This window comes from Oncorhynchus keta, chromosome 5, assembly GCF_023373465.1.
Source record: "Oncorhynchus keta strain PuntledgeMale-10-30-2019 chromosome 5, Oket_V2, whole genome shotgun sequence".
NCBI classification, from domain to species: domain Eukaryota; kingdom Metazoa; phylum Chordata; class Actinopteri; order Salmoniformes; family Salmonidae; genus Oncorhynchus; species Oncorhynchus keta.
The window spans coordinates 7,840,159-7,984,337 of record NC_068425.1 but is presented as its reverse complement, the minus strand read 5'-3'; the positions used below and the strand labels follow the sequence as shown (position 1 = coordinate 7,984,337).

Sequence of the window (144,179 nt, the reverse complement as noted above, 5' to 3'; positions counted from 1 at the left end):
ACACGTTTCTCTCCTCCCTTGTCCTCCTCCTGTTTACCTGCCACCCATGTACACGTTTCTCTCCTCCCTTGTCCTCCTCCTGTTTCCCTGTCACCCATGTACACGTTTCTCTCCTCCCTTGTCCTCCTCCTGTTTCCCTGTCACCCATGTACACGTTTCTCTCCTCCCTTGTCCTCCTCCTGTTTCCCTGTCACCCATGTACACGTTTCTCTCCTCCCTTGTCCTCCTCCTGTTTCCCTGTCACCCATGTACACGTTTCTCTCCTCCCTTGTCCTCCTTCTGTTTACCTGCCACCCATGTACCCGTTTCTCTCCTCCCTTGTCCTCCTCCTGTTTACCTGCCACCCATGTACCCGTTTCTCTCCTCCCTTGTCCTCCTCCTGTTTACCTGCCACCCATGTACACGTTTCTCTCCTCCCTTGTCCTCCTCCTGTTTCCCTGTCACCCATGTACCCGTTTCTCTCCTCCCTTGTCCTCCTCCTGTTTACCTGCCACCCATGTACACGTTTCTCTCCTCCCTTGTCCTCCTCCTGTTTCCCTGTCACCCATGTACACGTTTCTCTCCTCCCTTGTCCTCCTTCTGTTTACCTGCCACCCATGTACCCGTTTCTCTCCTCCCTTGTCCTCCTCCTGTTTACCTGCCACCCATGTACCCGTTTCTCTCCTCCCTTGTCCTCCTCCTGTTTCCCTGCCACCCATGTACCTGTTTCTCTCCTCCCTTGTCCTCCTCCTGTTTACCTGCCACCCATGTACCTGTTTCTCTCCTCCCTTGTCCTCCTCCTGTTTACCTGCCACCCATGTACCCGTTTCTCTCCTCCCTTGTCCTCCTCCTGTTTCCCTGCCACCCATGTACCCGTTTCTCTCCTCCCTTGTCCTCCTCCTGTTTACCTGCCACCCATGTACCCGTTTCTCTCCTCCCTTGTCCTCCTCCTGTTTACCTGCCACCCATGTACCCGTTTCTCTCCTCCCTTGTCCTCCTCCTGTTTACCTGCCACCCATGTACCCGTTTCTCTCCTCCCTTGTCCTCCTCCTGTTTACCTGCCACCCATGTACCCGTTTCTCTCCTCCCTTGTCCTCCTCCTGTTTCCCTGCCACCCATGTACCCGTTTCTCTCCTCCCTTGTCCTCCTCCTGTTTCCCTGCCACCCATGTACCCGTTTCTCTCCTCCCTTGTCCTCCTCCTGTTTACCTGCCACCCATGTACCCGTTTCTCTCCTCCCTTGTCCTCCTCCTGTTTCCCTGCCACCCATGTACCCGTTTCTCTCCTCCCTTGTCCTCCTCCTGTTTCCCTGCCACCCATGTACCCGTTTCTCTCCTCCCTTGTCCTCCTCCTGTTTACCTGCCACCCATGTACACGTTTCTCTCCTCCCTTGTCCTCCTCCTGTTTACCTGCCACCCATGTACCCGTTTCTCTCCTCCCTTGTCCTCCTCCTGTTTCCCTGCCACCCATGTACCCGTTTCTCTCCTCCCTTGTCCTCCTCCTGTTTCCCTGCCACCCATGTACCCGTTTCTCTCCTCCCTTGTCCTCCTCCTGTTTACCTGCCACCCATGTACACGTTTCTCTCCGCTTTTTGACCCCTTCTTTCCCCATTTCTGTCTCCATGTCTGTCTATATTTCTCTTTATATAATTTGATTCCTCAGCTAAGTGAAACAGAGAACTCATAGCCCGAGCACATTGGAAGCTGTAAGTGTAGTTTAGGTGTTTGAACTATATGTGTGTATCAGTGTATCAGGAAATATGGAGACAACTTCCCATGATTTCTCAACTAAATTGGACATGACCATGTCAAGAATGCTTCATGTTTTTTGTTTATAATCTAAAGATATGTTGCTGATAATATGCTAGTGGAAGACAACACCTTTGCTAGCAGCTAGGCGACACTAAGAACAGTTCCGCAGAAAACGTATTTAAAAAAAAGACAACGTTTTAAAGTGTTGTTTTATTCTCCTTCCACTATAGTTGCTTGAGGACGAAAGACAGACACTTCAAAGCAATACCACTGGCTCTAACCACCTTCCCGAGAGCGACAACGTCTAAGCTCCCAACCACAGCTCTCGACTTCTAGAAAGATCCTCATGAAAGATGCTACACATCAGGGGTTTTATTATTATATTATATTATTATTATTATAGGGGTTTCAACATGTTCCATGTTTACAGCTATTTCCTGTAATTCTACACTCTTTGTAATGGGGTGCAGAACAAATGTTGCAGTTTTAAAGCAGTTTTTAATGTCGAATGTGATATTTATGGTATATTTGAGTGACTCAAAGTTACAACAAAGGCCCAAAAAAAACCTAGCTAAAAAAAACATTAACTGACATGGGCTAGTTGATCTGGACATTTCTGACAAGCTATAAATAGCTTTCTAGGGTATGCAACGACTGACCTGACAAGAGGAACTGATGATGCACTACCCAATTGCACCTTGTGCATTCCATTATTACGATTTTCAAGAGTAAGTTGAAAGCCAGACTGAGGGTTCGTCCTCCCCGCCGAACCCTCAGTTTGGGAACCACTGCTATACTAGCGGCTAGAAGCACACTACTGTTGTTGTTAACGTGAGTCACACACTGCCGGGCACAGCTTTAATAGCTACATGGTGATAATCAATTACCCCAAATTAATTAACACCCCTGTCTCATTGCAACACTCCCAACCATCCATCCACACACACACACACACACACACACACACACACACACACACACACACACACACACACACACACACACACACACACACACACACACACACACACACACACACACACACACACACACACACACACACACACACACACACACACACACACTTCTCCCTCTCTGGGAGTTGGTCACACACTCATCCAGTGGAGACAGACTAAAGCAAAATAAAAATTCTCGAGCAAATGTTGAGTCGTGGCCTGGTAAAGGTGAAATTATACAATCGTGTTGCTACGATATGAAAGCTAACCATACTGTTACATGCACTCTTAGGAAAAGAGGGCTCCAAAAGAGATCTCCCCATAGAAGAACCCTTTTGGTTCCAGGGAGATCCTTTTTTGGTTTCAGGTAAAAACACTTTTGGGATCAATTTAGAACCCTATGTAGAAAGGGTTCTACATGGAACCCAAAAGGGTTCTACTTACAATCAAAAAGGGTTCTTCAGAGGGTTTTCCTATGGGGTCAAACGAAGAACCCTTAAAGTTTCTAGATAGCACCTTTTTTTCAAAGAGTGCACTGCCTGTTGTCTGTGACTGTGTCAAATCGATTCTCATAACTGTACTTAATATAATATTATATGCCATTTAGCAGACACCTTAATCCAAAAGAATGTAATCATACGTGCGCACATTTTTACATATAGGTGGCCCCAGCAGGAAACCAACCCACGACCCTTGGCATCACAAGTGCCATGTTCTACCAACTGAGCTACACAGGACTGCTCCTAACCTGTTACGTGATGATATCGGTGGTGCATAAGTGTTTGTGGGAAGGGTTTCCTAATGTCTGAAGTGACTTAGCTGCTCCGTTCACTCAGTTAGACATGTCTCTCCTCAGTCCTTGTCCATTTTTCTCTCCTTCTTTTCCTCAATGCATCTGCCTCTCTATCTTAAAATGCCTCTTTTTCTCCACCCTCTCCCTCTTTTGCTCTATGCATCACTCCACCTCTCTCTGTTTGATTGGTCTCCTCCCCTATTTGTGTGTGTGTGTGTGTGTGTGTGGCTGTGTGTGTGTGGAGAGGAGGATGGCTACAGGCCCAGAGGGGATTGTTGTGGGAGATGAGCAGGCAGCCAGCAAGGATTCTAACATCAGCCAAGCACAGGAGGAGACCAAACAGACAGAGAGAGAGGTGGAGTGATTTACGGAACACGCACGCACGCACGCACACACACACACACACACACACACACACACACACACACACACACACACACACACACACACACACACTAACAGAAGCTTGTAGTCCAGCCTCCAGGAGAGGGTTGGTGTGGCAGGACCACGGGGGAGTGGAGGGTGTTTTAGGGGGGTGACATCCCTCCCCAGCGGTACGCACAATAGGGGGGTTTCTTCTGCGCCCCTCAGTGGCAAGGGGCCCCCTCCCCTCACCCCTGGGGCCCGGGCCCCTCTGGTGTCGTTAAGTGAGCCCTGAGTGAGATTGATTGGGGTCAAGACCCCCCAACCCCCTATACCCCGGGGCAGTGCCCAGCCCTCATCCTCTCCTGTTCCACCCCCTTCTAAAATACGCTTGGATCAGTCCAGCTGCTCCCGTTCCTCTCACTCTCACTCCTCTCTCTACAGCCTACTCTCCCCTCTTCTCTCTCTTTTGTGACCCTTCCCTCCTTTTCTTTTCCCACTCTGTTCTCTGTCTGTAGATTCTCTCTGATTAGGTTTGTGTTAACTGCCTCTTTGCTGGAAGACCGTAAATTACACTGGTGGGAGGAAATGGGGTCCTCCGGAGTCCTCCTTTAACCCCTCTTTCTACAGAGACAGAATGAGTGAAGTCAATGAAAATGTGTAACACATTTCCCCCTCACAAGCCGTCTTTGTTGAGCTGAACTGATGATCAAATGAAAGCGGTGTTTGTTGAGGAAATATGGTTTTGAACCCAAAAACATACAGATACTCATCCCAAAAATCGGTGAATTTGTCTATTTTGAATATGAGCCACTGTGTTGTTGATGGAGTACACATGGGATTCCCAATACACCCACCTCTCTCTTTCTTTCTCTACACCAATATATCTCTCCTCCCTCTCACACACACACACACACACATACACACACACACATACACACACACAGAAGCCCCCTTTCTCTCTCGGCCCAGTGGTTGTTGTTTACCTTCAGCTGAGATGAAACCATCGGTCCGTTCCTCTCAGTGCAGGGAGGACATTTGTCTTGCCTGGCAGCCCTGCTCTCCCTGACCCCTCCGTTGGTCATCTCCAGTGACCAGCCATGGAGCATCCCCCCCCCATCCTCCCCTCTGCACCCCCATACCCACCCCATCCACGCACCCCATCCAGCAGAGGATACTACAGTAAACCATGGGTCCTCCAGGACCACAGGTAAACAACATGCTGGTCTGAGGAAGGCCTCAACTTTCTTCTATCCTGAAAGTTGTCTCAGCCTGCCTGTCATTCTAGTATGGTACCTTGCTTGCTGCATAGCCTCATGGGACATGTAGTAAGTGACCAACCTTATTCAGGTTTTCTGTGTGGGTCTCCTACGTTAAAAGAGGTGCACTTCTTACTGACATCGCACACATTAAGTGCTACCTATGAGCGAATGCATTTGTCATATGGTTATGAAAAGACTAAAGGCAATGCTAATGTGTTGCCAATAGCTTTAAAATATGCATTTGATTAAAATTACATGCAATCACAAGCACATCAATGCATTCTAAAATGTGTCAATAAAGCGGGCGTTAAGAATCAATAGCTCAAATCTCATGTCACAACATTAGTGCATTGAAGGTATTTTACACCAGGGGATGAGAACACCGTGCCACATGTTTCGGTTTGAATGAAAAGCCTAACACAAAGACACACAACATCAGCAACAGTTGAAGCCTCTGCGTGACATTACCATCAGGACAAAATTGTGTTTTTTAAATGGCCCTAATTTTCTCCTCTCTCACCTGCCTTCTATGGTTTCTTACTTTCATTCTTTCTCTCTCTCCCGCCTTTATTGTTGCCCCCTTTAATAGTCTCTATATCCACCTCTCTGTCTCTCATATTCCATCTCTGTCTCTCATATTCCATCTCTCTGTCTCTCATATTCCATCTCTCTGTCTCTCATATTCCACCTCTCTGTCTCTCATATTCCATCTCTCTGTCTCTCATATTCCATCTCTCTGTCTCTCATATTCCATCTCTCTGTCTCTCATATTCCATCTCTCTGTCTCTCATATTCCATCTCTCTGTCTCTCATATTCCATTTCTCTGTCTCTCATATTCCATCTCTCTGTCTCTCGTATTCCATTTCTCTGTCTCTCTGTCTCTCATATTCCATCTCTGTCTCTCATATTCCATCTCTCTGTCTCTCATATTCCATCTCTCTGTCTCTCATATTCCATCTCTGTCTCTCATATTCCATCTCTCTGTCTCTCATATTCCATCTCTCTGTCTCTCATATTCCATCTCTCTGTCTCTCATATTCCATCTCTGTCTCTCATATTCCATCTCTGTCTCTCATATTCCATCTCTCTGTCTCTCATATTCCATCTCTCTGTCTCTCATATTCCATCTCTGTCTCTCATATTCCATCTCTCTGTCTCTCATATTCCATCTCTCTGTCTCTCATATTCCATCTCTCTGTCTCTCATATTCCATCTCTCTGTCTCTCATATTCCATCTCTGTCTCTCATATATTCCATCTCTCTGTCTCTCATATTCCATCTCTGTCTCTCATATATTCCATCTCTCTGTCTCTCATATTCCATCTCTCTGTCTCTCATATTCCATCTCTCTGTCTCTCATATTCCATCTCTCTGTCTCTCATATTCCATCTCTCTGTCTCTCATATTCCATCTCTGTCTCTCATATATTCCATCTCTCTGTCTCTCATATTCCATCTCTCGGTCTCTCATATTCCATCTCTCAGTCTCTCATATTCCATTTCTCAGTCTCTCATATTCCATTTCTCAGTCTCTCATATTCCATCTCTCTGTCTCTCATATTCCATCTCTCTGTCTCTCATATATTCCATCTCTCTGTCTCTCATATTCCATCTCTGTCTCTCATATATTCCATCTCTCTGTCTCTCATATATTCCATCTCTCTGTCTCTCATATTCCATATTCCATCTCTGTCTCTCATATTCCATCTCTCTGTCTCTCATATTCCATCTCTCTGTCTCTCATATTCCACATCTCTGTCTCTCATATTCCATCTCCCTGTCTCTCATATTCCACCTCTCTGTCTCTCATACTCCATCTCTCTGTCTCTCATATTCCATCTCTGTCTCTCATATTCCATCTCTGTCTCTCATATATTCCATCTCTCTGTCTCTCATATTCCATCTCTCTGTCTCTCATATTCCATCTCTCTGTCTCTCATATTCCATTTCTCTGTCTCTCATATTCCATCTCTGTCTCTCATATATTCCATCTCTCTGTCTCTCATATTCCATCTCTCTGTCTCTCATATTCCATCTCTCTGTCTCTCATATTCCATCTCTCTGTCTCTCATATTCCATCTCTCTGTCTCTCATATTCCATGCCACTGTCGATCCTCAAAGATCATCTTCCTATCTCTGTATTACCCCTCTCTCTGCCTCCCCCCTCCTTCTCAACATTTTACCCCCCTCCCTCCGACAATCCCTCTCTCTCTCTCTCCCTCCCTAACTCCTTCTCTCTGCAGGAGCAGCGCTGTAGCAGAGAGATAATGGCCGCCGGCTCCTCAATCTTGGGAGTGTAATGTGTTTTTGACGTGGGATTGTGCCGCCCGCCCCGAGGGAAAGCATGGAGACGACACCATGATCGAGTGTCAGGTGCTGCTGGCAAATATCTCTGTGTGTGCAGTGTGTGTGTGTGTGTGTGTGTTGGCAAATAAATGTGTGTGTGTGTGTTTGTGTGTACAGTGTGTGTGTACATTGTATGTATGTGTGTGTGTGTGTGTGTGTGTGTGTGTGTGTAGTGTGTGTGTGTGTGCAGTGTGTGTGTGTACATTGTATGTATGTGTGTGCGTGTGCGTGTGCGTGTGCGTGCGTGTGTGTGTGTGTTTGTGGGTGTGTGTGTGTGCTTGTGTGTACAGTGTATGTGTGTGTGTGCCCATGCTGGAAGCCTGCTGTGAATCGCTCTGCATACTGTATCAAAAAGTTACATAATGATGTCCATTTTTTAGCTAGTATCCTTGAATGGTGGGATCATCAATATCATCTTCCCTCTTGTAAAAATAGCTTCTCTTCTAACCCAAGAATTTCTTCAGAAATGGGTTGGAGCAACTCTATTCAAACATAATAAAGTGATGGCCTCAAGCTCCTACTTTTATGACCAAGGAATCTCCATGCCATGCTGTGCTCTTCATTTACTGCAGTGTGACTTGTGGTTTGATTGTACTGTGTGAGTCTAATGGGCTGCGTGAGCTGCAGGAGAACACCCGCTGGCCCCTCAACCCAATGTGCCGAGGCCTTGATTTGTCCTGCCCTGCAAACTCCCTGTCTCAGGTATTTGATTTGAACTTTACAAAAGGATAATAGAGAATCTGCTACCATATCATTCAGCACTCTCACTCTTTGCCCAAGTAAATCAAATCAAAGTTTATTGGTCACATACACATGGTTAGCAGATGTTAATGCGAGTGTAGCGAAATGCTTGTGCTTCTAGATCCGACTATGCAGTAAAATTTAACAAGTAATCTAACAAATTCACAACAACTACCTTATACACACAAATGCAAAGGGATGAATAAGAATATGTACATATAAATTTATGGATGAGCAATGGCGTGTAGCATAGACAAGATGCAGTAGATGGTGTAGAATACAGTATATACATATGAGATGAGTAATGTAGGATACAGTGGGGCAAAAAGTATTTAGTCAGCCACCAATTGTGCAAGTTCTCCCACTTAAAAAGATGAGAGAGGCCTGTCATTTTCATCATAGGTACACTTCAACTATGACAGACAAAATTAGAAAATCACATTGTAGGATTTTTAATTAATTTATTTGCAACTTATGGTGGAAAATAAGTATTTGGTCAATAACAAAAGTGTATCTCAATACTTTGTTATATACCCTTTGTTGGCAATGACAGAGGTCAAATGTTTTCTGTAAGTCTTCACAAGGTTCACACACTGTTGCTGGTATTTTGGTATTTTCTCCTCTAGAGCAGTGATGTTTTGGGGCTGTTGCTGGGCAACACGGACTTTCAACTCCCTCCAAAAATTTTCTATGGTGTTGAGATCTGGCTAGGCCACTCCAGGACCTTGAAATGCTTCTTACGAAGCCACTCCTTCGTTGCCCGGGCGGTGTGTTTGGGATCATTGTCATGCTGAAAGAACCAGCCACGTTTCATCTTCAATGCCCTTGCTGATGGAAGGAGGTTTTCACTCAAAATCTGATACATGGCCCCATTCATTCTTTCCTTTACACAAATCAGTTGTCCTTGTCCCTTTGCAGAAAAACAGCCCTAAAGCATGATGTTTCCACCCCCATGCTTCACAGTAGGTATGGTGTCCTTTGGATGCAACTCAGCATTCTTTGTCCTCCAAACACGACGAGTTGAGTTTTTACCAAAAAGTTATATTTTGGTTTCATCTGACCATATGACATTCTCCCAATCTTCTACTGGATCATCCAAATGCTCTCTAGCAAACTTCAGACGGGCCTGGACATTGTACTGGCTTAAGCAGGGGGACACGTCTGGCGGCGTAGTGTGTTACTGATGGTAGGCTTTGTTACTTTGGTCCCAGCTCTCTGCAGGTCATTCACTAGGTCCCCCCGTGTGGTTCTGGGATTTTTGCTCACCGTTCTTGTGATCATTTTGACCCCACGGGATGAGATCTTGCTTGGAGCCCCAGATCGAGGGAGATTATCAGTGGTCTTGTATGTCTTCCATTTCCTAATAATTGCTCCCACAGTTGATTTCTTCAAACCAAGCTGCTTACCTATTGCAGATTCAGTCTTCCCAGCCTGGTGCAGGTCTACAATTTTGTTTCTGGTGTCCTTTGACAGCTCTTTGGTCTTGGCCATAGTGGAGTTTGGAGTGTGACTGTTTGAGGTTGTGGACAGGTGTCTTTTATATTGATAACAAGTTCAAACAGGTGTCATTAATACAGGTAACGAGTGGAGGAAAGAGGAGCCTCTTAAAGAAGAAGTTTCAGGTCAGAGCCAGAAATATTGCTTGTTTGTAGGTGACCAAATACTTATTTTCCACCATAATGAAATAAATTCATTAAAAAATCCTACAATGTGATTTTCTGGATTTTCTTTCTCATTTTGTCTGTCATAGTTGAAGTGTACATATGATGAAAATTACAGGCCTCTCTCACCTTTTTAAGTGGGAGAACTTGCACAATTGGTGGCCGACTAAATACTTTTTTGCCCCACTGTAAGTAAACATTATTAAAGTGGCGTTATTTAAAGTGACTAGTGATACCTTTTTTTAACTCTGTTTATTTAAGTGGCCAGAGATTTGAGTCAGTATGTTGGCAGCAGCCTCTCAATGTTAGTGGTGGCTGTTTAACAGTCAGATGATCTTGAGATAGAAGCTGTTTTTCAGTCTCTTGGTCCCTGCTTTGATGCACCTGTACTGACCTCGCCTTCTGGATGATAGTGGGGTGAACAGGCAGTGTCTCCAGTGGTTGTTGTCCTTGATGATATTTTTGGCCTTCCTGTGACATCGGGTGCTGTAGGTGTCCTGGAGGGCAGGTAGTTTGCCCCTGGTGATGCGTTGTGCAGACTGAACTACCTTCTGGTGAGCCTTGCGGTTGAGGGCGGTGCAATTGCCGTACCAGGCGGTGATACAGACTTTTGAGAGGTTATTTTCATGACACCACACTCCGAGGGTCTTCACCTCCTCCCTGTAGGCTGTCTCGTTGTTGTTGATAACCAGGCCTACCACTGTAGTGTTGTTTGCAAAGTTGATGATCGAGTTGGACACGTGCATGGCCACGCAGTCATGGGTGAACAGGGAGTACTGGAGAGGGCTGAGAATGCACCCTTGTGGGACCCCAGTGATGAGGATCAGCGGGGTGGAGAGGTTGTTTCCGACCTTCACCACCTGGGGGCGGCCCGTCAGAAAGTCCAGGACCCAGATGCACAGGATGAGGTCGAGACCCAGGTTCTCGAGCTTAGTGACCAGTTTGGAGGGTACTTCGGTGTTAAATGTTGAGCTGAAATGAACAGCATTCTTACATAGGTATTCCTCTTGTCCAGATGAGATAGGGCAGTGTGATGGCGATTGCATCGTCAGTGGACCTATTGGGGCGGTAAGCAAATTGGAGTGGGTCTAGGGTATCAGCTAGGGTGGAGGTGATATGGTCCTTGACTAGTCTCTCAAAGCATTTCATGATGACAGAAGTGAGTGCAATTGGGCGATAGTCATTTAGTTCAGTTAACTTAGCTTTCTTGGGAACAGGAACAATGGTGGCCATCTTGAAGCATGTGGGGACAACAGACTTGGATAAGGATTGGTTGAATATGTCCATAAACACACCAGCCAGCTGGTCTGTGCATGCTCTGAGGATGCGGATAGGGATGCCGTCTGGGCCAGCATCTCTGCGAGGAATAACACGTTTAAATGTTTTACTCACATTGGCCATGGAGAAGGAGACCCCACAGGCTTTTGTAGTGGGCAGTGTCAGTGGCATTGTATTGTCCTCAAAGAGAACAAAGAAGTTGTTTAATTTGTCTGAGAGCAAGACGTCGGTGTCTGCGACGGGGCTGGTTTTCTTTTTGTAATCCGCGATTGACTGTAGGCCGTGTTTGAGCCGTTGGATTGCAGCTCTACTTTGTCTCTATACTGCAGAGGGAATAGCTACACTGTTTGTATTCGGCCGTGTTTCCGGTCGCCTTTCCATGATTTTGCGCGAATGCTGCCATCAACCCACGGTTTCTGGTTAGGGAAGGTTTTAATTGTCACAAAGGGTACAACATCTCCAATGCACTTGCTAATAGACTCGCTCACCAAGTCAGCGTATACATCAATGGTATTGTCCGAGGCTATCTGGAAGATATCCCAGTCTACATGATTGAAGCAATCTTGAAGCGTGGATTCCAATTGGTCAGACCAGTGTTGTATTGACCTGAGCACGGGCATTTCCTGTTTTAGTTTCTGTCTATAGGCTGGGAGCAACAAAATGGAGCCATGGTGAAATTTGCTAAAGGCAGGGAGGGGAGGTCTTTGCATGCGTCGCGGAAGTTCAAGAAGCAATGATCCAGAAAGCTACCAGCTCTTGTCGTGGATTCGATATGCATAGAATTTAGGAAGTATGGTTCTTAGGTTAGCTTTGTTAAAATCCCCAGCTACAATACATGCAGCCTCGGGATGTATGGTTTCCAGTTTACATAGAGTCCAGTGAAGTTCTTTCAGGGCCGACGAGGGATCTGCTTGGGGGATATACACGTGACTATAATCAAAGATAATTTGGAAGATAATGCGGTCAGTAAGGAATTCTAGGTTGGGTGAACAAAAAGACTTGAATTCCTGTATGTTGTTGTGATTACACCAGTAAATCATAAGGCATACAAACCCCGCCCTTCTTCTTACCAGAGAGATGTTTCTTTCTGTCGGCACACTGTGTGAAGAAACCGGGTGGCTGTACCGACTCTGACAACATATCCCGAGCCATGTGAGCCATGTTTCCGTGAAACAGAGAATGTTACCATCTCTGATGTCTCTCTGGAAGGCAACTCCTGCCATAATTCCGTCGACCTTGTCATCTAGAGATTGGTCATTGGCGAGTAATATACTCGGAAGCGGTGGATGGTGTGCTCGCCTTCTGAGTCTGACCAGGAAAGACGTATTCGTGGTCGCAATGATGGTGAGTTGACATCGTTTTTGTATCCAATACTTCTTCCCGGCTGTATGTAATAACACTTGAGATTTTCTGGGTTAACAATGTAAGACGATAATACATAAAAAAGAAATAAAAATAACTGCATAGTTTATTAAGGACCTGAAGCGAGGCGACCATCTCTGTCGGCGCCATCTTGTCATCAACTCCAAGTAGCTATATATCTCCGCAGAGCAAAAAGAGGGAAGCATATCAGCCTATGCAACATGGCTGTCGTTATGTGCCATCTTGAAGTAGGCCTATATACCACTGTTCCTTCAATATCTAACCATCACACACACAGGTTCGACAGCCTAACCACGCAAACTTCCAAAACAGAGAAAGAATTCTGAACATGCGTCTGAACATTTCCCTCGGAAATGTCAGATTTGGAATGACATAGATCTGTGACGTGACAAAGGGCCTGGAGAACAGCGAGAGAAAAGTACGCTACCTGATACTGCACATCTCTGTAAGAGGGGCCTTCCTCTGAGAGAGCACCATGCTTTATGACTTCAGGGCCTGACCTCAGAGGCCTGAGCAGAGAAAGAGAGAGCCATTAAAAAACAGATATTTCTCTGTCCTGCTGACACGGGGGATCCCGTCATCAGAGGCCTGCGGCAACACAGAAGCTCTGTGTATAGATCATGTCCACGTTCTGATTTCAGACAGGTGTAGACGATTAAAAGATGCATTGTGAACTGACTGATCAGATCTTTAACTGATTTTGATCAGATCTTGTAAGTATAAACGGAAAAAAAAGGCAGCATGTTAGAACCATTTATAAACGGGTCTATTGAGGCCATACATTACCAGCCTGATTGACTCAAAGGAAGAAGAGGGTTTTTTCTGGCATGAAGAAGAAAGTTTGCTGGGAAAAGGGGGCAACTGATGACAGCTCCGAATTCAAAGATGTTGGGTACAAACCTATGCTGTAACTATCTACAGTAAGGGTTAATTTGGCTGGCAAACTAAATACCAGTTTCTTCATCCCATCCATGATTATTGTGTGTTTCTTGTATGTTTGATTTCTGTGTGTGTGTGTGTGTGTGTGTGTGTGTGTGTGTGTGTGTGTGTGTGTGTGTGTGTGTGTGTGTGTGTGTGTGTGTGTGTGTGTGTGTGTGTGTGTGTGTGTTTGTGTGTGAGTGTGCGGGTGTGTGTGCTGGGCTGAACCGAACAGCTGGCTCATTTCCACTCTCTGGGTTAGTGACGGCTCTCACTCACAGACACACCAGAGGATTTTGGGGCCTCACAGGGCCACCCTGCCATCTGATAGGGCCACTACAGGAGTGCTATTTATCTAAGGTTAGGTTACAGCAATTACAGCAGGGTCAGGCAGACTGATACAGACACACACACACGAATGCTAACACACACGCATGCACGCTCACACACTCACACGATGATACGCACACATGCACACACACACACACACACACACACACACACACAATTATAACAAAAGGAGTCAGACTCTCTCTCTTTCTCTCTCACACACTCTAAACACAGCGAAAGCACTACCACGTCTGTCACTGACAAGCTTCTAGCGAAATTACAAATCTGACATCGACCTCCGTCACGCTGCCCTCTCCTTTCGTCAAACTCTCTACCCCCTCTCCCCTGTCCCCCATCCACCTTCGCTAACCCCTTTCCTACCTGTCACCTCATCAATGACAATGCTTTTACAGCAAAGCCCTCCTCACCCCTTAACGTCCCCCCTCCTCACCCCCTAACTTCCACCTCCTCTCCCCTCCTCTCATGGCTGCCTGTTCATGAAACCAGATGCTGCTCGGTGAAACACTGGCCTACCGCCAACAACCTCACTACATTGTGCATATGGTGGATCACACAGTACTGGTTCACACATTACTGGTTCATACAGTACTGGTTCATACAATACTGGTTAACATAATACTGGTTCACACAGTACTGGTTCATATAGTACTGGTTCATATAGTACTGGTTCACACATTACTGGTTCATACAGTACTGGTCCATACAATACTGGTTAACATAGTACTGGTTTACATAGTACTGGTTCATATAGTACTGGTTCATATATTACTGGTTCACATTGTACTGGTTCACACAGTATTGGTTCACGTAGTACTGGTTCCTACAGTACTGGTTCACAAAGTACTCATTCATATAGTAATGGCTCATATAGTACTGGTTAATACAGTACTAGTTCCTACAGTACTGGTTCATACAATACTGGTTAACATAGTACTGGTTCATATAGTACTGGTTCTTATAGTTCTGGTTCACATAGTACTTGTTCATATAGTACTGGTTCTTACAGTTCTGGTTCACATAGTACTGGTTCATACAGTACTGGGTCCTACAGTATTGGTTCATATAGTACTCAGCTCAGAGAGAATGAGGTGGATATCTAGGTTCTAAACCATGTGTGGGAGTAAATCAGTAGAGGTTACCCTTGATTCAGAACAAGCGGGGTTAGTGTGTGTGTGTGTCTGTGTGCGCGTGCATGATTGACATGTTTCTTTGTTACTGAAGAGCAAATTCTATACGAGTCTGTTCCTAATAACACATTTTAGCCACTGAATTAAATTGTGCCCCTTGAATTAAAAAAAGTACAAGACATGAAACACATCATGTTATATGAAGAGAAACACTACCAAATATTGTTGCCACATTGGAATCCAGGTAAAGATGTTATTTGTTATAAATGGCATCCTATTAATTATTAAGTGATGCCCTACAATTACTACCAAATTCACACACATTGAGAAAATTGTAAAATGGTAATTGCATAGTAATGACCTAATAATTACTATTTTGCTTCTTTGGGATGAATTAAATGTAGCACCATGATATATCATTTAGCACTTGATTGTTATCACTTGTGTTGAATTAATGAATAACAGATTATTAATAACATGAATGAATAACATTTGGAAACCTCTGTTTATTCAGATCATTTTAAAACCGCGTGGACTAGCAACAGAAGTGTGCGGGTTTCTTCTTTTTCCCCTCATGTTATTCAATTGTTACCATGCACCTGCAACAGAGATGTGCGAGCGCCTTTTGAATTGTGAAAAACCACGTGAACTATTACACCTACAGATTGAATGTGAAGAAATGGAATGTTGACTGTATAGAGCAGCATCTTTTGTTTCTCTTTCTTTTCATCCAAAGAATCAGCTTGAGATACGATGATACTGAATGTTTTTGGGGCCTTTTTTGGGGTCTATATCTATGTTTTTGAGGTCTATATCTACATTTTTGGGGTCTATAACTATGTTTTTGGGGTCTATATCTATGTTTTTGAGGTCTATATCTACATTTTTGGGGTCTATAACTATGTTTTTGGGGTCTATATCTATGTTTTTGAGGTCTATATCTACATTTTTGGGGTCTATAACTATGTTTTTGGGGTCTATATCTATGTTTTTGAGGTCTATATCTACATTTTTGGGGTCTATAACTATGTTTTTGGGGTCTATATCTATGTTTTTGAGGTCTATATCTACATTTTTGGGGTCTATATCTATGTTTTTGGGGCCTATATCTATGCTTTTGGGCCTATATCTATGTTTTTGGGACCTACGTTTAGTAAAAATAGTAATAATTGGCCTATACCATTTAAAAACGTCTTGCTTAGTAGTTTTGATTGAATGGGGACCTCACACAGCAGTCCTATTACTTATGCTCTATTGGGTTTGAGTGACTCTGGAACTGTCCCTTAACCATTATGGATCATATTAGAGATAAAGCCGTGTTCTGTTCTAGCCTATGATAAACAAAAGCCAGACTTTATATGGTAAAAACAGGCCCACCCAGTCAGTCACTGCTCTGTGGTGCCACGGTCTCCCCCTCCCCCTCCCACGACCTCTGACCCCTAACTTAATGTCACCCCCGAGGCGCTGGTAAATTGACCCCCTCGGAGATGGACGCACAAGGACCCTCTGTTTGCGTTGTCGGAGGAGGGGGGTGGACAAGCGGTGGCTAGCCAGACGCCTTGGCTAGGTGGTGACAGGGAAGGACACTGGGGTGTCCAGATGCCTTGGCTAGGGGGTGACTGTGAGGGACACTGGGGTGTGTCATCTATTCTATCCTTCTATCCTTTCTTCTCCTCTTCCTTTCCTGTCCTGTCCTGTCCCTGGTGCTGTTGCCCCGGCGCCTGGCATATGTCACCAGGTGGTGGCACTCTGGTAGCCGGGTGACAGCCAGCCAGAGCCCATGGTTTATGTGTCTATCTCTTAGAGCTCTGCTACCCGACCCGAGTCTGATGGGCCCCGGCATTTGACAACAGTTTAGGGCTGGACAGGGCCTGTTTTTTTCATCAATAACGAGGGTACGGACAGGGCTCGGGTATCACTAGATTGATGAAGCTGAGCCCTCTGTGCGTGCTCTTCTACGTTGTGCAGTCATTTCCGACTAAGATCATAACATGGTGTCAGACGTGCTTCAACCTCGTCAAGTATAAAACAGGAGAGAATATATTTCACAGGAAAGAACAATGTTTCTTGAGTTTTGTTGGAGTTCAGAGTGACGAAAAGTAGCAAGCAGCTAACTGCTCTCTCATGTCTCTTCATTGAGCAGAGCAGCCCAAGCGACGCCGTTGCTATAGATACTCACAGACCCAGAGCCACCATGAGCAGAGTGACAGACAGAGAGAGCAGCTAATGGATTTACTAACGGAGGAAGTTATTTCTGATTTCGGGTTTTGGGCACGGCTGGGCCTTAAATTTGGCAGGAGCAATCGGGCCTGGGCAGGGCCTGAAGGGAAAATCCATGCCCGTGCAGGGCTCTAATGTCACTGTGTGTGTGTGTGTGTGTGTGTGTGTGTGTGTGTGTGTGTGTGTGTGTGTGTGTAGCTTATATTTCAAAGACACTATACTACGCTAATAAACTGTTCTGAGATCAGAGTTTGGTTCACAACTATCATTCAGATTCACATTGACAAAATACCCAAACACAGATTTGAGGGTTACGTCCAAAATGGCACCCTAATCCCTAAATAGTGCACTACTTTTGACCCGCAGTGCAAGAAGTAGTGCACTATTAAGAGAATAGGGTGCCATTTGGGATGTCACCAAGACGTGTCAGATGAGTGGCTTGAATCTGAGTGCGTCAGCCTTCTATAACTCCTCATATAAATACTCTTCTGTGCCGTCGAATCACTGATGTGTCCATGCAGGCAGAGCTATGGTCTTCATTACCACTAACGAGGATCATTTCTATTCATGTATTCCTCTCCTATCTTATATTCGGCATTTATGTGTTTCTATGTTTGAACCGTTAATCAGCTGGTCCGGTTAATTAGGTGTCACTTTTCCATTTACAGTAAATAACATAATGGCAAGACGTGTGATAGTTTAGGTACCAATGGTTTGAGTACAGAGTTCCGTATCTTTCCATGTAATGTCTCTGTGAATACCAGATAAACTCATCTGAAATAGGACTGTGAATAAATACCATCTGAAAAATACCAGTTACAAGGTACCTCTACATTTTAATTTGTTATTTTATCTAACTTGGCAAGTCAGTTAAGAACAAATTCATATTTACAATGACTAGGAACAGTGGGTTAACTGCCTTGTTCAGGGGCAGAACGACAGATTTTTTTACCTTGTCAGCTCGGAGATTCGATCTAGCAACCTTTCAGTTTCTGGCCCAACGCTCTAACCACTAGGCTACGTGCCGCCCCGTATACTACATACGGTAGTATAACATGCTGTGAGACCCACAGCTGTAAGGGGCCATATAAATGTGATCCATAACTGTCAAATCATTACTGTTACACACAGTTTCCCTTGTGTTAGAAATGATGTTCCTCTAAAATGGGCCTCGGGACATTGCGAAGAAACAGTTTGCCATGGTAATGTATCGGAGGAAGGGCAGAAGAGAGAGAGGAGAGGAGAGGGGAAGAGAGGGGAGCAGAGAGGGAATTCCAATTTGACTGCTTCGAGGCTGCCACCTCCTTCTCCAGATGCCATCGCCATGGCAACAACAGGCTGAGAACCTGACCTTTGACCCTGCCTGGGGTCTGTACTGAGGGTCGCCGGCTGACCCCTGCTGTTTGTACAGAAAGTCCCGCGGGCCACAAGAGAAAGAAGGGGGGCCGAGGTGGGAAGGGACATCTGCTTGTGTGTGTGTGTGTGCTTGCACATGTTACATTATATCTGTTATAGTGTATTTTTGTGTATGTACTGTGTAGTTTGTGTGTCATGAAGCACGTTGGCGCTGCATTACTCAACTTTACTCCTAACTGCAAACTTAATTGGACTTTTTTTTTTTTCATTCCCTTCATTCATGATCACACTAACTCCACACAGACATATTCTATATGTCTCTGTGTCCATAGCAAGGCTAGGTACCAAAAGCACTACTGCCACTTACTGAGTAATGTCTTTTTCCCACACCCTCAGCTATACTGATGACAAAGTTGTTCCTGTCAATCAAACTGGCACTCTCAATCCTGATTGGACAACAGCTCTCTCACGCTCTCTCATTAATGTGATTGGATAACTCTCTCTGTGTAATGAATGAGATTGGTTCTCTCTCTCTCTCTCTCTCTCTCTCTCTCTCTCTCTCTCTCTCTCTCTCTCTCTCTCTCTCTCTCTCTCTCTCTCTCTCTCTCTCTCTCTCTCTCTCTCTCTCTCTCTCTCTCTCTCTCTCTCTCTCTCTCTCTCTCTCTCTCTCTCTCTCTCTCTCTCTCTCTCTGTAAACATTCCCTGTTTTAGGTCAGTTAGGATCACTTTATTTTAAGAATGTGAAATGTCAGAATAATAGTAGAGGGAATTATTTATTTCAGCTTGTATTTCTTTCATCACATTCCCAGTGGGTTAGAAGTTTACATACATTCAATTACTATTTGGTAGCATTGCCTTGAAATTACCTCCCATAAGCTTCCCACAATAAGTTGGGTGAATTTTGGCCCATTCCTCCTGACAGAGCTGGTGTAACTGAGTCAGGTTTGTAGGCCTCCTTGCGACCCTTTTTCAGTTCTGCCCACACATTTTCTATAGGAATGAGGTCAGGGCTTTGTGATGGCCACTTCAATACCTTGGCTTTGTTGTCCTTAAGCCATTTTGCCACAACTTTCGAAGTATGCTTGGGGTCATTGTCCATTTGGAAGACCCATTTGCGACCAAGCTTTAACTTCCTGACTGATGTCTTGAGATGTTGCTTCAATATAACCACATCATTTTCCTTCCTCATGACGCCATCTATTTTGTGAAGTGCACCAGTCCCTCCTTCAGCAAAGCACCCTTACAACATGATGCTGCCACCCCCGTGCTTCAAGGTGGGGATGGTGTTCCTCGGCTTGCAAGCCTCCCCCTTTTTCCACCAAACATAACGATGGTCATTATGGCCAATCAGTTCTATTTCTGTTTCATCAGAACAGAGGACTGTGTATGATCTTTGACCCCATGTGCAGTTGCAAACCTTAGTCTGGCTTTTTTATGGCGGTTTTCGGAGCAGTGGCTTGTTCCTTGCTGAGCAGCCTTTCAGGTTATGTCTATATAGAATTCGTTTTACTGTGGATATAGATACTTTTGTACCCGTTTCCTCCAGCATCTTCACAAGGTCCTTTGCTGTTGTTCTCGGATTGATTTGCACTTTTCGCACCAAAGTATGTTCATCTCTAGGAGACAGAACGCGTCTCATTCCTGAGCGGTATGACGGCTGTGTGGTCCCAGGGTGTTAAATCTTGCATACTATTGTTTGTACAGATGAACGTGGTAACTTAAGGCATTTTGAAATGACTCGCAAGGATGAACCAGACTTGTGGAGGTATACAATATTTTTTCTGAGGTCTTGGCTGATTTCTTTTGATTTTCCCATGATGTCAAGCAAAGAGGCACTGAGTTTGAAGGTAGGCTTTGAAATCCATCCACAGGTACACCTCCAATTGACTCAAATTATGTCAATTAGCTTGTCAGAAGATTCTAAAGCCATGACATAATTTTCTGGATTTTTCCAAGCTGGTTAAAGGCACAGTCAATTTAGTGTATGTAAATTTCTGACCCACTGGAATTGTGATACAGTGATTTATAAGTGAAATAATCTGTCTGTAAACAATTGTTGGAAAAATGACTTGTGTCATGTATGAAGAAGATGTCCTAACTGACTTGCCAAACCTACAGTTTGTTAACAAGAAATTTGTGGAGTGATTGAAAAACGAGTTTTAAATGACTCCAACCTAAGTGTATGTAAACTTGCGACTTCAACTGTATATGCTGTGTATAATTACAGTATGTAACACATATCCCTACGTTCATACAGAATACAATCCCTCACCTTTGGCTATTTATAGTGTCTTCTCACTACATAAGAGGTATCTGTTTGACGGTTTTGCTATTTCTCAAAAGCTTCATTGGGCCATGTAGTTTACAGTGTCAGGGTGTGAAACACACACACATACACCAATCGCTCTGGCCTCCTATCCTTTATAGGTCTCTTTATAGAGCAGCAAGGCCCGTTGGGACCTCAGGGGACTAGGACCAATGAGGGAGGTGGGGAGTGGCCAGGGCCCACAGATACTTCCTGTCTGTAATCAATGTTCCAGGTGTAATGGATGCCATGTGACAGACACATTCACACACACACACACACACACACACACACACACACACACACACACACACACACACACACACACACACACACACACACACACACACACACACACACACACACACACACACACACACGTCGGCCCACTATAACGTCTTGTCCCGCCACAGTGTGTGATATTAAACATACGGCCCAGCCGCCTGGCAAGCCCATGTATTACCAGTGGGGTTAATGTCAACACAACTAGGAGTATAAAGACTTGGATGAATGAGGCAAAGCTTTGATATTACACAGAGCGTCTGTGTGAGCGTGCGTGTGTGTGAGTGTGTGTACTCTTGAAAAAAGCTGATTTCTCTCTCTTTCTCTCACCCATCTCTCTCTTTCATGCTGTAAAGACGTAGACTAACTTAGTGACAGCTTGATGGTAGTCAGACTGAAGTGCCTCTCCTGTAAGCCCACTGTCAGGGGGTGTTGTTTTGTAATTAGCTTCTAATTAATACAGCTGTTGTAGCCCGGGCCCAGTCACAAGTTGACACAATACAACTACTGGTAAGAACCAAAACCATCCAAGTGAAACACAAAGCCTGTCTTCCCCAGACTGGATCCATCTAGAAGAGGAGTCCTACTAGGATCTCTTCCATAGACTAGAATCTGTTTATTATAGCATGTAGTATATTTCTGGGTATTTTCAACATAAAAACAAACAAACTTGAGAACAGTCATTTCAATGCTACTGTACTACCAGCTCGATGTTGAGTTTTTGTTATTTTTAGTTATTCAAGTTCATCAAATGTCGCCCAATCCATACATTTAGATTTTTTTAAAATATTTTAAAATCGAATTCACAAATGTTTCATTTCGAAACCATTGACTCTGCGATTGTTTGTTATGAGGAGCTTTCATCTAATTATGTTTGAATCTATGTAAAAGATCAACACCGTAGCCAGGGTCGCCTATATACAGATGAATGGGAGGCATCCCATCTTAGAGATGAATAAAGAAAATAGCAAGCAGCCGCTGTAAAGGCTAAAAGGATACTTCTTTAGAGGGAAGCATGGCAACTCATTGAATCATGTCAGCAGATTGGGTATCGACATTATATTTTGATCTGCTTGGGACAGACCCTGTCCGTCTCTCAGCTATGGAAGGAGTATGATATTATTGTTTCTAAACAGCTTGTGACACAGGGTTTTAATAGAAATGACGGATGCCGTGTTTTCATAGCGCCGAAAGATCCTCGCCACTTTACCACTGATAACTCAGGTGGCGCGTCAACACTTTACCACTGATAACTCAGGTGGCGCGTCAACACTTTACCACTGATAACTCAGGTGGCGGGTCAACACTTTACCACTGATAACTCAGGTGGCGCGTCAACACTTTACCACTGATAACTCAGGTGGCGCGTCAACACTTTACCACTGATAACTCAGGTGGCGCGTCAACACTTTACCACTGATAACTCAGGTGGCGCGTCAACACTTTACCACTGATAACTCAGGTGGCGCGTCAACACTTTACCACTGATAACTCAGGTGGCGCGTCAACACTTTACCACTGATAACTCAGGTGGCGCGTCAACACTTTACCACTGATAACTCAGTGCAGGTGGCGCGTCAACACTTTACCACTGATAACTCAGGTGGCGCGTCAACACTTTACCACTGATAACTCAGGTGGCGCGTCAACACTTTACCACTGATAAATCAGGTGGCGCGTCAACACTTTACCACTGATAACTCAGGTGGCGCGTCAACACTTTACCACTGATAACTCAGGTGGCGCGTCAACACTTTACCACTGATAACTCAGGTGGCGCGTCAACACTTTACCACTGATAACTCAGGTGGTCAACACTTTACCAATGATAACTCGTCAACACTTTACCAATGATAACTCAGGTGGCGCGTCAACACTTTACCACTGATAACTCAGGTGGCGCGTCAACACTTTACCACTGATAACTCAGGTGGCGCGTCAACACTTTACTACTGATAACTCAGGTGGCGCGTCAACACTTTACCACTGATAACTCAGGTGGCGCGTCAACACTTTACCACTGATAACTCAGGTGGCGCGTCAACACTTTACCACTGATAACTCAGGTGGCGCGTCAACACTTTACCACTGATAACTCAGGTGGCGCGTCAACACTTTACCACTGATAACTCAGGTGGCGCGTCAACACTTTACCACTGATAACTCAGGTGGCGCGTCAACACTTTACCACTGATAACTCAGGTGGCGCGTCAACACTTTACCACTGATAACTCAGGTGGCGCGTCAACACTTTACCACTGATAACTCAGGTGGCGCGTCAACACTTTACCACTGATAACTCAGGTGGCGCGTCAACACTTTACCACTGATAACTCAGGTGGCGCGTCAACACTTTACCACTGATAACTCAGGTGGCGCGTCAACACTTTACCACTGATAACTCAGGTGGCGCGTCAACACTTTACCACTGATAACTCAGGTGGCGCGTCAACACTTTACCACTGATAACTCAGGTGGCGCGTCAACACTTTACCACTGATAACTCAGGTGGCGCGTCAACACTTTACCACTGATAACTCAGGTGGCGCGTCAACACTTTACCACTGATAACTCAGGTGGCGCGTCAACACTTTACCACTGATAACTCAGGTAACACTTTCAGGTGGCGCGTCAACACTTTACCACTGATAACTCAGGTGGCGCGTCAACACTTTACCACTGATAAATCAGGTGGCGCGTCAACACTTTACCACTGATAACTCAGGTGGCGCGTCAACACTTTACCACTGATAACTCAGGTGGCGCGTCAACACTTTACCACTGATAAATCAGGTGGCGCGTCAACACTTTACCACTGATAAATCAGGTGGCGCGTCAACACTTTACCACTGATAACTCAGGTGGCGCGTCAACACTTTACCACTGATAAATCAGGTGGCGCGTCAACACTTTACCACTGATAAATCAGGTGGCGCGTCAACACTTTACCACTGATAAATCAGGTGGCGCGTCAACACTTTACCACTGATAAATCAGGTGGCGCGTCAACACTTTACCACTGATAACTCAGGTGGCGCGTCAACACTTTACCACTGATAACTCAGGTGGCGCGTCAACACTTTACCACTGATAACTCAGGTGGCGCGTCAACACTTTACCACTGATAACTCAGGTGGCGCGTCAACACTTTACCACTGATAACTCAGGTGGCGCGTCAACACTTTACCACTGATAACTCAGGTGGCGCGTCAACACTTTACCACTGATAACTCAGGTGGCGCGTCAACACTTTACCACTGATAACTCAGGTGGCGCGTCAACACTTTACCACTGATAACTCAGGTGGCGCGTCAACACTTTACCACTGATAACTCAGGTGGCGCGTCAACACTTTACCACTGATAACTCAGGTGGCGCGTCAACACTTTACCACTGATAACTCAGGTGGCGCGTCAACACTTTACCACTGATAACTCAGGTGGCGCGCGTCAACACTTTACCACTGATAACTCAGGTGGCGCGTCAACACTTTACCACTGATAACTCAGGTGGCGCGTCAACACTTTACCACTGATAACTCAGGTGGCGCGTCAACACTTTACCACTGATAACTCAGGTGGCGCGTCAACACTTTACCACTGATAACTCAGGTGGCGCGTCAACACTTTACCACTGATAACTCAGGTGGCGCGTCAACACTTTACCACTGATAACTCAGGTGGCGCGTCAACACTTTACCACTGATAACTCAGGTGGCGCGTCAACACTTTACCACTGATAACTCAGGTGGCGCGTCAACACTTTACCACTGATAACTCAGGTGGCGCGTCAACACTTTACCACTGATAACTCAGGTGGCGCGTCAACACTTTACCACTGATAACTCAGGTGGCGCGTCAACACTTTACCACTGATAACTCAGGTGGCGCGTCAACACTTTACCACTGATAACTCAGGTGGCGCGTCAACACTTTACCACTGATAACTCAGGTGGCGCGTCAACACTTTACCACTGATAACTCAGGTGGCGCGTCAACACTTTACCACTGATAACTCAGGTGGCGCGTCAACACTTTACCACTGATAACTCAGGTGGCGCGTCAACACTTTACCACTGATAACTCAGGTGGCGCGTCAACACTTTACCACTGATAACTCAGGTGGCGCGTCAACACTTTACCACTGATAACTCAGGTGCGCGTCAACACTTTACCACTGATAACTCAGGTGGCGCGTCAACACTTTACCACTGATAACTCAGGTGGCGCGTCAACACTTTACCACTGATAACTCAGGTGGCGCGTCAACACTTTACCACTGATAACTCAGGTGGCGCGTCAACACTTTACCACTGATAACTCAGGTGGCGGGTCAACACTTTACCACAACACTTTACCACTGATAACTCAGGTGGCGCGTCAACACTTTACCACTGATAACTCAGGTGGCGCGTCAACACTTTACCACTGATAAATCAGGTGGCGCGTCAACACTTTACCACTGATAACTCAGGTGGCGCGTCAACACTTTACCACTGATAACTCAGGTGGCGCGTCAACACTTTACCACTGATAACTCAGGTGGCGCGTCAACACTTTACCACTGATAAATCAGGTGGCGCGTCAACACTTTACCACTGATAACTCAGGTGGCGCGTCAACACTTTACCACTGATAACTCAGGTGGCGCGTCAACACTTTACCACTGATAAATCAGGTGGCGCGTCAACACTTTACCACTGATAAATCAGGTGGCGCGTCAACACTTTACCACTGATAACTCAGGTGGCGCGTCAACACTTTACCACTGATAACTCAGGTGGCGCGTCAACACTTTACCACTGATAACTCAGGTGGCGCGTCAACACTTTACCACTGATAACTCAGGTGGCGCGTCAACACTTTACCACTGATAACTCAGGTGGCGCGTCAACACTTTACCACTGATAACTCAGGTGGCGCGTCAACACTTTACCACTGATAACTCAGGTGGCGCGTCAACACTTTACCACTGATAACTCAGGTGGCGCGTCAACACTTTACCACTGATAACTCAGGTGGCGCGTCAACACTTTACCACTGATAACTCAGGTGGCGCGTCAACACTTTACCACTGATAACTCAGGTGGCGCGTCAACACTTTACCACTGATAACTCAGGTGGCGCTTCAACACTTTACCACTGATAACTCAGGTGGCGCGTCAACACTTTACCACTGATAACTCAGGTGGCGCGTCAACACTTTACCACTGATAACTCAGGTGGCGCGTCAACACTTTACCACTGATAACTCAGGTGGCGCGTCAACACTTTACCACTGATAACTCAGGTGGCGCTTCAACACTTTACCACTGATAACTCAGGTGGTGCGTTATCCTGCCACTCGACAACCGTATTATTCAACGTTCCTGGCTGAAAGATGAAGTGGAGGAGAAATGGATGTGATTATCTCTCTCTCTAATGCTTCATATTTATCTCTGTGTGTACTAATCTGGTTATGGATGATTGTACAGTTTCATTTTCACGCACGCACGCACGCACGCACACACACAAACACACACACACACACACACACACACTAGTAGTATTGTCAATATAGCGTACTTGTGGCCATGTAAAGTAACACATAAAATAAACTGTTTTAAATCAACTAATGTAGGCTTTACAGACTCAATGAAAGCCTACAGCTCAGAAAATGCGGGCTTCGAGGCCCCCTCAAAATGTGTCCAGATCTGTCCAGAGTATTATCATGGAAATGGTGTCAGATACCATGCAGTGAATTCATTACCATGCCTTCATTAAGATCCAATTTACATAGAACTACAAAGACAAGCTGGCAAAGAATCCAGACATGATTTACATGTGTGTGCCTCTTATGCAGTGGGTTTGTTTGTGTGTGTGTGTGTGTGTGTGTATATTTGTGTGTATCTTCAGCTTGTACAGCATGTTATAAACCGGCATCATGTTTCTAGTCATTTATGGGGAAGTAAACATGCATGTAATGGGGCCTTTGTGTGTATGTACTGTACGTACGTGCGTGCGTGCGCGCGTGTTTGCCTCCGTCTTTAAGGTCAGTAAATCTGTCGTTTAGGTGATTGCATTTCTCTATGCGGATGAGAGTAAACGTTTATCTGTGCTCTGCAAGAGGAAGGGGTGTGAAAATGCTGATGCAATGTGTGTGTGTGTGTGTGTGTGTAAAAGTCCCATGAAACTGATTGCACGCTTACCAAAGCATTTGATACGGACAATACATAAACACAACCAATTTTGGCAAGCCTCTTGCAAACCACAGATCCCATAGTGGAGTTGTAGTAGTCGAGTGTAGCAGCATGTTAAAGCACCTTCATTCATTCTGAGTGTGTGTCGGATACATCACGATCCTTGCACTTGAGAGCCCGGGCCTCATCAGAAGAAATGTGTGTTAACAGTGCATTTATTCATTAATATACCTGAGATGGATAAAATGTTAGCCCTTAGCATCACTACAGTGTAGGAGACTACTAGATTGGCATGGTCCAAAACTGGGATGCTGACCAGTCCAGAGAAAATTAAAGGGACAGTTCACCCTAAAATAAACATTCCCCAGCTCAAATGTAGTTTAGGTATGGACCACAAGACTCCATATCTCACTCTATCTGTTCTTTAGGTCCCCGTATACAATACCATACAGCTACAGGATTGGGAATGAAGGGAAAGGCACCATCGGCACCATCTAATTACATTTTAAATGGTCATCAACCCAATCATCATTCGTGCTATAGGGCTACAAAAACATTGGTGCCGTTCCCTAAACCTACAGACCCAGGTCTTAGTCTAGTTACTCTTCGAACATACTACGACGCGGAAGGTAAAGTGTTAATGCCGATCGGCAGCCATCAGTTTAATCATAATCAGGAGGCTAAAGAGGAGTAATGGAACTCGGGCTCCGGGCCGCGCTTGTGTTCCGCCGTAGATTAGCCGCTGATTTGCATAGCGCCTTCCTTCATCCCGGTAGCGGCGGAGACAGGTTGTCCTCCTCGGACACAGTCAAGCGTAGCCCCCGGAGCCGCTTTGACAAATGGATCTGCGCAGCGCTTGTCTTTGGGCTGGAGGGACTAGGGGGGGGGGGGAGGGGTTAGTGGTGTGGACAGTGATTGATAGCCGACGTGGCAAATAGTGCAGAACTTTTTTAATAGGAGTACAAGAGGTGTTTAAAAATCGCAGTAATGGAGAAATATGGAGCCTTGGGAGGGAGGGAGGGATAGGAGGGAAGGACGAAAGGGAGGGGGATGGGCAGGATGAGGAGATTTGATTTAAAAAGATGGGTTTTTGACTGGTTTTCTCTGTTGACTTTTGATAGGTGTGTTTCTGTGAGTGTGTGTGTGTGTTTGTGTGTGCGCGCGTGCATGTTTTTGTGTGTGTGCATGTTTGTTTGTGTGTGTGTGTGTGTGTGTGTGTGTGTGTGTGTGTGTGTGTGTGTGTGTGTGTGTGTGTGTGTGTGTGTGTGTGTGTGTGTGTGTGTGTGTGTGTGTGTGCGCGCGTGCGTGCGTGCGTGAGTGAGTGCTACTGTGTTACTCTCTTGTTGTATCAATTGAACATATTTTGCTGAACCAAATGGAACTTTTCCATTCCATGTCAGTTGATCTTGGAAACAATCCCAGTTGTCAAGATGTGATGGGATGTTGACACTAGCTGAGAGTGGTGACAGTGCTTTGTATATTAAGCAGCAGCTCTAGCAGCCTCAGATTGATTCTGAAACCCGATGTTTGGCCTATCTGTCCATCAACGGAGAGGAAGTGCCGGTTAGCTTACCTATTACATGTAGAAAGGGTAAAAAATCACTCCTGGGACTCTATGTGGTTTGTACTTTTATGCTTTTCAACTAGTGTTATCCACTATCTTGCCAATACCAATGTCCTCACGCTTGCCATTACCGTCACTGTGACCATTACCGACATTCGCACAGTCGTTAGTGTTACCATCATCTTTCTACCATCACAGCTTTGACCATAAACTATGTTATTGTAGGAACATCATCGTCGTCATCATCATCATGAGTTATTGCGGCGCTGATACAGCTCGATTACCCACAATTTGAAATGGGAAGTGGCTATTTAGGTAAATGGAAAAGAAGGACCGTTCTACAGTATGACTGAATGGGTGACCCACTGGGCCTGGAGGTGTTGAAGGTAAACAGAATAGTAACATAAAACGGAAAATACGTCACTGCCAATCAATAAAGGAATTGGTTGTGTCAAACGTATTACAGACATGACCAGCGCTGCAAGAGGAGAATAGAAACCGGGGTGTAGTCTGATGCTTTATCCCCACCCCGGCACACTCTATCCCCCACTCCCATTGTAACCGGTAACACTGGTGCATATTGGACCGGACTGGAGAGGAAGTGGCCGTTAAAGCACGGCTTACACCTACTCCGTTACGCCCACGCATTTCGAAGAGATGGCTGGGGGTGAGGGAAGAAGGTGAGAGTGTCTGTGTGTTTGAGGTGGTTGTTGTGAGTGTGTGTATGCATACATTTGTGTTAGGGGGGTGGGTGCGTATTTGTGAGTCAGGTGTGTGTGTATGAGTGTGCGTAGGACAGAGGGTGGTGGTGGGGTTCTAATGGATGGCTCCCATCATTCACTGTGCCTCCTCCGCCGCCCTCGGTAACGAGCGACTGGAGTGATGGGGTGGGCATGAAGAGAGGGAAGGAGGGATAGAGGGATGGAGGGAAGCAGGAGGATGTAACAGTGCTTTGAGTGTCCTGCTTGACAGAGAGAGAGGGGGGGGGGGGTGGCACTGGGGTACCCACTGCCATGAATTAAGCCCTCTCTGCTGTGAAATTAAAATGGAGTCGCACGCGAGAGGAGAGGGGGTAAGGAAAGCGAGAGAGGAGAAGGAGAGCGAGAGAGGAGAGTGAAGGGGGCTACCTTGTGCTTAAGGGGACAGCCCTCCTTCAGAATCACATTTACAGAGCACCTCTCTCTCTCTCTCTCACTCTCACTCTCTCAATTCAAAGGGATTTACTGGAATGGGAAACATATGTTGACATTGCCAAAGCAAGTGAAATAGATTATTACCAAAACTGAAATAAATAATACAAATGAACAGTAAACATTACACTCACAAAAGTTCAAAAGGAATAGAAGCATTTCAAATGTCATATTGTGGCTATATACAGTGCTGTAACTATGTGCAAATAATTACAGTACAAAAGGGAAAATAAATAAACATCACTCTCCCTCTTCATTATTCTACCAATGATCCACCCAATGTTCTTCACTGCTGTTTCCTCTGATTGAGTTGAATACTGTATTTCTAAACTGTGTGTCTGAATCCTAAAACATACAGAACATTCTCAAATGTTATTATGAAATCACAAGGTTTTGAGTGTAAATATGCTCAACTGCCACCTGGTGTCCTATCACCATACTACCGCAAACAAAGACTACAAAAACCTTTCAAACCATTGTCCCCATCTGATCAGCTTCCTGCAACGATAGGGTAAGACCACAGGGTGGCAGTGTTACTTTAAGACTCCCTTTACAACTTCAACCAACTCGTTTGCGCAGACAGCAGCCACTGGTACGAGAGATGAAAAAAAACACCCCACATACTCAACCTGGTTCTTCTCCTGACATCAGTCATTTTGGTGGCGTCGTGGTACAACAAGCCCCACTAGCAACCAGTGGACTGTAGTCTCTGTAAGTCTGTAAGACGCTCCCCAGGACTTGGAGAAAGACCCAGAGTTCCTAGCTGTGCTAGACTGACCCGGTGGACCCACAGCCAACGTGCCACATGGGAGAGCAGCACGGCGGAGCCATGGAGGTTTCCTAGTGCCAGAGAGCAGCGCGGCCTAAACGCTTTAGAGGTCTGCCACCAGCAGGACAACACGAGTGAAGTTACTGCCATGGCAGAGTGCCAGCCCTGTGTGTGATGGCAGAGAGCCCAGCAGTGCCCAGCGATGTCATGTACAATGCTGGTTGGATGCTCTCTGCTGGGTAATGTGAGTACTACATCTGGTGACATGGTAGTCTCTATTGCTAGTGGGGCTTGTTGTACTAAGGAGATATTTGACCCAAATGCCTAGTCTGGCATCTGTGGTAGATTACAAAGAGAGACTTTTACAGTTTATTTTAGAGAGGTCACATTGCCTTTTTTTGGGGGGGGGGGGTTGCCAATGTGATAGAATCCTTGCAATGTCTCTTCTGCCATTGTGTGTATGTGCAGTTATAATCTCTGTCCACAAGGAGGTACTGTTGCAAAAACCACTTCAACTCAATAAACTATTTATACCCACTGGTTGATTATTGGCAGACAACGCCCTACAACACATGCCTAACCAACAACATATCGAAATCAAAACACTACAGACACTCGCACAGGCAAAATGACAAGAATAACATACATCTAGTGTAAAACACAGTGCATATTGTATTGACTTGCCTTTACAGTGCGATGTGATAGTGCCAGTTTCTCTAGTAGATTGACAGGTAGATTATACTGCACGTAGAATCAGTTTGACAGGAAAGAATCTTCTATTTGGCTCGTGTGCACGGCTTTTCTTTATCTGCGAGACAGTTGTGATTGATGCCGGGACGTATTTGCTTATCTACGTCGCTACAGTTCTGTACGGGGTGCCTGCTTTGAATGAACATTTCATTGCGTGGGCACTTGACTATATTTTCACATAGAGTTGATAATCCAGTCTCAGCAAACAGTCATGTCAAATTGGCATCAACGAACGGTAACGTTACTGTTGATTACGAGGGATATTTAATTTAATCAGATCTTCTCTCACAAGTGAATGAATGAACGTCTCTACGGTTTATTTTGTCACCCAGCTCTCTTGTTATCCACCAGGTAAACCAAACCAGTATCATCAACTAGGACCCAGTCGTAGAGGTAAAGTTCACTCCCATTTTCCCCACCCAGGTACAGACCAGAGCAGAATTGTTCTGTGCTTTCTGTGATCAACCGTCAGAAACAAGGATCTGTTTGTAGGGCCACGTGCTGCTGTCTGTCTAAGGCCCCTGTCACCTTGAAGTTCAAATCAAATCCAATTGTATTTGTCACATGCGCCGAATACAACAGGTGTGAAACAACCGTGAAATACCCTTAACCAACAATGCAGTTCAAGAAAGAGATTTCAGAAAATATTTACTAAATAAACTAAAGTCAAAAATAAAATAAAGTAAACATGTATATGAAACAACAAACACGTTCACCCAAAAGACACGCCTCGATTGTGTTCTTTGTCCACATCGCCCTTCTAGAGACACGTAATCCCACGATCACAGGTTTATGGGCCTCAGCAAACAGATGGTTGACTACTTGGAGCTGGACACAAGGAGCCATGCTCTCTAGGCTTGCCGGGAGAGACGAGCTGGCTTATATAGATAGGCCTCTTTGGTTTTAATGGCAGCCATTTTGGGTCATAAGGATGTTTTCAACTGACATGTGATCTGCCAGTTTCAAGCCTTCTCACAAGCTCTCTTGGAGATGGTTTTATTGTGTAGCTGACGTTTGTGTTTGCGTAGGTTTCACTTTTTGGGGATATTGGAGAGGGTTGTACGAGACTTCTGCTGTCTTACCCTTCGAATAAAAATACGAAGTATATATTTTTTTGCCCCGTCATTGTATGTGTCTGAACGTGTGCGTTGTATATTCAGGTGAGCGATATTGACACACAACACGTTGACATCCAACAATGATGCCAATACAAATTGAAGCCATGAAGATCCACTTCCATAAAGCATCCGAGCCTTTTGGTTACATTTTGGTCCTACTTCTGAGGGAGTATTGAAAACTATAACGCCAGGCATGATGAAAATCGACATGGACACAACATGATATCTAATGGCGTGCAGATCTCCGGTATAACCATAAACAACGGTCGTCCTCTCTAACCTCTCAAGGCTTTGCATGGTTGGTATTACCAAGCCTTCTGTCTGACTGGGCCAGCAGACACGGTGAACGTGTTGGCAGAGTGATTTGGCAGAACATGTGACAGGTCGAGCGGATCTACTGAGCGTCTATCTACGCTCTTCTCGTCTCACTGTCACCCTGGTTGTGTTTGCCCAAGTCCCAGTGGGCGGAGTCTATAATGTTCAACTCAGCTGAGTGTGTATTTGTGTGACAGGAGGAGGGACAAAGGTTGTACCTGTAGCTCCACACCTGACTATCAGAGAGAGAGAGAGAGAGAGAATAGACTGAACAGGGGAGGACGAAGAAGACGAAGGGAAGGACAGCAGTAAAAGGATAAGAGTGGAAGAGGATTCTGGAGTGGATATTGGAGTGGGAATGATCTGATATTTGAATCAATGAATTTGGCTTTGCTAGCAGGGTTTCTCCCATAAGGTCACCTCCAGATCTCTACATATACACAGGTGAGGTTATTGCAGACACACACACACACACACACACACACACACACACACACACACACACACACACACACACACACACACACACACACACACACACACACACACACACACACACACACACACACACACACACACACAGTATTGTACAATCACCTTGTGGGGACACACAATTCAGTCCCATTCAAAATCTTATTTTCCCTAGCCCCTAACCCTAAACCTAACGCTAACCTTAACCCTAAACTTGGCCCTAGCTCCTAAAGCTAAAACTAACCCAGGCTCCTAACCCTAACCCTAACCCAGGCTCCTAACCCTAACCCTAACCCTAAAACTAACCCAGGCTCCTAACCCTAACCCTAACCCTAAAACTAACCCAGGCTCCTAACCCTAACCCTAAAACTAACCCAGGCTCCTAACCCTAAAACTAACCCAGGCTCCTAACCCTAACACTAATTCTAACTTTAACCCTAAACCCCCAACCAATAGCATTTAAGTTTGTGGGGACCAACAACAACTTTTGTTTGTTTACTATTCTTGTGAACACACACACACACACACACACACACACACACACACACACACACACACACACACACACACACACACACACACACACACACACACACACACACACACACACACACACACCCTAAGCTGTACCTTGACAGTACACAATTAACAACATTTTGCCAGATGTACAGCAAGATTGCAATAACAAAATATGGATGATCAAATTTGAAGAGCTTGTTGTATCTTTCTCCACAACGTCAAATGTCGTGCTTGCTGCACACAACATACCTAATTCAGACGGACACCTCTTAAACTGACTGAAAGTGGACTTCAGACACAATAGGCTTCCTTGGGGCCCCTCCAGTTAGCAATGAGGACCTTTGAACGCTGAGCCTGTTGACCATACACACACTGAGTAAACACTAAGCTGTTAGCACACACTGCACCTAACTGATTGCACTGTGCCTCGGTGACCGTATACCAATGTGTCTACATCTGTATGGATTCAATACAAACGCTCCCCGCAAACTACGTCAACTGTAAAATACCAACATGACACCGTCGTTTGCGTAACTCGCCTTGACATCTTACTCTTCGCTAATGAGTAATAAGTATAATCTTAGTCACGGCATCAATTTAACATACACCAAAACACGTATAGTATATCCTTAGAGGGCTTGACCACTGCCCTAATGGCCAGCATATTGGCCACTGTTGTGTCAAAGCCTGCTTAATGCAATAGTTTGACAGATGCACGAGAAGTGAGGTTGTAATTTTAAGCGACTTTCCCCTCATGCTTGACCATGCTCCACATTTCGTAAATATTTGAATTCCCAGATAAGAGTCTAATGTTTGCATGGGAATGAAGCTATAGGCTTTATTGCAGACAGAGTTATCACCAAAGGTGACTTTCCTATCAGTGGCGTTAACCCCAGTCTGCACACACAGGTGGATGTTTACCATAGCGTAGACTTTCCACATGACTGGAAGGATTGCTACAGAGTGTACGGTGATACGGTCTCAGTAGAAATCTGGGCTCTAAGTGCAGGTTTACTACCTGTAATGGAGTGAAATTGTGATTATGATTGTTTGATCGATTTTCTGGATAAGGAATATGGACATGATCATTGTTACCTTGAAGGGATTGCCTCTGGCCTTGCCTTTGGCCAGTCCAAATAGTCACGCAACACAGCCACAGCCATGAAATGAATGAATCTCTGTGACGCACTTAGGGTAGTGGGTGCGGAGTCAGGCGCAGGAGGCAGAAGGTACAGAACAATGCTTTCATTTCCGGCACAGAGAAAATAGCACACGGCCAATACAGGGCGCACATAAACGATTGGCACAAAACCAGCACCTAACCAGTCCGGAGAAAAACCAAAACTGAAACTCACTACCACACACATTTACATTTACATTTAAGTCATTTAGCAGACGCTCTTATCCAGAGCGACTTACAAATTGGTGCATTCACCTTATGACATCCAGTGGAACAGCCACTTTACAATAGTGCATCTAAATCTTTTAAGGGGGTGAGAAGGATTACTTTATCCTATCCTAGGTATTCCTTAAAGAGGTGGGGTTTCAGGTGTCTCCGGAAGGTGGTGATTGACTCCGCTGTCCTGGCGTCGTGAGGGAGTGTGTTCCACCATTGGGGAGCCAGAGCAGCGAACAGTTTTGACTGGGCTGAGCGGGAACTGTACTTCCTCAGTGGTAGGGAGGCGAGCAGGCCAGAGGTGGATGAACGCAGTGCCCTTGTTTGGGTGTAGGGCCTGATCAGAGCCTGGAGGTACTGAGGTGCCGTTCCCTCACAGCTCCGTAGGCAAGCACCATGGTCTTGTAGCGGATGCGAGCTTCAACTGGAAGCCAGTGGAGAGAGCGGAGGAGCGGGGTGACGTGACACACAAACACATAAACCTACACAAACACATAAGCCCGCACAAACAAGCCCGCACAAAGAGCAGGCGGGCCTTACCGGCCTAAATAGCCCAACTAAAAACCTAAACAAGAAACAGGTGTAACCAATAAGACAAAACCAATAGAAAAGGGAAAAGGGATCGGTGGCGGCTAGTAGACCGGTGACGACGACCGCCGAGGGCCGCCCAAACAGGAAGAGGAGCCACCTCAGTCGTGACATTCTCTAAAATAGAGATTTCGTGTTTCCTTATGGAATTCCTCATGACATCATTTAATCCAACTCAGTACTTGGAGCTTTACTGGAAGGAACCTTGTCTGCTGAGCTGGACTGGCTGTACCAACGACTAGTCCAGGACATGGTCCCGCTACCCGACGGAGGTTCTGCTCTGAGGAGGGGGTGATGTGGGAAATCTAGGTTACTGATGGCTAAAGGACAAGAGGTGGATGGAATGACGGAAAGACAGACAGGGTGGATGACCTGAGAATGAGCTATGTTGAATGTCGCTGACTGACTGGCATTCCAATGGGCAATATAATGGGCAATATAATGGGCAATATAATGGGCAATATAATGGGCAATAGAACTAATAAGGAAAAGCGCTTGAGAAGGGTCATAAAAGGGGTTGCACTTTGACTGTAAGATAACCACCCACACATAGGGCAGTACTACGAAGTCCGGTGACTGACATATGTGTTAGTAAACCCAGATAAGCAATTTATCCTTACAAATATGTCAGCTTGAATAACAATTGACCAGTAAACTATCAACTGTAAACAAGAAATGATCTCACCGAAAGCCAGATATTTAAGACGAGACATATCTTAGACGGACTATTATGCTGAGGCAGATAAAAAGACGCCCAGACTAGCTTTGTCTCTGAACCCTGGCAGGAAACCAGTCAAAGGAAGTCAAACATTAACATGTTGGCCAAGTGTATCCACTGTTTTGTCATGAGAGAAGAAAATCTGTCTTGGCTTCCGCTTGTTCATCTACACACGCAAACCCAACCCTCAGCTATCAGGCCAAAAGTCACTAGATTCAGTGTTGTAAAGTGCTTAAGTATATATATATATATTTTATGGGGGTATCTGTACTTTTCTTTACTATTTATATTTTTCACAACTTTTACTCCACTACATTCCTAAAGAAAATAATGTACTTTTTACTCCATACATTTTCCATGACACCCAAAAGTACTCATTACATTTTGAATGCTTAGCAGGACAGGAAAATTGTCAAATTCATGCACTTATCAAGAGAACATACCTGGTCATCCCTACTGCCTCTGATCTGGCGGACTCACTAAACACAAATGCTTCGTTTGTAAATGATGTCTGAGTGTTGGACTGTGCTCCTGGTTATCCGTACATTTAAAAAACAAGAAAACCGTGTTGTCTGGTTTGCTTAATATAAGACATTTTAAATGATTTATACTTTTACTTGTAATACTTAAGTACATTTAAAACCAAATACTTTTAGACTTTTACTCAAGTCGAATTTTATTGGGTGACTTTCCCTTTTTCTTGAGTATTTAAAAAAAAAGAAGGAATCTTTATGTTTAATCAAGTATGAAAATTGGGTATTTTTTCAGCACCCAAACAGATCACCAAAATTACATGAGCATATTCTATGGAAATTTCCACGGCGTTGCTAGGCGACCGACGTGTAACAGCCTACTCCCTTCTTCTGGGCGGGAGATTGGCACCAAGCAGAGGCTTTATCTGTGTGCAGCGAGGGCAGAGCAGTATGTGTTCGTGTATGTTTGTGTTAGCGTGTGTGTGTGTGTGTGCGCGTGCACGTGTCTATTTTTACGTTTACTACACGTTTGCTATATGTGTGTCCCTCCATTTGCATGTGTGTGTTCGGCCTTCGCCTTTGTCTGCGCTTCACATAGTTAGTCTGGTCTTCATGTTCTAGATGTCCAGTTGTGTTGATACAGTATGTGTGTTGGTAAATCAGTACATGTTTGCTAAAGTGGGAAGGTTTACTTGTGGTAAAAACCCACAGGACAGACAATACAACCTGCTCTGCCTGTATTACACAATGAGCCGCCAAACTCTCCCACGACTTCTACAGTCCGAGCAAGAGCACTTAACCTGCACTGACACACTACAGAACACATGATTTCTGGAAGTCCCTTTGGTGTTTGTTTGCAGAACGTTTTACCTGGAGTTTATAAAGCTTTTCACTCTCTAACACCAGGGTACTTTTCAGTCTAGTCCTAACAGGGACACTTCCATTGAGATGAAACACTAAACTGAAACTTCCTGTTGAAAGAATTATTCTAATGACTGGTTGGATGTGAACCAAGGCCAGGGAATTTCAGCTGGAAACAGAAGTATATTAATGATCAGAAATGACTGCATCAGAATGGAACAAACCCCAATCTCAGGTTTGCATCAGCAGTAGTCGATGTAGTAGCAGTAGTAGTCATATCTATTGTGATAGTGGTGGCAACAATGGTAGAGGGACTGATAATGGCAGTAGTAGTAGCAGAAGTAGTGACAATGGTAGAGGAATTGATAATGGCAGTAGTAGTGGCAGAAGTAGTGACAATGGTAGAGGAATTGATAATGGCAGTAGTAGTGGCAGAAGTAGTGACAATGGTAGAGGGACTGATAATGGCAGTAGTAGTAGCAGAAGTAGTGACAATGGTAGAGGGACTGATAATGGCAGTAGTAGTAGCAGAAGTAGTGACAATGGTAGAGGAATTGATAATGGCAGTAGTAGTGGCAGAAGTAGTGACAATGGTAGAGGGACTGATAATGGCAGTAGTAGTAGCAGAAGTAGTGACAATGGTAGAGGAATTGATAATGGCAGTAGTAGTAGCAGAAGTAGTGACAATGGTAGAGGGACTGATAATGGCAGTAGTAGTAGCAGAAGTAGTGACAATGGTAGAGGAATTGATAATGGCAGTAGTAGTGGCAGAAGTAGTGACAATGGTAGAGGGACTGATAATGGCAGTAGTAGTGGCAGAAGTAGTGACAATGGTAGAGGGACTGATAATGGCAGTAGTAGTAGCAGAAGTAGTGACAATGGTAGAGGAATTGATAATGGCAGTAGTAGTAGCAGAAGTAGTGACAATGGTAGAGGAATTGATAATGGCAGTAGTAGTGGCAGAAGTAGTGACAATGGTAGAGGGACTGATAATGGCAGTAGTAGTGGCAGAAGTAGTGACAATGGTAGAGGGATTGATAATGGCAGTAGTAGTGGCAGAAGTAGTGACAATGGTAGAGGGACTGATAATGGCAGTAGTAGTGGCAGAAGTAGTGACAATGGTAGAGGGATTGATAATGGCAGTAGTAGTGGCAGAAGTAGTGACAATGGTAGAGGAATTGATAATGGCAGTAGTAGTGGCAGAAGTAGTGACAATGGTAGAGGGACTGATAATGGCAGTAGTAGTGGCAGAAGTAGTGACAATGGTAGAGGGATTGATAATGGCAGTAGTAGTGGCAGAAGTAGTGACAATGGTAGAGGGACTGATAATGGCAGTAGTAGTGGCAGAAGTAGTGACAATGGTAGAGGGATTGATAATGGCAGTAGTAGTGGCAGAAGTAGTGACAATGGTAGAGGGACTGATAATGGCAGTAGTAGTGGCAGAAGTAGTGACAATGGTAGAGGGACTGATAATGGCAGTAGTAGTGGCAGAAGTAGTGACAATGGTAGAGGGACTGATAATGGCAGTAGTAGTAGCAGAAGTAGTGACAATGGTAGAGGGATTGATAATGGCAGTAGTAGTGGCAGAAGTAGTGACAATGGTAGAGGGACTGATAATGGCAGTAGTAGTAGCAGAAGTAGTGACAATGGTAGAGGGACTGATAATGGCAGTAGTAGTGGCAGAAGTAGTGACAATGGTAGAGGGACTGATAATGGCAGTAGTAGTAGCAGAAGTAGTGACAATGGTAGAGGGACTGATAATGGCAGTAGTAGTAGCAGAAGTAGTGACAATGGTAGAGGGACTGATAATGGCAGTAGTAGTAGCAGAAGTAGTGACAATGGTAGAGGGACTGATAATGGCAGTAGTAGTGGCAGAAGTAGTGACAATGGCAGAAGGATTGATAATGGCAGAAGTAGTGACAATGGTAGAGGGATTGATAATGGCAGTAGTAGTGGCAGAAGTAGTGACAATGGTAGAGGGACTGATAATGGCAGTAGTAGTAGCAGAAGTAGTGACAATGGTAGAGGGACTGATAATGGCAGTAGTAGTGGCAGAAGTAGTGACAATGGTAGAGGGACTGATAATGGCAGTAGTAGTAGCAGAAGTAGTGACAATGGTAGAGGGACTGATAATGGCAGTAGTAGTGGCAGAAGTAGTGACAATGGCAGAAGGATTGATAATGGCAGTAGTAGTGGCAGAAGTAGTGACAATGGTAGAGGGACTGATAATGGCAGTAGTAGTAGCAGAAGTAGTGACAATGGTAGAGGGACTGATAATGGCAGTAGTAGTAGCAGAAGTAGTGACAATGGTAGAGGGACTGATAATGGCAGTAGTAGTGGCAGAAGTAGTGACAATGGTAGAGGGACTGATAATGGCAGTAGTAGTGGCAGAAGTAGTGACAATGGTAGAGGGACTGATAATGGCAGTAGTAGTAGCAGAAGTAGTGACAATGGTAGAGGGACTGATAATGGCAGTAGTAGTGGCAGAAGTAGTGACAATGGTAGAGGGACTGATAATGGCAGTAGTAGTAGCAGAAGTAGTGACAATGGTAGAGGGACTGATAATGGCAGTAGTAGTAGCAGAAGTAGTGACAATGGTAGAGGGACTGATAATGGCAGTAGTAGTGGCAGAAGTAGTGACAATGGTAGAGGGACTGATAATGGCAGTAGTAGTAGCAGAAGTAGTGACAATGGTAGAGGGACTGATAATGGCAGTAGTAGTAGCAGAAGTAGTGACAATGGTAGAGGGACTGATAATGGCAGTAGTAGTAGCAGAAGTAGTAACAATGGTAGAGGGACTGATAATGGCAGTAGTAGTGGCAGAAGTAGTGACAATGGTAGAGGGACTGATAATGGCAGTAGTAGTAGCAGAAGTAGTGACAATGGTAGAGGGACTGATAATGGCAGTAGTAGTGGCAGAAGTAGTGACAATGGCAGAAGGATTGATAATGGCAGAAGTAGTGACAATGGTAGAGGAATTGATAATGGCAGTAGTAGTAGCAGAAGTAGTGACAATGGTAGAGGGATTGATAATGGCAGTAGTAGTGGCAGAAGTAGTGACAATGGTAGAGGAATTGATAATGGCAGTAGTAGTAGCAGAAGTAGTGACAATGGTAGAGGGACTGATAATGGCAGTAGTAGTAGCAGAAGTAGTGACAATGGTAGAGGAATTGATAATGGCAGTAGTAGTAGCAGAAGTAGTGACAATGGTAGAGGGACTGATAATGGCAGTAATAGTGGCAGAAGTAGTGACAATGGTAGAGGAATTGATAATGGCAGTAGTAGTAGCAGAAGTAGTGACAATGGTAGAGGGACTGATAATGGCAGTAATAGTGGCAGAAGTAGTGACAATGGTAGAGGAATTGATAATGGCAGTAGTAGTAGCAGAAGTAGTGACAATGGTAGAGGAATTGATAATGGCAGTAGTAGTAGCAGAAGTAGTGACAATGGTAGAGGAATTGATAATGGCAGTAGTAGTAGCAGAAGTAGTGACAATGGTAGAGGAATTGATAATGGCAGTAGTAGTAGCAGAAGTAGTGACAATGGTAGAGGGACTGATAATGGCAGTAGTAGTAGCAGAAGTAGTGACAATGGTAGAGGGACTGATAATGGCAGTAGTAGTAGCAGAAGTAGTGACAATGGTAGAGGGACTGATAATGGCAGTAGTAGTGGCAGAAGTAGTGACAATGTTAGCACGGCACTTGCTATTCAAAGAGCAGCACCTCAGTACCAGAGATTTGGGCAACCCGTGAGTGTTACCCCATCGTAGAAAGGGTTTAGCTGAAATATGAGGCGCTGTATTAGCAGCCAGCACGTTTAGCTTGGCCAACACACAATAGGAGTAACCCAATCACCAGCGGTGCCCTGTCATCACTCCACCATATGGTGCCTATTGAGTTCCCCTGAAATATTCAGGAGAGCTCAGTCTGTTCCCCTGACACAGATCTTTCTGACACAGATCGATCTGAGCTGGGCAGTGTTGGGAGTCAGGTTACTGTGGTTAGGGCTTATGGTAAGAGGTGTGGCAGGAGTTTAAATGGGGAATGGGAAGGGAGTAGTGAGGGGATTTACGTAACTCTCCCTCCCTCATTCTTCTCTCTGAGAGGTCATGACTCATGTTTCATCCATCTTCATTGTAAATGTTGGAGCTATAAAGATACAGTTAACTAACTTATTACTAAACTTCTCTCGCTCTTTCTCTCCCTACACCAACCCAAGGCCCCTCCCTTCTTACATCCCGCTCTCCATCCTCTCTCTGTGTGTGGTCATGGCTGACCCATCGCCTGGCTGGTGGAAGCTCACCTTCCTACGTAAGAAGAAGTCGGAGCCCAAGGTACTGTACGAGATCCCAGCGGAGTACGGCAGCAATACCACACCCCACGGCGGAGCCCCGGGCCAGTAGAGGGCGCCACAGAGGACAGCCAGTTGAACGCACGTCTGGAGAGGATAGTGGACAAGACCACTACCAAGGGACGCCATGTCAAAGTGTCCCACTCAGGACGTTTTAAAGAGAAGAAGAAGGTCAGGGCCACGTTAGCAGAAACCCCGATCTGTTCCCTGGTCACGAGCCTAGCAACGAGAACCTCTGAGCTGGGAAACAAAGTTCACACACACACACACACATGCATACACACCAACAATGAATGGCTTTCTCTATTAAACCAATTCATGCATACTCAAACACAGAAGACGTTCTCTGCCTCTCCCTCATTGGTCACACCATTTCATACGGTGCCCTCTATCACACTCAGTAACACTCATAGAGATGGAGGGCAGTGCATCCCATTGGGACATGTCGTCTGTGTCAATCCAGCCAGAGATCTTTGTTCTTTATTCCCTATAAATGTGGGACTGACTGGGAGTCTTTGTATGCATCTTGGTGTCACACTCTCTCTGTATCTTCCATCTATAATCAGTGGAAGAATGGGACACCTGATTCTCCCCTGTCTGTCTGCTTCATACCTAGGCCATGTTTACATGAACAGACGACCTTTAATGAGGTGCTATTAGTCATCTTCGGTTTTAAATATTCAACAGATCACAGGAACAGAGAGGAGTTTCAGGGCATGCATATTACATTGTACAGCCATTGTGCGGTACAGAATGTGTACTTTACTGGTGTTGTTAAGTTTGTCATCTGTACAAAGCAAATAGGTAACGTATGAAACAGACGTTTGCATAACAGCTTTATGACCTAGAGGACATGGTTACTGACTGTTGGAGGTTGACTGGTTTCCATAGCGGCAGACTGTGTCACATGTCATTCACAAACATGTAACTTCAAAAATCAATTGTTCTAAAATCAATTGTTCTAAAACTAACCTGAGTTTTAAAACCTGAGTATATATATATATATATATATATATATATATATATACTTGTTTTAATTTTTTATAAAAAAAAATACCAATAGACTTCTCTATCCCTTTAAAATGTAATCTCAAACTAGACAAACATTTAAGTTTTTCTTTGAATTGCACTTTCTAAAAGTCAAGGACTGCTTCATAGATAGACTGCAAGGTTTCAACACAAGTTCTATGCATTTCTCCAGTGTTGCTTTAGTATTTGCAAGATATTGGCAGACACTGAAGCCAACACAAAAGCAGAAATGGAAGAGGAAGCGAGACACCCCAATTACTGTTTTTTTCTGGTTCAATGAAAGTCAATGAAGTACTGTAAGTAGACCAGACCTAGCTGCTATTGCATTGGTGGCTATGGAAGACACACCCAGTTAAGTAGACCGGAACTGACTATTTATTTTCGATGGTAGAAGGCCTGAGTGAACTCTCTTCATTTGTCCACCATCTTTGCTAAAACTACACATGAGATCCCTCCTCTACAAAGACTGAAAAAGTATCTTTCATTTCATTTTCACCTTCTACACTTAATGACAAAAATCCCTTTCATTGAAAGGGTGCTGTACATTTGGAATACTTTTGTAAAATGAATGCAGACTTGTTTTATAAATAAAATATACATATGATTTTATTGAAATGCTTAAGGTTCTCTCTTGTGTTACTGTGAACTCATTCCATTACCTCTTATAGGATGATAATGATAATGCAAAACAGTGCGACAAAAACAACAACACAGAGTTACACATAAACAAATGTACAGCCAGTAACACAAAAGCAAATAAAAATCTATGTACAGTGTGTGCAAATGTAGAAGAGTAGGGAGGTAGGCAATAAATAGGCCATAGAGGCAAAAATCATTACAGTTTAGCATTAACACTGGAGTGATAGATGTGCAGATGATGATGTGCAAGTAGGGATACCGGTGTGCAAAAGAGCAAGAGGGTAAGTAATAATATGGGGATGAGGTGGTCCGGTGTGCTATTTACAGATGGGCCGTGTACAGGTACAGTGATCAGTAAGCTGCTCAGACAGCTGAAGCTTAAAGTTAGAGAGGGAGATATAAGACTCCAGCTTCAGAGATTTTTGCAATTCGTTCCAGTCATTGGCAGCAGAAAACTGGAAGGAAAGGCAGCCAAAGTAAGTGTTGGCTTTAGGGATGACCAGTGAAATATACCTGCTGGAGCGCGTGCTATGGGTGGGTGTTGCTATGGTGACCAGTGAGCTGAGATACTGCTGGGCTTTACCTAGCAAAGACTTACAGATGACCTGTAGCCAATGGGTTTGGCGACGGATATGTAGTGAGGTCCAGCCAACGAGAGCATACAGGTCGCAGTGGTGGGTAGTATATGGGGCTTTGGTGATAAAACAGTTAATGATGCCCTCTAGTGGGAACAAGCCCAATGTTTATCTCAAAGTTGGCACATTCGATCTAGACAGAAGGGTTGAGGTCAATTCCATTTTAATTCCAGTCAATTCAGAAAGTAAACCAAAATCAAATTCTACATTTCCCTTATTGAAACGCATTGAAGAGATTTAGAATTGGAATTTCAGGGTACTTGCTGAATTGACTGGAATTGAAATGGAATTGACCCCAACCCTGCTAGGCAAGGTCTATTATGGCAGAGGATCCCAAACTGTTAATTCCCATGAACCCTTCAGGAACATGAAACAATACACAATTAACAACTTATACTATGTATCAGTTATACAATATTGTAGCGACCCGCACAGACAGCTGTGTGTTATGTGTTAGGCTAGGAGGTGGTTGTGTTGTACTGACCAGTACCCGGTGTTCAAGGGGTCCGACATGTCAATCAACCTGCTATCTGCCAATCACGGGAATGCCTGGAATGTTCTGATGCCGGGCATCCTGGTGGTTGGCGGAGTGGCGTGGAGGGGGTTGGGCAGGGGGTGGAGCATTGGAAGTTAAGACCAGGTTCAGCCTTTGTTCTCTCTCTCTTACGTCTGGGTTTCACAAGAGAAGGTCACGATTGGCTTGTGGGTTATCTGTCATCTATTTGGCGTGTGCTACGGCCCAAACAGTAGCCTGTGTAAAGTTGGTGTAATAAACCGTCAATTCGTAAACTCAAGCCTCTGTCTGGACAATTGTTCATTTATGATCTAGTCAGGTCATTACAATATTAATACATGCCATTTTGATGCTAATACTGCCCTTTGGACCTGCATATCCTGGCTCATTGGGTGTGTAGGTAGTCCTACTATGATCAAAATTGTATTTGTAAATTATATTAGGGATTATAAAGGATGGAATATCCTGTACATTAAAATATAATATCATACATTTAATACACTTGTACAATAAAATATCCTATGGCTATGATCCAACATTTTACAAAGTCTGCTATGGCAATCGACTACCACCAGAGGGCAGTGATAAGGCAGGGAACTCAGAGCCATACCCAAAACTCCTTTGACAGAGAAAGATAGAGAGAGAAATAAAGAGAGAGAGAAAGAAAGAAAAATAGAAACAGACAGGGATAAGGGGAGAAGTTCATTCGAGGAGCAACAAGGGATGATAAAATAGAATGAATGACACTGAAGAGGCACATTGACAAAAAGGAAAATGAATGTGTGCCTGTGTGAAAGAAGCTAGGATAGAGTAGCAGAGGTAAATAAGGTCTGATGACATGGATTCTGAGCTTGCTAAACATATCAAGGATCTTGTGGACCAGTTTCATGGGCTTAGTAGCCTCAAATGCAGAGAACTTGCTTACGAATTGGCACATCGAATCAACAGTCAAGAAATAGAAGGGTAAGTTATATTGAACAGAGTACAGTATACTGAACAAAAATATAAACACAATATGCAACAATTTCAAAGATTTAAACTGAGTTACAGTTCATATAAGGAATTCAGTCATTGGAAATAAATACATTAGGCCCTAATCTATGGATTTCACATGACTGGGAACACAGATATATATCTGTTGGACACAAATACCTTTAAAAAAAAAACTAGGGAGTGGATCAGAAAACCAGTCAGTATCTGATGTGACCATTTGCCTCATGCAATGCCACACATCTCCTTCGAATAGAGTTGACCAGGCTGTTGATTGTGGCCTGTGGAATGCTGTCCCGCTCCTCTTTAATGGCTGTGTGAAGTAGATGGATATTGGCAGGAACTGGAACACGCTGTCGTACACCTTGATCTAGAGCATCCCAAACCTGCTCAATGGGTGACAAGTCTGGTGATAGAAGAAGCAGATGCAGGTCATAGAAGAACTGCGACATTTTCAGGTTCCAGGAATGGTGTACATCCTTGTAACATGGGACCGTGCATTATAATGCTGAAACATGAGGTGATGGCGGCGGATGAATGGCACGATAATGGGCCTCAGGATTTCGTCACGGTATCTCCGTGCATACACATTTCCATAGAGAAAATGCAATTGAGTTCATTGTTCGTAGCTTATGCCTGTCCATACCATACCCCCAGTGCCGCCATGGGGAAAACTGTTCACAACGTTGACATCAGCAAACCGCTAGCCCACACAACGCGATACACGTGTTCTGCGGTTGTGAGGCCGGTTGGACGTTCTGCCAAAATCTTTAAAACAACATTGGCACGCCAATGGGTTTCTCATGGTACAGAAAGATATTTACATTCAGTTCTCTGGCAACATCTCTGGTGGACATTCCTGCAGTCAGCATGGCAATTGCCAAACTCCCTCCAAATTGAGACATCTGTGGCATTGTGTTGTGTGACAAAACTGCACATTTTAGAGTGGCCTTTTACTGTCCCCAGCACAAGGTGCACATGTGTAATGATCATGCTGTTTAATCAGGTTCATGATATGCCACACCTGTCAGGTGGATGGATTATCTTGGCAAATGAGAAATGCTCACTAACAGGGATGTAAACAAATTTGTGAACAACATGTTAAAGAAATAAGCTTTTTGCACGTTTCGGGGATCTTTTAATTCAGCCCATGAAACAGCGGACCTACACTTTGCATGTTGTGTTTATATTTTTGTTCAGTATATATCTGAATGTAGGCATAGGAACACTCTCTCAAAATGCAAATTAATGATTTAAAAATCATACAATGTGATTTTCTGGATTTTTGTTTTAGATTCTGTCTCTCACAGTTGAAGTGTACCTATGATGAAAATTACAGACCTCTACATGCTTTGTAAGTAGGAAAACCTGCAAAATCGGCAGTGTATCAAATACTTGTTCTCCCCACTGTATGTTGTTCTCAACATCAAGCTGGAGAGATTCCACATTAAATGAGCCAGGACTACAGTTTTCTCTAAGCGCACTCTTCCCGTGGGACGTTTTACATCCAAGTACTGAGCGAACTACCTGTCATTTTATCTTCAGTTGAGGCGGAGAAAAATGCTGTCAGTTGACAGATATGTAAGACACACGTTAAACAACTGAACTCTACAGACGTGTGTTTTCGGCTTTTGTTCTTTAGTAACTATGCAGTAGCTAATCATCAGTGATCGGGCCTTTAGGCGATACCAACACTTGCGAAGCATCTCACCTTTCCCTTCCACCAACTAGTTGTGGTATGGAGGTTACCAAATGGATGTGTTGTCACGTTTATGTATAAATTACTTGACGTGCAGTGTGTGTGTGTGTGTGTGTGTGTGTGTGTGTGTGTGTGTGTGTGTGTGTGTATAAGTTGGACGTTCAAGGGTTTTAAGGTCAGGGTGTAGAAAATACATGCTGTAGGTCAAGTAGTTATATGTAAGGCCACTTAACCAAGGTCAGGTCACAGGTGAGTGGATGGGTTGAACCCTGTTTATCCGCATGTCGGACACCTTAATCATAAGCTCCAAGAAAACAAAATGCAACTGCTATGGAAAATGTAAGCCTGTCATAAATGTAGCATTTTACAGGAACAACTACTGGTCATACATCACAGTTTACTCACGCTAGCTTACTCACGCTAGTTTACTCACGCTAGTTTACTCACGCTAGCTTACTCACGCTAGTTTACTCACGCTAGCTTACTCACGCTAGTTTACTCACGCTAGCTTACTCACACTAGCTTACTCACACTAGCTTACTCAGTCAATATATTCCAGTACACTGGCTCAGGCAAAGAGACACCATTGTAGGCCTACATAAGGTCCATACACCCTCCTCGGCTCTGCACAACTGTCCCACTGGGCACAGATGTCAATTCAACATCTATTCCACGTCGTGCCTTTCTTGTGAAGCTGGAAATGTATGTAGTTATTTGCCAGAGGACCTCACGCCTTTAAACCAGGTGTCATTGTCTGGCTACAGGGGAATTCCACGTTGGTGGAAACAACGTTTATTCAACCAGTGTGTGCCCAGTGGGGTCTTACAGACACACTTCAACCGTTAGCAATATCAGATTTCTCTCACAACAAAATATTACTGTCAATACGTTTATCCCGTGGTGGAAAAAGTACCAAACTGTCAAACTTGAGTAAATGTAAAGATACCTGAATAGAAAATTACTCAAGTAAAGGTAGTCACCCAGTACAATTCTACTTGAGAATAAGTCTAAAAGCATTTGGTTTAAAATATACTTAAATATCAAAAGTAAAAGTATAAATACTTTTTTATTTCTTATATTAAGCAAACCAGATGGCACCATTTTCTTGTTTTTTATTTATTTACGGAAAGCCACGGGCACACTCCAACATTCAGACATAATTTACAAACGAAGCATGCGTGTTTAGTGAGCCTCCAGATCAGAGGCATTAGGGATGACCAGGAGGTTCTCTTAAGAAGTATTTGTGAATTAGACTATTTTTCTGTCCTGCTGAGCATTCAAAATGTAATGAGTACTTTTGGGTGTCAAGGAAAATGTATGGAGTAAATAGTACAATATTTTCTTTAGGAATGTAGTGAAGTAAAAGTAAAAGTAGTCAAAAGATTAATAGTAAAGTAAAGCACAGATACCCAAAAAACTACTAAAGTAGTATTTTTACTAAAGTATTTTAGACCACTGTCGTTTATCATATAATACATATACACAACTTCTAAGATCACCTATTCTGAAATGTTTAACTCAGATGGGACTTTTATCTCACCTGTATTATTAGATTGGCTACTGTACTCATGCGTGTGTATTTCAGTGAATGTGCTGTACGTGTTTCCGAATAATGGATATACGGCTTTGAGTTGTACTCACTGTGTCAGTGGTGTAAAGTACTTAAGTAAAAGTACTTTAAAGTACTACTCATGTCGTTTTTTGGGGTATCTGTACTTTACTTTACTATTTATATTTTTGACAACTTTTACTTTTACTCCACTACATTCCTAATGAAAATAATGTACTTTTTACTCCTTATATTTTGCCTGACACCCAAAAGTACTCGTTACATTTTGAATGGTTAGCAGGACAGGACAATGGTCCAATTCGCACACTTACCAAGAGAACATCCCTGGTCATCCATACTGCCTCTGATCTGGTGGATTCACTAAACACAAATGCTTTGTTTGTAAATGATGTCCGGGTGTTGGAGTGTGCCCCTGGCACATTTGTCTGTAAAAAAAAACATCTATAAATTGTGCCGTCTTGGTTTGCTTAATATAAGGAATGTGAAATGATAATACTTTTACTTTTGTTAAGTATATTTAAATCCAAATATTTCTAGACTTTTACTCAAGTAGTATTTTGCTGGGTGACTTTCCCTTTTACTTGAGTCATTTTCTATTAAGGTACTTTTACTTAAGCATGACAATTAGGTACTTTTTCCACCACTGATCTGTGTGTATTTAGATGTATATACATACATTTTTTCCATGAGTGTGTAAAGCCTGTGTGTAGTCCCGTGTGGCTCAGTTGGTAGAGAATGGCACTTACAACGCCAGGGTTGTGGGTTCGATTACCACAGGGGACACGTTCAAATGAAAATACTTGCACTCACTATTGTAAGTTGCTCTGGATAAGAGTGTCTGCTAAATTACTAAAATGTAGCCAACACATGTGACCACATACTCAGCAGCACTGCATACATGAATGTACCTAAGTTGAGATGCACATCCTCTGATACTCCTGTCAACAGTTGAGGGAGAGAATACCTTACATTCCTTCACATTGCTAGGGCAACTCTCATTGGCCCATTCTAGGCCCTGTGCTTGGTGGCAGTGGCATGGGCTTATGCTTGAGGCGTTGGTCATACCGGTTTAGCAAGGCCCAGGCATCCTATTAACAGTGCATCTTGTGTGTAACTATCACTAGATTTCTCCTGGCTGGTTCGTGAGAGAGAGAGAGAGAGAAGTTTACTATGTGAAGAGTCACTGCCTATCTTGCATGGATGTGATTAAATAATAACAACAACACATTGGAGTGTCTTTTTGTTTATGAGGAAAAGTTAGGTGTTTTATTTCCCCCCCCAAAACAACACCAAACAAATGCTATCTTTTTACAAAATAAAAAAAATACTATTCTGTGTGACTTCATTTTGTAAACATGTGGTTTATTAGGTCTACTCTGGTATATAATATTGTCATTTAAAATATATTACTAGTGAATATAACATACAATTCTTAACATGAATAAACTAATAGCCGAATAATTGTCTAATTGTACTGACTAATTCGTGCAAAGTCAATCAAATCATGTGTCACAACATTGATGTAAAAATGATCTGTTAAATTCATGTTATCTTTCTCTGATACGTCAGGAATTTGGAGAGGTAAGGGTTTATAACTAGTGCGTGTTTTGGCAACTGGGAAGTCAGAAAAAACTAATTCCGTATTGGAATTCCGAGTTGGATTTTTCCTAGTCGGAGTTCATTTTTTTCCCGAGTCCCAGTTGTATTGAATACCCTGAAGTTGGACATTTCCGAGTTCACAGTTGTTTTGAACGAGGCATATGGATTGGGCACACCTTTCTCACCTGGGACACTCGGATTTCGACGACGGAGTGACGTAGTGCTGCGATATGACAAATGCGGAGGAAGCAAAAAAAAAAAGTCAGTCTTCTTTCACGCTGGCCACGTCCCTGGGTTATCCACGGGTTTCAGGTTAGTTTTTCGTTCTTATTTATTTGACTATAGGGAATAAATGAACATAATGCAAGTGCATTTAATTGGTTGAAGCGAATGTTTGATTTATAGAATTATTAGTAATTGTTTGTTTTGCTTCCATTGAGTTTGATATTGGGGTAGGCTATGCTTGATCAATTACGGATCGAATTTCGAGTGTTTTTGTTTCCTTTGCTTAGGCCTGTTAAGTAAAACAACTCATTTGTTGGATATTGGACACAATGAACTTCAACTGTGCCACCATAGGAGATGTAAGTGAGTGCGGCAATTAGCTCTCACAGTCCCACATCATAATTAGACGTTAAATGTTTCTTAAACATCTAATTTGGAAGTTGTAGCAAACGGCACATTTCGAAGTGGTTACGGTTAAGTTTATGCATAAACTCCTAATATTTAAGATTGGGGATGGGTTTAAAACAAAAATCACAAACATTAAGAATCAGAGACAGATGCCATCCACAATGCTCACCGTTGCCCCTCGTGGCTGGTTTCCACGTCACTTCCCGATGTCCTCAGACATAGATGGACATCGACTATTGACTTGTATCACGGGTGACCTGGCTGGCCTTTTCAAGCGTTCTCAACATTTTAGCAAAACTTTTCTGAAGCCACAAGAGTACTGTAATTCGGCCTACCTTTTCTGAGCAGCAATTGGCCCCGTTGTCGTAACATTATTAGCTATCTATGGCTTTGAAGCGCTTGTGTGTTCACACGAATGTGCTCAAATCCAGGTGCCAAACTAGTTTTTAATCAACGCGTGGGATACAGGGAGGATCTAGTGATACGTTTCTTGTTCATGCTATAACATTGTTGCTTATTCTCACAGACTTCTGAGATGCAGCGAAAATGTGGCTATCAAATGCCGTTTATTTTCAACTCTCCATCTCTGCTTTTCACTCGTGTGTCTTCTGCAAAGAAATAAATGCATCCAGTTACTCTCTGGCCTCAACTGATTTAGGACTTGAACTTCCATTGCCCATGTCCTAGTCTTGGTAACATTCTAAGGTAAAATGGTAACAGTTGTATTGCGCTCATATTTGCTTTTAGAAATATGAACAAGTTGGCTATAAACAAATTTCTGTCTCTTTAGTGTATATTTAGCTATTTTGATGAGGAAGGTTGTCAGTCACACTGTTAATGGCCTAGTTGGTGATTAAGGTGACAGTCCATACTTCCATCAGAACATATATGGGTAATGCTGAATGCCTATGTTTTATATAATGCTTTACAGATGGCCAGCCAGGGTGAGCATTTAGGAATGTTGTATCCCGGCCTTACTGAAGGTCTACCCCTGGTTCTGGTTCTGATAAACCCAAGTTGTGGACAAGGGAGTGGCTATGGTATGCATGTGGGCCCATCAAATGTGATTTGACCAATGCTACGGTACGAGTATGTCCCACAGCCATATAGATACAGTCCTGCGGAATGTCATCCATGTTGGAATTCTCTTGGAACAGGCTTGGAACTTGCAAGCTTACGTTGGCAATCCCTCCAAAAAGCATCCTCCTTACCCTACGACACTTTCATTGTATGCCTCATGTTGTATTTCTAAACCTTGAACCTAGTCTAGAAGGTGGAACATCCCAGGTGTCCCAGTAGCAGCAGCAGTGTCATTGAGGCTGTAAGGGGCCCTGTGTGTTGGTGCAGCATGCAGCTCAGGCACATTCCTGGAGCACAGGAACCTGTCCGATCACCCTATGCCTCCGGCACCTGATGCTGTCTCTCTCTCTCTCGTGACTTTCTTTATCTCTTCTGGCAGTTTTCTCCTTGGTGTTCTCGTGATCTGCTTCAGAGATCATTCTGATTTATTAGGCGTTCCTCTTCCAACCAAGACTCCGATGTTGTGATTGCTACTCTGGACTGCATCAGGAGTAAGCTACAGCGGCGGTGGTTGTTTGTAGATGTTTTACTCTTGGTTGTTAGGAGTAACTTGGCAGTTGCTATGGTTGTTACTGTACACAGCTGTTCATAACATTTGATCCAGATCCAAATGAATCAAGCATCCAGAACAGGCTCATGTTTTGTTGGTGTCAGGTATGTGTCAATAGTTCTAAGTTCTCTAATTCAAACCATAAGATATGCGGCTATCAAGAGTCCTTTATCAATGCTGACAGGAAGCTCTGTTTTTTTTTTTTTTTCAAACGTCACCACACTTTCAGTCCGCGTGTTTTTAAAAGGCCCTGAGAAACATAGTTGCCCTCTTACTCAAAAGAAGTCCGTTTGTATCCTTGTTATCTGGTTGAACGACATATTCCACATCGTTATTGTGTGTCAGTCCCTGTAACATTCTTCTTCGTCCCGACTTAGCATAAAGCTGACCATGTATCATGACTGCATAAGCCTCGAGTCATTTGGTTCAGAGATTCAGGAATGCCATTGTTTGTTTGATGGCTGTATTTTAGTATATTTTAAAAATGATTTCAAAGCCACCCAAGAGGGCGTGAGTTTAGTTTCAGTTGACTACAGTATGTACTACATTTCCCATGACATATTGTAAATAAACAGCAACTCGTATTACTCCCTGTAGAATGAGAGAATACAGTCAATTACCTAGAAAGTTGTTTGTGTTTGCCACCAGTTGATGGAGAAACTGTAATCAAAATGGCCGCCTCAGCTAAATGTAATCTGCGGGATATTGGATTTTTCTGTTTTTTTTTCTACTCTGATGCCCCCTCAGTCAATTTTGTCAGCAATAACTACCATGAAATATACTCGTCAACAACCTATTTTTCTTGACAAAATAATGATGATAACAAGACGAGAAGCCCTGGAGAAAATACTATTATAAATGACTTTTCATTTTAGTTGACAAATGTGACGAAAGGAGAATTCCACGTGAAACTAATGACCATTCAATTTGACATGAAGCTCCTTTTCATCTGTTTTGTCCAATCATAAGCAAGCATGGTTTAGCAGAATATTCCATACAATCCTCTGATTACCTCTTTGTCTATGTCTTTCTGTTGCATGGGCTGTTTGAGCAAAGCTAGCTCTCTCCCACACAGTTCCTGGAAGGTCACTCCACTCTTTTGAACTGATGTGCAGACAGGACACTAATTGTAACATACCTCAGTTAGAAACATCAATACTGTCATTGATTCTTTGCTTTCTTCTAGGCAGTTTTTGCTCTGATCACATCAGAAGCTCAATTTTTGCCATGTTATTGCCTGTTATTCATCAGGATTTAAGCAGGAATATGATCTTTTACTTTTGAAGAGCGCCAACAACTACAGGTTAAACTCAAAGCATACTATCTAATGGTAAATGAACCTGGTAAACACCTCGTAGCGCTCACAAAAAGAATACACGCCAGACCAGTTATAATTTGAAAAGATAAGGATACGAATGCTAAAAATAGAGACAATGATATATAAATAACCATTTTAAAAGCTACTATGAAATTCTTTATAAATCAGAATGAAATAAGTTGGACTGAACCTATAGCCTTCATGGACTCTAACCTTGAAGCAACTATCAGCAGATAAAAGAATAATCACTAAAAATGGAAAGTAGCCCCCTATTTTACTCAAATGACAACATCAATCACTCAATTCAGTGCTTCAGAGTTCCATGTATCACAGTTATTTCCGTTATATTAAAACCAGGAAAATCTGGAGTCCACTGCAGATTTTAATAAATTGTGACAATGCAATTATAACCAAACTCCAATGCAACAGAATGGCAGAAGTCTTACCAGACTTGATACATTTGTATTTATCATGGATCCCCATTTATTTTATATATCTAGGCAAGTCAGTTGAACAAATTCTTATTTACAATGACCCTATCCCGGAAGATGCTGGGCCAATTGTGCACCGCCTTATGGGACTCCCAATCACGGCCTTAGACCGCTGCGCCACTTGCAAGCCCAGGCAGCAGCTACTCTTCCTGTGGTCCAGCAAGATTAAGGCAGTTATACACAATTAAAAACATTACATTTCACAACACATTGCAAGGGGTTCATGTTTTTTTGCCTTCGCACTACACAGCTGATTTTTAAAATAATCCATTTATCAAGCTTCGATCATTTGAATCAGCTGTGTAGTACCAGTGCAAAAACCAAAACATGCACCCTTGGGGTCCCGAGGATGGAGTTGGGGAAATGCTGGTATAGTATGCATGTTATCGTGTGTGTCTGTGCCTCTTCAGTCCCGGCTCTTTAATTAGTTGTATTTTGATCAGTTTTTACTTGATGTGGAACAGAGTTCCACGTACTCATGTGCCACCTCCCATAGTCTGTTATGGACTTGGGGACTGTGAAGAGACCTCTGGTGGCATGTCTTGTGTGGTATGCATGGGTGTCTGAACTGTATGCTAGTAGTTTAAACTGACATGTGGCATTCAACATGTGAATACTTCTCACACATGTGACGTTGAGCCAGGACAGATTGACACTAATTTTAGCTCTCGTGTACATTTAAGGGCCAGCCTGGTTCTGGGCCAATTGTAATTTTGTTTTAGTGAATGATTCGTCCCAAATACAATGCTTTCAGTTTTTGAAATATTTAGGACTTACTTATTTCTTGCCACCCATTCTGAAACTGACTAAAGCTCTTTAAGTGTTGCAGTGATTTTACTTGCTGTGGTAGCTGATTGTGTGTAGTATTGAGTCATCAGCATACATAGACACACAGGCTTTACTCAAAGACAGGCGCTGGTCATTAGTAAAGATTTAAAAAATACAGCCTAGACAGCTGCCCTAGGGAATGCCTGACTCTACCTGGATTATGTTGGAGAGGCTTCCATTGGGTTCTTTAATGATGTCAAACTGAACTAACAAAACGGCTCCCACAATCTTTTTATAAATGTCTCCAAGACAATCGTCCGTAATCTGTGTAAGTGCTGTACATCTTGAATGCCCTTCCCTATAAGCGCCATGAAAATCTGTGAATTTGTTTACTGTAAAACTCAGCAAAAAAAGAAATGTCCCTTTTTCAGGACCCTGTCTTTAAAAGATAATTTGTAAAAATCCAAATAACTTCATAGATCTTTATTGTAAAGGGTTTAAACACTTTCTCAAGCTTGTTCAAAGAACCATAAACAATGAATGAACATGCACCTGTGGAACGGTTGTTAACTTCTCTGGGATATGTGGGACGGGAGCGTCCCACTTCGCCAACAGCCAGTGAAATTGTAGGGTGCCAAATTCAAAACAGAAATCTCCTAATTAAAATTCCTCAAACATACAAGTATTATACACCATTTTAAAGATTAACTTCTCGTTAATCCAGCCACAGTGTCTGATTTCAAAAAGGCTTTACGGCGAAAGCACATCTTGCGATTATGTTACGTTAGCACCTAGCCACAGAGAAACACAGCCATTTTCCAAAGAAGGAGAGGTGTCACAAAATATAGAAATAGCGTTAAAATTAATCACTAACCTTTGATCTTCACCGGATGGCACTCCCAAGACTCCATGTTAAACAATAAATGTGTTTTGTTCGACAAAGTTCATCTTTATGTCCAAAACCTAATTTGAAATTGTTACGTTTATGTTCAGAAATGCATTGTCTCAAACAAACATCCTGTGAAAGTGCAGAGAGCCACATCAAATTACAGAAATACTCATCATAAACATTGAAGAAAGATACAAGTGTAAACACACAATTAACGATAAACTTCTCCTTAATGCAACCGCTGTGGCAGATTTCAAAAGTTTTACGGTAAAAAGCACACCATGCAGTTATGTTAGGTCAGCGCCTAGCCACAGAAAAACCTACAGCCATTTTTCAACCAAGGAGAGGTGTCGCACAACTCAGAAATAGCGTTATAAGTATTCACTTACCTTTGATCTTCATTGGAATGCACTCCCAGGAATCCGTTATACAATAAATGTTTGTTTTGTTCGATAAAGTCCATTTATGTCCAAATACCTCCTTTTGTTCGAGTTTAGTTCACAAATCCAAATTCACAGGGCGCAGGCACTTAGTTCAGACAAAGTCAAACAGTTCCATTACAGTTTGTAGAAACTGTACAATTATATACAGTGGGGCAAACAAGTATTTAGTCAGCCACCAATTGTGCAAGTTCTCCCACTTAAAAAGATGAGGCCTGTAATTTTCATCATAGCTACACTTCAACTATGACAAATTGAGAAAAAAAATCCAGAAAATCACATTGTAGGATTTTCTATGAATTTATTTGCAAATTATGGTGGAAAATAAACTTATTGACCAAATACTTATCTAAATACTTTGTTATATACCCTTTGTTGGCAATGACAGAGGTCAAATGTTTTCTGTAAGTCTTCACAAGGTTTTCACACACTGTTGCTGGTATTTTGGCCCATTCCTCCATACAGATCTCCTCTAGAGCAGTGATGTTTTGGGGCTGTTGCTGGGCAACACGGACTTTCAACTCCCTCCAAAGATTTTCTATGGGTTTGACATCTGGAGACTGGCTAGGCCACTCTAGGACCTTGAAATGCTTCTTACGAAGCCACTCTTTTGTTGCTTGGGTGGTGTGTTTGGGATCATTGTCATGCTGAAAGACCCAGCCAGGTTTTCACTCAACATCTCACGGTACATGGCCCTATTCATTCTTTCCTTTACACGGATCAGTCGTCCTGGTCCCTTTGCAGAAAAACGGCCCCAAAGCATGATGTTTCCACCCCCATGCTTCACAGTAGGTATGGTGTTCTTTGGATACAACTCAGCATTCTTTGTCCTCCAAACACGACAAGTTTTTACCAGAAAGTTATATTTTGGTTTCATCTGACCATATGACATTCTCCCAATCTTCTTCTGGATCATCCAAATTCTCTCTATTAAACTTCAGACTGGCCTGGACATGTACTGGCTTAAGCAGGGGGACACGTCTGGCATTGCAGGATTTGAGTCCCTGGGGGCGTAGTGTGTTACTGATGGTAGGCTTTGTTACTTTGGTCCCAGCTCTCTGCAGGTCATTCACACCCCCCGTGTGTTTCTTGGATTTTTACTCACCGTTCTTGTGATCATTTTGACCCCACGGGGTGAGATCTTGAGATTATCAGTGGTCTTCTATGTCTTCCATTTCCTAATAATTGCTCCCACAGTTGATTTCTTCAAACCAAGCTGCTTACCTATTGCAGATTCTGTCTTCCCAGCCTGGTGCAGGTCTACAATTTTGTTTCTGGTGTCCTTTGACAGCCCTTTGGTCTTGGCCATAGTGGAGTTTGGAGTGTGACTGTTTGAGGTTGTGGACAGGTGTCTTTTATACTGGTAACAAGTTCAAACAGGTGGCATTAATACAGGTAATGAGTGGAGGACAGAGGAGCCTCTTAATTAAGCTTAGGGCTTACTTTTTTGAACATTCTGTTAAAAATCGCGCAACATTTCAGTGTCCTGCTACTCATGCCAGGAATATAGTATATGCATATGATTAGTATGTGTGGATAGAAAACACTCTGACATTTCTAAAACTGGTTAAATCACGGCTGTGACTATAACAGAACGTGCGTTTTGTCGAAAAGCCCAAGGAAAACTGATCACCAAAAAGTGGAAAAAAAATATCAATGCGCCACTTGCATGTATTGTCTATGGCACAGCAAATAAGATGGGGCCGAGATTACAAGTCCTACAGCTTCCACACGATGTCGCCAGTCTTGGCAATTGCCTGGGAGTTGTTCCTTGGTCAAACGAGGAAGAGAGACCCCATTCCTTCCGGTCTCCGACAGGATGTTTTGGAAGAGAGATTTCCGACCATGATTTGAAGACGTGGAGCTATTGAATACACATCGCTCCGTGATCAATTTGATAGATTATTAACGTTTACTAATACCTAAAGTTGGATTACAAAAGTATTTCGAAGTGTTTTGCGAAAGTTTATCGTCGACTTAATTTTAAAAAATGACGTTGCGTTTTAAAACAGTTTTTTTCTGGATCACACACTTTTCATAGATGGATATTTTGGGTATATAGTGAACGATTTAATAATTAAAAAAAATACCCAATAGTGATGTTTATGGGACATATAGGAGTGCCAACAAAGAAGCTTGTCAAAGGTAATGAATGTTTTATATTTTATTTTTGCGTTTTGTGTAGCGCTGGCTATGCTAATTATTTTGTTTATGTCCCCTTCAGGTATTTCGGGGTGTTGCATGCTATCAGATAATAGCTTCTCATGCTTTCGCCAAAAAGCATTTTAAAAATCTGTCTTGTTGGCTGGATTCACAACGAGTTTAGCTTTAATTCAGTACCCTGCATGTGTGTTTTAATGAAATTTGAGTTTTAACGAGTGCTACTAGCATTTGGCGTGGCGCATTTGCATTTCCTGATGGCTAGATGGGACGCCTGCGTGTCGGGTGGGCTTAAGAGGCTAAAGAAGTTGTTACAGGTCTGTGAGAGCCAGAAATCTTGCTTGTTTGTAGGTGACCAAATACTTACTTTTCACCATAATTTGCAAATAAATTCGTTAAAAATCCTACAATGTGATTTTCTGGATTTGTTTTCTCATTTCGTCTGTCATAGTTGAAGTGTACCTATGATGAATATTACAGGCCTCATCTTTTTAAGTGGGAGAACTTGCACAATTGGTGGCTGACTAAATACTTTTTTGCCCCACTGTATATAATCAATCTTTAGGATGTTTTTATCATAAATCTTCAATAATATTCCAACCGGACAATTCCTTTCTTTTAGAAATGAAAAGGAACGGAGCTCGCTCTCATGGCCGCGTACGTGACTTAGCTCATGAAATTCTGAAACAAGGTTCTAAAGACTGTTGACATCTAGTGGAAGCCTTAGGAACTGCAATATGACTCCATAGACACTGTATATTGGATAGGCAATCACTTGGAAAAACTACAAACCTCAGATTTCCCACTTCCTGGTTGTTGTTTTTTTTCTCAGGTTTTTGCCTGCCATATGAGTTCTGTTATACTCAGACATCATTCAAACAGTTTTATAAACTTCAGTGTTTTCTATCCAAATCTAATTGTTCTAATTATATGCATATTCTAGCTTTTGGGCCTCAGTAGCAGGCAGTTTACTCTGGGCACCTTATTCATCCAAGCTACGCAATACTGCCCCCCAGTCCCAAAGAAGTTAAGACACTAACAGCTTACAGACGGTAGGCAATTAAGGTCACAGTAATGAAAACTTAGGACACTAAAATAGGCATTTCTACTGACTCTGGAAAAACACCAAAAGAAAGACTCACAGGGTCCCTGCTCATCTGCATGAACGTGCCTTAGGCGTGCTGCAAGGAGGCATGAGGACTGCAGATGTGGCCAGGGCAATAAATTGCAATGTCCCTACTGTGAGACGCCTAAGACAGCGCTACAGGGAGACAGGACGGACAGCTGATCGTCCTCGCAGTGGCAGACCACGTGTAACAACACCTGCACAGGATCGGTACATCCGAACATCACACCTGCGGGACAGGTACAGGATGGCAACAACAGCTGCCCGAGTTACACCAGGAACGCATAATCCCACCATCACAGCTCAGACTGTCCATGTGGAGGGTCATGTCAGGCTCATCCTGACATGACCCTCCAGCTTCACAATGCCACCAGCCATACTTCTCGTCCTGTGCGTGATTTCCTGCAAGACAGGAATGTCAGTGTTCTGCCATGGCTAGTGACGAGCCCGGATCTCAATCCCATGTTGGATCGGAGGGTGAGGGAAAGGGCCATTCCCCCCCAGAAATGTCTGGGAACTTGTAGGTTCAAAAGGGGGTCAAAAATGATCAGATTAATATTGCCATTGAGAAAATTGAAAACAAAACGAGACATTAACTTTTTTTAAGGTCAGTCTTGCAAAAACACGCATTCTTGCGTTCTAACTACCCGCTATTCAAAGTGCTCTGAACAAATTAAGGGAATCTTTCACAAACATGGTCACATTCCAAAATCCGATGATTGTCTCTGTAATATGTTTTCGGACCTTTCCTTGGTCATATTCTTGTGGGGTAGACATCTCAGACCAATTGATCCACCCCAAGATATTCCTGAACATCTATTTACACCCCTACTGGATGGAAATTACAAGTGTCATGGCTGTGCTTAATGCAATGGCACGTATAAATGTAGATCCTTCGAACTTTCACAAACAGGGAAATCGATCCCAATCAAAGGTGTTATTACGTGCTCCTCTAAGGCAGTTATTTATCTTATTTGTCCTTGTGGTAAAAATTGTGGGTAAAACAAAGCGCAAATTAAAAGTACATATCTCGGAGCATCTTTTTTTTTAATTAATTTTTTTGCATCTGAGCTCCTAGAGTGTGGCTCTCCTTTATTTTCATGCGAACTTGTAGGTGCCTTGGTGGAGAGTGGGTTAACATCGCACAGCAAGAACTGGCAAATCTGACGCAGTCCATGAGGAAGAGATGCACTGTGGTACTTAATGCAGCTGGTGGCCACACCAGATACTGACTGGTACTTTTGATTTTGACCACCTTTGTTCAGGGACACATTATTCAATTTATGTTAGTCACATGTCTGTGGAACTTGTTCAGTGTGTCTTTAGTTGTTTAATCTTGTTGTGTAAATATTTGTATGAACATATGTTTGCTGAAAATAAACGCATTTGACAGTGAGGAAGTTTTATCTAGCCAAACAATTTTTTTTACAAACGTTTACTAAAGGTTGTTAACATGCCGATTGGTCGGCTGTTTGATTGAATGACTTGCTTCACTCCAGGTCTGAGGGGGCACACTTTCCTGTATGTTTAGATTGAAGAAATGGGAGTGGCAATATCATCTGCTATCATCCTCAGTAATTTGTCATCCAAGTTGTCAGACTCAGGTGGATTGTCATTGTTGCTATTCCACACACTTTAAGTAATATAAAATTATTAATGCATGGATGTATAGGTTCAGAATTTGTTGTTGGCATGGACTTTGTTGAAGCTCCTTTGGCAGCGATTACAGCCTCGAGTCGTCTTGGGTATGACCCTACAAGCTTGGTACTCCTGTATTGGGAGTTTCTCCCATTCTTTTCTGCAGATCTTCTCAAGCTCTGTCAGGTTGGAGGGGGAGTGTCGCTGCACAGCAAATTTTTTTTTTTTTTTTTTTTTTTTTTTCCCTCAGGTCTGTCCTGAGATGTTCGATTGGGTTCAAGTCTGGACTCTGGCTGGGCCATTCAAGGACATTCAGAGACTTGTCCCGAAGCCACTCCTGTGTTGTCTTGGCTGTGTGCTTAGGGTCGTTGTACTGTTGGAAGGTGAACCTTCGCCTGAGTCTGAGGTCCTGAGCGCTCTGGAGCAGGTTTTCATCAAGGATCTCTCTGTACTTTGCTCCGTTCATCTTTCCCTTGATTCTGACTAGTCTCCCAGTCCCTGCCGCTGAAAAACATCCCCTCAGCATAATGCTGCCGCCACCATGCTTCACCGAAGGGATAGTGCCAGGTTTCCTCCAGATGTGACGCTTGGCATTCAGGCCAAAGAGTTCAATCTTGGTTGCATAAGACCAGAGAATCTTGTTTCTCATGGTCTGAGAGTCTAGGTGCTTTTTGTAAAACTCCAAGAGGTCTGAATTTACCACAGATGGACTCCAATTTAGTTGTGGAAACATGATGCACCGGAGCTCAATTTTGCGTCTCATAGCAAAGGGGCTGAATAGTGACGTAAATAAGATATTTCTGTTTTTAATACATTTGTAAAAATGTCAAGCTGTTTTCACTTTGTCATTATGGGTTATTGTGTGTAGATTGCTGATTTTAAACGGTTTTATTTAATCTATTTTAGAATAAGTCTTGTAACAATTTGGAAAAAATCTCAAGGGGTGTGAATACGTCCCGAAGGCACTGTATGTGTTTACATCTCAACATTGGTGTGTCACTGTTGTGTTGGATGCTATCAAGGGACAAAAGACATTCTTCCATGGAATAGGGTAACTCTGGAGTACCAGTAGATCGATCCAATTTTTTTTTACTGTGGAATTATCTGTTTGATACTTTTGATAATATCTCATGCTGTAGATTAGGTCTAATTTAAACTTTTTCATGAAAATATTGTTTTTGACTGAAATTAAAAAAAGAGCTGACCAATTAAAAAAATTGCTCGTAGAATCTGATTAATTTTGAATAATGCATTGTCATATTCTTTGGTCAGTACTGCTGGACCTTGTGTAGTACCGCTTTGTCCACCACGGTCTTCATAAGGTCAAGCCAACCATAAGGTTGGGGTGGATTATGTGTAGGTTGTCTATCTCATTTTCCTGAACTCATGATCCGAGGGCCCACTGCAGCAGGGCAGCACACGTGAAGTGTGTTCCTGACACTTGAATTTCAAGAAAAGACGTCCTCAAGTCTATTTATCTGATTTCTCATAATTTAAAATGGGACATTAAAAAGCGTATGAAGCTGCTAAATGTGAAACCAGTTAAAATGGCACCTTTTTTTTTTGTCTCCTCACATTACTGTTCCTTTTGTGTCAACAGAGTTGTGTTTCCTCTGAGAGAGAACCTTGTCGAAAAGCAGAGCTTACTTTTAGCGACATTGTTCATCCAATCATAATGATGGACCCTCGGGTGTGCCCACCCTCACTCAACAGCAGCCAATCAGTGATGAGCAATCTGGACAAGTCTCCTTCTGGAGGATTCAAGGCCGGACACTCACGGAACGACAGCGCTGGGTCATCACGCAACTCCCGCCAGGTAGTTTCTGAGCCGTTCCTTTTTATTAAAAGTGCGTGTGCCTGGCTTTTGTATATGACGGGTCTCCTCTTTACACTATAATGCAACCAATGATGTATATAACCATCATGAATATCTCTATGGATGGATGGCTGAATGGATGAAACCCACTTTGTGAGTATTAAGTTCTTTATGGACAATGCAACATTTTAATTTTATTTAACCTTTATTTAATTAGGCAAGTCAGTTAAGAACAAATTCTTATTTTACAATGACGGCCCACCCCGGCCAAACCCTCCCCTAACCCGGACGACGCTGGGCCAATTGTGCGCTGCCCTATGGGACTCACGATCACGGCCGGTTGTGATACAGCCCGGGGTCGAACCAGGGTCTGTAGTGACGCCTCTAGCACTGAGATGCTGTGCCTTAGACCGCTGTGCCACTTGGGAGCCAAACTAATGAAAACTGTATTCCCCCCCATAGAACTCCAGGCACTGGGAGGTGTTGGAAGACCACATGGACATGGGTTCAGGGATCGGGTCAGGGCTGGACATGAGCATCCCTGGAATCTGTGAGGGCTTCCTGATGAAGAGGAGGAAGTACCCTTTGAATGGCTGGCACAAGGTAATGTGAAGGCTATACTTGGCAAGCGAACTGAAGCACAGTTTTACTCTTTAGTTCTGTTTCACCATCACTTCTGACTTCCTGGGGTGTATTCACTAGTAGCCAAATGGAAGTAAATGGCTGGAAGGGACTAATCCAGGGTTTCCCAAACTAATCTAAATCTCTCTCAAAAAATAAATGTGTTCTCATTGCTACTGGTGTGCACTTATGAATAGACCCTTGTCTAATGTGGTTCTGTCGCTCTCCTTTCAGAGGTACTTCCTGCTGGAAAAAGGGATCCTCAAGTACTCCAAGACACAGCAGGATGTATGTATTCACAATACATATCCAAAAAAACTAATTCAATTCACGATTGCAATCATTCTGAAATCGGTCAGTGCCGTATTGTAAATGTTACAGGCTATGTAAAGCTTGTTTATACACGTTGGACAATACAGTGTGGGGCGGGTGTAAATCCATTCTAATGTTCCACTGGTCAGATCCAAAGAGGAAAACTCCACGGCTCCCTGGACGTTAGCCTCGCTGTCATGTCCATCAACAAGAAGTCCAATCGCATCGATCTGGATGGTGGAGACTATTTATACCACGTCAAGGTACACTGAGTATCCCAAAATACTAAGAACATGCTCTTTCCATGACCTAGACTGACCAGGTGAAAGCTCTAATCTTTTATTGATGTCAATTGTTAAATCCACTTCAATCAGTGTAGATGAAGGGGAGATGGGTAGAATAACTTTTTTTTTAAGCCTTGAGACGTGGATTGTGTGGCATTAATGGTGAATGGGCAAGACGGAAGATTGAAGTGCCTTTGAACGGGTGCCAGGCACACCGGATTGTGTCAAGAACTGCAGCGCTGATGTATTTTTCCTTTTCACATCTGTTTCTTATCCAAATGAAGTAGCATGTGTTATCCCCAATTAACGTAATTATTAATGTAAAATTCACTCTCCTGTTAGGCCAAGAACAGTGACTTGTTCTACATATGGCTGACCAAGCTGTGTGCCCATCGTGTCTTCAAGAAGAATGAGGCCTTGGGCGTCCACCACGGAGTCCTCCATGCCCTCACCATGGGCAACAGCACGTTGTTGCCAGCCATGGCCAGTCTAGCCCAGAGGAACCAAGCTGCCATGCCAGGCATGGTGAGTGAACAGCGAAACAGGGGTGTGACGCAATGTGGTCTGCTACTTGCAGTGCAACCAAATACGTTCTGGTCACACCGAACTAGGGGAAGGTATATTCTGAATAGAACAAGAGGACTTTATACAAATTGGCTTTGACTGACACTTGACAACTCTTCTTTCTCTTTCCCTCCTCTGTCCCCAAATCATGTGGTTCCAGTACCCTCACTATGCCAGCACTGCCTCGGTCTACCAGGCTGAGATGGAGGTTCCGCCCACAGCAGCCCCAGGGGTCAACGGCAAGGTGGCAGCGTGGCTCCAGCAGACCCACCAGTCAGATACCTGCTCCCAAGGTAAGGTACTTCCATGGTGAATCTTGGGAATCAAGGCTATCATTTTACAATGCAGCATGAAATGAATATCCAGTTATTTTCAGAGCTAAGCTTTCACTCCAAAGCTTTATCAATAATCTTCTCTGACCCTTGACCCCCACAGAGCTAGCTCGTTCTCAGTTGGACTTGACTGAGTTGGCCCAGCTCATCCGGAGGCTCAATTGGCTGGAGAGTGACCAGCAACCAATCTCCAACAGTGACCTAGAGCGACGAATCAACATGCAGGTAAGGTCACCGCCCTAACCACTACTCTACAACCGCACGTGCTGTATATGAGATGTTCTCTATGGGGGGAGAATGGCACACCTGTGAGTGTGACATTGGAGTATTAATTTAGTGGTTGGCTGTTCTTTAGTCTGAGCATGTATCTATTCTACCTGTCTTTCAGAATCTGACCCTTAATACCCCCAAGGCCAAGAAGGAGAGGAAGACGACAAACAAGATATTTGGTCACTCTCGCACCCTGTCTGGAGTCGAAACCCGCGGCATGGTAAGTTCTCATGTCCTATACAGTGGGTATCATAAGTATATTTTTCCACATTTTGTTACAAGTGGGATTGAAATAGATATAAAAAAATGTAAGTAATTTATGTACAGAAAATACTCTCAGTGAAAAATACAATTAGACAATTTCCAAATTGACAAAAATGTAATGACTAAAATATATAGTTGCATAAATATTCACATGCTTTGTTTAGGCAAGCCAAAATTAGTTCAGGAGTAAATGTAGCTTAACAAATCACATAAATTACATGGACTCACTCTGTGTGAATAATAGGGGTGATTTAAAAAAATGTAAAAAATTTAATGACTAACCCTTCCTCTGTCCCCCATACATAATAAAACATCTAAGGTCCCTCAGTCAAGTATTGAATTTCAAGCACAGATTCAACTACAAAGACCAGGGAGCTTTTTCAAACGCCTCATAAAGTATGGCAGTGATTGGTAGATGGGTAACGATATCAAATCGGACATTGAATAACTCTGTGTCGTAAAGTTAATAATTGTGCTGTGGGTGATGCATTACACCACCTAGACACATCAAAGATACAATCGTCCTTCTGAACTGAGCTGCAGGACAGCAAGGAAACCACTCAGGGATGTAACCATGAGGTGGTGGTGATTTTAAAATGACTATGGAGTTCTATGGCTGTGATGGGAGAACTGAGGATGAATCAACGTTGTAGTCACTCTACAATGATGGCCTAAATGACAGAGTGAAAATATGAATACAAATAAGTATACAGAATATTCCAACACTAAAGTAATCCTAGTGTGGGGAAAAAAAAAACACAAAAAAAACCTGACAAATATACTTTTTCGCTTAAATGCAAAGCTGTATGTTTGGATCAAATCCAAAACATCACTGAGTAACTGCCTTCTTATTTTCGAGCCTGGTGGTGGCTGCATCATGTTATGGGTATGCTTGACATTGGCAAAGACTGGGGAGTTTCAGGACAAAATGAAACTGGATGGAGATAAATGGCAATAGCTTGGAGGAAAACATGCTTCAGTCTGCTTTATGCCAGACACCGGGAGAGGAATCACCTTTCTTGGCCAAATCTACACTGGAGTTGCTCACCAAGAAGATAGTAAATGCTCCTGAGTGGCCAAGTTAGTTGACTTAAATCTGCTGTCTAGCCATGATCCCCAAATATTGCATAATACAGGTGTGCAGCGCTCTGATAAGACTTTCTAACATGTAATGACTCAAGTGGGTGAATACTTATCTAATCAAGGTATATTAGTGTTTAATGTTTGTTGATTGTTGACAAAAAGAGCACAATTGCATCCATTTTAATCCCACTTTGTAACAGGAAAATGTGACCTCTCTAAGGAGTTGAATACTTATGACACACTGGACAAGACATTAGTCATTGGATATGAATGTTTTCTGGACATTTCTGTGTCATGGCTGTCTCAGAATCCTTTTCTACTTTCACCCACTGTTCCCTTGTGTCCCCTCTCCATTTTCATTTATGGTTTAGGGACCGGTACAAACACATTGACACATTGCATCAACAATAATCTGATGGTTGCACCCTAGTATATTTAAAGCTGACCAGATGGGTTTTTCTAAAGATGAGAAGTTAACTCAGCAATAGCAATTGTGGAGATTCTACAAAAGAAGTAAGGCTACTAACATACAATAAATATATAAACTAAGTTCCTGGCCTCGCCATGAAACGTTACGCTAGGCAACCAAAGGGGCTTGTTTATATTTAAGTGAATAACAACTTCCAACTTCAGAGGCCGCTCATGCAAGCTAACAAACATGTAATTAGATGGTGTTCTACAACATGGCAGATGTCATCGGAGGACTAATTACCTAGCGCGCTAGCAACAGGCAAGATACAAAAAATAAAAAAAGATGGAGCAAGATAAAGCCAGGAGAATAATGTACTTGTTGAGCATAATTCTAGCCATCAGTTTTGTTTTCATGGTCATCACTCAATGTTGCGTTTGTCAAGGTCCCGACATCAATGTAAAGCTTTTCTGATACAGCTACAGGCCATTTTGATGCTAGCATGCGTGTGCCTCACTCACTCGAAAGTGACACACAAAATGGCTCTCTACACACATCACCCCCCCCCAACTTTCCTTCCCCCTCTCCTCCCTCAGTTTACCTCCAGCCACCTGAGCACATCGTCCAACCACCTGAGTGTGGGAGCCGCCTCGGTGTCGTCCATCCCGGACTACGTGTACTCCCAGCTCTCCAACCCCCTCATCACCTCCCCCGAAGCCAAGAAGATCCAGCAGGACATCTGTGCTTTGTCCCAAAGGGGTAAGAGAGGGGTGTTACAGGGTTTTGGGGCTCATTCGATGGGGTGTTAAAGTTCCTCATAGGAAAGTTGTGTGTAGAGCTGGTTATAGTGAGGCTGGTTCTGCAACATAAAAAAGAGGACCTATGTAGACCACTGCAATCTGGTAGTAATTGACTTACTTTAGTTACTCAGGGATTTATGTTGGCGTGGATGAACACGAAATGACATTTGTCTGCTGTAATCTTCTTAGTTCATGCATCTCTCAAGTCCATCCACGAAGTGCTCGCCCTGGAACGTGAGCGGGTTCGACAGGCTTGGACCGGTCCAGACCTACGCTCCTCCACCTCCAATCAATTGGCCACCCTGTGTAGCACACTGTCTGAGGTAAAAGGCCTGCCCTGGACACACACTCACATATTTTTTTTATTTTACTAGGCAAGTCAGTTAAGAACAAATTCTTATTTTCAATGACGGCCTAGGAACAGTGGGTTTAACTGCCTGTTCAGGGGCAGAATGACAGATTTCTACCTTGTACCTTGTCAGCTCGGGAGAGACCTACGTTTCTTTGTTTTGTTTTTTTCGGAAGTAACAAGAAGAACAGGAAGAGACCTAGCGACCAATAGAAAGGCTTTATTCACATTTAGTCAACACTGTGGTGTCTGTTTAAAACGCACACAGCAGACGTTTCGATGGGCCACACCTATTCTCTCGCTTTCTTTTGCTCTCTTCTTACAAAATATAGTCCCGTCTCAGTGTGCTGCTGTTCAAGTGTGTGAGAAGCCAGCCAGAACTGGTTTGGGCTGTTTGGGGCTGGGACATCTCGGTACTGCCCATCAGGGGAAGAACCATTCCTGACTGCTCTCCTGTTTTGAGCCTGCCTGGATGAAATAAAAGCCTTTTCAAATGTAAAGACACTTGTTCAAACAGAGTAGATTTGTCTTGGTGAAACAACTTAAACCTCCCCCGAACGTATCTATTTGGTCCGAGTTACTAGATGTTTCTGAACTTCACTAATTACTGGATGGATCTGACAAAGCTGAAAGAGTTCTGAGGGAAATCCTCCACCAAATGTGCATTACTGTACATTTTGTCCAACTTACCTGCATGTGGGCCAAGTTTGATAATGGGGAAATGAGCTTAATATTGTGCTTGCTTTTCATACAATTCTCTACAGTATACTAATAAGTCACTGTTTGTGTGTATCCAGCTGGAGGTGCAGTCTTGCCAAACCAAAGTTCATTCCCTGTCCCTTTCCTCTGGATCCACGGGGGGCTCCAAGGAGTCCTACAGCACTGTGCGTCAGGACCAGGTGTGTATTCAGCCGCCAACCCCCACTCAGCAAGAGGCAGGTTGCCACTTGTTTCTGGATGCGTGTCTGGCTGTGTACTGTAAGTCTGTCTGCCTGTCTCTGTTTGTGCCTGTATGCATGGGATTCTCTATCAAATGAGCAGGATTTTTTCCCTTAACTTTCTTTTGTAATACATTATTGACATCACTTTTATCCATCAGAAAGCGTTGATTTTGTATGCTTCCTGTTAACTATAGTCTTAGTTTTCCTCCTGCCCCCCAAACCAGAATGCTGAGGAGACGCCCTCTAAGGGTTGCTCTGTGCAGCGCACCCCCTCGCTGGCCGACTCCATGGCCGAGTACTATGACGCCAGAGATGTCATCGTCTGTGAGAACTCCTCTGAAAACGGAGAAGAGGAGTCTGATGAGTCTGGGCTGAGTGACATCACCACCACCAGTAACTCTGAGCCAGATGAGGTCCATGGTGAGTCGCCACTCTTTGGATATCACTGTTCAGCTGTGGTCCTAGAAGTAGAATGACTAGAACGGCCACTCTAAGGACGTGTTCTATAATATTGTGTTTGAGCAGTCCCATTATACCTTGAATACAGTTTGGTCTACGTGGTCCGTTTGAGTTTTTCTCTTTGAAAAATAAATAACAATATGCAGTATCTAGTACAGCTGGGACGATAAACCGAAAATGATCACTACCGACCGAACCGACCATTTATCGAGGACGTTTTACTGATCGATTTTTAACAAGTAGCCTTTACTAGAGGAATGTGTAGTTTGAAATGAGATGTCTGTTAAATGTGGGCTGTTAACAAGACAATTAATGACCACAACCTTCAAATTAGTAGTTTTAAGGGTGATATAAAATTAACTGGTGCACATTATTGTAAACTTGTCTTTTTCAATTTACCGTGATCATTTAGTCATTTTATTGTGATATGGATTTGTCTATATCGCCCAGCTCTATCTAGGTAGTTATACTCATGAACTCGGCTGACACCAACATTGGGTGTGTATATATGTAATCTGTGTACAAATGTATTTTTATTACGTTTTCTGAACATAGCTTCCACTTTGCCTGCAGAGGCAGTATCACCGGACCAACCGCAAACAAAAGGTATTTTGGGACTGGTCAAACTGAAGTATCGGTGGAGTGGTGGTGAATTGCGGCCATATTGGAAGTCCCGTAATGGATCGTTTAATTCATTGATGCACATAATTTATTTGAAGACTGTACAACATTGAAAATGTACATGCAAGCATACTGATTGGACCCTGAAAACGCCCTAGTAGTCTACTCATTTTATTACCATGATTTCATCATCTCTATCTTCTCCCTCTTTGTCCTCCTGAGGTGTCTCTTTGGTTGTGTGGGACTGGTGACAATTTAACAAATGTATTATTGTCTAATCTGTATAGATATTTCATTCTTTAAACATCATACCCTCCACCTCAATCCAACATCAAATTCAAATTTGGGAGATGGAGGAATCGAGAGACTGTCATTACTTAATTTGTCTTTCTGTTTCACCATCCTCCTTACCTTGACAGCTTTGGGACTTCAGACATTTCAAAGGGATGGTTTTGGGAAAGAAGCCTTTATTTTGACCATTTTAAAAATGCATAAAGAAACAAGGCAACAAATGAATGTACCAAAAATTTCTGAGGATTATATGCACAAGTCTAAAGATTTGTTTCCATTGTGGTCCTCTAATGGTTGCCGTGTCTGCAAGTTAAAACAAGAGACATTGGCACTCTGGCATACATTCAATCATACAGAATGTCTATTGTTTACTGTTTATCTACTTAAGATCTTGTGGATACCATTTTTTTTTGTTATGTCTCTGCGTCCAGTATGAAATTAACTGCCAAAATAAAGGATACGCTGACATAACTCTCAATAAGGTGCTGGGCCACCACAGAACTACTTCAATGAGCCTTGGAACTCTCTTGGAGGGTTGCGACACCATTCTTCCACGAGAAATTCCATTTAATTTGGTGTTTTGTCGATTGTGGTAGAAAATGCTGTTAAGTGACGCTCCAGAATCAACCATAAGTGTTCAATTCAACCTGGTCTCAGAGCATTTCGTATTATTCTGTCATGTAAATCCAAGACACTCCATATGTTTCGTATGGTATGTATTCATTTGTGGAATCCATCGGCCATTTCTTATAATACAAATTGTAATTTGTAACATATGTTACGAATTTGCAAAACAGATGTTACGAATTCTAGCTAGGCGGCTAACGTTAGCTAGGCTGTTCAATTGGGTTGAGATCTGGTGACTGAGACGGATGGTTTTTAATTCTCATCGAACCATTCAGTGACCACTCGCGCCTTGTGGATGGGGGTATTGCCATTCTGGAAGAGGCCACTTCCCTCTGGATGATGCTTCACCGTAGGTTGAAGGTGATCACTAAGAATGGCTGTGTGTTTACTAGCTGTTACCTTGCCCTCTAAGGGGTTGAGTGGCCCCAAACCATGCCAGGGAAATGCACCCCACAACCAACACAAGGGCTGCCAGTTACCTGTAGTTTTGCCAGCCAATGCTAACTATTGTTAGTGTAATGACAATGTCAACATGGACAGCTAGCATGCTAGCTATTCCCATAGACATCCAGGCATTGTGCTAACGCTATTTGGCAACTTCCTTCAAACTGAACGCAGACACACAAAAGGGTATCCACAAGTTAATCTGACCCTGGAGAAAATCCTGAACTCTCCCTTTAAGGGCTGAATCATGTCCATTTTTTTTAATGTTCAAGCATTAAGTGCTGGGCATAATTGTAAAAAGACGTGAGATTCAATAGGAAATGTCTAGAATTCCATCTAACCTTTGTATGCCCTCTCCCCCTGGCAGCCTCTTCCACCCTGAACTACCGCACCAGCGTGTCCAGAGCCCCGGACATGGTCAGCACCGTGCCCACCAACACAGGCCGCCGCACCGTCCTGCCCGCCAACTGTGTCGACAACAGCCACATTGGCATCATGACCATCCTGTACAACAACATTGGCAAGGACCTGTCACGTGTGTCCATGCCCTGTGGCCTCAACGAACCTCTGAACCTGCTGCAGAGGGTTAGTGAAGAGCTGGAGTACTCTGAGCTTCTGGACATCGCCAACCGCACAGAGGACCCCTTCGAAAGGATGGTAAGGCGGCCTGACGTGTGTCTGACATTAAAACGAAGCAGCTCAACTATAGGTTTGTGCTGCCATACCAGCGTTGGTGCTGATTCAAGTGAATTGATGCGCCTGTAGATTTGCTTAGTTGAAATCTGAAAAAAAGTTCTATGCTTTCTCAAATCAAATGCTATTGGTCACGTGCCGAATACAACCGGTTTAGACTTTACCGAGCCCATTCCCAACAATGCAGAGTAATAAAATGATAACACAATAACAAGGTTATATACAAGGAGTACCAGTACCAAGTCAATGTGCAGGGGTGCCATGTAGTTGAGGTAATACAGTATGTACATGTAGGTAGGGGTAAAAGTGACTAGGCAATCAGGATCAATAATAAGCATAATAGCAGCAGTGAATGTGTGTGTTGTTGGAGTGTCCGTGTAGTATGTGTGTGGGTAGAGTCTGTGCATTAGAGCCATTGCAAGAGAAACAGTGAAATCCACAAACAATGAATGGGGTCAACTTGAATTGCAGATTTAGCATGTAAAATACTATAGTATTTTGTGGTAGCAGTTTTCTTCAGGTGCCATTTGATATTGTTGATGGGTGCGATCTCACTCATCTGTTTTCCCATACCTTGTTTTTCATGAAGCTGTACATTGGCGTTTTCTCCATCTCTGGCTACGCCTGGGCTACCTGGCGGAACCGCTACAAGCCCTTCAACCCCGTCCTGGGAGAGACTTACGAGAGCCACCGGAAGGAGCGCGGCTTCCGCTACGTCGCTGAGCAGGTAGGACTTGAATAATCCTGACCCAGAATCATCCTACATTCCATCTGCACGGCAAGTAACCCTTAACTGATCCAGGGTGTCTTCCACTGAAGATTCAGTCATTTAAGATTTTTCCTTTCTGTTCCCAGGTCAGCCACCACCCGCCCTGCTCCGCCGTGCACGCAGAGTCTGAGAACTTCACCTTCTGGCAAGACCAGCAATGGAAGAACAAGTTCTGGGGAAAGTCTTTGGAGATCATCTCCTCTGGTCCAGTGAATGTCAAGTTGCCAAAGTGAGTGTTTATGCAAATTCCATCATGATTATTTGACCCCCCCCCCCAAAAAAGAGGTAACGTAACCCTACTTTCACATCGTCGTTTTGAATGTCTTGATCCGTTGTTCGAAGTAGAAGCTCGGGGACAGTGTTTTGATTGAGCTGATTGAAGATTTTGAAAAGGCATTCGCTTACCAAATGAGCTGTAACAAGCCTGAAAGTATAATTTACTGTGTTATTCAATGAAATGTTCATAGTATTGAAACCGGCTCAGGTGTCCATGAATTTGAAGAGTGCACGTCTTCCTCCAGTTGCATTAAACCCATGTCTCCCTCTGCCCTCTAGATATGGGGATCACTACGAGTGGAACAAGGTGGTGACCTGCGTCCACAACGTCCTGAGTCCGCAGAGGTGGCTGGAGCACTACGGAGAGGTGACCATCAGAAACACCAAGAGTGACCTCTGCACCTGCAAGATCTCCTTCGTCAAGGTGAGAGCCCTGCCCGGTGCCCACAGAACCTAACGCTCAATTGAAGGATAACCCCACAATGGGACCCATAATGAATAAAATAAAAGATTAACAACCTGAATGGGGTCTAGACATTTATGAAATCTCCAAAGCTTTACATATGGAGGTACCTAACAAGTCTCCATTGACACGGCCCCCTCTCTCCCTCAGTCCCGCTACTGGACCTCAGAGACCAGTAAGAACGAGGTGCAGGGCCAGGTTCTGAACCAAGCGGGAGAGGTGGCCCACCGGTTCGGTGGGCTGTGGCATGAGGGCATCTTCTGCGACACCCTGCCTAACCCAAAGTGCATCTGGAAGCCCAGTGAGTACTGCTATTATCTGAACGATCTATTATTTGCTATGTACGATAATCCTCATCTCTAATCCGATCTTGATATTATAGTTTATCCTATGAAATGGTGTAATCCACACCATTGTGCCTATTATATTTTCCCTAATCCACACTATTTCAGTGAATTCTGTCTTTCAATCAATCCGTGAGTCTGTCATCCACTCTATAGTACCAGCACTATGTATCGCCTCACACAGTACCCTGTTTCTCCCATCCCCAGACCCTCAGCCTGATGACCACTTCCAGTACTACGGCTTCAGTCGCTACGCCAGGGAGCTCAATGAGCTGACCCCTGAACTCAAGAAGGTCCTACCTCCCTCAGACACCCGCTATAGGCCAGACCAGAGGTGAGACCACCGTCCAACCTGCTCAGTAATGCGTACGTAGAGGATGTTCAGCTGTGTGCACTTCATTTAGATTTGTCAAACGCATTGGGAAGTAGGGCTAGGAATACTTCTTGAACAGGATCTAGCCAGGGAAAAACTCTGGGTCCTGTACAGTAGGTCATGTAGGTGATATCGTTCAGTGACATTTACTTCCTCAAATGTCAGGGAGCTGTGTTGTGCATTGATGTGATGCCACATCCGATGAGGCTGCGTGCGACGGTACTGTACACACAATTGACCTTGTTAAAGCCTTTTTTTATATCCGGTCATGCAGAGTGCAGCTGAATCTCGTATCTCTCCACTGTTCTTTACCCATAGGATCCTGGAGGAGGGAGATGTAGCTGGGGCTGACAGTAAGAAGGAGGAAGTAGAGCAGAAACAGCGGGACCGCCGAAAGGAGCTGGCCAAGAAGGGAGAGGAGCACGTGCCTCGTTTCTTCAGGTGAGTCTCACCAACCGTCCCTTACGCAATCAAATAGCATTTTATTGTAGAAATAGCAAGGCAGTGGTCATCATCCCTGCTATTCAGGGTCTTTGTGATTAGCTGAATCGTTGTGTTAGGGCAGGGTTAGAATAAAAGCCTGCACCTGTAGCTTTTCCATGACTTGTGTTGGTGACCACTGACATTATATTGTGTTCATGCACAGTATCTGTTTTTTTTTTAAAGGTTACCTCACACTAGAAAGTAAATATACTCTTCCTTCCTTCAGGAAAGAACTGGATGCGGCCGGGAATGATATCTGGCTGAGCAACGGAACCTACTGGAAGATCCGCAATCAGCCAGGCTTTGCCAACACCAAGAACTTGGATCTGTGGTGTTGAGTAGACCTGGCAGAGCCTCCTGTCATTTTGGCTTAATCACATAGACTATTACTTCCTAATGAGACTACTGAACGCAGATCCTAAAGTTCCACTGACGAGAGAGGTGAAGGGAGTTTTGACTGCATGGATGAATCATTCCAGGGTGACTGTCTGCCATTGGAGAGAGGAAATGTCAACATGGAGTAGATGAGGACTACTATGGATCTTTTCCTTCAAGTCTGATGTTCCCACATTGATGCCGATTTTCCACACTCTGTTGTCCGCAAATATAAACTGCCTTGAAAATAACCAGATTGAAATTGGTTCATGCATTTAACTGTCAAGTTTTACCCATTGGTGGTCGGAGATTCAACATAGCGTTTTGAATAATGTTACCTTGCATGTTATAGAGATGCATGATGCATTTTGTCAATGTAATATGTCTATATTTAAACACTTTTTTTTACTTATTGACTTTTTAGGTCTAATATGCAGATTTATTTAAATCAATTTGTGATATCAAACTCTCACTCTAAAGAGGAACTAACGGGGTAGGGGATTGTTTTTAAGACTGCTGTGGATTAATGGGGTTTTCTGGGGTAAGAAGGGCTACCTCTTGCACTCGATGGGTCTTACTGTGTTTTTGTATATTTAGTTGTCATGTAAAGTACTGTACAACTCGACATCTTTTGGACTTGTTTTAAATGACACATTGGTTTGAGTCACTGAATGCCTCACATCTGTCTCCTTCCTCACCCGTTTTAAAGAACAGTGATCTATATAACACGTTCACTGCTTTCCTTAGTTCTTTTTGTATTTATCTAGAGTGAGCATATAGATGTTTAATAGGTTGATACTATGAAGTGTTTTTATGGATGTTTCAACAGTGGGTTTTACGGGAAAGAGAACCGTTGTTACATTTCAGTGTAAAAACTATTGGAGGGCTGTAGCGGGGATCATCCAAAATGAATTGTTTTCTAGACTATTTTCAAATAAATACGGAACTTAAAAACGATTAGTTTTTCTTTGACACCGCTCTTTGTAAGCAGTTGTTTAACTGGAAGGATCTCTTTGAACTATTGCCCAATGCATGGAATGTAAAATGCCTATAGGTGTACGACATGTTCCCTTATGAGTTGACGTCTAATGAATTGAATCGAAGCGTGGAACCCAGTCCAACCAGTTGCTGTTTAACAGACTGGTCATTGAAGACTGAGATGAGCTGAAGTTCAACCAGTTATATCATTTTGAGATTTAGGTTTTTATTTATTTGCGTTACAGAAAACCGAAAGATGACTATGAAGGGTCAACTAAAGCCTCGTGATTCTACTGAAGGAAGAATAGATTCAGAAAAGGAATACTGTAGTGTGTTGGAATGCAATGTGAGCACATGGATTCATGTCCATTTTCAAATGTCATTTCCTTTTTTGATCGCTGATTCCTGTAGCGCCGCACTGTTCTCTCATTGGCAGAGTGTCTTGGTGTTCCTCCAGAAGCAATCCCGCATTTTTGTGGTTGATTGCAGTGTTACCTTCTATGGTATCTATACTAATGGCGTTTTGTCTTCCGACTGGTGGCGTCAACCCTGCGCGACGCTCGTCCCTCGATCGACTGATCAGTGCCGACTGATCTGACGTAAGACAATGTATTGATGGTAGATCCCCATCCAGTATATTCGGATCATATTGATTGCTGTGCAAATTTCACAATAGGCTGAGTTGAGAAATCAGCTGATGTTCTGGATCTGTCAAATTCCTCCCCTCGTTTGGTTTTTAAATGGGTTGCTGTGAATTGTATTGACAACCTGTAGGCAAGTACCGGAGATGACTGCATATAAAGCTTCAGTAATCTGAGATTCACATATCATCCATGGAGAACAACAGCCTGGGTTCACTGTACAGCTCCTGCAAACCAGAACATCTTCGGCCTGTTATTTACCCTAGTTTTAATCACTGTTGTACAATGTCATGAATCCCTGAATGTCAATATACAAAGGAGTTTCTTATGAGGTACCTATAGTGGTCCATCCCTGTTTCAGGGTCCTTGACATACCGGCATAGCTCAACCATTTTTATAGCTATTATCGCCAAACCCTCAGTCATCCTTGACTTGTTTCATTGAATTATATGAAGACACGTGAGATACTGTAATTCATTCATTTAAAGATCGGTTTTCATCAAGATTCAAGAAAATTCTTCTTTCCATCTGAACTAAATTCCCAAAAAGTGCTGTGTACCTCCAGCTATGAATGTGCCCTTCAAGTCTAGGCGAAGACTTCCTTCTGGTTTGACGGAGAGTGAACTTGATGATTAAGCATGTAGTTAGGGGTGTGACCCATTTACTGATGGTGTTAAAAACAGTGCGAGGTAACCATGTCAAAGACCATACCTGAAAACATGGGCGAGAGAGGGAGCATTCAGAAACAGCACTGGCCCTTGTTATAGCCCTAAACTAACATGGTTAAAAACAGAGGTAAGGAAACTTTCCAGTTTAGAAAACAACTAGGGGCTCGACAGTATCACCTCTCTACAGTTAGATGGAGTCTGTTCCTCTCGAGTGCCATATTGCAAAGGGGATCCGCAATTGTGGTTCTGTCACTTTTATTAAGGGTGAGCCCATCGTAAATCCTGTATTTTACACCAGGTAGAGTCATGACGCGAAGCAGACTGAAGTAGGATGGTCAGTTTTTTTGTGTTTTCCTGGTAATGGTTTAGGTTTGAATTTGGCAGGGTAAGTTGTTCCTGGATCTGTGTCTGGGGGCAACTGTTAGATCTTGCTGTTCTCCAGGTGCGTGTCGATGTGTTTGATGAGGGCGTCGTCAGGGTAACCGGTGGGGAAGGTCAGCTGACACAGCGGGCAGCTCCGGGCGTCGTTCTCCTCCGTCTCCATCCACAACTGCAGGCAGCCAATCACAAAACGACACCCGTTAGGATGTGTAAACACTCAACTCAAAAGGTAAACACTGTAAATGTACTCATTGTAATGACTGAATAACCGGTTTTCTATTTGCATGTCATGTAAGGATGCTCTGATTATTACTGCTATTGAGGGACACTACTGAGCTCTGAAGTCTAGCAGCAACAACTCACATTGATGGAGGGCCAGGACTGGGCGTGGTCTGCATCCACGTACCCTGGCAGGTGACAGGTGAGAGTAGCTGGGCCATTTGGGGCCAAGAAGGAGGGGCAGGGGGGGGGTTCCCGTGAGCTTACCCCCATTACCCCCAGTGTCCTGGGAGGACTGGCCACCGGGGAAGGGCATCTCCACTCTTCCTCATCATCAGACGACTGGGGTGGGGTGACCAGTGGAGTGGGGGCCGGGGAATCATCCAGATGACAGAAGTGGCACCCCTTGGTGGATAAATGTTTATTTTAATGTTTTAAAATGTTACTCCCTAATAAAACTCATCCAAACGAGGGGTGAGTTAAACATTTTTATAAAATAAGGTTATACAAGTTATATTTAAACAAATATATACACATGTGGTGTGTACCTCTGCAGCTAGAGGGAAGCCCTGCTCCAGGTCATGGTGATGGGGACTACTGCTCAGGCTGCTTCCCCCTCCTCCTCCACCACCACCACCTCCTACAGCTCCACGGGCCGAGGCCGGCCGACGGGAGTAGGCCCCAGACTCCCCCATGTTCCTGGGCTTGGGCAGGGTGGAGACTGGGTCACGGAGCAGCCTGGGTGGGGGCCTCTGGTGGACAGACGAGTCGGCCACCTCCGAGTAGCTGCGGCGCCCCTGGAAGCGGGCACGCAACCGCTGGCTGGTTGGACGGCAGGAGTAGGAGGCTGGGCCGGTGGGTGAGTAAGAGAGGCCAGTGGGGGAGTAGGAAGCGGGGCAAGAAGGTGAGAGGGGAGGAGAGGGAGAGGGGTGAGGGTGGAGGCGGTCTGGGGAGGGGCGTTGGGAGGCTGGGGAGCGACGCTGGGGGGCTGGGGAGTGTCTTAGGACTGGAGGAGAGAGAATGGGATGGTTATTATAGTCCATTGGTGGCTCTTTAGCCCAGCTGGTAGAGTATGGTGCTTGGAATGCCAGGATAGCGGGTTCAATTCCCGGGACCACCAGTACGTAAAATGTATGCACACATGACTAAGTCACTTTGGATGAAAGCATCTGCTAAATCGCATGTATTATTACATTAGTGTCCCTATTGGCACCCTCATTGGGCATACTGCAATTCCACTCCATTCGACGTCCATATGGAGCACAATCTTTAATATTCACGTTTTCTACTGACCCATTTGCTCGTGGGATTCCTTCCTGAGGATCTCAGTCTGTTTGACAGCCAGACCTCTCACACGACCCAGCTCCTCGGTCAGCTCAGTGTAGGCCAACGCCAGGTTCACCCTGCACAGGAGGGACAATGTTAGGAGTGTGTCCAAAATGGCACCCTTTTCCATATATAGGGCACCACACCCTATGGGTCCTGGTCAAAAGTAGTGCACTAAATAGTGAATAGTGTTCCATTTGAGACGTAGACGTTATTCTACTGACATAGCTACATGCCAGGAGTATTAGATGGGCAGCTGTCACTCACTGTTCATCTCCTGCCTTCTTTATCCACTCCACGTCACAGTGCTCACACAGTGTGGTCACCTCCTGCTGGACAGAGACAGACGTGTGTGTGTGTGTCAGTGGGGGCTGCTGAGGGGAGGACGACTCATAATAATGGCTGAAACGTAGCAAATGTAATGTTACCATTCCACTGATTCCGCTCCAGCCATTACCATGAGCCAGTCCTCCCCAATTAAGGTCCCACCAACCTCCTGTGTGTGTGTGTCACTATCTGACCTGTGTCTGTACATCCTGCTGCAGCTGTCTGATCTCTGTCTGCAGCCTCTGTAGCTCCTCCTTCATCTCCGTCTCTCTCTGACACGCCCCCTGGGCCTGCTGCCGCGCCCCTTCTAGCTCCGCCTCCAACCGCTGCAGCTTCAGGTCGGACACGGCGTCCAGACTACGAGAGCTCTGCAGGGTGGGACCCCGCCCGTTCCGCTCTGTAGTACACATCCAGGTACAGTGAGAAACATACACAGAAACACACACACACGTCCGCACTCACTCAAACATACAAACACACTCACCATGAGGCACGTCCAGACTGGTGTGTAGCTGTAGGTAATGAATGTTCTTGCTGTGCAGCTGAGCACTGAGTTTCTGCAGGGACCCCTCCCTCTGCCTCAGAGCTGACTCCAGACCACAGATACGCTCCATGTGCTGCTCTGCTAGTGTTGTCTGATGGAGAGCACACACACACACACACATAGATGTAGGGTACACACACACACACAAATGTTGGGTACATGCACGTGTGCAGGTAGCGGTACAATCGGTCTCACACACGCTGATGTACATTGCTGATGGAAAACTGATGGTCAATATAGTGTTTGCTTAAATTAGTATGTAAAGGATTCTATTCCATTATAATGCTTTAGCCTATAATACTGTCTGTCCCCTCCCGCCATCGCTCTACCAGTACTACTCATGGTGTCCAGGAGGGGGCACTGTTTCCTACTGCATCTCACCATCTTGTCCAGGTCTCTCTGAACATTACTCTTCTCCCTGTGGATCTTCTCATAGGCCTGAATCACATCCTCGAGTCTCTCCTCTCGCTCTTTACTCTTCTGGAGCTGAGGGAAAGGTGGAGATATACAAAGGGAAATGTTAGCGCTAAAATAGCCTATTTGTATACAATAACCAGAGCATTATTAGTTTAATTATTAGTGTGAAGCCATTATTGGAGATGACTATATCCCCCTTGCGGCCGGTGCAGTGGCTATGGGAGGAGGAAAGGTTATCGGAGGGAGGAAGTCGAGCCTACGAGGAGGAGTCTTGGTTAGACGGGGGAGCGGTATAGTTTTTTGACCGCACTTACAGTGGGGCAAAAAAGTATTTAGTCAGCCACCAATTGTGCAAGTTTTCCCACTTAAAAAGACGAGAGAGGCCTGTAATATTCATCATAGGTACACTTCAACTATGACAGACAAAATGAGAAAAGAAAATCCAGAAAATCACATTGTAGGATTTTTTATGAATTTATTTGGAAAATAAGTATTTGGTCACCTACAAACAAGCAAGATTTCTGGCTCTCACAGACCTGTAACTTCTTCTTTAAGAGGCTCCTCTGTCCTCCACTCGTTACTTGTAATAATGGCACCTGTTTGAACTTGTTATCAGTATAAAAGACACCTGTCCACAACCTCAAACAGTCACACTCCAAACTCCACTATGACCAAGACCAAAGAGCTGTCAAAGGACACCAGAAACAAAATTGTAGACCTGCACCAGGCTGGGAAGACTGAATCTGCAATAGGTAAGAAGCTTGATATGATATCTTTAATTTACTGCGCAAAATAGCCTTCATTTATTGCCACTTATAAGGTATTAGAATTAGAGGAATTATAAGGAACATTTTTGTTTCCCCATCTTTTATATTAGAAAGTCTAAGTTTTATATTCTTGAACAAAGAAGCCTCATTTTGTTTGTAAACTTGCAATCCAAAGTGCCACACGGCCATCATCTCTACAGACGTGCAGTAAAGCCTGAGGCGAGTGTGTGTCTGCAACAGCCCCTCTCTCACCAGGGCAGTGGTCATATTTATGGGATGGAATAGAGAAAATATGCCATTACAGGAAAAGTATAGGAGAAAGGAAAATGTGTTCGATGTGCAGTCCCTACCACCCCTCTCCCTCTTTTCTCCTCTCCTTCCTCTCTCTCCCCTCACAACCCTCCCTCCCTCCCTCCGTCTTGCATCCCTCTCCCCTCTCTTCTTCTCTCCTCACTCTCCCCTCTCTTCCTCTACCCTCTCCTCTCTTCCTCCATGTCTTACCTCCTGTGTGAGTGAGTTGACTCTCTGTTGCAGGTTGGTGGTCTCTGACTGCAGTAGGCAGGTCTCCTTGGGTTCACAGGAGCAGCACTGTAGGGTCCTCTCCTCCTCAAACTCACTGATCATAGGGAACTGAGAGAGAGGAGGAGGGGAGAGGTACAAGAGAAGGACAGAGGAGGAAAATGATATGAGTAGGTGAGAAAGTAGATCAAAGGAAGACGGTGAGAATAGGACACGGAGTGTCACAGCACAAAAGATAGGAGATGGAAAAAGCAAAAGGAGAGAAGAAAAAAAGAGTAGACGAGTGCAAGTCGGGGTCAGATTATTATTATTAGAGGTTAGGAAATAACCTTCCTCTACCACAAGCTTTTCCACTGTGAGTTTCAACTGAATAATGGCCTCATTCAGGTATGCCTGAATGTTTCAATACTTTCAAAATCAATCCTCCCTTCCTCCTCTCCTGGGAGTAATCACTGATCGAACTCAATTACATAGGTGAAAGCACAGGTTCCATAGAATAGCTTTTACCAATTCAGTCATGTAAAATCAGTGATAGCTTTAAAGGGATAGTTTGGGATTTTGGCAATGAAGCTGTATCTACTTCCCCACAGTCAGATGAACTTGTGGATACCATTTTTATGTATCTGCATGCAGTTTTGAGAAAGTTGCTATCGAGCATTTGCACGTTTGCTAACTAGCATTTGCACGTTTGCTAACTAGCATTTGCACGTTTGCTAACTAGCATTAGCGAAATGACTGGAAGTATATGGGACTAACTAGCACTTCCAGTCTTTGTGCTAGGCTAGTTAGCATTTTCTTGTTAAACTACCTCTAACTTTCATACTGGACTTAGATACATAAAAATAGTATCCAGAGTTAATCTAACTCTGGGGAAGAAGATACAGGGTTAAAATCCCTAACTATCCCTTTAAGGGGGATGCCTTTTAAAAATATTCAAAAAGGGACATTGGATGGCTGTAGACCTACAACATCAGTGTTGCATACTATCTGACCAATCAATGCCTGTGTAACCAAATGACACACTATTCCCTATATTGTGCACTACTTTTGACCAGGCCCCATAAGGCCATAGGACTTCCCTTTAAAGTAGTGCAGTATAAAGGGAATAGGGTGCCATTTGGGACGTAGCCTCTGTCATGAATAGATCAGTCAACCTACCTTGACCTCATAGTTCTTCAGCTTCCTCTTGATGCTGCTGTTCTCTCGCTCCAGGCTGGCCAATCGCGTCTTGATGTCATGGTAGGCGGCGGCCAGGGCGAAGTGGGAGGGGTACATGTCGTCTTGGATGGGTGAGGACGACCAGTTGACCCCCGACCCCAAGCCGCAGCCGTCATCCCTCAGCCCTTCGCCCCCGCCCAGGAGGCCCAGCTCGCCCCCAAAGAGGGACTCCATCCCTCAGGCAGGTCAATGGCTAACTGAGGGGACACACAGGAAGGAGGGTAAGTCATTAGAGTCAGTCATTCTGTAATACTAATGTTATGAACTGCAATACCCAATCTTTGTCTGTGTCCCAAACGGGTGTCACTTGGAAACTATTTTTGATTTTTATTCAGAAAATGCTCTCTTCTTTCCCATTCATGTGGGATTGAGACATATAGCTGGATCTACACAAACACAACAGATTGCGTTGACACAGTTCAAAGAATCTTATAAAACTGGTATTTTGGAGTGAAGAACAATCACTTCAACAACAACACTAAACAACACTGTAACTCACGTTGGTTGACTTGTAAACAGACCACAGCGCCCTCTAGCATAGAAGGCTAGGATAACAGGAAGGATATCACCTCATCGCAGCATAGAGGCAACAGGGCAGCTGCCCATAGGCCTCTTCCAGTTCAGTGAACACACACTACTGAGGGAACAGAAGGCTGTGGTCGTTCCGGCGCTACCCTCTCTCCGCCAGCACTCTCCTCGCAGAAGGGGGAGCTAACGAGGCTCAAATGGCAGAGCAATGGGCCCTGGCACAGCTCTGGTGTGAGTGAGAGCCATGGTCGACGGGGCATATAGAGTGGGCGTGTGCTAAACCTGCCCAGCAGTGTCTGTCCACAGTCTAGGCTAGGCGACACATTGCCAACTCCATCTGCCACCGGCTAAATCCGATTGGCTGTTGCCATGATTGCTATGCCATCCCACATCCCGAAACATAAAAACCACCTTGTTTATTCTATTGCTCCCTCTCCCCACTCGGTCGGGAAATCTGGAATAGTCAACTAAAGAAATATATAGAAGCGCCACGGCGTGCTGTAGCCTAGATGTAGGCGAAACCGACTGTCACATACAGACAGCCATTGCCTGTGTATGTGGAAGGTTTCCCAGTCCAAAACACATTGAGGTGGCCAACGCTGTAACGATAATATATTCAATATTAAAGTATCCATACAACTCTACATAGAAAATGTATCTATATTCCCCTGAACTATTTTCCCCTCACCCTCTCCAAAAACAAATACATACACTAACAAATCTACATCAGGCATACATATACATATAATCATGCTGAAGTCCCCTGGCCTGTAAAGGCTGAATTACAATTACAGGAGACCCGAGAGAGTGGTGTTCTTTTGATGCTGTTGGGTCTGCCAGCTGCATCTCTCATTTCGGGTTCAACATCTCCATAGCAAAAGGCATGAATAGATATGGAAACAGCCCCAATGAAAGAGAGACTTTTCCAGCTCAGGTACCATGGTGAACCATGTCCCTTTCTGAGTACCCACATGGTCAACATCCCTCCTCTAACATCAGTATACCCCAAAAAAGAAAGTGACCACTAGAAACCAATCCGAGGACCTTGTTTTACAAAGCCTTTCCCAGCCCAGGTGTACCTTCTGGGGTGAATAATAATAAAGTCTGAATTGGATTGCATTGAAACCATGGTAACAGACATCAACCAGTTGTTTCCCCACATAACCACCCTTGTCCCTGGAGCTCGGAACTGCAGCTGCCACATTGCTCCAGGTGGGTGGTGCCGTGGCATCCTGTAAACGCCCACGAGGTTCGCCCGTTGGAGACGAGACGCTTTTTGAGTTAAAAGGAGCAATCTGCAGTTGCAACATGCACTGTGTAGGGTCGCAAAATTCCCGGGAACTTTCAATAAATTCCCTGGTTTCCCTGAAATCCCGGTTGGAGGATTCCCAGAACAAGAAGGGAATCCAGAAATCTTCAACCAGGATTGCTGGGAAACCAGGTAACTTATTGAAAGTTCCTGGGAATTTTACAACCTTAAATCAGTGTACAAAACATTAGGAACACTGGTTCTGTCCATGACATATACTGACCAGGTGAATCCAGGTGTGATCCCTTATTGATGTCACCTGTTAAAATCGCCTTTGATCGGTGTAGATGAAGGGGGGGAGACAGGTTAAAGAAGGATTTTTAAAACATTTGACAATTGAGACATGGATTGTGTATTCAGAGGGTGAATGGGCAAGACAAAATATTGAAGTGCCTTTGACCTGGTTATGGTAGTAGGTGTCAGGCGCACCGGTTTGAGTGTATAAAGAACTGCAACGCTGCTGGGTTTTTCACACTCAACCGTTTCCCGTGTGTATCAAGAATTGTCCATCAGCCAAAGGACATCTTGACGACACAACTGTGGGAAGCATTGAAGTCAACATGGGCCAGCATCCCTGTGGAACCCTTTAGACACCTTGTTGAGGCCATGCGCCGATGAATTGAAGCTGTTCTGAGGACAAAAGGGTGTGCTACTCAATATTAGGAAGGTGTTCCTAATGTTTTGTACACTCCGTGTCGACCCATTGATTGTTGAAGAATAGAACTTAGAAATGCCTCATGAGCTTTAGTTCAACCGTCGTACCCCATCAGAACCCCAAATATAAGCTTGTTTTTACTCCAATGTTTTTAAACAATGTAAACGTAAACTAACACTGTATATCCCCAAAATATGGTTAAAACTATACATTTGATATCACGCATGGTTAGTTTTCACCAGCCCCATCTTTCAGCTTTTCACCAAAACAGAGGCAGGGTGCCCGGTTTGTTATTGTTTCAATGGCGGATGAGCCCCGACAACCCAACGTGTATGTAACCCAGCGGCAGACGTTCCCTGCCAACCCTCCACAACCAACCCTCCACTGCCAACCCTCCACAACCAACCCTCCACTGCCAACCCTCCACAACCAACCCTCCACTGCCAACCCTCCACTGCCAACCCTCCACTGTTTGAGTCTCTATCACGTATTCATCGCCGGAGGGAGGAGACAGCTGGGTGGGTGCAAGACTGATGACAACTGGATTAATGAGTTGGTTAAGGCTACTGTACACCAGAGCATGACAATAAAGTATGTTAAGAATGGGGGGGTTTTTTTGTCGGTTGTTCAGGTTTCTGGAACTGAGGCAGGAGCAAAGAGTTGTTTATAATACAGAATATCAAAACACTTGACAGTGTGTAACTTGGAAAGTTTTAAGTCAGGGGATGCCCAACATTTTCTGTGGACCCACCCATGGTATGTGCTTACATATGGTTTGTGACTCTGTGCATGTGAATCCCTTTAAATAGGCACCTCTGCCAATTTTCCCCTTTTCTAAGTCTCCTTTTGGTTGCATGTGGTTTGCGTTTCCACCTCGACTGAAGCCTAGCCTGGAGACAGTTATACTTCTGCTGAGAAGGGTCAAGCATCTTTCCTTTACTAACACCTACACACACCCACCCACACATGCATCAACTCACTGACACACACACACACACACACACACACACACACACACACACACACACACACACACACACACACACACACACACACACACACACACACACACACACACACACACACACACACACACACACACACACACAGTACATGCACGCACACACATTCATTTACTAACACCTACACACACACCCACACATGCTTCAACTCACTGACACGCACGCATGCACACACACAGACACACACACACACACACACACACACACACACACACACACACACACACACACACACACACACACACACACACACACACACACACACACACACACACATCCTCTCTCTGTTGAGAAAGCAGAGGACAGAGTAGCGACAGTCAAACAGGAGCTGCTAGCGAGCCCATTCACCCCAGGGCCAATCAGAACAAGCCCATATGTCAATGTCACATGGCTAATTCATATTTTAATGTTCCGGATATCAGCCAGAATGGATGCCCCGAGCAAACACTAGCCTAACCAAATGTACTGTAGAGATTCAATATGCTTCTACACTTTGGTTCAGTGTTTGTTTAGCACTATGCTTCTGTAAGCTAGCTACTGCAATGGTTTAGCATCATAGTACGCTTCAGTGCTGTATTTGTTGGTTATACTTAAGCAAGTAGCCTCGCACGAGCGAGCCAGAATGGCTCATAGGAGCAGGAGCCTATCTCCTGTTTCTGTAGTGTGAGGCAGCTTGATGTACAAGTACAACCCCTGGACATGACACTAGTCTACCGCAGGGCCTTACCCCTAATCTATCTCATGAATCCTGAGTGCCAAGCAGAGATCGGGTCCCATTTTTACCTTCTTTCAATCTCAGGGTGGACACTGACCACAAGGCCAGTGAGTTGGTCTTCAGGTAGGACTACACGTCATCTCCAGATGAACGTTGAACTCTGCTCTAGTAAATTGGTTATATCCTTGCTGCTTATAATCGTGTACTTAGGTCAAATACATTCTAGATGGATGGCTGCATCTATCATATTGGCCACTTCAGTGTCTGCAGAATGATGCCAAAGGTTAACACTTAAAAGGTACAGGACTGACACTGGACACTTTAAAGCTTGAATCCTTAATAGAAACGATGACGAAGCAGGCACCCCCGTCTCTGATTTGGTCCAAAAAAAGCTGATGGATGAGCCTGTAGAAATGTAACCACTCTCAAATGCATTCACAGAGCTATGGATGTAAGTTTTGAGGATATAGAATGTTTGTTTAGATTTACATTTTTTTTTTAAATAAACATTGGAGTAAAACAAGCTTATATTTTGGGTTCTGGTGGGGTATGACAGTTGAATTAAGCTCATGAGAGGCATGTATAAATTATACTGTTCAATAATCAATGTGTATATCATTAATTTACAAGTTTAAAAAAAGAAATGCATTTTTCAACTAGCTTTAAAGGTAATTTACAATTGAGCCGACATCTGCAGCATTTACCATGAATGAAGTCTCGGGCAAACGCATAAACATTGCCTTTAAATGTATATTGCGCTGCATCGCGTCTCCAGCGCTACGGATTGAATCGAGCCCTTAGAATGTACATGGTCCTTGCAAAGACAAACAAATGGCAGGAAAACAATGTCTTTTGACAGGAAAGCATTTCTTTATTTCCATATAATTTGAGGGAGGGATGAGAGGACAAACCTAGGGAAAGAGATGAAGCAAAACAAGGAAAGGGGGAGAGAGAGAGGAAGAGGATGGAAGGATAGAGGGTGTCCTTGAGGACTGGCACCGTCCTACATGTGAGGGGAGAACTGAGGCCAGTACTGGGGGAGGGGTCACACACACACACACACGGCCAACAGCTTAAATAGATGTTGCATATGTGCTTGTGATGGGGAGATGGGTAACCTAGTTCTGACAGACCAGAAAAACAGGGACACAGACTGGGACACAGACAGGGACAGACACACCGAGGCAGGTGTGTGTGCAACGAGCCAGCGACCTAATCCACAGTAGCCCTGTGCAGAAAATCCTCTATACGACAGACACACACGCAGGTGACGCACTGAAAGCCAACCGTTCTCCATCAACCTTCACATTCCAACAAGCCCCAATTGAATGCCGTGCTCCAAACAAAATAAACCCAACACAATCATACAGCAAAAAGGCACAGCACAGCAATTGGTGATGGGCGAGGTGTTTCACCTCCATATAACATAGGTTGTATTCCAAATGGCAATCTTTTCACTATATAGTGCCCATTTTTTGACCAGAGCCCTAGTCAAAAGTAGTGCACTATAAAGGGAATAGGGTGCCACTTGGAACGCACGCCCTTAACCTCTCTTACGGTCGACCTGGTGGAACATGTTACATAATAGACTACATTATAATCATTATCACTGTCAATGGCCCAACGAGCATGCTTCATCATGCATCAAGTGCTGTATAGGCCTATCTGTACTGTCTTCTCCAGTAATGGATTTGACTTACACACTGAAAAGCAACTGGTGACAATGCATCCAGAAAGCTGTGGGTTTGAAAGATCATTGAGGAATGTTCAATATTGCTAGGTGCACATGTCTACATCATCATTGTGGCATGTGGAAGGTCATGATGGTCTGAGAACAGAAGGAGGCCAAATAGCCTACTTGTGATGTCAGGAGGGACATTAAGTAATGTTAGACCTTAAGAAAGACACCAGACACCTTAAGAAAGACACCAGACACTTAACTTTGAACGTTTCCATAAAACAGCTGTATCAAAGGAAATAATTGAAATCCATCGAATAGATGGGGCTACAAAAATCAAGCCATGACTTTCAGGCAAACCTGATTTCTTACTAAAATATACTTCAGCCGATAGGCATTAACTTTACTAGTAACATAAGTTAACTGAATAATACTCTCATACCAACACGTCACTCTCCAAAGTACCCCCATATACAGTAGTTACCGGTTGTGCACCGAAGCCGAATGTCAAGCATCTAGAGATGCTATTCAATGCGGGTTCCGTTAGCTGATCCTTTCGCTAACAGCCTCTGACTGGTTCGTTGGGTGGTTAATGGACAGTCAATTACTCACAGTGACCGGTGAGCCGCGCTTTAACACCACGCACAGAGGGATCGATTCCCCTGATTTAACGGATTCTGCCTGTTTGTTTCCACAAATTCACGTCCAGCTGTCTTTGTTAATAGCACACATTTTTCCGATGGTCATGGTCTGTCATAGTAGGGACATTTCAACGTATAAACAGGACAACTTAGATCATTTAAAGACCTGTTTACATAACTGAACAAAAATGTCAAGCACCATATGTTTGATCAAGGACATTTTAATTTGAATAAACTTCCGTTGACCTACCCGTGTAAAATGCATTTGGTGCCTGTTATCATATAGGGGTGGTTCATAGACATCGTTACCAAGGCAACTTCGTTTATAGTATGTAGGCTACGTTTGTATTTCTACATACATGTATAAGTGAGACAACCATTTTGGTCTGAAGCATTGTCAACATGAGCATTCAGCACCACTAGCAAGTGAACAGCGCAAGTTTGTTTACGCTGCTAAACCAGTCGGGAACTGGCCAGTGTACGGTAGTGGTGATCTATCAAAGCCAGAAGCACCAACATTGGGACAATAATATAGTTATGTAATGACAGTTACCAAAAACACAACAATCAGTCACGTGCATGAATATCTCCGTAACCAACAACCACGTCGTATGCTATTCGTGGTTGTGTAGACTACATTTGTACTGCGATAACTCACAATAGAGCATCTATATCGTTTCTCTCCTTACGGCAAGACACCAGTGCTCGTTGCCATTCTCACTTTGTAGCGCAATCAGTAGCTAGCCTAGTCTACAACATGGCTGTATACAGCGACGCTGTTCTCTCCATCTCTCCCAACTAAAACAATGAGCTCGCGCTTTTCCCTTTCCTCCTCCTGTCGAGCTCTTTTTATAAAAATTAAAAAACATTGCCGTGAGCGTTACTTAACACCTGTTTAATTAAAAAAATACTATACAAAAGCACAACAATAAACACTGTCAAACAAATACCACGATACACTTACGTTTCCTCGTGAGATGCTGTGAAAAACCCATAGCGATGAAGGGGGTCAAAACGCCACCGTTCATTTGCGGTTTGCAGCGACAATGGTTGGATTGAGGATGCGTGTGAGCCCCCAACCCCTCTTTACACTCCCATTCTGTGATGAACCGAGCAGTTTGGTGAAATGGGTTGGAGCGGCGTTCAGATATGGCAAAGGAGTAGCACATCAGAAGATCACCGACATTTGAGAGTTTATGGTCAAGAATATAACAAATTGATAGCAACAAAAAAAATAAGCATGACTTCCCCATATCATATAGGTAGTGTTCAATTGTCACATTCTTCGGCTCATGGATCTTTTTGTGTCCCTGGTTGCATAACTGCCTGAATCAGAATAAAAAATATATTCTGACACAAAGTGCTGACGTCGAAGCTTGATTAGATTGTTGTATAAATAGATTGATGATTCATTTTATCTCAATTATGGACATTATTTATTCATGCTGTCCCCACTGAGTGATGGAGCTTGATTATTTTTATGAGAATAAATTCTCTGATCCAGATATGCAAAGTTACGAGGTATTGAAATGAAAGGGGTTCTAGATGTTCTTTGGTCAACTGTGGAGGAAATAGATATGGACTCTTGTAGAAAATGTATTACATGCTACAGTGTCCCTATTGTATCTGCTCACAGGACATACACCAATTGGAACTTCTAAAATAATGCAATCATTGCAGATGGTGGCTTTTGTTGACTGCACAGTGTCGCCATTATCTGTCGACAGGGATCCCTTCCACCTCTCAGACTCCATTCACGCCATAGATCACCTTGACTTAATCTCTCTCTCTCTTTCTTTCTCTCTCTCTATTTCTTTCTTTCTTTCTTTCTCTCTTACTCTCTCTCTCTCTCTTTCTTTCTCTGTGGTAAATGTCCTGCATGCAAAATATAATATAGCCAGCAGATGGCGACCAAGTTGAGACCTTCTTGATATCGTAATCAAGAAGGTCTCATCCACCAATACGAAACTATAGCCTACCTCACAGTCATACAATCTATTTACAGTACATGGGTATTTAGACTATCAATGTCTAAATGAAGTGTCAACTTCCTCGATCCAGGACATACCGCTGTGCTAATCAAACGCACTTCTCAAAGCCCTTCTCCCAATCATTTCATGTCTGCTCAACTTCATTTAAACTGTTGAGTTGAATGGAAATAAATGGAATATTACTAGTCTGAGCTTTTGAGTCTCTAGTTATTAGCTAGGCCTAGTGGAGTCACAGTGGAGGCAGGATATACACGACAAGACCACACAGCCACACGGTCATTAGTGAGGTCGGGCACTGATGTTGGGCGATTAGGCCTGGCTCGCAGTCCGCGTTCCAATTCATCACAAAGGTGTTCGATGGGGTTGAGGTCAGGACTCTGTGCAGGCCAGTCAAGTTCTTCCACACCGATCTCTACATAGCATTTCTGTATGGACCTCGCTTTGTGCACGGGGACATTTAAAAAAATAACCTAATCATTGAACCTTTATTTAACTAAGCAAGTCTGTTAAAAACAAATTCTTATTTACAATGGTGGGCCTACCCCGGCCAAACCCGCATGACGCTGGGACAATTGTGCCCCGCCCTATGGGACTCCCAATCATGGCCGGTTGTGATTCAGCCTGGAATCGAACCAGGGTCTGTAGTGACACCTCAAGCACTGAGATGCTATGCCTTAGACCGCTGCGCCACTCGGGAGCCCATTCATATTGCATTGTCATGTTGAAACAGGAAAGGGCCTTCCCAGACTGTTGCTACAAAGTTGAAAGCACATAATCGTCTAGAATGTCATTGTATGCTGTGGCGTTAAGATTTCCCTTCACTGGAACTAAGGGGCCTAGCCCAAACCATTAAAATCAGCCCTAGACCTTTATTCCTCCTACACCAATCTTTACAGTTGCCACTATGCAGTCGGACAGGTAGTGTTCTCCTAGCATCTGCCAATCCCAGATTTGTTCGTCGGACTGCCAGATTGTAAAGCGTGATTCATCACCCCGGAGACCTCGTTTTCACTGCTCCAGAGTCCAATGTTGGCGAGCTTTACACCACTCCAGCTGACGCTTTGCATGACGCATGGTGATCTGAGGCGTGTGGGCGGCCATTGAAATCCATTTCATGAAGCTCAGGACAAACAGTTCTTGTGCTGACATTGCTTCCAGAGGCAGTTTAGAAATTGGTAGTGAATGTTGCAACTGAGGACAGACAGTTTTTATGTGCTACGCACTTCAGCACTCGGCGGTCCCGTTCTGTGAGCTTGTGTGGCCTACCACTTCTCGGCTGAGTTGTTGTCCTTTCCACTTAACAATCACAGCACTTACATTTGACCGGGGCAGCTCTAGCAAGGCAGAAATGAGATGAACTGACTTCTTGGAAAGGTGGCATCCTATGACTATGCCAGTTGAAAGTCTCTGAGCACTTCAGTAAGGTCATTCTACTGACAATGTTTGTTTATGGAGATTGCATGGCTGTGCGCTCGATGTTATAAACATGTCAGCAACGTGTGTGGCTGAAATAGCCGAATCCACTAATTTGAAGGGATGTCCACATACTGTATGTACAGTTGAAGTTGGAAGTTTACATACACCTTAGCCAAATACATTTAAACTCTGTTTTTCACAATTCCTGACATTTAATCCAAGTAAAAATTCCCTGGCTTAGGTCGGTTAGGATCACCACTTTATTTTAGGAATGTAAAATGTCAGAATAATAATAGAGAATGATTTATTTCAGCTTGTATTTATTTCATCACATTCCCAGTGGTTCAGAAGTTTACATGCACTCAATTAGTATTTGGTACCATTGCCTTAAAATTGTTTAACTTGGGTCAAACGTTTCGGGTAGCCTTCCACAAGCTTCCCACAATAAATTGGGTGAATTTTGGCTCATTCCTCCTGACAGAGCTGGTGTAACTGAGTCAGGGTTTTAGGCCTCCTTGCTTGCACACGATTTTCAGTTCTGCCCACAAAAAAATAATTGAGGTCAGGGCTTTGCGATGGCCACTCCAATACCTTAACTTTGTCCTTAAGCCATTTTGCCACAACTTTGGAAGTATGCTTTGGGTCATTGTCCATTTGGAAAGACCCATTTCCAACCAAGCTATAACTTCCTGACTAATATCTTGAGCAGCAAAGCACCAACACGACATGATGCTGCCACCCGTGCTTCGCGGTTGGGATGGTGTTCTTCGGCTTGCAAGCCTCCCCCTTTTCCCTCCACGCATAACGATGGTTATTATGGCCTAACAGTTCTATTTTTGTTTCATCAGACCAGAGGACATTTCTCCAAAAAGTACGATCTTTGTCCCCATGTGCAGTTGCAAATAATAGTCTGGCTTTTTTATGGCGAATTTTGGAGCAGTGGCTTCTTCCTTGTTGAGCGGCCTTTTAAGTTATGTCTATATAGGACTCGTTTTACTGTGGATATAGATACTTTTGTACCTGTTTCCTCCAGCATCTTCACATGGTCCTTTGCTGCTGTTCTGGGATTGATTTGCACTTTTCGCACCAAAGTACGTTCATCTCTAAGAGACAGAGCGCGTCTCCTTCCTGAGCGGTATGAGAAGTATATCAATAATGGTAAATGCATATTTAATGACTTTACCGTTTGAAAAAGCAAATGTTTACTAGGTACTGGGTAAACATACATTGATTGATACATTGATTGATGATGTCTATTGTCCTTCAAGAGGAAATTCTTTCAAGAAAACCATCCCTGACTCCTTACATGTATGTATTTTGTATTTTTGCCCTGTCACTGCTTGGGTTTCACTGGATGCTGAATGATTGGCATCCCAATATCTATTACCACTTCCCCTTGACCACAGCTTGTCTTTTCCATGTGAACAAACTATATTGGGCTGGGCAGAAGGGGAGAGGGGGTTGTTTTAACTGGGTGAGAGGTCGAGGGAGAGGGGCTTTCTAAGAGAGATCAGTGTACTGGGCCAATCGTTTCCAAGCATGATATTATTAATAAGTGTACGCCATTTGCAGTCTATTAATACATGGTTATTCATATTATATGAATATATTAATACAGGTTATTAATAACTGTTTCTGTTCGTCACCTAATTTGACGATTAAACGTTTTGAAATGTGTGGTCTAGAGTGCTGAGTGATGCACTGTGACAAGGATCTTTCCTAGGATCCGACATTTGGACAAATTGGGCAAGACCTGTCTCATCTCCTCTGACATTATTTCCAGTTAACTCTGGTCCAGTACAACACTGTTTCTATAGCAAGAGGGTGAAGGACCATGATGAAGGACCAGGAAGATGATTTTCATTTTTTCAAACGTCCATAGTATTAGCTATTACTACTCAAAATGGTTAACATAGAAATACAGAATACGTATATAAATGTTATTTCTTTAAAAAGTGGTGCTAGCTAAATGCAAGTTAATACACCCAACCTTGTTAACCAATTGACTGTTCACTCAGATCAAATGTTTTTGTCATTTCCCCCGCAGGCCACGGGCAAAGCAATAGGTTGGTGCATTGCTTGTTGGCCTGCAAAAGCGAGTATCCATTGACTGGCAATGGGCCATTGTGCTACTGTATGTGCTTACAGCATTTCAGTATGAGGACATTTAGCAAATAGTGCTCTCCATACTGATATATACTGTATTACGTAATCAACATATTCCTATCCCTCTCTCTTGTTTGGGCCCACAACAATTGAACCTATTGAGCAACATATTGTGTCTATTGCACTGTATAGGAACTTTAATTTGGCCTCCTTTAGGGTATATATGACAACACTGGTGAACTTGAGACGGTTAGGACACTACTGTGTAGGCAGGCTCTACGGTTTGCAGACTAGTAGGCTATACAGCTAACACTGTCAAAGCAGCAGGGTAGTATACTATTCCCTGCACATGGTGCACTGGTCCAACTTATTGTTACATAACCATGTACTATGAGCACGGTCCCTCATGTCTGCTGGTCCGATTAACTGGATCACTGCCCTGTGTTTATAGTATACTGCCATAACAACTAATCACTCTAAATGACACTTCAACTCTTCCTCTCCTCGTCGCGCTGTCTCGTCACATTCCTTCACAAGCTAGCTAACGAGTAAACATAGCTATGTAGCTACATCAAAAGACAGGTGCTGGTCAACTGGATTAACTGTGCCCTCTTGTCTACATGCTGTATTAGGATGAATCCTCACCATCACATTGGACGATCATGCCCACACCCTGTCCGAAAAGAGGGTAGAATCCCCAGACTCACTGTCTTTCTCTCTCTCTCTCTCTCTGTATCTCTCTCTCTCAAACACACGAGCGCACACACACACACGCGCTATAGTGGAATTTAGCTGGTGATAATGAACAATAATTTCTTCCATTTCTAAAGCGCTTTTCATAGAATCTCAAAGCGGTCCAAGAGCGAAATAACAAACAAGTAATATGTCATGACGGGTCAACCAATAGAGGCCAAGCATTTGGAAGCTGCATCCTCTGCAGATAGAGAGTGTCAGTTCATGGTTTGAGTGGAGGGAGCTGGACAGAGGATGCTAGATGATGGAGTCTGCTGATGATCTTGTAGAGGCCAAGCCTTTGAAAGCTGCATCCTCTGCCGATAGAGAGGGTCAGTTCATGGTTTGAGTGGAGGGAGCTGGACAGAGGATGCTAGATGATGGAGTCTGCTGATGATCTTGTAGAGGCCAAGCCTTTGAAAGCTGCATCCTCTGCAGATAGAGAGGGTCAGTTCATGGTTTGAGTGGAGGGAGCTGGACAGAGGATGCTAGATGATGGAGTCTGCTGATGATCTTGTAGAGGCCAAGCCTTTGAAAGCTGCATCCTCTGCCGATAGAGAGGGTCAGTTCATGGTTTGTGCGAAGGGAGCTGGACAGAGGATGCTAGATGATGGAGTCTGCTGATGATCTTGTAGAGGGCAAGTCTGGAAACCAGCCTGAGTCTTATAGCCACTCCTCTTCCAGTCTGTTTATCACCACTTGACTGATGCCTCATCAGCTCTGGGTGCCAGAAAGCTCACCACACAAAGTTTAGAATAGTAGCCAGTCGTCCTCAATTCGAGCCCTCTGCCTCTGGTATATAAGCAGTCAACTCTAACCAATAGACTCCCGTCCCTCACTGCTGCTGTTGTCATTGACCATAAACCCAAGCCTGTTCTCTCTCTCTCCCTATCTATTCTCTCTATCTATGCTCTGTCCCGCGCCTCACCTTGTTGATGGAAACACATGCTCTGTCTTTTCTATGTTGTGTTCTTAACCTTGTTATGGAAACACGGTGGCCCGCCCACTCCATAAACTCTCACCTTGTTGTGAATGAACACCATAGAAGGATTGTGGTGGCGTGTTTACTACTATAGCATACAAATGGCACCACTTGATTTTACACTCCTGTTTTAGATTGCATTTGCCTGGTATTGTCTAAGGGAATATATGTTCTATTTTCTAACTTTCTAGTTATGTACTTCATTCTTCTTTTTTGTTGTTGTTGCAAATGACTCAAATTCCTTAGGATTTTTTTGTTTGTTGCAGAGCCTAGTCCACCAGATATGTAAGCTTGTTGTGATGGTCTTGACTTGTTTTTTCTTTACCCCTCTCTGACTGGAATGGAGGGTGTGTGAAGTTCAGTGGTCCTTGACCAGGTATTGATACCATTACTGTAAACATGTCAAGTATTTTTGTACAGTATTGACCCCATGAAGACAAGTTGTCTGCTAATGGGGATCCAAATCCAAAACAAACAGGTTAACACGTTTTTGGGGTTGATACCATGGTGAACATGCTTCCAAGTAAAATGAACACAGGAATGTGGGAAAATGTAAATAAGCTATCAATTATAATGCGATAACCTATGCCCTGCATTCACAGTAACATTCAAATTGAGCCCTTGTTTTCTGGACAGCAGTAGGCTACCATCCATGAACGTCAACTTGTTGAGGTTGTCAACAGCATAACAGAGATTATTTCCAGACAGGCGACAGACGTGGGCTACCAGTAGGTTAATTGAGGTTATGTACATTAGAGGTGGCATAAACAATCTGTTAACTCCATCATCATGCCCCTGTTGGGTTGTTGACCATATCTTGTGGGGTGGGTTTCCAAGCACTGCGCACCCACCGCCCACTCTCATTGGCCAGTCCTGCGCATAAAGCAATGCTATTGGCTGGAGAAGTCTACTTCAAGACAATTCCGACTATCGCAATCTTCAGAAAATCAACATTGGTACGTAAACACTCGAGAGACAGACCTAAACTGACAGCAGCTATACGTGTTGTATTCTGAACGCACATTTCTATTCTTCTTTACTATCAGAGGAGTTTTTATTTGCCTTGCATAATGAAGTTTGTCAGATTCCTGATGAAGAACGCTGCTTTGGCAAACGTGCCAAAGCATATTGACCATTTCTCCAAATTCTCACCATCACCTTTGTCTATGAAGCAATTCTTGGATTTCGGTGAGTAGAATACAAACCCAACAGCATAATTTTGAATAACAATGTCATAATGTTGCTCTGCAAAGAATTCGAGCGACACGGTGTTTCAATATTAATTTCAGTGTCGTGCACACTGATAGAGAGTGATGTCATTGTATGTTTTGCTAGCTTGCAGAATAATAGATGGTAGCAAATGTAAATAAAATGGTAATTAAACCATTAAGGACATAGTGGTGGAATCTCAATCTAAACTACAACGCTGAATATGGTATTTAGATGTCAAATTATAGTTGTTTACACTGCGGTGTTTCATGTCCAAACAATACTACATACGGATGTAGGCTGGTTCAAGTTTGACCACAAACAGCAGTCACATGTACTGAACATGTTTATATAAGGAAACCGGGTTGTTCCAGCTAGCCAATTATAATGTTTAAATGTAGGGTACAACGTTACCATTGTTTTCAGTAACGATACGAGATACTGAAGGAATAGGCAGAAGCCTGTCTGAATAGGCCATAGTTTGGCATGCACAGATGATGATGAGGATGCAAAATAATAGCTATTATTATTACACAATTGTCTCGATATTTCCTCAAACACTTTTGCTCTAGCTTATCTAACGTTGACACCCACCATCTCCAGGTTCTACAAATGCCTGCGAGAAGACATCCTTTGCCTTCCTCAGGCAAGAACTCCCCGTCCGGTTGTCCAACATCATGAAAGAGCTCAACCTCTTACCGGACCGGTTGTTGACCACACCATCGGTGCAGCTGGTGCAACGCTGGTAAGAGCCAGCAAGAGCAATCAGGAACTTATCCGGAAATGTTTTACAAAACTCGCTTTGTGTGTGAAAACGTAAACATTTAACGGGACAGTAGCCTAAAATGTCGCCCTATAATATACTATGATATATTGTCCTATAGTGTCAGCACAAACGTGTTTATTGTTTGCAGCATAGCGTACATACTTGGGGTTTGATTAAGCAACATTGTTGTTATGGACATTTGGCCAATGCACAGGACAGGCCAGCATAGCTCTAGTGTCCCAGCTGTGCGCCACTCACTCGCGCTGTGAACTTTGTCCCAGTTCCCTCCCCTCCCCTCGTTGTTTTCGACTAACGGCTGTCTTGGCAGGAACAGTTGAAACGAGGGGGGAAGTACAGTAGCCTACGTCCACCACTGCTACGCGCGCTCTAGTGTGAAAGGGGAACTTCAAGTGCAAACTGTACCGTTGTACTTGTGTAATAGCCAATGAAAGCCTAATGCACTTTGAAAGACACACAATAACTTTTACGAAACAAAGAAATGGCAGAAATCTAAGGTTTTAGAATGTGCATTGGAATTTTTTATTTATTTTACTAGGCAAGTCAGTTAAGAACAAATTCTTATTTTCAATGACAGCCTAGGAACAGTGGGTTAACTGCCTGTTCAGGGGCAGAACAACATATTTGTACCTTGTCAGCTGGGGGGGGGTTCAACTTGCAACCTTCTGGTTACTAAGTCCAACACTCTAACCACAAGGCTACCCTGCCTTTACTATAATTTGATAATGTCATTTTATTGCACTTCTATGTTATAACATGATTTTACACTGTATGGTATTCTTTGGTTTATTTTATTGCTTATGGCTGAATTTTATGATGAGAAGCAGGCTGGAAGGAAAAGCCTGTGCAGAAATGAAGGCTCACGTTGACTTGATTTAGTTGGACAGAAGAGGCTCACTGTGCTGTCCTTAAGCAGTATATGAGTCTCAGTGGAGTAGATTTACTACTGCTGTGCATTGGAATCACATGGACATATTGAGAGACACACACACACACAAAATGTGCCTAGCAATGCGAGACGGATGAGGGGTGTCCTGGTATCAGAGCGATGCAGGAATGGCACCTAGCTGGTCCAAAAGCCAACTGGAAAATGAGAAAGTACTGCAAAAGTACCTTTGCTATCTAGTGACAGTCTCTATTGACAGAGCCTGAGACCCAATAGCCTTTTGCTTTACTATTGAGAATCAATGTTTTTAGGTGTTTAAACAAATGTTGACAAAATGTCTGTTTGATTTTAACGTGGCAATAGTAAGGTCACCAAATGATCTCTTCCTTCTCTCTCTTCTAGGTACATCCAAAGCCTTATGGAGATCTTGGACTTCCTTGACAAGAGCCCAGACGACCACAGTGTCTTGCAATCGTAAGTTTGCACCAGCTTCTGCTAACTCCTCAGTACTGTGGTTCTGTGTGGCTCAATCGGTAGAGCGTGGTGTTTGCAATGCCAAGGGTTGTGGGTTTGATTCTCACCGTGGCCACCTGTATGTGAAATGTATGACTCGTGAGTAGCTTTTGATAAAAGCGTCTTCTAAATTGCATATATTAATCACCCTAACTCTGAAAAAAAAAAAACTATAATAATAATAATAATAAAAACTAGCTAGTTATTGCATGTTGGGGGGGATTGTTAAAGTCTAAGATTGACAGCCCCCTTTCTCTCCCTCTCTCCAGGTTTGTTGAGTCCCTGGAGACCATTAGGAACAGGCACAATGATGTGGTGCCCACTATGGCGCAGGGCGTCATTGAGTACAAAGACACCTTTGGCCAGGACCCGGTCACTAGCCAGAACATCCAGTACTTCCTGGACCGATTCTACATGAGTCGTATCTCCATCCGCATGCTCATCAACCAGCACAGTAAGCCCCGCCTCTGAGTTAACATGCATTCCTCATTGATCAATTCAAAATAAGCTTGTCAGTTAAAGCAACTGTTTAATTTCAAACATAGTTTAGGGGATGTGTTTTTGGGACTTGCCAACCTCTCACCAATTCCAGAGGAGCAACTCTTAGTAAATAGCTGTTGATGATGGTTGACAGCGATTCGCCTAAATCAGTTTGGCCTTGATCAATCCAATTCCCCTTAACTGAACTTGCAACTCAAGCATAATGCAATGCAACAATTTGGCCCTGGCATTGAGCAAGCCATTTGAAGCTGAGATTAATGCTTACACTGTCTTGACACACATCCAAGTAGTGTTCTAATTGTGCTGGCAACCAGCTATACAAGGGTTGGCATGGAAAGACTGGCACATGCTGTGGTAGACTTTTTTTACAGTCTCAGACCGGAGGCCTGACTATGGGACAAGAAATAGGGTTGTTATGAAAAGAAAGACCTCACTTTACTTGTTTTGCCTCTAGAATGTTCCGACTATAGTAGGATAGTATTTTGTGTTGTCAGCTCTTATGAAACCAATGAAAAAAAGGTTCAACCCCCCTGCCCAGTCTTGCCTTTTTCAATCATTCACCAAAAACATTTTGGACTTGGTCCATCACACGTAACATTCTAACGCTTCCCCCTTTTCCTTGCCTCCTCCGCTTGTCCCCTTTTTCTCTGCAGCGCTTGTTTTCGACGGGAACACCAACCCAGCCCACCCTAACACCATCGGGTGCATTGACTCCCTGTGTGATGTCACTGAAGTGATTCGAGGTAAGAGAACCAGTCTTTGGGGCTTACTCATTACATTGGTCTGAGGTGAAAATGAGGTGGTAGGGGGGATAGAAAGACCCAGTTGGAAGTGCTTATTCTGTTTACTTGAAGCCGGTAATTCACAAAGAGTGTCTCTACCTACATTTGGCGATCATGTCCATTTTTGTTTGTGGAGTGAGAGCCGGAAACAGCTAATTACATTTCATTCCTTCTCGTCTCTTTCTCTCCAGATGCGTTTGAGAGTGCCAAGATGCTCTGTGAGCAGTACTACCTCGGGGCCCCTGAGCTGGAGCTAAGGGTGATGAACTGTAAGCACAGCAGGCCTCTACACACCCTCACAAGTAATGTGAATTTGAAGAAAAGAAAACACATTATCTTAAAAGCTAAATGGCATCACATGCATTACGTTAGTAGCTATAGGGAAATAAACAAATGCAATTATGCACACTTCATAGTGTCTTATCGTTTCCTTTTCAGCCAACAATGTCAGAGATCCAATCCAGATCACTTATATCCCCTCCCATCTCTACCACATGCTGTTTGAGCTCTTCAAGGTGAGCCCATATAATGATATCTTAAAACTCAAAATGTATGATAACGAGGACATTGGCTGCAAGACTTTAGTACAGTAATATCAAAGTATGATGATGTTTGGTCAGATGTTATGTGTTGACAAATACCTGGACGTTCTCTTCTGATGTCCCCCAGAATGCCATGAGAGCTACAATTGAGACCCATGAAGTCAGCCACAACCTCCCACCCATCAGAGTCATGGTGGCCCTTGGCGGAGAGGACCTGTCAATCAAGGTGAGTGACAGGGCAGACTTCCAATCACAGTGCTCATATAGCCTTGTAGGAATTAGAATCGCGATGATGAGAGAACTGGGGCAAAGTGTAGAACTTTTGGGAACTTGGTGAACCAATATCTAAAACTGAACATTTCTAATACAGTTAAACTCCTTGAAACAACAAACCCAAAATAGAACCAACACATAGGCCTACAGTATGTGATCTCTAACCTTAAACCCAATCCTGTTATTCATTGAAACTCCCTCGCTGCATAACCACCTCAAATTCTTAGTTGAAACAACCCAACGGTTTCTAAGAGAAAGATGATGCTGGCTGTAATGTTGTGCCGTAGCTTACCTCTCTATTGTGCTCTCAGCCTTGTTCACCCCCTATTACAGCCTTAATTGAGTTATCCAAGGCATCATTCTTGTCAATGATTAATGCAGAGCCACTGAGCCATGCTCTCATTAACAGGATTGGTCAAAGTATATAAAGCTATATTTAGTAAGGGATTAACTAAAGCTGCTATTGGTTGATATTGTTAACCTTTCCCCCAATTAGAATCTTAGCAGTGGTGAATGTGAAACTATGGCTGTCTCACTGAATTGAGCTAAATCCAATCATAATCCACCTCCACCACCCGGTCCATCTGCTCAACTCTGCACTAGATGCCTTGATTATTATTCCTAATGACCTCAGCATTTTCTTCTCTCTGGCCCAATGTTCTAATCCCAGGTTTATATAATAGGATTTATTTTCATGTATTCTTGTAGTGTTAGTTGGTGTTAGCTCTACTTAAATAGCCCCAGATTGAAAAATACAACATTTGAGATAATGTCAGTAAATTGGATTGAGCTGAAGTGTAATCTCTGTCTCTCTCTATTTCTCTCTCTCTCTCTCTCTCTCTTTTAGGTGATGGATAGGGGTGGTGGTGTCCCCTTAAGAAAGATTGAGACACTCTTCAGCTACATGTACTCCACAGCTCCCAGACCCGACTTCGGTGACAATCACCGGGCCCCACTGGTGAGTGATACACACACATCTACTTATATAACCTCACAGAACCTAAAACCGCACAGGCGCCATACTTACGACTAGATAACCTTGTTTTCTTTAGCAGCATTTCTGTACCTTGAGGCCAAAGATCCTATTTTTAATTGTGCTAATAGTTCCAACTATGTCAATGTATTTTTGTTAGCCATAACATTTCCCCTATTGTGTGTCCCTCCAGGCTGGTTTTGGCTATGGGCTTCCCATTTCGCGCCTCTACGCGCGTTACTTCCAGGGAGACCTGCAGTTATACTCGATGGAGGGTCATGGTACTGACGCTGTCATTCACATGAAGGTAAGAGGCAACTACCTACTACCTCTTTTTACACCTCAGATACTAATAAACTACTAATAATAAGTTGTCACATCCCTAGACATGCTAATTGCTAACTCTATCTTCTATCCCCCGCTCTCTCCCTCAGGCATTGTCCACAGATTCAGTGGAGAGGCTTCCTGTGTTCAACAAGACAGCTCTGAAACACTACAAAGTTAACCTGGAGGCAGATGACTGGTGTGTTCCCAGTAAGGAACCTCTGGACCTGGCCATATACAGAGTCGCCAAGTGAACTTTGACCTTTCAATTACCTTAAGCCCTAAGGAGAGAGAAAAAGGGCCAAATCTCAATGGGACCTAATGTTGACGTGGTAGTGGGGGAAAGACGTTGTGAACCAATGCTGGAGGAAGTCTAGAAGGGAAGAAACCTCTGATTGCACAGCTTTAAAGCCCCTGGTGTTGTCCTGTTTCAGGAAGTGGGAAACCCACTCACTTCCTGTCCCCACTAAAGTTGTGTTCCTAGGAAGGGGGTTCAGGGACAGGGGATTGAACCAGTGCCTTAGAAAGGCCATATTCCAAAGTGCAAGTGATTGTAGATCTCAAACTACCCTGCTCCCCAAATTGCTATACAGTCTGATCAGTGTGTTCCATCCCACACCATGGCCCTTAGCGGGAGCCTCCTGCCCCGCTTAGAACACCTGGATTTGGGGTTGACAGTGAAGGAGAGGAGCCTGAAAGTGAAGGAGGGAAGGTGTGAAAAATGGATCCTGGCAAAGATGGATGGTCAGAGAAGGAGAAAAAAACAAATGCGCAAGTGGGAGATCTTGTCATTCCATTGGAACATGGGATTGACAATTACAGAGCTTTGAAGGTTTAGGGGAAGTACGTAGTCATGATGGTATTCTCTGTGAAGAATAGCCACTTCATTTGAGGATTGTTCAGTGGAGGTCGCATCATTTTTAAATCCTTGTAAGAGTATGGAGAGCGCACAAAGGGGGTGTTACTTAGCCGTTATCAGTGTTGTAAAGCATGGAGACAGCCAGCGTCTGGTTAGCCTTGTTGGCACCACCCTTTGTTAATCAGAGCAGCTATGTCCGGTTGAAGTTGTAGTAACATAACTCCTCTACTGCATCACATAGTATGGCAAACGTGTATTAAAGATAATGAGTGCCTATTGCCAAGTAGCCAACAATTCAAACATTCTCATGTCCTTCTAATGTCCTTGATAATTGCCTATGCATGCAGACAACAGATTGTTCACGAATATTAGCCAATTAGTCATTGTTTTCCTGGTATAAAAATCATGTATTGTATATGGATCTACTTTTGTGTGAATTGGTCAGTGAGAAAAATGTATACGCAACATTGTTTTCTTTCCATTAGCTTGAACAAAATGTCCAAAACGCGTGCAAGAATGTATGGTTTGTGCTCATATAGCCTTACTAGAATTAGAATCACGATGATGAGAGAACTGGGGCAAAGTGTAGAACTGTTGGAAACTTGGTGAATCAATATCTAAAACTGAAAGTTTCTAATACAATTAAACTCCTTGAAACAACAAACCCTAAAATAGAACCAACACATAGGCCTATATGACCTCTCAGTTTATAATTGTGTTGGATGGAATTCCTTGCCTGTGTGAATAGCTTGACGTAGCATGTAGAAGAAAATGTGGAGATACCTTTTCTAAGATGGATGACTGCACTGTAGAAGTTTGTTACTGGTACCACTGTAGTGACAGTTTGTCCTGTTTTAAAATAGTATGAACACTATTGGTCCAGATGTGTGTGCATCCCTAGTTACAGTTGACCCAGTCAACTGAGTATCTTCTAATCAAGCCAGAACGCTAGTTTGGTTTGTATTTTACTTGAATTGAACCAAATGTACATTTCGAAAGTCTTATTTTTATGAAGAAAGTGATTATGTAAAATAAATATTGTCAAATAATGAAGTTATTTTTCTTGTCTTGATTAAAAAACAAACACATGCACGAACAACTGTGGCAGTGGTTTGATACAGTACGTCACAGCTAAGGTCAAAGGTCAGTCATACCTGCTAAATAAGCAGCCTTCTGGGCCAGCGTATGCGTTTATGACTGAGTTAAGGTCAGTGCTGTGACTTGCTGTGCTGATCCAGAGTCAGTCTCAGCATTTCAGCTCTACAGTCTGCTCTTCCTAGAACAGTTAAACATATACATACTATCAGAGAACAAGGGGGCGGGATGGAGAGAGCCTGATGCGGGAAGCAATCAATCTTGACCCGTCTGGCGGCACCCTTGTAACCAATCAGAGAGGAGAGCACGGCCCAGCTTTATGTAACTGTCTCTTCAAGAGAGAAAAACAAGTGTAGGAGCCAGGAGCCTACCATGCATGGAGATATAGACCTGAGTTATATCAAGTACTGTTTCTCCACTGCCTTCAAAGGCACCTCATGAGTGTTGAATTGGTGTCTTTGTGGGACTCACTACAAATCTACAGAATTTGAATTTTGGGCCTTCAGCTGTTGCTTATACAGTTATATGTACAGTATGTACAGTACGAAATGAAATCACCATACCATATTTTTTTTTTTACATTTCCCGTTGCTTCATGCAAGATTTATATTTCAACAACAGGTAACTGGGGATGGTTTCATAATGTGTTTCTTCTGCAGATGTTGATTCATTCACTTTCAAACTGATTTCCGCGTCTTGGAAAGGGTACACTCCTGGAAAGTATAGGTGTGTATGTGTGTGTGCGAGGCAGCTGCTGTCAAACTGCTGTACTCCTCTCATTTTAGAACATTTTGTACAGCAGCCGTTTGTGGACGTGGTTGGTCAGGCCTATATGTTATATGAGGCGGCGGTGAACATTATGTCTGCGCCAGCTCAATCAGAATATGATGAAAAAATATGATGAACCTCTGCAGTCTTTTTGAAACCCTTTTTCTAAGAGTGTAGGGGACTATCTCGTCCCACAGATTGTCATCAGAGTAAGATTGATGAGTTGACATTAAATTCTGATTACCTTCACTTTGTTTATGCTTTTATAGCACAATAGTTTTCAATTTTCTAATGACAATGATAAAAGAAATCCAAACTTAAAAGATGGGTCAAAACAACTTAGCATAGCAACTGTAACAACAAACTTAGTTTTAAAAAACGGTTGTACATAGGAACCTATACTCATGCATAATATAATGTAAAAGTAAAGATACTGTACCTTACTAGTAAAAGTGAAAGTCACCCAGTAAATACAATTTGAGCAAAAGTATAAGAGTATTTGGTTTTAGATATACTTAACTATCAAAGTAAATGTAATTGCCAAAATATTCTTAAGTATCAACAGTAAAAGTACAATTTTAAATGATTTAAAATTCCTTATATTAAGCAAATGAGACGGCAGGATGACCAGGGATGTTCTCTGTTTAGTTAGTCCACCAGATCAGAGGCAGTAAGGAGGACCAGGGATGTTCTCTGTTTAGTTAGTCCACCAGATCAGAGGCAGTAGGGATGACCAGGGATGTTCTCTGTTTAGTTAGTCCACCAGATCAGAGGCAGTAGGGATGACCAGGGATGTTCTCTGTTTAGTTAGTCCACCAGATCAGAGGCAGTAGGGATGACCAGGGATGTTCTCTGTTTAGTTAGTCCACCAGATCAGAGGCAGTAGGGATGACCAGGGATGTTCTCTGTTTAGTGAGTCCACCAGATCAGAGGCAGTAGGGATGACCAGGGATGTTCTCTGTTTAGTTAGTCCACCAGATCAGAGGCAGTAGGGATGACCAGGGATGTTCTCTGTTTAGTTAGTCCACCAGATCAGAGGCAGTAGGGATGACCAGGGATGTTCTCTGTTTAGTTAGTCCGCCAGATCAGAGGCAGTAGGGATGACCAGGGATGTTCTCTGTTTAGTGAGTCCGCCAGATCAGAGGCAGTAAGGATGACCAGGGATGTTCTCTGTTTAGTTAGTCCACCAGATCAGAGGCAGTAGGGATGACCAGGGATGTTCTCTGTTTAGTTAGTCCACCAGATCAGAGGCAGTAGGGATGACCAGGGATGTTCTCTGTTTAGTGAGTCCTCCAGATCAGAGGCAGTAGGGATGACAGGGATGTTCTCTGTTTAGTGAGTCCTCCAGATCAGAGGCAGTAAGGATGACCAGGGATGTTCTCTGTTTAGTGAGTCCACCAGATCAGAGGCAGTAAGGATGACCAGGGATGTTCTCTGTTTAGTGAGTCCACCAGATCAGAGGCAGTAGGGATGACCAGGGATGTTCTCTGTTTAGTGAGTCCACCAGATCAGAGGCAGTAGGGATGACCAGGGATGTTCTCTGTTTAGTTAGTCCACCAGATCAGAGGCAGTAGGATGACCAGGGATGTTCTCTGTTTAGTGAGTCCTCCAGATCAGAGGCAGTAAGGATGACCAGGGATGTTCTCTGTTTAGTGAGTCCTCCAGATCAGAGGCAGTAGGGATGACCAGGGATGTTCTCTGTTTAGTGAGTCCTCCAGATCAGAGGCAGTAGGGATGACCAGGGATGTTCTCTGTTTAGTGAGTCCACCAGATCAGAGGCAGTAAGGGATGACCAGGGATGTTCTCTGTTTAGTGAGTCCTCCAGATCAGAGGCAGTAAGGATGACCAGGGATGTTCTCTGTTTAGTGAGTCCTCCAGATCAGAGGCAGTAAGGATGACCAGGGATGTTCTCTGTTTAGTGAGTCCACAGATCAGAGGCAGTAGGGATGACCAGGGATGTTCTCTGTTTAGTGAGTCCTCCAGATCAGAGGCAGTAGGGATGACCAGGGATGTTCTCTGTTTAGTGAGTCCTCCAGATCAGAGGCAGTAGGGATGACCAGGGATGTTCTCTGTTTAGTGAGTCCACCAGATCAGAGGCAGTAGGGATGACCAGGGATGTTCTCTGTTTAGTGAGTCCTCCAGATCAGAGGCAGTAGGGATGACCAGGGATGTTCTCTGTTTAGTGAGTCCTCCAGATCAGAGGCAGTAGGGATGACCAGGGATGTTCTCTGTTTAGTGAGTCCTCCAGATCAGAGGCAGTAGGGATGACCAGGGATGTTCTCTGTTTAGTGAGTCCCACCAGATCAGAGGCAGTAAGATGATGACCAGGGATGTTCTCTGTTTAGTGAGTCCTCCAGATCAGAGGCAGTAGGGATGACCAGGGATGTTCTCTGTTTAGTGAGTCCTCCAGATCAGAGGCAGTAGGGATGACCAGGGATGTTCTCTGTTTAGTGAGTCCTCCAGATCAGAGGCAGTAGGGATGACCAGGGATGTTCTCTGTTTAGTGAGTCCTCCAGATCAGAGGCAGTAGGGATGACCAGGGATGTTCTCTGTTTAGTGAGTCCTCCAGATCAGAGGCAGTAAGGATGACCAGGGATGTTCTCTGTTTAGTGAGTCCTCCAGATCAGAGGCAGTAAGGATGACCAGGGATGTTCTCTGTTTAGTGAGTCCTCCAGATCAGAGGCAGTAGGGATGACCAGGGATGTTCTCTGTTTAGTGAGTCCTCCAGATCAGAGGCAGTAGGGATGACCAGGGATGTTCTCTGTTTAGTGAGTCCTCCAGATCAGAGGCAGTAGGGATGACCAGGGATGTTCTCTGTTTAGTTAGTCCTCCAGATCAGAGGCAGTAGGGATGACCAGGGATGTTCTCTGTTTAGTGAGTCCTCCAGATCAGAGGCAGTAGGGATGACCAGGGATGTTCTCTGTTTAGTGAGTCCTCCAGATCAGAGGCAGTAGGGATGACCAGGGATGTTCTCTGTTTAGTGAGTCCTCCAGATCAGAGGCAGTAGGGATGACCAGGGATGTTCTCTGTTTAGTGAGTCCTCCAGATCAGAGGCAGTAGGGATGACCAGGGATGTTCTCTGTTTAGTGAGTCCTCCAGATCAGAGGCAGTAGGGATGACCAGGGATGTTCTCTGTTTAGTGAGTCCACCAGATCAGAGGCAGTAGGGATGACCAGGGATGTTCTCTGTTTAGTGAGTCCACCAGATCAGAGGCAGTAGGGATGACCAGGGATGTTCTCTGTTTAGTGAGTCCTCCAGATCAGAGGCAGTAGGGATGACCAGGGATGTTCTCTGTTTAGTGAGTCCTCCAGATCAGAGGCAGTAGGGATGACCAGGGATGTTCTCTGTTTAGTGAGTCCTCCAGATCAGAGGCAGTAGGGATGACCAGGGATGTTCTCTGTTTAGTGAGTCCTCCAAAGAGACAGTAGGATGACCAGGGATGTTCTCTGTTTAGTGAGTCCTCCAGATCAGAGGCAGTAGGGATGACCAGGGATGTTCTCTGTGTAGTGAGTCCTCCAGATCAGAGGCAGTAGGGATGACCAGGGATGTTCTCTGTTTAGTGAGTCCTCCAGATCAGAGGCAGTAAGGATGACCAGGGATGTTCTCTGTTTAGTGAGTCCTCCAGATCAGAGGCAGTAGGGATGACCAGGGATGTTCTCTGTTTAGTGAGTCCTCCAGATCAGAGGCAGTAGGGATGACCAGGGATGTTCTCTGTTTAGTGAGTCCTCCAGATCAGAGGCAGTAGGGATGACCAGGGATGTTCTCTGTTTAGTGAGTCCTCCAGATCAGAGGCAGTAGGGATGACCAGGGATGTTCTCTGTTTAGTGAGTCCTCCAGATCAGAGGCAGTAGGGATGACCAGGGATGTTCTCTGTTTAGTGAGTCCTCCAGATCAGAGGCAGTAGGGATGACCAGGGATGTTCTCTGTTTAGTGAGTCCTCCAGATCAGAGGCAGTAGGGATGACCAGGGATGTTCTCTGTTTAGTGAGTCCTCCAGATCAGAGGCAGTAGGGATGACCAGGGATGTTCTCTGTTTAGTGAGTCCCAGATCAGAGGCAGTAGGGATGACCAGGGATGTTCTCTGTTTAGTGAGTCCTCCAGATCAGAGGCAGTAGGGATGACCAGGGATGTTCTCTGTTTAGTGAGTCCTCCAGATCAGAGGCAGTAGGGATGACCAGGGATGTTCTCTGTTTAGTGAGTCCTCCAGATCAGAGGCAGTAGGGATGACCAGGGATGTTCTCTGTTTAGTGAGTCCTCCAGATCAGAGGCAGTAGGGATGACCAGGGATGTTCTCTGTTTAGTGAGTCCTCCAGATCAGAGGCAGTAGGGATGACCAGGGATGTTCTCTGTTTAGTGAGTCCTCCAGATCAGAGGCAGTAGGGATGACCAGGGATGTTCTCTGTTTAGTGAGTCCTCCAGATCAGAGGCAGTAGGGATGACCAGGGATGTTCTCTGTTTAGTGAGTCCTCCAGATCAGAGGCAGTAGGGATGACCAGGGATGTTCTCTGTTTAGTGAGTCCTCCAGATCAGAGGCAGTAGGGATGACCAGGGATGTTCTCTGTTTAGTGAGTCCTCCAGATCAGAGGCAGTAGGGATGACCAGGGATGTTCTCTGTTTAGTGAGTCCTCCAGATCAGAGGCAGTAGGGATGACCAGGGATGTTCTCTGTTTAGTGAGTCCTCCAGATCAGAGGCAGTAGGGATGACCAGGGATGTTCTCTGTTTAGTGAGTCCACCAGATCAGAGGCAGTAGGGATGACCAGGGATGTTCTCTGTTTAGTGAGTCCTCCAGATCAGAGGCAGTAGGGATGACCAGGGATGTTCTCTGTTTAGTGAGTCCTCCAGATCAGAGGCAGTAGGGATGACCAGGGATGTTCTCTGTTTAGTGAGTCCTCCAGATCAGAGGCAGTAGGGATGACCAGGGATGTTCTCTGTTTAGTGAGTCCTCCAGATCAGAGGCAGTAGGGATGACCAGGGATGTTCTCTGTTTAGTGAGTCCTCCAGATCAGAGGCAGTAGGGATGACCAGGGATGTTCTCTGTTTAGTGAGTCCTCCAGATCAGAGGCAGTAGGGATGACCAGGGATGTTCTCTGTTTAGTGAGTCCTCCAGATCAGAGGCAGTAGGGATGACCAGGGATGTTCTCTGTTTAGTGAGTCCTCCAGATCAGAGGCAGTAGGGATGACCAGGGATGTTCTCTGTTTAGTGAGTCCTCCAGATCAGAGGCAGTAGGGATGACCAGGGATGTTCTCTGTTTAGTGAGTCCCACCAGATCAGAGGCAGTAAGGATGACCAGGGATGTTCTCTGTTTAGTGAGTCCTCCAGATCAGAGGCAGTAGGGATGACCAGGGATGTTCTCTGTTTAGTGAGTCCTCCAGATCAGAGGCAGTAGGGATGACCAGGGATGTTCTCTGTTTAGTGAGTCCTCCAGATCAGAGGCAGTAGGGATGACCAGGGATGTTCTCTGTTTAGTGAGTCCTCCAGATCAGAGGCAGTAGGGATGACCAGGGATGTTCTCTGTTTAGTGAGTCCTCCAGATCAGAGGCAGTAGGGATGACCAGGGATGTTCTCTGTTTAGTGAGTCCTCCAGATCAGAGGCAGTAGGGATGACCAGGGATGTTCTCTGTTTAGTGAGTCCTCCAGATCAGAGGCAGTAGGGATGACCAGGGATGTTCTCTGTTTAGTGAGTCCTCCAGATCAGAGGCAGTAGGGATGACCAGGGATGTTCTCTGTTTAGTGAGTCCTCCAGATCAGAGGCAGTAGGGATGACCAGGGATGTTCTCTGTTTAGTGAGTCCTCCAGATCAGAGGCAGTAGGGATGACCAGGGATGTTCTCTGTTTAGTGAGTCCTCCAGATCAGAGGCAGTAGGGATGACCAGGGATGTTCTCTGTTTAGTGAGTCCTCCAGATCAGAGGCAGTAGGGATGACCAGGGATGTTCTCTGTTTAGTGAGTCCTCCAGATCAGAGGCAGTAGGGATGACCAGGGATGTTCTCTGTTTAGTGAGTCCTCCAGATCAGAGGCAGTAGGGATGACCAGGGATGTTCTCTGTTTAGTGAGTCCTCCAGATCAGAGGCAGTAGGGATGACCAGGGATGTTCTCTGTTTAGTGAGTCCTCCAGATCAGAGGCAGTAGGGATGACCAGGGATGTTCTCTGTTTAGTGAGTCCTCCAGATCAGAGGCAGTAGGGATGACCAGGGATGTTCTCTGTTTAGTGAGTCCTCCAGATCAGAGGCAGTAGGGATGACCAGGGATGTTCTCTGTTTAGTGAGTCCTCCAGATCAGAGGCAGTAGGGATGACCAGGGATGTTCTCTTTTTAGTGAGTCCTCCAGATCAGAGGCAGTAGGGATGACCAGGGATGTTCTCTGTTTAGTGAGTCCTCCAGATCAGAGGCAGTAGGGATGACCAGGGATGTTCTCTGTTTAGTGAGTCCTCCAGATCAGAGGCAGTAGGGATGACCAGGGATGTTCTCTGTTTAGTGAGTCCTCCAGATCAGAGGCAGTAGGGATGACCAGGGATGTTCTCTGTTTAGTGAGTCCTCCAGATCAGAGGCAGTAGGGATGACCAGGGATGTTCTCTGTTTAGTGAGTCCTCCAGATCAGAGGCAGTAGGGATGACCAGGGATGTTCTCTGTTTAGTGAGTCCTCCAGATCAGAGGCAGTAGGGATGACCAGGGATGTTCTCTGTTTAGTGAGTCCTCCAGATCAGAGGCAGTAGGGATGACCAGGGATGTTCTCTGTTTAGTGAGTCCTCCAGATCAGAGGCAGTAGGGATGACCAGGGATGTTCTCTGTTTAGTGAGTCCTCCAGATCAGAGGCAGTAGGGATGACCAGGGATGTTCTCTGTTTAGTGAGTCCTCCAGATCAGAGGCAGTAGGGATGACCAGGGATGTTCTCTGTTTAGTGAGTCCTCCAGATCAGAGGCAGTAGGGATGACCAGGGATGTTCTCTGTTTAGTGAGTCCTCCAGATCAGAGGCAGTAGGGATGACCAGGGATGTTCTCTGTTTAGTGAGTCCTCCAGATCAGAGGCAGTAGGGATGACCAGGGATGTTCTCTGTTTAGTGAGTCCTCCAGATCAGAGGCAGTAGGGATGACCAGGGATGTTCTCTGTTTAGTGAGTCCTCCAGATCAGAGGCAGTAGGGATGACCAGGGATGTTCTCTGTTTAGTGAGTCCTCCAGATCAGAGGCAGTAGGGATGACCAGGGATGTTCTCTGTTTAGTGAGTCCTCCAGATCAGAGGCAGTAGGGATGACCAGGGATGTTCTCTGTTTAGTGAGTCCTCCAGATCAGAGGCAGTAGGGATGACCAGGGATGTTCTCTGTTTAGTGAGTCCTCCAGATCAGAGGCAGTAGGGATGACCAGGGATGTTCTCTGTTTAGTGAGTCCTCCAGATCAGAGGCAGTAGGGATGACCAGGGATGTTCTCTGTTTAGTGAGTCCTCCAGATCAGAGGCAGTAGGGATGACCAGGGATGTTCTCTGTTTAGTGAGTCCTCCAGATCAGAGGCAGTAGGGATGACCAGGGATGTTCTCTGTTTAGTGAGTCCTCCAGATCAGAGGCAGTAGGGATGACCAGGGATGTTCTCTGTTTAGTGAGTCCTCCAGATCAGAGGCAGTAGGGATGACCAGGGATGTTCTCTGTTTAGTGAGTCCTCCAGATCAGAGGCAGTAGGAATGACCAGGGATGTCCTCTGTTTAGTGAGTCCACCAGATCAGAGTCAGTAGGAATGACCAGGGATGTCCTCTGTTTAGTGAGTCCTCCAGATCAGAGGCAGTAGGGATGACCAGGGATGTTCTCTGTTTAGTGAGTCCTCCAAAGAGACAGTAGGATGACCAGGGATGTTCTCTGTTTAGTGAGTCCTCCAGATCAGAGGCAGTAGGGATGACCAGGGATGTTCTCTGTTTAGTGAGTCCTCCAGATCAGAGGCAGTAGGGATGACCAGGGATGTTCTCTGTTTAGTGAGTCCTCCAGATCAGAGGCAGTAGGGATGACCAGGGATGTTCTCTGTTTAGTGAGTCCTCCAGATCAGAGGCAGTAGGGATGACCAGGGATGTCCTCTGTTTAGTGAGTCCACCAGATCAGAGGCAGTAGGGATGACCAGGGATGTTCTCTGTTTAGTGAGTCCTCCAGATCAGAGGCAGTAGGGATGACCAGGGATGTTCTCTGTTTAGTGAGTCCTCCAGATCAGAGGCAGTAGGGATGACCAGGGATGTTCTCTGTTTAGTGAGTCCTCCAGATCAGAGGCAGTAGGGATGACCAGGGATGTTCTCTGTTTAGTGAGTCCTCCAGATCAGAGGCAGTAGGGATGACCAGGATGTTCTCTGTTTAGTGAGTCCTCCAGATCAGAGGCAGTAGGGATGACCAGGGATGTTCTCTGTTTAGTGAGTCCTCCAGATCAGAGGCAGTAGGGATGACCAGGGATGTTCTCTGTTTAGTGAGTCCTCCAGATCAGAGGCAGTAGGGATGACCAGGGATGTTCTCTGTTTAGTGAGTCCTCCAGATCAGAGGCAGTAGGGATGACCAGGGATGTTCTCTGTTTAGTGAGTCCTCCAGATCAGAGGCAGTAGGGATGACCAGGGATGTTCTCTGTTTAGTGAGTCCTCCAGATCAGAGGCAGTAGGGATGACCAGGGATGTTCTCTGTTTAGTGAGTCCTCCAGATCAGAGGCAGTAGGATGACCAGGGATGTTCTCTGTTTAGTGAGTCCTCCAGATCAGAGGCAGTAGGGATGACCAGGGATGTTCTCTGTTTAGTGAGTCCTCCAGATCAGAGGCAGTAGGGATGACCAGGGATGTTCTCTGTTTAGTGAGCCCTCCAGATCAGAGGCAGTAGGGATGACCAGGGATGTTCTCTGTTTAGTGAGTCCTCCAGATCAGAGGCAGTAGGGATGACCAGGGATGTTCTCTGTTTAGTGAGTCCTCCAGATCAGAGGCAGTAGGGATGACCAGGGATGTTCTCTGTTTAGTGAGTCCTCCAGATCAGAGGCAGTAGGGATGACCAGGGATGTTCTCTGTTTAGTGAGTCCTCCAGATCAGAGGCAGTAGGGATGACCAGGGATGTTCTCTGTTTAGTGAGTCCTCCAGATCAGAGGCAGTAAGGATGACCAGGGATGTTCTCTGTTTAGTGAGTCCCTCCAGATCAGAGGCAGTAGGGATGACCAGGGATGTTCTCTGTTTAGTGAGTCCTCCAGATCAGAGGCAGTAGGGATGACCAGGGATGTTCTCTGTTTAGTGAGTCCTCCAGATCAGAGGCAGTAGGGATGACCAGGGATGTTCTCTGTTTAGTGAGTCCTCCAGATCAGAGGCAGTAGGGATGACCAGGGATGTTCTCTGTTTAGTGAGTCCTCCAGATCAGAGGCAGTAGGATGACCAGGGATGTTCTCTGTTTAGTGAGTCCTCCAGATCAGAGGCAGTAGGGATGACCAGGGATGTTCTCTGTTTAGTGAGTCCCCAGATCAGAGGCAGTAGGGATGACCAGGGATGTTCTCTGTTTTAGTGAGTCCTCCAGATCAGAGGCAGTAGGGATGACCAGGGATGTTCTCTGTTTAGTGAGTCCTCCAGATCAGAGGCAGTAGGGATGACCAGGGATGTTCTCTGTTTAGTGAGTCCTCCAGATCAGAGGCAGTAGGGATGACCAGGGATGTTCTCTGTTTAGTGAGTCCTCCAGATCAGAGGCAGTAGGGATGACCAGGGATGTTCTCTGTTTAGTGAGTCCTCCAGATCAGAGGCAGTAGGGATGACCAGGGATGTTCTCTGTTTAGTGAGTCCTCCAGATCAGAGGCAGTAGGGATGACCAGGGATGTTCTCTGTTTAGTGAGTCCTCCAGATCAGAGGCAGTAGGGATGACCAGGGATGTTCTCTGTTTAGTGAGTCCTCCAGATCAGAGGCAGTAGGGATGACCAGGGATGTTCTCTGTTTAGTGAGTCCTCCAGATCAGAGGCAGTAGGGATGACCAGGGATGTTCTCTGTTTAGTGAGTCCTCCAGATCAGAGGCAGTAGGGATGACCAGGGATGTTCTCTGTTTAGTGAGTCCACCAGATCAGAGGCAGTAGGGATGACCAGGGATGTTCTCTGTTTAGTGAGTCCTCCAGATCAGAGGCAGTAGGGATGACCAGGGATGTTCTCTGTTTAGTGAGTCCTCCAGATCAGAGGCAGTAAGGATGACCAGGGATGTTCTCTGTTTAGTGAGTCCTCCAGATCAGAGGCAGTAGGGATGACCAGGGATGTTCTCTGTTTAGTGAGTCCTCCAGATCAGAGGCAGTAGGATGACCAGGGATGTTCTCTGTTTAGTGAGTCCTCCAGATCAGAGGCAGTAGGATGACCAGGGATGTTCTCTGTTTAGTGAGTCCTCCAGATCAGAGGCAGTAAGGATGACCAGGGATGTTCTCTGTTTAGTGAGTCCTCCAGATCAGAGGCAGTAGGGATGACCAGGGATGTTCTCTGTTTAGTGAGTCCTCCAGATCAGAGGCAGTAGGGATGACCAGGGATGTTCTCTGTTTAGTGAGTCCTCCAGATCAGAGGCAGTAGGGATGACCAGGGATGTTCTCTGTTTAGTGAGTCCTCCAGATCAGAGGCAGTAGGGATGACCAGGGATGTTCTCTGTTTAGTGAGTCCTCCAGATCAGAGGCAGTAGGGATGACCAGGGATGTTCTCTGTTTAGTGAGTCCTCCAGATCAGAGGCAGTAGGGATGACCAGGGATGTTCTCTGTTTAGTGAGTCCACCAGATCAGAGGCAGTAGGGATGACCAGGGATGTTCTCTGTTTAGTGAGTCCTCCAGATCAGAGGCAGTAGGGATGACCAGGGATGTTCTCTGTTTAGTGAGTCCTCCAGATCAGAGGCAGTAGGGATGACCAGGGATGTTCTCTGTTTAGTGAGTCCTCCAGATCAGAGGCAGTAGGGATGACCAGGGATGTTCTCTGTTTAGTGAGTCCTCCAGATCAGAGGCAGTAGGGATGACCAGGGATGTTCTCTGTTTAGTGAGTCCTCCAGATCAGAGGCAGTAGGGATGACCAGGGATGTTCTCTGTTTAGTGAGTCCTCCAGATCAGAGGCAGTAGGGATGACCAGGGATGTTCTCTGTTTAGTGAGTCCTCCAGATCAGAGGCAGTAGGGATGACCAGGGATGTTCTCTGTTTAGTGAGTCCTCCAGATCAGAGGCAGTAGGGATGACCAGGGATGTTCTCTGTTTAGTGAGTCCTCCAGATCAGAGGCAGTAGGGATGACCAGGGATGTTCTCTGTTTAGTGAGTCCTCCAGATCAGAGGCAGTAGGGATGACCAGGGATGTTCTCTGTTTAGTGAGTCCTCCAGATCAGAGGCAGTAGGGATGACCAGGGATGTTCTCTGTTTAGTGAGTCCTCAGATCAGAGGCAGTAGGGATGACCAGGGATGTTCTCTGTTTAGTGAGTCCTCCAGATCAGAGGCAGTAGGGATGACCAGGGATGTTCTCTGTTTAGTGAGTCCTCCAGATCAGAGGCAGTAGGGATGACCAGGGATGTTCTCTGTTTAGTGAGCCCTCCAGATCAGAGGCAGTAGGGATGACCAGGGATGTTCTCTGTTTAGTGAGTCCTCCAGATCAGAGGCAGTAGGGATGACCAGGGATGTTCTCTGTTTAGTGAGTCCTCCAGATCAGAGGCAGTAGGGATGACCAGGGATGTTCTCTGTTTAGTGAGTCCTCCAGATCAGAGGCAGTAGGGATGACCAGGGATGTTCTCTGTTTAGTGAGTCCTCCAGATCAGAGGCAGTAGGGATGACCAGGGATGTTCTCTGTTTAGTGAGTCCTCCAGATCAGAGGCAGTAGGGATGACCAGGATGTTCTCTGTTTAGTGAGTCCTCCAGATCAGAGGCAGTAGGGATGACCAGGGATGTTCTCTGTTTAGTGAGTCCTCCAGATCAGAGGCAGTAGGGATGACCAGGGATGTTCTCTGTTTAGTGAGTCCTCCAGATCAGAGGCAGTAGGGATGACCAGGGATGTTCTCTGTTTAGTGAGTCCTCCAGATCAGAGGCAGTAGGGATGACCAGGGATGTTCTCTGTTTAGTGAGTCCTCCAGATCAGAGGCAGTAGGGATGACCAGGGATGTTCTCTGTTTAGTGAGTCCACCAGATCAGAGGCAGTAGGGATGACCAGGGATGTTCTCTGTTTAGTGAGTCCTCCAGATCAGAGGCAGTAGGGATGACCAGGGATGTTCTCTGTTTAGTGAGTCCTCCAGATCAGAGGCAGTAGGGATGACCAGGGATGTTCTCTGTTTAGTGAGTCCTCCAGATCAGAGGCAGTAGGGATGACCAGGGATGTTCTCTGTTTAGTGAGTCCCCAGATCAGAGGCAGTAGGGATGACCAGGGATGTTCTCTGTTTAGTGAGTCCTCCAGATCAGAGGCAGTAGGGATGACCAGGGATGTTCTCTGTTTAGTGAGTCCTCCAGATCAGAGGCAGTAGGGATGACCAGGGATGTTCTCTGTTTAGTGAGTCCTCCAGATCAGAGGCAGTAAGGATGACCAGGGATGTTCTCTGTTTAGTGAGTCCTCCAGATCAGAGGCAGTAGGGATGACCAGGGATGTTCTCTGTTTAGTGAGTCCTCCAGATCAGAGGCAGTAGGGATGACCAGGGATGTTCTCTGTTTAGTGAGTCCTCCAGATCAGAGGCAGTAAGGATGACCAGGGATGTTCTCTGTTTAGTGAGTCCTCCAGATCAGAGGCAGTAGGGATGACCAGGGATGTTCTCTGTTTAGTGAGTCCTCCAGATCAGAGGCAGTAGGGATGACCAGGGATGTTCTCTGTTTAGTGAGTCCTCCAGATCAGAGGCAGTAGGGATGACCAGGGATGTTCTCTGTTTAGTGAGTCCTCCAGATCAGAGGCAGTAGGGATGACCAGGGATGTTCTCTGTTTAGTGAGTCCACCAGATCAGAGGCAGTAGGGATGACCAGGGATGTTCTCTGTTTAGTGAGTCCTCCAGATCAGAGGCAGTAGGGATGACCAGGGATGTTCTCTGTTTAGTGAGTCCACCAGATCAGAGGCAGTAGGGATGACCAGGGATGTTCTCTGTTTAGTGAGTCCACCAGATCAGAGGCAGTAGGGATGACCAGGGATGTTCTCTGTTTAGTGAGTCCTCCAGATCAGAGGCAGTAGGGATGACCAGGGATGTTCTCTGTTTAGTGAGTCCTCCAGATCAGAGGCAGTAGGGATGACCAGGGATGTTCTCTGTTTAGTGAGTCCACCAGATCAGAGGCAGTAGGGATGACCAGGGATGTTCTCTGTTTAGTGAGTCCACCAGATCAGAGGCAGTAGGGATGACCAGGGATGTTCTCTGTTTAGTGAGTCCACCAGATCAGAGGCAGTAGGGATGACCAGGGATGTTCTCTGTTTAGTGAGTCCTCCAGATCAGAGGCAGTAGGGATGACCAGGGATGTTCTCTGTTTAGTGAGTCCTCCAGATCAGAGGCAGTAGGGATGACCAGGGATATTCTCTGTTTAGTGAGTCCTCCAGATCAGAGGCAGTAGGGATGACCAGGGATGTTCTCTGTTTAGTGAGTCCTCCAGATCAGAGGCAGTAGGGATGACCAGGGATGTTCTCTGTTTAGTGAGTCCACCAGATCAGAGGCAGTAGGGATGACCAGGGATGTTCTCTGTTTAGTGAGTCCTCCAGATCAGAGGCAGTAGGGATGACCAGGGATGTTCTCTGTTTAGTGAGTCCACCAGATCAGAGGCAGTAGGGATGACCAGGGATGTTCTCTGTTTAGTGAGTCCTCCAGATCAGAGGCAGTAGGGATGACCAGGGATGTTCTCTGTTTAGTGAGTCCTCCAGATCAGAGGCAGTAGGGATGACCAGGGATGTTCTCTGTTTAGTGAGTCCACCAGATCAGAGGCAGTAGGGATGACCAGGGATGTTCTCTGTTTAGTGAGTCCTCCAGATCAGAGGCAGTAGGGATGACCAGGGATGTTCTCTGTTTAGTGAGTCCTCCAGATCAGAGGCAGTAGGGATGACCAGGGATGTTCTCTGTTTAGTGAGTCCTCCAGATCAGAGGCAGTAGGGATGACCAGGGATGTTCTCTGTTTAGTGAGTCCTCCAGATCAGAGGCAGTAGGGATGACCAGGGATGTTCTCTGTTTAGTGAGTCCTCCAGATCAGAGGCAGTAGGGATGACCAGGGATGTTCTCTGTTTAGTGAGTCCTCCAGATCAGAGGCAGTAGGGATGACCAGGGATGTTCTCTGTTTAGTGAGTCCTCCAGATCAGAGGCAGTAGGGATGACCAGGGATGTTCTCTGTTTAGTTAGTCCACCAGATCAGAGGCAGTAGGGATGACCAGGGATGTTCTCGTTTAGTGAGTCCCTCCAGATCAGAGGCAGTAGGGATGACCAGGGATGTTCTCTGTTTAGTGAGTCCTCCAGATCAGAGGCAGTAGGGATGACCAGGGATGTTCTCTGTTTAGTGAGTCCTCCAGATCAGAGGCAGTAGGGATGACCAGGGATGTTCTCTGTTTAGTGAGTCCACCAGATCAGAGGCAGTAGGGATGACCAGGGATGTTCTCTGTTTAGTGAGTCCACCAGATCAGAGGCAGTAGGGATGACCAGGGATGTTCTCTGTTTAGTGAGTCCACCAGATCAGAGGCAGTAGGGATGACCAGGGATGTTCTCTGTTTAGTTAGTCCACCAGATCAGAGGCAGTAAGGATGACCAGGGATGTTCTCTGTTTAGTGAGTCCACCAGATCAGAGGCAGTAGGGATGACCAGGGATGTTCTCTGTTTAGTGAGTCCACCAGATCAGAGGCAGTAAGGATGACCAGGGATGTTCTCTGTTTAGTTAGTCCACCAGATCAGAGGCAGTAAGGATGACCAGGGATGTTCTCTGTTTAGTGAGTCCACCAGATCAGAGGCAGTAGGGATGACCAGGGATGTTCTCTGTTTAGTTAGTCCACCAGATCAGAGGCAGTAGGGATGACCAGGGATGTTCTCTGTTTAGTGAGTCCACCAGATCAGAGGCAGTAAGGATGACCAGGGATGTTCTCTGTTTAGTGAGTCCACCAGATCAGAGGCAGTAGGGATGACCAGGGATGTTCTCTGTTTAGTTAGTCCACCAGATCAGAGGCAGTAGGGATGACCAGGGATGTTCTCTGTTTAGTGAGTCCACCAGATCAGAGGCAGTAGGGATGACCAGGGATGTTCTCTGTTTAGTGAGTCCACCAGATCAGAGGCAGTAGGGATGACCAGGGATGTTCTCTGTTTAGTGAGTCCACCAGATCAGAGGCAGTAGGGATGACCAGGGATGTTCTCTGTTTAGTTAGTCCACCAGATCAGAGGCAGTAGGGATGACCAGGGATGTTCTCTGTTTAGTGAGTCCACCAGATCAGAGGCAGTAGGGATGACCAGGGATGTTCTCTGTTTAGTTAGTCCACCAGATCAGAGGCAGTAGGGATGACCAGGGATGTTCTCTGTTTAGTTAGTCCACCAGATCAGAGGCAGTAGGGATGACCAGGGATGTTCTCTGTTTAGTGAGTCCACCAGATCAGAGGCAGTAGGGATGACCAGGGATGTTCTCTGTTTAGTTAGTCCACCAGATCAGAGGCAGTAGGGATGACCAGGGATGTTCTCTGTTTAGTGAGTCCACCAGATCAGAGGCAGTAGGGATGACCAGGGATGTTCTCTGTTTAGTTAGTCCGCCAGATCAGAGGCAGTAGGGATGACCAGGGATGTTCTCTGTTTAGTGAGTCCGCCAGATCAGAGGCAGTAGGGATGACCAGGGATATTCTCTGTTTAGTGAGTCCACCAGATCAGAGGCAGTAGGGATGACCAGGGATGTTCTCTGTTTAGTGAGTCCGCCAGATCAGAGGCAGTAGGGATGACCAGGGATGTTCTCTGTTTAGTGAGTCCACCAGATCAGATGTTCTCAGTAGGGATGACCAGGGATGTTCTCTGTTTAGTGAGTCCTCCAGATCAGAGGCAGTAGGGATGACCAGGGATGTTCTCTGTTTAGTGAGTCCACCAGATCAGAGGCAGTAGGGATGACCAGGGATGTTCTCTGTTTAGTGAGTCCACCAGATCAGAGGCAGTAGGGATGACCAGGGATGTTCTCTGTTTAGTGAGTCCACCAGATCAGAGGCAGTAGGGATGACCAGGGATGTTCTCTGTTTAGTGAGTCCACCAGATCAGAGGCAGTAGGGATGACCAGGGATTTTCTCTGTTTAGTGAGTCCGCCAGATCAGAGGCAGTAGGGATGACCAGGGATGTTCTCTGTTTAGTGAGTCCGCCAGATCAGAGGCAGTAGGGATGACCAGGGATATTCTCTGTTTAGTGAGTCCACCAGATCAGAGGCAGTAGGGATGACCAGGGATGTTCTCTGTTTAGTGAGTCCTCCAGATCAGAGGCAGTAGGGATGACCAGGGATGTTCTCTGTTTAGTGAGTCCACCAGATCAGAGGCAGTAGGGATGACCAGGGATGTTCTCTGTTTAGTGAGTCCGCCAGATCAGAGGCAGTAGGGATGACCAGGGATGTTCTCTGTTTAGTGAGTCCTCCAGATCAGAGGCAGTAGGGATGACCAGGGATGTTCTCTGTTTAGTTAGTCCACCAGATCAGAGGCAGTAGGGATGACCAGGGATGTTCTCTGTTTAGTGAGTCCACCAGATCAGAGGCAGTAGGGATGACCAGGGATGTTCTCTGTTTAGTGAGTCCACCAGATCAGAGGCAGTAGGGATGACCAGGGATGTTCTCTGTTTAGTGAGTCCACCAGATCAGAGGCAGTAGGGATGACCAGGGATGTTCTCTGTTTAGTGAGTCCACCAGATCAGAGGCAGTAGGGATGACCAGGGATGTTCTCTGTTTAGTTTCCACCAGATCAGAGGCAGTAGGGATGACCAGGGATGTTCTCTGTTTAGTGAGTCCACCAGATCAGAGGCAGTAGGGATGACCAGGGATGTTCTCTGTTTAGTTAGTCCACCAGATCAGAGGCAGTAGGGATGACCAGGGATGTTCTCTGTTTAGTGAGTCCACCAGATCAGAGGCAGTAGGGATGACCAGGGATGTTCTCTGTTTAGTTAGTCCACCAGATCAGAGGCAGTAGGGATGACCAGGGATGTTCTCTGTTTAGTTAGTCCACCAGATCAGAGGCAGTAGGGATGACCAGGGATGTTCTCTGTTTAGTTAGTCCACCAGATCAGAGGCAGTAGGGATGACCAGGGATGTTCTCTGTTTAGTTAGTCCACCAGATCAGAGGCAGTAGGGATGACCAGGGATGTTCTCTGTTTAGTTAGTCCACCAGATCAGAGGCAGTAGGGATGACCAGGGATGTTCTCTGTTTAGTGAGTCCACCAGATCAGAGGCAGTAGGGATGACCAGGGATGTTCTCTGTTTAGTGTGTAAATTGAACACTTTTCCTGTCCTGCTAAGCATTCAAAATGTAACCAGTATTTTTGGGTGTCAGTGAAACTGTATGGAGTAAAAATAACATTGTTTTCTTTAGGAATGTATTGAAGTAGAAGTAAAAGTTGTCAAAAATATAAAAGGTCAAGTACAGTTACTGCAAATAACTACTGAAGTAGTACTTTACAGTATTTTTGGTGAAGTACTTTACACTACTGTTTACGAATGATTTCGAATGAATGAGCTAGCAGACTAGAGAGAGGTGGGGTGCATAGGGGACTTTCTGGAGACTTCGCCCAACATGCAAGGTGTTTGAGGGGACTTTGGCCGCATTCGATTTTTATAACCGCAATGTCCATGTCTGGTACACTGACACACCTCAGTGAGATAAGAGCCGAGGGTGTAGACTGGAAACGAGGGAAGAATGAACAGACGGGTAGAGGTTGAGGAACACTGACGCACAGACAGACAGGTTACATAAAGCGTGTTAATGTTATTTCGCCTGGACCAAGTACCTGTCTAGAGAATGACTGAGTGGTGGGTGTCCCAAAGTAGTAAACTATATCTGGACAGTAAAGGCCCCACACTTAAATGGTTGAGCTGTATTCCTTGCAGGTTATTTCAATGGGTTGACCACATTTCGATAACATCTTGACTAACTTCTGATAACAAAATGCCTGCGGGGAAGAAGGGGGTGCTGAGGGTAATGCACCCCCTGATCATTTCCATTCAGAAATGGACCATGACTTTTTCCACATTTTGTTATGTTACAGCCTTAAACATGGGTTTAAACTGTACATGCTTGTTGTTGGGTTTAAACTGTACGTGCTTGTTGTTGGGTTTAAACTGTACGTGCTTGTTGTTGGGTTTAAACTGTACGTGCTTGTTGTTGGGTTTAAACTGTACGTGCTTGTTGTTGGGTTTAAACTGTACGTGCTTGTTGTTGGGTTTAAACTGTACGTGCTTGTTGTTGGGTTTAAACTGTACGTGCTTGTTGTTGGGTTTAAACTGTACATGCTTGTTGTTGGGTTTAAACTGTACGTGCTTGTTGTTGGGTTTAAACTGTACGTTCTTGTTGTTGGGTTTAAACTGTACGTGCTTGTTGTTGGGTTTAAACTGTACGTGCTTGTTGTTGGGTTTAAACTGTACGTGCTTGTTGTTGGGTTTAAACTGTACATGCTTGTTGTTGGGTTTAAACTGTACGTGCTTGTTGTTGGGTTTAAACTGTACATGCTTGCTGTTGGGTTTAAACTGTACATGCTTGTTGTTGGGTTTAAACTGTACATGCTTGCTGTTGGGTTTAAACTGTACATGCTTGTTGTTGGGTTTAAACTGTACATGCTTGTTGTTGGGTTTAAACTGTACATGCTTGTTGTTGGGTTTAAACTGTACATGATTGTTGTTGGGTTTAAACTGTACATGCTTGCTGTTCTTACATTATTATTCGTTGGTTCTTGATAAGTAAGCCAATTACTCTTCTTACCGTAGTTTGACCCAGTGGAATTGCTTTAAACTTCAATATTTTATATCGTTTTATGTATGTACTGATTATATTTATATGACTTAACATCTTGAATACATACAGTTGAAGTAGGAAGTTTACATACACCTTAGCCAAATACATTTAAACTAAATTTTTCACATTTCCTGACATTTAATCCTAGTAAAGATTCCCTGGCTTAGGTCAGTTAGGATCACCCCTTTATTCTGATAATGTGAAATGTCAAAATGGAAGTAGAGAGAATGATTTATTTCAGCTTTTATTTCTTTCATCACATTCCCAGTGGGTCAGAAGTTTACATACACTCAATTAGTATTTGGTACCATTGCCTTTAAATTGTTTAACTTGGGTCAAACGTTTCGGGTAGCCTTCCACAAGCTTCCCACAATAAGTTGAGTGAATTTTGGCCCATTCCTCCTGACAGAGCTGGTGGAAGTGAGTCCGGTATGTAGGCCTCCTTGCTCGCACACGCTTTTTCAGTTCTGCCCACAAATGTTCTATAGGATTGAGGTCGAGGCTTTGTGATGGCCACTCCAATACCTTGACTTTGTTGTCCTTAAGCCATTTTGCCACAACTTTGGAAGTATGCTTGGGGTCATTGTCCATTTGGAAGACCCATTTGTGACCAAGCTTTAACTTGAGATGAAGTCTTGAGATGTTGCTTCAATATATCCACACAATTGTCCTTCTCATGATGCCATCAATTTTGCGAAGTGCACCAGTCCCACCTGCAGCAAAGCACCCCCAAAACATGATGCTGCCACCCCCTGTGATTCACGGTTGGGATGGTGTTCTTCGGCTTGCAAGCTTCCCCCTTTACCTCCAAACATAACAATGGTCATTATGGCCAAAAAGTTCAATGTTTGTTTCATCAGACCAGAGGACATTTCTCCAAAAAGTACGATCTTTGTCCCCATGTGCAGTTGCAAACCGTAGTCTGGCCCGACTTGTGGAGGTCTACAGTTTTTGTCTGAGGTCTTGGCTGATTTATTTGGATTTTCCCATGATGTCAAGAAAAGAGGCACTGAGTTTGAAGGTAGGCCATGAAATACATCCACATTGACTCAAATGATGTCAGAAGCTTCTAAAGCCATGACATCATTTTCTGGAATTTTCCAAGCTGTTTAAATGTACAGTCAACTTAGTGTATGTAAACTTCTGACCCACTGGAATTGTGATACAGTGAATTAAAAGTGAAATAATCTGTCTGTAAACAATTGTTGGAAAAATTACTTGCGTCATGCACAAAGTAGATGTCTTAACCGACTTGCCAAACCTACAGTTTTTTACCAAGAAATTTGAGTGGTTGAAAAACGAGTTTTAATGAATCCAACATAAGTGTATGTAAACTTCAGACTTCAACTGTACCTTCAAATCCTTTTTACAATTTGTATTTATTTTGGAAAAGTTTTATTGTTACATTTCCTTTAAAAACAGCTGATATATATATTTTTGTACATCATTTTATACACATAAAAACAGCATAAAAGCATAAAACACAGCATATGAATATTACATTTAAATTAGTTAAAAAGTACATGTTGTTAAAAACTACAGAAACAACCATGAATAAAAGTACTTTTCTTTGTAAAAACATAAATTTTGTAAAAGCCATTTGAAATGTGTACAAATGATTTAACAAAAGTAAAACATTTACAAGACACGAAAACATGTAAAATAAATAACTTTTAAAAAGCTGTCTTCGGTCCTTTATACAGGAGCGGGGTTATCAAACGCGCCTCCTCTTCCTCTTCCTAATCAATTCCCGTCTCGTTCTTCGGGGCCCAGATTAGATCCCTCCCCTAGGTGCATCGCCCTATGCACCGCAGCGCTGTCAGACTGTGGCCCTCGGGACCTTGGGTGTTGTGGGGGACCCTTCGCCTGGGTCCGAGGCCCCCTTTCTTCTGTACCACACCAGGGCTTCCGTGGCTACCATGGCCACTGCCTGTGGGGTGGTCTCTACTCTTTTCTCTACCAGCAGATTGCGGGAGGACCACAGTGAGAGTGGGCCAGAGCTTAGTGAAGGCCTTTGTGGGAATAGGCCTTCAGCGCACTCCATACAGCATGAGATGGGGCGTTACGTCCTCCCCTGCCGGCAGACACGGGGAGATCAGGGGGCCTGCTTCCTTCCACAGGTCCCTGGCGGCTCTGCACTCCCAGAGCAAGTGCCTCACTGACTCCTCTTGGCCGCAGCTTGGTCGGGGGCACACGATATGCTCGCCATGCCCCGGGAGTGCATAACGGCCCTGACCGGGAGGATCTCGTGGGCGACCAGCCAGGACAGGTCCTGGTGCCGATTCAGGAGAGCAGGATGGGCCACGTTACGCCAAACCGTTATGGGCTCGCCTATAGCAAGCCTGCGCACTGGGCCCACTGGTTCCCGCTCCTGCACAAGAGAGAGAAGCGAGCGGTGTTTAGTTAAAACCGTGACTGCCTCTTTTTCCAGTTTAAAATGTCTTAAAAACTTCTGGAGCTGGACGTAGTTTCTGGGGAGCAGGAAAGAGACTGAGGCTCGCTGGTCGACTGGGATCAGCCTCAGGTTTCTGAGGTAAGATCCCAGCCAGAACCGTGCGAGGGCCTGGGTCTTGTTGTTGACCGGGGAGGTGCCAAGAGTCAGATGTAACGCTATGTAGCGGCTGCCCAGGAACAAGTAGAGGTCAGGCAAGCCTTTCCCCCCCTTGGACCTGAGCCTCTTAGCCACCTCCCTCCTCAGCCTCTCCCACTTGCTTCCCCACAGGAAGTAAATCCTTTTACAATTGTGTTATTAAAAAGTTATGCCAATGGATGCTGCAATGATACATCTACCTCTCCCTTCTGATCTCTATGAAAAGATAACAGCTATGTCAGAGATGGGAGGATGAATCCTTTTTGTCTGTAAAGAGATTGTGTAGCTTCATTGGTAGGTGCAGTTCTCCGAACTACTAACCATAATAGAGCCTATTCACATCGACCCCCCAATCCACATCGACGGGACAGCATTGGAGAGGGTAGAGAGTTTTAAGTTCCTCGGTGTACACATCACGGATAAACTGAATTGGTCCACCCACACAGATAACAATGGTGAAGAAGGTGCAGAAACGCCTATTCAACCTCAAGAGGCTGAAGAAATTTGGCTTGTCACCAAAAGCACTCATAAAACTTTATAGATGCACTATCGAGAGCATCCTGTCGGGCTGTATCACCGCCTGGTACTGCAACTCCTCCGCCCACAACCGTAAGGCTCTCCAGTGGGTAGTGAGGACTGCACAACGCATCACTGGGGGCAAACTACCTGCCCTCCAGGACACCTACACCACCTACACTGTCACAGGAAGGCCATAAAGATCATCAAGGACAACAACCACCCGAGCCACTGCCTGTTCACCCCGCTATCATCCAGAAGGCGAGGTCAGTACAGGTGCATCAAAGTAGGGACCGAGAGACTGAAAAACAGCTTCTATCTCAAGGCCATCAGACTGTTAAACAGTCACCACTAACATTGAGTGGCTGCTGCCAACATACTGACTACTCCAGCCACCGTAATAATGGAAAAATTGATTAAAAAAATGTGTTACTAGCCACTTTAAACAATGCCACAATATAATGTTTACATACCCTACATTACTCATCTCATATTTATATACTGTACTCTATATCATCTACTGCATCTTGCCATCTTTATGTAATACATGTATCACTAGCCACTTTAAACTATGCCACTTTATGTTTATATACCCGACATTACTCATCTCATATGTATATACTGTACTCGATACCATCTACTGCATCTTGCCAATGCCGTTCTGTACCATCACTCATTCATATATCTTTATGTACATATTATTCATCCCTTTACACTTGTGTGTATGAATTAGCTGTTGTGAAATTGTTAGGTTAGATTATTTGTTAACCTCTGTTAACTACCATGTCTGTGCTGTAAGGACAGTAGCAATGGAATGATGTTCCCTGATTCTTTCCACCACTCTACATAAGGCTTGTCGACAAGTGTTTACTGCAATGCTCTACCAACTTGTCAAGGGAATTTTTCAGAAGGCCCCACGAGGTGTGCCAACGGTATACCCGTGCTGCCCGAAACACAAAGCATGTGTCCCTTTCACCCAGTGGGCTGGGACACCGATGACCTCAAAGATGCACGTCACTTTGTCACTATGCCGACAGCTACACTGTAACAGAATACCAGTACCAGATCACTCCACGTGGAGTCATGTGCAGGATGTGTTGAGTGCTAAAAGTGGCATCTGAGCCTTGTAGCCCATCGTAGTTAGCCAGGCAAAGAAAACACACCAGATTTAGTTTCAGATGAACTTTATTTTCCCAACAGGGGAAAATTTATTTGGTCATGTGCTTATACCAACAGGGATAGGAAAAACAATGTACTCTTCATATGACATAATTGTTCCTTTGCCTTCTCAACAAGTTGTAGGGAGAGACAGGAGCAGGTTGTTAGTAGGTGGGAACAGTCAGTCCTGTTGACTTGATTTGGGTGTTAATAAGATTTCAGATTGATTTTAATTAAATGTTCACCATTCAAGGGAATACAGTATGAATAGCACCCATAATTAAGTCCAATACCTTCAACACATACACTTCATACTGTACATGTACATTACATCAGGTCCTATGGGTAATTTATTACTAATTGCGTTTGGAAATGTTTCTATAGTGATTTACACTTAATTGACAGCAAAAGTAAATCTGAGCATAGGTATTGCAAGCGTTGATTATCAAAAGTGTTTATTATTCAAGTTGTTTCTCATGGCGTAGCAGTCAGACGTCTTTTGTCCTTGTCGTGTCCCGTGTTTATTTTGTGTATATATCTTTTTAGATATTTTTTCTTTGCATATATTTTTTATATTTTTCTTAACCTCAACTTCAACATACTCTCCTGCAATCTGCCTCACCCAATGTGGTATGGATCTGCTATTTTCTTAACTTTAAATCGGAATCCCCAACAGAAGCTAGCCAGCTAACTAGCTACTAGCTAGTAGTCAGCTAGCCAATGCTAGCGGTCATCAGCTACCTTTAGCACGGACAACTCTCACCAGTCTGCACAGCGCGACTCAAACCAGAGCAAATCTGACTTATTTTTCTCCATATCTCCGGATACCTACAGCAAACTCTGAACCTTTTCACATGGATCATCGCAGCTTGCTAGCTGCTATCCGAGTGGCCACATCCCTTTACACTTGTGTGTATAAATTAGCTGTTGTGATATTGTTAGGTTAGATTATTCGCTGGTTATTACTGTATTGTTGGAACTAGAAGCACAAGCATTTCGCTACACTCACATTAACATCTACTAACCATGTGTATGTGACAAAAAAACATTTGATTTGATTTGATTTGATTTGATATTGATTTAGGCATGGATTTGAGGAATCTTTGCACTATACTAGAACAACATTTAATTGTTTCCAATGGTATTCAATGCAAGCTCAGTGAAAGAAAGTAGGGCTGCTTTGGTGATATCTGTTGAGTGTAATGGCATGTCTCTCATGCCTATTATTTAGCTTTAAAGTGATGATTTTTAAATATAGACTGTCCATACCAAATGAGTCTAACACTTCCCGTTGGGCCCTGTGCAAAAAAGGACAGCTGTTTTTTTAGGAGATGAGTCTGGTTAATTACACCGGCTACCACAATTTTACATATCAGTAAAAGGAATAGTATCTATTGAAGTATCTATTTCTGGCAGCTTGATGTTAAGTCACTATCATATTATTGTATGCAGCCATTTCATCTGGGACTTTGCCGACAAAGAGTATTTAAATAACCCTTAGGGTGGATTCAAAGATACATTGACATAAATATCACTTCCTTGACAGGTTGACAGGAAAAGCAAAGGGTTTCCAAGAATACATTATTGGGTCCCGTACTTGCCTCTTGACATAAGAAAATCTCTGTTAACTACCATGTCTGTGCTGTAAGGATGGTAGCAATGGAATGATGTTCCCTGATTCTTTCCACCACTCTACATAAGGCTTGTCGACAAGTGTTTACTGCAATGCTCTACCAACTTGTCAAGGGAATTTTTCAGAAGGCCCCACGAGGTGTGCCAACGGTATACCCGTGCTGCCCGAAACACAAAGCATGTGTCCCTTTCACCCAGTGGGCTGGGACACCGATGACCTCAAAGATGCACGTCACTTTGTCACTATGCCGACAGCTACACTGTAACAGAATACCAGTACCAGATCACTCCACGTGGAGTCATGTGCAGGATGTGTTGAGTGCTAAAAGTGGCATCTGAGCCTTGTAGCCCATCGTAGTTAGCCAGGCAAAGAAAACACACCAGATTTAGTTTCAGATCAACTTTATTTTCCCAACAGGGGAAAATGTATTTGGTCATGTGCTTATACCAACAGGGATAGGAAAAACAATGTACTCTTCATATGACATAATTGTTCCTTTGCCTTCTCAACAAGTTGTAGGGAGAGACAGGAGCAGGTTGTTAGTAGGTGGGAACAGTCAGTCCTGTTGACTTGATTTGGGTGTTAATAAGATTTCAGATTGATTTTAATTAAATGTTCACCATTCAAGGGAATACAGTATGAATAGCACCCATAATTAAGTCCAATACCTTCAACACATACACTTCATACTGTACATGTACATTACATAAGGTCCTATGGGTAATTTATTACTAATTGCGTTTGGAAATGTTTCTATAGTGATTTACACTTAATTGACAGCAAAAGTAAATCTGAGCATAGGTATTGCAAGCGTTGATTATCAAAAGTGTTTATTATTCAAGTTGTTTCTCATGGCGTAGCAGTCAGACGTCTTTTGTCCTTGTCTTGTCGTGTCCCGTGTTTATTTTGTGTATATATCTTTTTAGATATTTTTTCTTTGCATATATTTTTTATATTTTTCTTAACCTCAACTTCAACATACTCTCCTGCAATCTGCCTCACCCAATGTGGTATGGATCTGCTATTTTCTTAACTTTAAATCGGAATCCCCAACAGAAGCTAGCCAGCTAACTAGCTACTAGCTAGTATTCAGCTAGCCAATGCTAGCGGTCATCAGCTACCTTTAGCACGGACAACTCTCACCAGTCTGCACAGTGCGACTCAAGCCAGAGCAAATCAGACTTTTTTTTCTCCATATCTCTGGAAACCTACAGCAAACTCTGAACCTTTTCACCTGGATCATCGCAGCTAGCTAGCTGCTATCCGAGTGACCACTCCTGGCTAACGTCTCTGTCCCAAAGCAAGAGCCAATTAGCCTGGAGCTAGCCTTTGCTAGGCCCATCTCCCAGTTGGCCGAAGAGGTCCATCAGCCACTCCTTGGGCTACAATAACTATTTTGCCAATTGGCCTGGACCCCCGCCGACCCTTCAAAACTGGACTACCGACGTAATTCATCCGAGGGGGCTTTTCAACTGGCTCCTCCGTCACGACGTCCCCTGAATGCACATCTGCTAGCCGTAGCCTGCTATCTGTCTAGAGCATATCGGACAATTAGTTTAAGGTATCGGACAGATTCTTTGGCCACGATACCTATTTTGCCAATTGGCCTGGACCCTTTTACCACACTGAGCTCTGCGGATCCTCAACGACTGGTCTGCCAACGCAACAGCACGAGGGTGCTACAACTGACTTATTTCGTTGTGACGTCCCTCTAAGGCCCTTCTGCTAGCTTGCTATTACCCGGCTTGCTAGCTGCCTGAATCGCCGGCCCGCCAAGCCACTCACTGGACCCCTATGATCACCTGGCTACACATGCCTCGCACTAATGTCAATATGCCGTGTCCATCGCTGTTTTGGTTAGTAATTATTACCTTATTTCACTGTAGAGCCTCTAACCCTGCTCAATACAATTTAGTTAACCCTTTAGTTCCACCTCCCACACATGTGGTGACCTCACCTGGTTTAAATTATATTTCTAGAGACAATATCTCTCTCATCGTCACTCAATGCATAGGTTTACCTCAACTGTATTCACATCCTACCATACCTTTGTCTGTACATTGTGCCTTGAATCTATTCTACTGTGCCCAGAAATCTGCTCCTTTTACTCTCTGTTCCAAAAGTATTATACGACCAGTCATGATAGCCTTTAGCCGTGCCCTTATCCTACTCCTCCTCTGTTCCTCTGGTGATGTAGAGGTTAATCAGGCCCTGCAGTGCCTAGCTCCACTCCCATTCTCCAGGCGCTCCCATTTGTCGACTTCTGTAACCGTAAAAGCCTTGGTTTCTTGCATGTTAACATTAGAAGCCTCCTCACTAAGTTTGTTTTATTCACTGCCTTAGCACACTCAGCCAACACAGATGTCCTAGCTGTGTGGGAATACTGGCTTAGGAAGACCACCAAAAACCCTGAAATTTCCATCCCTAACTATAACATTTCTGACAAGATAGAACTGCCAAAGGGGCTGAGTTGCAATCTACTGCAGAGATAGCTTGCAGAGTTCTGTCTTACTATGCAGGTCTGTGCCCAAACAATTTGAGCTTCTACTTCTAAAAATCCACCTTTCCAAAAACAAGACTCTCACCGTTGGCACTTGCTATAGACCACCTTCTGCCCCCAGCTGTGCCCTGGACACCATATGTGAATTGATCGCCCCCCCATCTAGCTTCAGAGTTTGTTCTGTTAGGTGACCTAAACTGGGATATGCTTAACACCCCGGCAGTCCTACAATCTAAGCTAGATGCCCTCAATCTCACACAAATCATCAAGGAACCCACCAGGTACAACCCTAAATCTGTAAACAAGGGCACCCTCATAGACGTCATCCTGACCAACTGGCCCTCCAAATACACCTCCGCTGTCTTCAACCAGGATCTCAGCGATCACTGCCTCATTGCCTGTATCCGCTACGGAGCCGCAGTCAAACGACCACCCCTCATCACTGTCAAACGCTCCCTAAAACACTTCTGTGAGCAGGCCTTTCTAATCGACCTGGCCCGGGTATCCTGGAAGGACATTGACCTCATCCCGTCATTTGAGGATGCCTGGTCATTCTTTAAAAGTAACTTCCTCACCATTTTAGATAAGCATGCTCCGTTCAAAAAATGCAGAACTAAGAACAGATATAGCCCTTGGTTCACTCCAGACCTGACTGCCCTCGACCAGCACAAAAAACATCCTGTGGCGGACTACAATAGCATCGAATAGTCCCTGCGATATGCAACTGTTCAGGGAAGTCAGGAACCAATACACGCAGTCAGTCAGGAACGCTAAGGCCAGCTTCTTCAGGCAGAAGTTTGCATCCTGTAGCTCCAACTCTAAAAAGTTCTGGGACACTATGAAGTCCATGGAGAACAAGAGCACCTTCTCCCAGCTGCCCACTGCACTGAGGCTAGGTAACACAGTCACCACCGATAAATCCATGATTATCGAAAACTTCAACAAGCAGTTCTCAACGGCTGGCCATGCCTTCCGCCTGGCTACTCCAACCTCGGCCAACAGCTCCGCCCCCCCCCCGCAGCTACTCGCCCAAGCCTCTCCAGGTCATCCTTTACCCAAATCCAGATAGCAGATGTTCTGAAAGAGCTGCAAAACCTGGACCCGTACAAATCAGCTGGGCTTGACAATCTGGACCCTCTATTTCTGAAACTATTCGCCGCCATTGTCAAAACCCCTATTACCAGCCTGTTCAACCTCTCTTTCATATCGTCTGAGATCCCCAAGGATTGGAAAGCTGCCGCAGTCATCCCCCTCTTCAAAGGGGGAGACACCCTGGACCCAAACTGTTACAGACCTATATCCATCCTGCCCTGCCTATCTAAGGTCTTCGAAAGCCAAGTCAACAAACAGGTCACTGACCATCTCGAATCCCACCGTACCTTCTCCGCTGTGCAATCTGGTTTCCGATCCGGTCACGGGTGCACCTCAGCCACGTTCAAGGTACTAAACGATATCATAACCGCCATCGATAAAAGACAGTACTGTGCAGCCGTCTTCATAGACCTTGCCAAGGCTTTCGACTCGGTCAATCACCATATTCTTATCGGCAGACTCAGTAGCCTCGGTTTTTCGGATGACTGCCTTGCCTGGTTCACCAATTACTTTGCAGACAGAGTTCAGTGTGTCAAATCGGAGGGCATGCTGTCCGGTCCTCTGGCAGTCTCTATGGGGGTGCCACAGGGTTCAATTCTCGGGCCGACTCTTTTTTCTGTATATATCAATGATGTTGCTCTTGCTGCGGGCGATTCCCTGATCCACCTCTACGCAGACGACACCATTCTATATACTTCCGGCCCGTCCTTGGACACTGTGCTATCTGACCTCCAAACGAGCTTCAATGCCATACAACACTCCTTCAGTGGCCTCCAACTGCTCTTAAACGCTAGTAAAACCAAATGCATGCTTTTCAACCGTTCGCTGCCTGCACCCGCACGCCTGACCAGCATCACTACCCTGGATGGTTCCAACCTTGAATATGTGGACATCTATAAGTACCTAGGTGTCTGGGTAGACTGTAAACTCTCCTTCCAGACTCATATCAAACATCTCCAATCGAAAATCAAATCAAGAGTCGGCTTTCTATTCCGCAACAAAGCCTCCTTCACTCACGCCGCCAAACTTACCCTAGTAAAACTGACTATCCTACCGATCCTCGACTTCGGCGATGTCATCTACAAAATACTCTACTCAGCAAACTGGATGCAGTTTATCACAGTGCCATCCGTTTTGTCACTAAAGCACCTTATACCACCCACCACTGCGACTTGTATGCTCTAGTCGGCCTGCCCTCGCTACATATTCGTCGCCAGACCCACTGGCTCCAGATCATCTACAAGTCCATGCTAGGTAAAGCTCCGCCTTATCTCAGTTCACTGGTCACGATGGCAACACCCATCCGTAGCACACGCTCCAGCAGGTGTATCTCACTGATCATCCCTAAAGCCAACACCTCATTTGGCCTCCTTTCGTTCCAGTTCTCTGCTGCCTGTGACTGGAACGAATTGCAAAAATCGCTGAAGTTGGAGACTTTTATCTCCCTCACCAACTTCAAACATCTGCTATCTGAGCAGCTAACCGATCGCTGCAGCTGTACATAGTCTATCGGTAAATAGCCCACCCATTTTTACCTACCTCATCCCCATACTGTTTTTTATTTATTTACTTTTCTGCTCTTTTGCACACCAATATCTCTACCTGTACATGACCATCTGATCATTTATCACTCCAGTGTTAATCTGCAAAATTGTAATTATTCGCCTACCTCATGCCTTTTGCACACAATGTATATAGACTCCCCCTTTTTATTTTTTTTATTTTTTTCCTACTGTGTTATTGACTTGTTAATTGTTTACTTCATGTGTAACTCTGTGTTGTCTGTTCACACTGCTATGCTTTATCTTGGCCAGGTCGCAGTAGCAAATGAGAACTTGTTCTCAACTACCTGGTTAAATAAAGGTGAAAGAAAAAAAATAAAAACATAAAAAACATTCTTATCGGCAGACTCAACAGCCTTTTTTTCTCTCAAATGACTGCCTCGCCTGGTTCACCAACTACTTCTCTGATTGAGTTCAGTGTGTCAAATCGGAGGGCCTGTTGTCCGGACCTCTGGCAGTCTCTATGGGGGTGCCACAGGGTTAAATCTTCGGGACGACTCTTTTCTCTGTATACATCAATGATGTCGCTCTTGCTGCTGGTGATTCTCTGATCCACCTCTACGCAGACGACATCATTCTGAATACTTCTGGCCCTTCTTTGGACACTGTGTTAACCTCCAGATGAGCTTCAATGCCATACAACTCTCCTTCAATGGCCTCCAACTGCTCTTAAATGCAAGTAAAGCTAAATGCATGCTCTTTAACCGATCGCTGCCCGCACCTGCCCGCCTGTCCAGCATCACTACTCTGGTTGGTTCTGACTTAGAATATGAGGACAACTACAAATACCTAGGTGTCTGGTTAGACTGTAAACTCTCCTTCCAGTCTCACATTAAGCATCTCCAATCCAAAAGCAAATCTAGAATCGGCTTCCTATTTTGCAGCAGTGTCCTTCACTCATGCTGCAAAACATACCCTCGTAAATCTGACCATCCTACAGAACCTTGACTTTGGCGATGTCATTTACAAAATAGCCTCCAACACTCTACTCAACAAATTGGATGCAGTCTATTACAGTGCCGTCCATTTTGTCACCAAACTCCATATACTACCCACCACTGCGACCTGTATGCTCTCGTTGGCTGGCGCTCGCTTCATACTCGTCGCCAAACCCACTGGCTCCATGTCATCTATAAGTCTTTGCTAGCTAAAGCCCCGGCTTATCTCAGCTCACTGGTCACCATAGCAGCACCCAACCGTAGCATGCGCTCCAGCAGGTATATTTGACTGGTTGCCCCCAAAGCCAATTCCTCGTTTGGCCGCCTCTCCTTCCAGTTCTCTGCTGCCAATGACTGGAACAAACTGCAAAAATCACTGAAGCTGGAGACTCATATCTCCCTCACTAGCTTTAAGCATCAGCTGTCAGAGCAGCTCACAGATCACTGCACCTGTACATAGCCCATCAGTAAATAGCCCATCCAACTCCCTCATCCCCATACTGTTATTTACTTTATTTATTTGCTCCTTTGCACCCCAGTAGCTCTACTTGCATACTCATCTTCTGCACATTTATCACTCCAGTGTTTAATTGCTATATTGTAATTATTTAGCCACTATGGCCTATTTCATTGCCTTACCTCCCTTATCCTACCTCATTTGCACACTGTACAGTATATAGGGGGGTGGCAGGGTAGCCTGGTGGTTAGAGCATTGGACTAGCAACCAGAAGGTTGCAAGTTCAAATCCCTGAGCTGACAATGTACACATCTGACATTCTGCCCCTGAGACAGGCAGTCAACCCACTGTTCATAGGGCCGTCATTGAAAATAAGAATTTGTTGTTAACTGAGTTAAATAAAATAAAAATATACTTTTTCTATTGTATTATTGACTGTATGTTTGTTTATTTCATGTGTAACTCTGCGTTTGTTTGTATCACACTGCTTTGCTTTATCTTGGCCAGGTCGCATTTGTAAACTAGCCTACCTGTCACGTTCTGACCTTTATTTCCTGTGTTTTGTATTTAGTTAGTATGGTCAGGGCGTGAGTTGGGTGGGCAGTCTATGTTTGTTTTTCTAGGTTTTGGGTATTTCTATGTTTCGGCCTAGTATGGTTCTCAATCAGAGGCAGGTGTCATTAGTTGTCTCTGATTGAGAATCATACTTAGGTAGCCTGGGTTTCACTGTGTGTTTGTGGGTGATTGTTCCTGTCTCTGTGTGTGCACCAGATAGGACTGTTTTGAGTTTTCACATTTCTTGTTTTTGTTAGTTTGTTCATGTGAAGTGATTTATTAAAGCATGAATCAAAACAACCACGCTGCGCTTTGGTCCGCCTCTCGTTCAGATGAAGAAAACCATTACACTACCTGGTTAAATAAAAGTGAAGTAAATTAAATTTAAAAAGTTAATCAACTCATCCCTGGTCATGTTTAGCCTTGCCTTTACAGTAAGAGGGAGAGTCAAGTGGAAGTACTAAACACAGTTGTTGACCCCTCACCTTTCCTAATAATTTGTACTGTATTATAGAGGTTCGCATTGACCCTCAGTCACCTCGTCGTGGGAAAATGTAAATATTATTTTCACCTGCAGTGCACGGACCCTGACAAATATGAGGGGGTGGCACCCCGGTGTGGCTGTCATCTATAACTGCAGAAACATTTTCTCATTGGCTCTTAACAATACTCTCCATGGGCCATGGCAAAGGCATTATATTAAGAAATAGTAGTGAGGCTATGGTGATATTATGGGGACATTATAGGAATATTAGTGTGGTGTTATGGGGAAGATATGGGGATGTTATGGTGAAACTGGGGGACATTGTATGGATATTAGGGGGACGTTATTCTGATATTAAGGGGAGGTTATTACCGAGGTAAAAAGTCCGTGAGCATTCGTATATGCATTTCTGAGTCTTTACTTATTACATTTAAGAGACATGTTGTTGACCCCAAGTTATTAGAAAGAAACACAATGAAATGGAACGCAATAAAATGACCTTTAGTTAAAGAGTGAAGTGAATTACATGGCCTTGTTGGAGAACTGTTGTTGGCTGAAAACGTTCTCACAAAGCCGGGAGCATTTGTGTGGTTTCTCCTGTGGTTGAGAGGTGGATGGAAGATCCTCCTCTAGTGGAGACACGGCAGCTTGCGGAACGACGCAGGGGGGCTGAAGACAGAACAGTGAGACTGACGTGAACATGAATTTGTGTCGATCAAACGTTTTCACTTCAACTTTTCCATTTACTGTGTTGACTATCCATGTTGAGGCATTGGATATACACCGTGACGTGCGGTCAGGATAGGCAGGCTAGACAGTGTATCCACTGTAATAATCTAACACGATACAATTTACATTCTCAATGATTCTGGTGGTCTATATGCTCAAAATCAAAAAATGTGCTAAAACTGCATCAGACCTCAGGAAAGGTTCCAGGGTATGCATGCCCATCCGTTCAAATCGTTGACGCACGCGACCATTCCCTACTCCAGTCATTGTCTATGAACAGGGTGAGTATCAGCTTCGCTGCTTTGCCTAGCATCATTCGTTGCATTGAGACGATTTCGTATTTTGCGCATTGCCTAAACATATTGTGTGGGTAAGCTCTGCACATTTGGACGTGTCTTCAAATACTGAACAAAAATATCAATGCAACATGTAAAAGTGTTGGTCCCATGTGTCATGAGCTGAAATAAAATATCCCAGAAAATGTTCATATGCACAAAAAGGTTATTTCTCTCGAATTCTGAGCACAAATGTGTTTTACATCCCTTTAAGTGAGCATTTCTCCTTTGCCAAGATAATCCATCCACCTGGCAGGTGTTGTCACAACTTCTGTCGAAGTCAATGCCTCTCCTTGTTCGGGCGGTGCTTGGCGGTCGACGTTGCCGGTCTTCTAGCCATCGCCGATCCATTTTTAATTTTCCATTTGTCTTGTCTTGTTTTCACACACACCTGGTTCTCATTTCCCTCATTATGTGTTGTGTATTTAACCCTCTGTTTCCCTCATGTTTTGTGTGGTATTGTTTATTCTGTTTCATGTATTTGCGCACATTAGTCTGTTGCGCTGGGTTATGTTAACGCGTATTGTTATTTGTTCACTTTGCCATGTGTTTTTGGTTCGCCAAAATAAAAGGCCCTGTTAGCTACACCATATCTGCTCTCCTGCACCTGCGTTGCAGCGTTGCAGTTCTGACACAAAGCGGTGCGCCTGGCACATACTACCACATCCCGTCCAAAGGCACCTCAATCTTTTGCCTTGCCTATTCATCATCTGAATGGCACACATACACAATCCATGTCTCGTTTGTCTCAAGGCTTAAACATCATTATTTGACCTATTTCCTACCCTTCATCTACACTGATTGAAGTGGATCAATAAGGGATCATAGCTTTCATGTGGATTCACCAGGTTCTTAACGTTTTGTACACTCAGTGTATATGTGTGTAATAATATTTCGGCAGGTAGCGGGGCGGCAGGTAGAGCGTTGGACTAGTAACCGGAAGGTTGCAAGATCGAATCCCCGAGCTGACAAGGTAAAAATCTGTCGTTCTGCCCCTGAACAAGGCAGTTAACCCACTGTTCCTAGGCAGTCATTGAAAATAAGAATTTGTTCTTTACTGACTTGCCTACTTAAATAAAGATCAAATCAAAATGTAAAACATAATAATTATTACGTGTGTGTGTGTTTGCGTGCGGTGCAGTGGAACAATTGTAAATCCATTTTGAAAGGCTATGGAGTTTGCGTTGCAAACTATTCGGATGAAAATTGTCCACATATTGGTCTTTTAGTTCCACCTATTGGCTGTAACTATGGATGCTACATCGGTCGATGGCAGAGCTGAGTTGAGCAGTGTGTCATTTTGTCAGATCGGAGGCTATCACTTGTATATCTTGGCTGCACTGGTATTTATATTTGGGGATTTTTTTTGTAAAATGCATGAGTTTATACTCACCAAATTAACAACACAATGTGGTCAAAGACTTTTCGTAATCAAATCAAATTTAATTGGTCACATACACTTGGTTCGCAGATGTTATTGCGAGTGTAGCGAAATGCTTGTGCTTTTAGTTCCGACAGTGCAGAAATATTTAACATGTAATCTGACAATTCCACAACAACTACCTAATACACACAAATCTAAGTAAAGGAATGGAATACGAATATATACAATACCGTTCAAAAGTTTGGGGTCTCTTAGAAATGTCCTTGTTTGGAAAGAAAAACACATTTCTTTCGCCATCAACATAATGTCAAATTGATCAGAAATACAGTGTAGACATCGTTAATGTTGTAAATGACTGGAGATGGAAACAGCAGATTGTTTTATGGAATATCTACTTAGGCGTACAGAGGCCCATTATCAGCAACCATCACACCTGCGTTCCAATGGCACGTTGTGTTAGCTAAGTTGATAATTTTATAAGGCTAATTGATCATTAGAAATCCCTTTTGCAATTATGTTAGCACAGCTGAAAACTATTGTTCTGATTAAAGAAGCAATAAAACTGGCATTCTTTAGACTGGTTGTGTATCTGGAGCAACAGCATTTGTGGGTTCAATTACAGGCTTAAAATGGCCAGAAACAAAGAACTTCTCTGAAACTTTTCTCTGAAGACCTCGTACAACGCTATGTACTACTCCCTTCGCAGAACAGTGCAAACTGGCTTTAACCAGTATAGAAAGAGGAGTGGGAGGCTCCGGTGCACAACTAAGCAGGAGGACACAAGGTCTCAACGTCATCAGTGAATAGGCGACTCCGGGATGCTGGCCTTCTCGGCAGAATTCCTCTGTCCAGTGTCTGTGTTCTTTTGCCCATCTTAATCTTTTCTTTTTAGTGGCCAGTCTGAGATATGGCTTTTTCTTTGCAACTCTGCCTAGAAGGCCAGCATCCCGGAGTCGCCTCTTCATTGCAGTTGCCGTAATAACCATCATACGAAGTACATTTGGAGTCACCCGATAATATGGTGTGTTGTCCTCCCATTTCAACTTGGGAAGGCATGCAGTTCATTAGGCTACAGAAGAAATAAGTTATGATGAACTTCACAGAGTGGTGAAAGTTCACGGTGAAGAGCTTGATGCTGCTTTCCAATAAATATCGCACTGTACCTATCTGCGAGCTGTTGGCTGGAGCGCAGGTGCCACGACCAGAGTATTTTTTTGCTGTTTAACGAAACAGTTTTTGTGACCAAAAAGTTGAACATGCGATGGAAACACATTGAACTTTAAATTACATTACATTTTTCACATTGATTTGTATTTGGTACATGAACACTTATGCGAAATAGTACATTTTGTGTGCACTACATCACGTACTGATTTTCTATCCACAACAAGTCATTTTGGTGGAAACAGAGGCCTACAACTGGGGAAAATGGGCATAATTTATTTAGCCTATTTTAGAATATTCTCATGATAATCTGTCGCCAATTGGATGGAAACCTAGCTAATAACCAAGTTTCCACAGTTTTCATGTGAGTAATGTCATACAGTATATAAAATAAATCATGACTGCTGTGATGGAAATAGGATGTTTCGGTACAATTGAAATGGTCTGATCTTTTTGTGTCGATAAAATTACTTATGTGAGAAATGGCTGTGGACACGCCTTTAGGCACAAATATTTATATAATAGCCATCATAGGATTTTGCCTGTGCAAGCATAACTATACCATGATGCAGCCACTA

The 144,179-nt window shown here is 44.4% G+C and overlaps 3 protein-coding genes and 1 pseudogene across 9 annotated transcripts; 3 read left to right on the top strand and 1 right to left on the bottom strand.

Annotated features, from left to right (window-relative positions):
• Positions 1-30,733: 30,733 nt before the first annotated feature.
• On the top strand, positions 30,734-42,695 carry LOC127929995 (proline-rich protein 15-like protein A; annotated as a pseudogene).
• Positions 42,696-51,151: 8,456 nt separating this feature from the next.
• Positions 51,152-77,319, top strand: LOC118384421 (oxysterol-binding protein-related protein 7-like). 4 transcript variants are annotated; one of them, XM_035770941.2, is made up of 22 exons: positions 51,152-51,318; positions 63,700-63,915; positions 64,378-64,518; positions 64,771-64,824; positions 64,998-65,111; positions 65,475-65,657; positions 65,857-65,989; positions 66,132-66,253; positions 66,417-66,518; positions 68,651-68,813; positions 69,044-69,177; positions 70,001-70,102; positions 70,369-70,564; positions 71,177-71,209; positions 72,954-73,243; positions 73,869-74,006; positions 74,135-74,277; positions 74,604-74,748; positions 74,938-75,088; positions 75,339-75,465; positions 75,823-75,945; positions 76,214-77,319. In XM_035770941.2, the coding sequence occupies exons 1-22, from the start codon at positions 51,244-51,246 to the stop codon at positions 76,323-76,325; spliced, it is 2,997 nt and encodes a 998-aa protein (XP_035626834.1). In that variant the 5' UTR covers positions 51,152-51,243; the 3' UTR covers positions 76,326-77,319. The 4 variants fall into 4 exon arrangements, with proteins under 4 accessions (XP_035626834.1, XP_035626836.1, XP_052374589.1 ...); XM_052518629.1 differs by lacking the exon at positions 51,152-51,318 and adding an exon at positions 51,546-51,590; XM_052518630.1 differs by lacking the exon at positions 51,152-51,318 and adding an exon at positions 53,341-53,373.
• Positions 76,945-91,981, bottom strand: LOC118384422 (TANK-binding kinase 1-binding protein 1-like). 3 transcript variants are annotated; one of them, XM_035770944.2, is made up of 11 exons: positions 91,880-91,981; positions 84,308-84,564; positions 83,132-83,260; positions 81,828-81,932; positions 81,387-81,537; positions 81,097-81,299; positions 80,843-80,907; positions 80,543-80,652; positions 79,798-80,255; positions 79,394-79,654; positions 76,945-79,199 (listed from the first exon to the last, which is right to left on the bottom strand). In XM_035770944.2, exons 2-11 carry the CDS (start codon positions 84,539-84,541, stop codon positions 79,071-79,073), a joined length of 1,845 nt encoding a protein of 614 aa, XP_035626837.1. In that variant the 5' UTR covers positions 84,542-84,564; positions 91,880-91,981; the 3' UTR covers positions 76,945-79,070. The 3 variants fall into 3 exon arrangements, with proteins under 3 accessions (XP_035626837.1, XP_035626839.1, XP_035626838.1); XM_035770946.2 differs by having other exon boundaries at positions 79,517-79,654; XM_035770945.2 differs by having other exon boundaries at positions 80,843-80,904.
• Positions 91,982-99,049: 7,068 nt separating this feature from the next.
• On the top strand, positions 99,050-106,841 carry LOC118384420 (pyruvate dehydrogenase (acetyl-transferring) kinase isozyme 2, mitochondrial-like). 2 transcript variants are annotated; one of them, XM_035770938.2, is made up of 11 exons: positions 99,050-99,330; positions 99,955-100,096; positions 101,424-101,495; positions 101,804-101,988; positions 102,689-102,778; positions 103,009-103,119; positions 103,256-103,332; positions 103,487-103,585; positions 104,480-104,590; positions 104,799-104,912; positions 105,040-106,841. In XM_035770938.2, the coding sequence occupies exons 1-11, from the start codon at positions 99,213-99,215 to the stop codon at positions 105,181-105,183; spliced, it is 1,263 nt and encodes a 420-aa protein (XP_035626831.2). In that variant the 5' UTR covers positions 99,050-99,212; the 3' UTR covers positions 105,184-106,841. The 2 variants fall into 2 exon arrangements, with proteins under 2 accessions (XP_035626831.2, XP_035626832.2); XM_035770939.2 differs by having other exon boundaries at positions 99,054-99,330; positions 103,009-103,086.
• Positions 106,842-144,179: the final 37,338 nt, after the last annotated feature.

Excerpts from the sequence above, each read along its gene's own strand:
- LOC118384420 (XM_035770938.2), top strand. The coding sequence starts at position 99,213 with ATGAAGTTTGTCAGATTCCTGATGAAGAACGCTGCTTTGGCAAACGTG. Across the intron at positions 101,496-101,803 it reads GACCACAGTGTCTTGCAATC|GTTTGTTGAGTCCCTGGAGA; the intron begins GTAAGTTTGCAC and ends CCCTCTCTCCAG. Across the intron at positions 103,333-103,486 it reads TGCTGTTTGAGCTCTTCAAG|AATGCCATGAGAGCTACAAT; the intron begins GTGAGCCCATAT and ends GATGTCCCCCAG.
- LOC118384422 (XM_035770944.2), bottom strand. The coding sequence starts at position 84,541 with ATGGAGTCCCTCTTTGGGGGCGAGCTGGGCCTCCTGGGCGGGGGCGAA. Across the intron at positions 81,300-81,386 it reads CAGTCTGGACGTGCCTCATG|AGCGGAACGGGCGGGGTCCC; the intron begins GTGAGTGTGTTT and ends TGTGTACTACAG. Across the intron at positions 79,655-79,797 it reads GCTTCCCTCTAGCTGCAGAG|GGGTGCCACTTCTGTCATCT; the intron begins GTACACACCACA and ends TTATCCACCAAG.
- LOC118384421 (XM_035770941.2), top strand. The coding sequence starts at position 51,244 with ATGCGGAGGAAGCAAAAAAAAAAAGTCAGTCTTCTTTCACGCTGGCCA. Across the intron at positions 69,178-70,000 it reads TGTGTAGCACACTGTCTGAG|CTGGAGGTGCAGTCTTGCCA; the intron begins GTAAAAGGCCTG and ends GTGTGTATCCAG. Across the intron at positions 75,946-76,213 it reads CACGTGCCTCGTTTCTTCAG|GAAAGAACTGGATGCGGCCG; the intron begins GTGAGTCTCACC and ends TCCTTCCTTCAG.